This window comes from Phacochoerus africanus, chromosome 15 (genome assembly GCF_016906955.1).
Source record: "Phacochoerus africanus isolate WHEZ1 chromosome 15, ROS_Pafr_v1, whole genome shotgun sequence".
Taxonomy (NCBI): domain Eukaryota; kingdom Metazoa; phylum Chordata; class Mammalia; order Artiodactyla; family Suidae; genus Phacochoerus; species Phacochoerus africanus.
Window position 1 is genome coordinate 69085591 of NC_062558.1, and position 144179 is coordinate 69229769.

The window sequence follows — 144179 nt, forward strand, 5'->3', positions numbered from 1 at the left end:
CCAGCCTTACAACAAATACTAAAGGAACTTCTCTAGGCAGAAAAGAACAAGAGAAGAAGGAAAGGATAAAGAGCAGCGAAAACAAATCAAAGTAATTAATAAAATGGCAATAAGAACATACATATCAATAATTAACTTAAATGTGAATGGACTAAACGCCCCAACCAAAAGACACATACTGGCTGAATGGATACAAAAACAAGACCCACTTGTCTTCAAGAGACCCACTTCACTTCTAGGGACACATACAAATTGAAAGTGAGAGGATGGAAGAAAATATTTCATGCAAATAGGGATCAAAAGAAAGCTGGAATAGCAATACTCATATCAGACAAAAGAGACTTTAAAATGAAGAATATTTTAAGGGACAAAGAAGGACATTACATAATGATCAAAGGATCAATCCAAGAAGAAGGTATAACAATTTTAAATATCTACACACCCAACACAGGTTCACCACAATATATAAGGAAACTGCTAACAACCTTAAAAGGAGAAATTGACAATAACACAATCATAGTGGGGGACTTTAACACCCCACTTACAGCAATGGACAGACCAACCAGACAGAAAATCAATAAGGAAACACAGGCCCTGAATGAAGCATTAGACCAGATGGACTTAATAGATATTTATAGCACATTTCATCCAAAAGCAACAGAATACACATTCTTCTCAAGTGCACATGGAACATTCTCTAAGATTGACTATATCCTGGGCTACAAATCCAACCTCAGTAACTTTAAGAAAATTGAAATCATATCAAGCATCTTTCCCGACCACAGCACTATACGACTGGACATCAACAACAAGAAAAAAACTGCAAAAAACACAAACACATGGAGACTCAACAACATGCTACTAAACAACCAATGGATCACTGAAGAAATCAAAGAGGAAATTAAAAATTACGTAGAGGCAAATGACAATGAAGATACGACCTTCCAAAACCTATGGGATGCAGCAAAAGCCGTTCTAAGAGGAAAGTTTATAGCTATACAAGCCCACCTCAGGAAACAAGAACAAGCTCAAATAAACAAGCCAACTTTACTTCTGAAGCAGCTCGAGAGAGAAGAACAGACAAGCCCTAAAGTTAGTAGAAGGAAGGAAATCATAAAGATCAGAGCAGAAATCAATGAACTAGAAACCAAGAAAACCATAGAAAAGATCAATGAAATGAAAAGCTGGTTCTTTGAGGAGATCAACAAAACAGATAAGCCAGACTTATCACAAAAAAAGAGAGAGGTCTCAAATGAGTAAAATTAGAAATGAAAAAGGAGAAGTAACAACGGACATCATCACAGAAATACAAGGGATCATATAATACTGCTATATGCAACTATATGCCAATAAAACGGAAAACCTTGAATAAATGGACAAATTCTTAGAAAAGTACAATCTTCCAAGACTAAACCAAGATGAAATAGAAAAGATGAATGGACCCATCACAAGAACTGAAATTGAAACCGTGATTACAAAACTTCCAGCAAACAAAAGTCCAGGACCAGATGGCTTCACAGGCAAATTCTATCAAACATTTAGAGAAGAGCTAACACCTCTCCTTCTGAAGCTATTTCAAAAAATTGCAGAGGAGGGGATACTCCCAAACTCATTCTATGAGGCCATCATCACCCTGGTACCAAAGCTAAACAAAGACGCCACAAAAAAAGAAAACTATAGGCCAATTTCACTGATGAACATCAATGCAAAAATCCTCAACAAAATTCTAGCAAACCGCATCGAACAATACATTAAAAGGATTGTACATTATGATGAAGAGGGATTTATCCCAGGGATGCAAGGGGTCTTCAATATCCACAAATCCATCAGTGTGATACACCACATTTACAAACTGAAGAATAAAAACCATATGATCCTCTCAATAGATGTGGAAAAAGCCTCTGACAAAATCCAACACCCATTTCTGGTAACAACCCTTCAGAAAGTGGGCATAGAGGGAACCTACCTCAACATGATAAAGGCCGTATATGACAAACCCACAGCGAACATCATTCTCAATGGTGAAAAGCAGAAAGAATTCCCACTGAGATCAGGAACAAGACAAGGATGTCCTCTCTTGCCACTACTCTTCAACATTGTTTTGCAAGTCCTAGCCATGGCCATCAGAGAAGTAAAAGAAATCAAAGGAATCCAAATTGGAAAGGAAGAAGTAAAACTATCCCTACTTGCAGATGACATGATACTCTACCTAGAGAATCCTAAAGACTCTACCAGAAAACTGTCAGAGCTCATCCATGAATTTTGAAAAGTTGCAGGATACAAAATCAATACACAGAAATTTACAGTGTTTGTATATACTAACAATGAAAGAGCAGAAAGAGAAATTAGGGAAGCAATCCCATTTACCATCGCATCCAAAAGAATGAAATACCTAGGAGTAAACCTACCTAAAGAGACAAAAGACCTATACTCTGAAAACTGTAAGCCACTGATGAAAGAAATCAAAGATGACACAAATAGATGGAAAGACATGCCATGCTCATGGATTGGAAGAGTTAATATTATCAAAATGGCTATACTACCCAAGGCAATCTACAGATTCAGTGCAATTCCTATCAAATTACCAAGGACATTTTTCACTGAACTCAAACAAAATATTTTAAAGTTTGTTTGGAAGTACAAAAGACCCAGAATAGCCAAAGCCATCCTGAAAAAGAAAAATGGAGCTGGAGGAATCAGGCTCCCAGACTTCGGACTATCCTACAAAGCAGCAATCATCAACACCATATGGTACTGGCACAAAGACAGAAATATAGTTCAGTGGAACAGGCTAGAAAGCCCAGAATTCAACCCACGCACCTACAGCCAACTAATCTATGACAAAGGAGGCAAGAACATACAATGGAGAAAGGACGGCTTGTTCAATAAGTGGTACTGGGAAAACTGGACAGCCATAAGGAATAGAAGGAAATTAGAACACTCCCTAATACCATACACAAAAATCAACTCGAAATGGATTAAAGACCTAGATAGAAGACCAGACACTATACAACTCTCAGAGGAAAACATAGGCCAGACACTGTCTGACATAAACGACAGCAACATCTTCTCAGATCCACCTCTTAGAGTAGTGACAATAAAAACAAAAATAAACAAATGGGACCTAATCAAACTTAAAAGTTTCGGCACAGCAAAGGAAACCCTAAACAACACAAAAAGACAACCCACAGAATGGGAGAAAATCTTTGCAAGTGAATCCACTGACAAGGGATCAATCTCCACAATTTATAAACACCTTCTGCAGCTCCATACCAAAACAACAAATAAGCCTATCAAAAAATGGGCAGAAGATCTAAACAGATAATTCTCCAAAGAAGACATACGGATGGCCAAGAAACACCTGAAAAGATGTGCAACGTCATTCATTATTAGAGAGATGCAAATCAAAACCACTCTGAGGTACCACCTTACACCAGCCAGAATGGCCATCATCCAAAAGTCTACAAACAATAATTGCTGGAGAGGGGTGGAGAAAAAGGGACCCTAGTACACTGTTGGTGGGATCGTAAATTGGTGCAACCACTGTGGAAAGCAGTATGGAGATGCCTCAGAAAACTAAAAATAGAACTACCATTTGATCCAGCAATCCCACTCCTGGACATCTATCCAGAGAAAACCACGACTTGCAAAGACACACGTACTCCGATGTTCATTGCAGCACTATTTACAATAGCCAAGACATGGAAACAATCTAAATGTCCATCGACAGAGGAGTGTATCCAGAAGATGTGGTACATATACACAATGGATTATTACTCAGCCATTTAAAAGAACGAAATACCAGCATTTTTTGCAACATGGATGGACCTAGAAACTATCATGCTAAGTGAAGTCAGCCATAGGAGGAGACACCAACATCAAATGCTTTCACTGACATGTGGAATCTGAAAAAAGGACAGACTGAACTTCTTTGCAGAACAGATGCTGACTCACAGACATTGAAAAACATATGGTCTCTGGAGGAGACAGTTTGGGGGGTGGGGGAATGTACTTGGGTTACGGAATGGAAATCCTGTGAAATCGGATTGTGATGATCATTATACAACCACAGATGTGATAAATTCATTTGAGTAATTAACAAAATGGAAAAAAAAAAAGAAGTTCACACATTTGGTAGTGTCGGAGCCAAGACTACAATACCTCCTTTCTAACCTCTGCCTGCCTCTGGCAGTACAGTGTTTATAAGGTTTAGAAACTCAGAGAAAATAGCACATTCCTTTTAGTTTTTTCAGACTGACATTTGGACCCATTGCTTTAAATGTACCTGAAAAGGTGTTTGAAGGTTGAAAACAATGCATTGAGCATATATTTTGAAATTGGAACTAATATACTATTTAAGAATAAATTTGTCTTTGTAGACACACTTGCACAACATTGTAAATGTACTTAATGCCACTGACTTGTACCCCTGTAATGGTCAAAATGGTAATATTTTAGCATAATAAAAAAATAAAATAAATGTACCCTTGATTTCCCAAGTTTTCAGACACCCACTAGGTATACTGACATTGAAAGACACCCAATATAATTATTGAGTGAATAATTATATTATTCCATACTATGGACAGGACAAATCACTTATGTATAAGAATACTAAAATGGGGGAATTTCCTGGTGGCCTAGAAGTTAAGGATCCAGCATTGTTGTCACTTCTGTGGCTCTGGTTCAATCCCTGGCCCCAGGAATTGTGCATGCTGCAGGCATGGCCAAAAACAACAAAAACAAAACAAAAAAAGAATACTGAAATGGAGAGTAGAAAGGAGCCTGCAGGGTTTTTTAAACCACACACTTCTGCATTATTTTACCTGTTTACAGGGAACATGTATGTTGCTTTAAATATCCTTTTTTTAGGAGTTCCCGTTGTGGCTCAGTGGAAATGAACCTGACTAGTATCCATGAGGATGAGGGTTCGATCCCTGGTCTTGCTAAGTGTGTTGAGAATCCAGCATTGCTGTGAGCTGTGGTGCAGGCTGCAGATGAGGTTCAGATCTGATATTGCTGTGGCTGTGGTGCCAACCAGCAACTAGCTCCAATTTGACCCCTACCCTGGGAACTTCCATATGCTGCAGGTGTGGCCCTAAAAAGCAAAGAAAAAAAAAAATCCTTGTTGAAAATTAATTAAGTTCTGGAGTTCCCGTCGTGGGGCAGCAGAAATGAATCTGACTAGGAACATGGGGTTTTGGGTTCAGTCCCTGGCCTAGATTAGTGGGTTAAGGATCTGGCGTTGCCATGGGCTGTGGTGTGGGTCACAGATGCAGCTCAGATCTGGTGTTGCTGTGGCTGTGGTGTAGGCTGGCGGCTACAGCTCCAATTGGACCCCTAGCCTGGGAACCTCCATATGCCTCAGGTTAGACCCTAAAAGGACAAAAGATGAAAAAATAAAATAAAATTAATTTCTTTTTGGCATCATCCTCGACACGCAGAAGTTCCTGAGCCAGGGATTGAACTCACGCCACAGCAGTGAAAATGCCAGATCCTTAAGCCACTGAGCACCAGCGAATTCTTAAAAAATCATTTTTATAAAGGTATTTCTATTGGGGAGCAGGGGGAAAAAGGAACAAATATATCAGAAATAGGCCTGACAGTCAGGAGTGGGAGAGAGTCTGAAGCTGAAGATCTTGGGCTGCTTGACTGGCTATTGTTGACACTCTGAGATGTGTTTCTTTATTATGAGCACAGATGAGTCCCCTGGGTTCAAAGCCACGCTCTAAAAATTACCTGAACCTCTGGGCGTAGAGTGGACCTGACTGATTACCTAGTCTAATTTCCCACTTGGATATACAACTTTCTACATCTCCTTTATCTCAACCCTACTCAGCAGCTTCCTACCCATCCTGTTGCTATAGACTAATGATTGTTAGAAAGTTTTGTCTTGGAGTTCCTATTGTGGCTCAGCAGGTTAAGGATCCATCGCAGATGCAGCTCAGATCTCTGTTTTGGGGGCTGTGGCATAGACCACAGTTCCAATTTCACCCCTAGCCCAGGGAATTTCCATATGTTGCAGGTGTGGCTGTAAAAGAAAAAAAAAGTTCTTATATTTCATATGAAAGCTGCATCTCTATAACCAATAATTATTTGGTCTAGTTCTCTCTTAAGGACATAACAGGAATAAAAAATTAATTCTGTCTTCTCTATTTCAGGCCTCTATTTGACAGCTGCCACATCTATCCTTCCTCTTCTCTTTTTTGAGCCCAGTAAGCATCATCACTGAATCTCCACGTGATTATACTCTGTTTTTGTTATTTCCCTATGGACTCAATTTCTCTCTCTTTACATGGGGCAGTCTTGAGATTAGTACTTTTTAGGTGTGATCTGAACAAAGTATGGTAAACTGTACTTCTGTTGTGCCATCTAAGATTATATTAGCTTTTTTTAGCAGCCGTATCATACTATTGGTTCTAGGTGAGTTTATCACCACCTGAAACTGCAGGATTGCTATCCAAGTAGTTTGTTTCCCTTCTGAGAAATTAGCAGTTTTGAATCTAAATTCAAGCCTAGTTTTTCAGCTCAATGTTTCAGTCTACCAAGCTCGGATTTGTAAGAATGTAACAAACTTTGTAGACTTCTTTGTCATTCCAAAAATTATTAATATGTTTTCACTCTGACTTTTTAAAATATATACAAGAAGAAGAAACTAAAAATTCCTGGTTAATCCATCATTCTGACCTTACTACTCTTGATATTTTGGTATAAAAATAAATGTATATGCAAGCAAAAAAAAAGAACTCATGATCTCTATAAAAATCAATAGTGATAAATATGATCAATATAATCAATCCGAAAATAAAGAAAATAATTCAATTAAAATAGCACCAAAAGAATAAAATACCAATAAGTAAATTTAATACAAGAAATGCAAGATGTGTACACTAAAATCCTCTAAAATATTGCTGAGAAAAATAAAAGAATATCTAGTTTAAAAAGGAGACATTTATTGTTAATGCACAGAAAAACTCTATAATTTAAGACAATAATTATCCACAAATTGATCTGTAGAGTCAATACAATTATTACCTAAATCAAAAAAAGAGGTTTTTTTAAATTAAAAATAAAAAGCTAATCATAAAATTAACACAAATGAAAATGACCAAGATTAAAGAATTTTAGAAAAAGAACAAAGCAGAATGACTTTCACAACCTGACTGCAAATATACTTCAACATTTCATAAGAAGATCCATAATCCAGAGAATGTGGTCTTAGTGTGAAAGACAGACATATATCAATCAATGGAGCAAAAGTAAAATCCCAGAAATTAATCCTTGCTTTTTTCTTCAATTAATATTTGAAAAATAGGTCAAGGAAATTCAATGGTAAAAGGAACTCTTCCATGGAAATGGTCCTGAACGAATTGGATAACCATGTACAGAGAACATAAGCTCAATCCCTTATTTTAATATATATGCAAAGGATTCCAAAAATAGAAACCTAAATATACAAGGTAAAACTTAAACATTTCTAAAAGCAACTACGGATAAAAACTTTGCGTTCAGGTGATCTCTGAATACATTCAAATATCAGTGATTTGAAAATTTTTAGAGTAGATCTAGCTGAATAACAAATGCTAGAAGTTAAACTGTCAAAAATTTTAAATTAAACTAAGCACAGAACACAAAAATAAAGGTGCAGTTTTACTACTCTTGCACATGGGATTAGCAAATGCAATACTCTGATGGAATAATCAGAAAGTAAAACAGGCAGAAAGAGACTTTAGGTGGGGTAGTTGATTATACCATCCTAGTCTGTAACAATGAATTTAGATGGATTATAAAACTATAAAACTACCTGTAAAATGAATATATTGTTTTGTTTTGGTTTTGTTCTTGTTAAAGTATGGACAAAGGTTATATTTTACTCATCTGCATAGTATACATGATGCTATATTTTAATAATCCAGGGTTATTTTGTATAAATTAATTTATTTTTCCCTTAACACACATCCTATTTTTAATCTCCTATACTATTATAAATCAGGATGTAATTAGTACATGTAAGTAAATATTAAAGCAGGATTAAGTCTCATTTCGAAAGACTATGGCTAGACTTTCTGTCTCCATCTCTGTAATAATAGATACACACATAGGAAATGTAGATCATTTCAGCTAAGATTAAGAGGTAATGTAGAGGATGTCCAGAAAGAGATCTTAATTAAAATTGTTTACATTGTAAAATACTTCATCAAAATTCAAGGTTATAATTCTTGAGGCTACAGTTTAGTCCCAGATGGTGACTGTCACTGTTTACTCTCTTGGGTCTGATAAGAACCTACCTGCATAGCAGTCTGTTTTACAGAACAGCTGAAGAATTAGGGCACTCATTCTGGTCTTTGGCTTCAATTTCCAAAGTGTTATTTTTTCCCCCAGGTGCATTCTCTCATCAACCCATGAGGTAGATGTTATAACTGTGATTTTACAGATGAGAAAACTGAGATTTAGACAAAGTAGTTTACGTGAATTAAATTTAACATCCAGATTAGTGGCACAGCTGGGCTTGTACCGAGATCTGTTTTATATCCAAATGTAAACCAATGTGCAACATTACCCCTTATGAACGGTTATGAAATCCAGGTGCACTTTAATGTATAAAATAAAGAAATATTATTGAATTTCACCTTAGAAATTCATTCAGAGAAAAACAGAGACTCTTCATTTCTGCCTTTATTCTTGTAGATACTATGACCTTTCTAGTGTTGTCATGTCCCAGTTCCCAAATCCTGCCCAGATATTGGAGTTACTTGTCAATGATTTTTTTTTCCCCAGTCCAACTGGTTAAGAAAAGACCTTGACCTTTTAAATATTCAGCTGCTAACATGTCTGTGTTTTTTTTCCATTCTTTTATTAGATTGCCCATTTACAATGTTTTCCAGAGTTCCCCTAAAGGTGCTTGTTGGTGTAAAAGCCAAAGATTTATAGAATAGTTTATTTCATGTTAAAATTTAATATTGATAAAAATATTGCTTAAGTGAAATTATCCAGAAAGAAATGTAGCAAATTGACATTTTGGTAAATTAGATCCTAAAATCTACCTCCAAGAACAACAACAAAACTTAATTCAATTCCCACATACCACATCATAAGCAATCAAGGAGAAAAGGCAAAAAAAAATCTCCTTATAGATGTCAAATAACAAGATACATAATTATAAGACAACATTTAGTGCTGTACGTGGTTCTTCTTCTGGCCCATGAAGATGTCTAAAATAGGTTGGATGAAATATTGGCAATGATTTTAATAACAATTTCAGATACCACCAATTGAAGTCTAACATTCAATATATTAATTATAAACATTTTGGAGTTCCAGTTGTGGCACAGTGTGTGACTAGGAACTATGAGGTTGCAGGTTTGATCCCTGGCCCCATTCAGTGGGTTAAGGATCCACCATTGCTGTGAGCTGCGGTGTAGGTTGCAGACATGGCTTGGATCCTGTGTTGCTCTGGCTGTGGTGTAGGCTGGCAGCTATAGCTCCAATTCGACTCCTAGCCTGAGAACTTCCATATGACACAGGTGCGGCCCTAAAAAGCAAAAAAAAGAAAAGTATAAACATTTTGTTCTAACTCAGAAATTTTTACTTGTAAGACATGCATGAATTGCTTCAACAGTCTTCAATACTTGAACTCAAAGTGGGGCAGCTGAGAAAACATTTTAAGCTTAAAATTAATTCAGGCTTAATATTTTAAAAATATAACGATGGCTCGTACCCTACTGTGAAATTAAGTTAGTTATTAAATAATACCTCTGGCAGCCAAAATTTAGGTTTGAAATTAAAACACATGTGTTTGTTATGTGATTAATTATCCTAAATAATGAAAACTTGGCCAACAGTCTTGGAAAGATCAGAGATATTAGTGAGCAAAGGATTTTATATGTCAGCAATTATAAAAGGATACCAATATTTGGTAGTTTTTACTTGTCAGAATAAACAATGAGAAATAACAATTTGCATCAAATAATGGTTAAGAATGGCATTAATCATTTTTTAAAAAGTCATAAAACATCAAAAGATTAGTTTCTTAATCAATATTTAGTGGGGATATTCCATATTTTATTTACTTTATAAAGAGAATCACAAAGTTAAAGTTGAGAGTAAATTAAGGCACTGATGGAATAACTTACTAATTTATTTCAGAACATGCTATGTAGAAGTCTCACAGGGCCTAGATTGACTATAACATAGAAAGGTAGAAAAAAAATAATGTTGGGGACAATTAAACTTTATGACCCCTCCCCTTTCTTTTCTTCCAAAAAGACCTCATAGATCATACATACTCAAAATTTTGTAGATGTAGTCAAATGCCCCACTAAGAAAACTTAACAAATTTGTAGAACCACCGAAACTGTGCAAGTGTTCATTGGCTTCCAAACCCTCACTAATAATTGATATAACCAAACAAATTTGTGCCAAATAGTAAATAAAATATGATGTTGAGTCATGTTAATTCATGTTACCTTAATTATTTTGAGGTATAGGGGCATATTAAATATTTATTGGAAAATTGTATTTCTTTTTCTGGGAACTGCATGTTCACATCATTAGTAAATTTCAGATTGATCATACATATCTAAATTTTAATAAATATTTTAGCATTTTCTTATATTTATCACTGTGTGAAATTGCAAATTATACACTTGAGTTACATATTTCATTGTATATAAAATTTTCTCCAAAAGAAATGAAAAGGGATCTTAAACAGATACAGAATGCTAGTTAATTATTTTATGTGTGTAAAAGTATTTTGATAAAAGTTTACTGTTACTTATTTAAGAGTAGATAAAGATGGATTGATAAAAGAGTAAAGAGATAGATATAAGGCAATATAATAATTATTAATTATAAAATCTAAGTATATATATATATATGCATGTTCAGAATAAAATTCTTTCAATTTTTGTGAATATTTGAAAATGTTCATAATGAAATATTAAAAATATTAAGCCTGAGTGATAGGTATATGAAATACATTTTTCTCATGATTATATTCTGATAATTTCACATTTTTTTATCACTCAGACAAAAGTGCCTCCAAATCTGTAAAACAATTTTTGAATTAATTCTTTTTCTAAAAACTATACCCCAAATAATTACTTGAAGAAATTAAGAATGGAATGCTAGTCATAAAAAGCATGAAATAATACCATTTGCAGAAATATGGATGGACTTAGAAATTATCACAGTAAGTGAAGTGAAGTAAGTGAAGAAAGATTTCAAAACCCAATTTATGTTACCAAATAGGAAATGTTGGGGGTGTGTGTTGTGATAAATTAGGGGGTTGGGATTGATATATACACACTACTATATATAAAATACATGCGTAACAAAGATCTACTTTATAGCACAGGTAAATTTACTCAATACTGTGTATTAGCTTACATGGGCAAATTATCTGAAAAGGAATGGATATATGTGTATGAATAACTGATTTACTTTGCCGTAGGCCTGAAAGTAACACAACTCTGTAAATCGACTATATTCCAATATTTTTTTTAAAGTAGTTATAGATTAATAGCTGGGATTATTCTAAGACATAAAAAGAAGATCGTTTTGATTGGCCAATTTGCAACAAAATTTCTTTATGGTAAACAACTTACCGGAAAAAAGTAAGATGTATTTACAACTCACATTAGCTGGAGATACTATATTCAACAGAAAAAGACATTGAGGACATATAAATAAAAGCAAATAGACAAAAACTGAGAACCCATTGAAGAAAAAAAAAAGATTGATTGAAACAAATTCACTTTATTCAAATAACTAAATTACCACTGCCCGTGGATGTTTTAACAGCCTTGATAATGGAGTGACTTTCACAGAAAATATAGCTATAGTATATCATGTTAAGTGGGCCAGTGTATCTTTATGCAATATAAATGAAAGCACCATAAATCAGATATAGGATATTTAATTTGTAAAGGATCTCAGAATCCCTAGAGTAAAACATTTCTTTGTCATCTTTTCAAAGCTCTATATCCACTGATATAACAAAGTTTGAAAGCTAAAAGCTTTTATCTTTTTTTTTTTTGCTCTTATACTGAAGTCATTGGGTCATGGTGCACAATGTAATGCAAGACATTTCCAACTACAATAGGTTTAGACAGTAAATGTCAGAATCCTATTATATGTATTCTGCACAAAGCATGATTTATTAATGGTACACCACTAATTACAATGATTGAAAACATGTAAATATAGAATGGATTCTTGGGGGGAAGATATATTTTCTAGACGAGAATAAACATAAATATAAATTGAAAGTTCCAACAATATAGACATTTTGATGTATAAATATAGGCAGACCATTATTACAGCTGCTAAGAATTCCTGGAAGCTGCATCATAAATTGACGACAAAATACTAATCACTTTTATTTGCATTTTAGAGATGCTGTAGTATAACTTTTTTAAAGGGATACCAAATGTCTCATTATTTTTTTATAATTATCTATTGGGAAAATTAAAGATAATCAATGAAAAATTATCAGATTAAGAAAAAGAGCTTTTCTGGGTAGCCAGTGAAAAAATAAATGTTTTAAGGTGATAATTTTCTTCTTCCTTGAGAATTACCCCCAGACAACTAAAAGAATAAGAAATACGAATGTAAATATCATCTACAATCCTAAATTATAGGTACTATCTAATGCAATTTATATTGTCTACATGTGGGAAGAATAAAAACTGAGAACTGAACTCAAAGAGCATTAGGCAGATCCGTTTTCAAAAAAAGGTGGTGCAGCCTAAGAGGTAAATCCAAGTATTTCCTTTTTTTCCTAGTAGGGCCACATGTGTAGCATATGGAAGTTCCCAGGCTAGGGGTCGAATTGGAGCTATAGCTGCTGTCCTACACCATAGCCACAGCAGTGAGGCCAGGGATTGAACCCACATCCTCATGGATACTAGTGGGGTTCGTTACCACAGAGCCACAAGCCACAACAGGAACTTTCTTGTTGGCATAATTACCAGCAGTTCTAGCTGGTGATGAGACTTACTTAAACCTCACTTGGCATCATGGAATAATACATTAAAGGAAAAAAAGGTGAAAAAACAAGGAAAAATAAGTCAGATGAAGAATGTTAAACCCCCACTTCTCAACAAAGTTGCAGCTAAGCTCAGAAAATAAAAGGTATAACTACATGTATTATTCTACATTACGTAACTGAGTAAAGAGAAACATATTTCATTACTGAGGAAGAGAGCACAAGGTAAAATAAAAAGGTGAAACAAGAACTGGCAGTGCTCAGGGAAAGAAATTAGAAAGATAAATTATCATTTATCATAGAAGTGTTCTCTACCAGAAGCAGCTTAAAGAAGAGTAATGCAAAAAACAACGACAGGTGGAAACGTGGATTTTATAAAATGAGCAAAATGTTTTGGGAAGGATCATACTGTTATAAGGCTTGTACAGATTAATAGCTATTAAATGTGATGTTTGAACATGAATTTTTTTAGTGTTTCTTATGAAGAGAATGAGAAAATGAAAATAGAAAAATATACAAACATATAATTTTTAAAAACCTTCCAGAAAAAAAGTAAATCAAAATAGTAAAAAGTTGTATAATACCTATGGATAAGATGACACGATTATTATCAACAATGAGTTCCAATCTAGTTAAAATCCTGGAGGAAAAAGGAAGATAAATAATCTTTTTTAATCTAAAAAATCAGGCTGACAATGGGCTTCTGTACAATATTTTTCTCTAAAGGACATTAAAATCATGTCTTCAGGGGAAGAAAAGTGTGATCCAAGATACAATTAAACTGAAAATATGACACTGGAGTATAAAGACAGTAATTTCAAATTAATAAACTTTCTTCTAAAAATGTTTTCCAGACAAGTAAAAAATGAATAAGCAAGAACAAATAATACATAAAAATAATAATGGAAAAATAAGCAAGAGTACATCTGGTGACCAACAAATCTATTAAATAAGGGACTTCATGTCAAGCTGTATAAAACAAAATGCAAATTTTATATACCATAGCAAATAAAAATTTTATAACAAAAAGATGGAAAAAAAGAAAAAAGATTTAGGGTCATTTTTATTTGTACATTTTTAATTTTTAATTTTACATATTTTTAATTTTCCAATTTTTCTTCAGTGAACCTGGGAACAAAAATTATGCTTTCAATCGGAAAATATAACCTTTAGAATAAAGTCAAATACTGTGAAATTCCAAAATTTTATAGTATTTTCAAGCCAGCCTAACAGAAACTCTGTATTTTCATATAAAAGAGGAGACCTCTGGGTCAGAGACAAAGTTTATTACTTGCACCAAAAGAAGTAGACACAGTACTGTCCCTGAGTCCCAGTTCCCATAGCGTGTCATGGTGAGGGTGATTTACAGGAAAAGAAGCCCAAGTTTCCCAGATTCTGACCTGCCATAGGGGCTACTGACAAACTTGTCCAGACCTGCCCATCCTCTTTTCCAGGGAAAGAGAGATTACTGTATTGCCCTTGAATATAAGCCAAGGAAGTTACTGTCTTTATCTTCCTGTATTAAGGCATGTACATAGACTTTCTTTAGAAGAATTCCCTATTTCTATCTCTCCAAAACTTGTAAGTCTCCACAAATGTTCTTGAAAAGATAGTTACAGAGGCATATTGTCTCTTAACCTCTGGACCTGTAGAAATACTACAGATTTATGGTGAATTGACTGACAATAATGGTTCAGTTTTTGAGGCCTATGTGGTTTTTTGATGTTTTTGGTTTGTTTCTTCGCTTATGTTTTTAGAGCTGCACCCGTGGCATATGGAAATTCCCAGGCTAATGGTCGAGAATTTGAGCTACAGCTGCCAGCCTACACCACAGCCACAGCAACACAGGATCCCAGCCATGTCTTCAACCTACCCCATAGTTCTTGGCAATGCCAGATACTTAACCTTTTGAGCAAGGGCAGGGATGGAACTTGTGTCCTCATGGATACTAGTCGGTTAATTACCGCTGAGCCACAACAGGAACTCCCAGAGGCCTGTGTTTTTCTTTCCATTATTCTTGCCTTTCAAGAACCATGCTTTCTTTTAAAATTGGTGGGTAAACATTGCATACAATTTTCTTTCATTTTCTAATTGTCTTAATTGAAGGAAACTAATGCAGAAACAGCACCTGGGAACTCTGTTTCTTGTCCTGGTGGCTATAGTTGGGAAAAGATAATCTCTCTGAGAATACAATTATTTGGAGAAGCCTGGAGGTGATCCCCAGGGTTGGCAGGCTGCCCACTCTATTAATACCCAATTGCTGGTCAGTTCTAGAGTAAGTGCCTGAGGCAAAGACCTCATTCTTGGTATTTAATTCCTCAGGTAATTGATATTACATTTCAGAAATCTGTGCTGGGGCTGCCAGACCTCTGTGACATGAGTCAAGAAGCAGGATCTTGGACCTTCTTAACATTAGAAACAGGCTCATGCTTTGCTTCTGCAATCACTTTTTATCAAACTTATTCAAATTTCCTACTTTTTCACAATTGGGACCAAAGAAAAAGTATTGTATTTTTTGTGCGTGTGATGCTATAAAAAATAATTTACAATTATAAGTAGGCAGAGAAAACATATACAATTTATTAATCCAGAGGTAATTTTTGTAGCAGTAGAAACACATATTACACTTGCTGTTTGTGAGATTCTGCAGGACCTGGGATGTGAGGGGATGTGTAGCGCTTAATTATATCATAGATATCTGTGGCCAACATGGCAGAACATCTCACTTACTACACGTTTCTTAATATTTCTGTCCTATTAATGTGATCATCAACAGAGGATTACTTGCTGAATTGTGTATAAATCACTTAAAGTTGGTTTTCTCCAAAAGCATGAGATTAGCAATTTAAGGATTGGACTTTGATTTGAACCTTAAGAAAACTTAAAGACATCCATAATATTTTGCTCTTTATTTTATAACCCATGAAATACTGTTGAAAAACTATATCCCTCTTAATATTTTCAGGTAGAGAGTTAAAAATTTGTCATAAAATTATATGACTTCAAAATCATATAATTCTAGAAAATTCTATATGGTGACAATTTTATGTAAAATGGTTACATTTCACTTTTAGGAGTAGCTAAAAAATATAAATACCATAGAAATTTGAGGCCTATAATGATTAAAATAAGTTAATAATATCATTTAACAGCTGAAAATTTACATTGTTTCTCCTTGAAATAATCTCAATCCTAAATTTCCTACAGAATTTCATCTTAATGTATCATCTTATGCATAAATGTATCTAAGCATGTTACATGACAAACAAAAATGTATTATTTAAAATTGTATTTTTTACAATACCTTTTAAAATTGCACCCTCCAAAAATTAAATACCTAGGAATAAACCTAAGGAAGTGATTTATAAACTGATAATTATAAAATAGTAATCAAGGAAATTAAAGAGGAATCAAAGAAATGAAAAGATATTCCATTGGAAGATCGGAAGAATTAATATTGTTAAAACGGCCATACTACCCAAAGCAACCTACAGATTAAACGTAAATCCTATCAAATTACCCATGACATCTTTCATGGAACTCTAACAAACAAACAATCCAAAATTTATACGGAACCATAAAAGACCCAGAATTGCCAAAGCAATCCTGAGAGGGAAAAGAAAAACAAACAAACAAACAGAAAACAAGCAGGAGGCATGACGCTCCTAGATTTAAGACAATATTACAAAGGTACAGTAATCAAGAGAGTGTGGTACAGACATACAGACCAATGGAACAGAATAGAGAACACAGAAATAAACCCAGACACCTATGGTCAATTAATCTTTGACAAAGGAGGCAAGAATATAAAATAGGAAAAAGTCTTGTTAAAAAATGGTTCTGGAAAAATTGGATAGCTGCATGTACATCAATGAAACTAGAATACCCCCTCACACCATACATAAAAATAAATTCAAAATGGCTTAAGCTTAAACATAAGACAAGACAACATACAATTACTAGAAGAGAATATAGGCAAAACATTCTCTGACATCAACCTTAAAAAAGTTTTCATAGGTCAGTCTCCCAAGGCATCTATATAAAAACAAAAATAAACCAATGGGACCTAATCAAACTGACAAGATTTTGCATAGGAAAGGAAACCACAAACACACAAAAAAGACAACTTAAAGAATGCGAGAAAACAGTTTCAAACAATGCAACTAACAAGGGCTTAATCTCCAAAATATATAAAGAACTTATACAACTCAACAGCAAAACAAAAACAAAAACAAAAAACAACCAATTGAAAAATGGACAGAAAGACCTGAATAGACATTTCTCCAAAGAAGATATATAGATGGCCAACAGACACATGAAAAAATGCTCAACATCACTGATTATTAGAGAAATGTGAATCAAAACTACAATGACTTACCACCTCACACCAGTCAGAATGGCTATCATTAACAAGTCAACAAATAACAAATGCTAGAGAGGGTGTGGAGAAAAGGGTACCCTCCTACACGGTTGTGGGAATGTAAATTGGTACACCATGGTGGAAAACAGTATGGTAGTATCTCAGAAAACTAAATATAGAACTACCATATTACCCAGTAATCCTACTCCTGGGCCTATATACAGACAAAACTTTCATATAAAATGATACATGCACCTGCATGTTCACCGCAGCACTGTTCACAATAGCTAAGACATGGAAACAATCTAAATGTCCACTGACAGATAAATGGATTAAAAAGATGTGGTATATACACACAATGGAATACTACTCAGTCATAAACAGAACAAAATAATGTCACTTGCGGCAAGGATGGAACTAGAGACTCTCATATAAGTCAGAAAGAGAAAGACAAATACCATATGATATCACTTATATCTGGAATCTAATATATGGCAGAAATGAACCTTTTTACAGAAAAGAAACAAATCCTGGATTTGGAGAAGAGACTTGTGGTTGCCAAAGGGGAGGGGGGAGTGGGATGGACTGGGAGTTTGGGGTTAGTAGATGCAAACTGTTGCATTTGAGTGGATAAGCAATGAGATCCTGCTGTATAGCATAGGGAACTGTATCTAGTGACTTGTGATAACACGTACATATACAGATGAATGACTGGGTTACTTTGCTGTATAGCAGAAATCGACTGGACAACTGGACAATCAACTATAAATCAAGTATAATTGAATAAATAAAAAATCTTACAAAAATAAAATTGTATTTTTTAAATTTATTATAATCAGAAAACTCTAAATTTATCTTCTAGATACTTTATCAAGAGATGGAGTAGGTAGAAAGAAGTATTATGAGACCTGGATAAAAGAAGGTACTTTGTTGCAGTTAATATTTTTGACTCTTTGTTTTCAGCACCTATTTTTTTTAAATATCTGAGCAATGTATCATCATAATTCAGAACTGATGATAGATATGGCATTTTCTTTTAAAGTGGAGAAGAATAACTGACAAAAGGAGAAATGGGAAAAAGAATATCTTAGTTCTCACGTAATGTGTTTTTAAAAAGAGAACATGTAGAATGCTCAGTTTTAACAAAAATATACAGAGCTTAAAAGTTGTAATTCTGGGAAGTTCCCACTATGGCTCAGTGGGTTAAGAACCTGACTAGCATCCATGAGGATGTGGCTTTGATCCCTGGATTCACTCATTGGGTTAAGGATCTGGTGTTGCTGTAAGCTATGCTACAGGTTGCAGACATGGCTTGGATTCTGCATTGCTGTGGCTGTGGTGTAGGCTTGCAACTGCAGCTCCTGTTCACCCTGTAACCTGGGAACTTCCATATGCTGCTTGTATAGTCGTGAAAAAAAAGTCATAATTTTCAACCTTACAAAAATAAAAAGCTGAGAAAACTAAAAATCAATAACTTTTCTGGAGTCGTCATAGAACAGAGGTTGTAGGACAAACTATCATCCCAAAATCTGAAGAGACAGGTGAATACAGAGCTACACTTAAAATCTGCTTATGTGGAGCAGAAACCAATGGTGTTACAAGCTGGGAGGAACCCTTAAATGGTAATGGTGATGAATTGCTAGAGGCTGAGTGTGGACTCGCCTAAGGAGAAACTCCTGTATGGCTGTAGCTTTAGGGGACCCCCCCACATATTTGTGGGTTTTATCTTCAATAACCTGAATACATTCTCACAGTGAAGATCTGAGAATGATAACTTTGTGACTCTGGTGGGAAGGGAAGAGTAAACATTGTGAAATACACCCGGAGCCTTTCCCTTACAGCAAGCCTACTTTCCAGGAGAAAAGATTTTGCAAGAGCCTAGTTGAGGGAAGGTCATCCCTCTCACTCCACTTCATTTAGTCTTCCTGTCTGCATAGTTCCCAGGAGTCAGGATTTCAAGAAAATAGATAGGGAATACTGCAGCTAGGGATGGGTGCAGTTATACCACTAGAGTAACACTTACGAAGGTCATAAGCCCCAAACACAAGCCCACAAAAACATGCAAATTAAATTGGGAAGTTAACGACTTCTCCCTCCATGCCATACACTTCACCACCACACATTACCAGCACATCAACCGGGCTGAGGTATAATAACTAACAGTGGATTACAGCTGAAAGAGAAGCAAGGCACAGACTCTTTTCAAGTAGGATTTCTTAGGAAATCTCAAGGTATCAAATGAAAGAAAAAGAAGGGGAGTTCCTGTGTGGCTCAGCCAGTTGAGAACCCAACATAGTATCTGTGAGGATGTGAGTTCGATCCCTGGCCTCACTCAGTGAGTTAAGGATCTGGTATTGTCATGAGCTGTGGAGCAGGTCACAGATGAGGCATGGATCCAGCATTGATATGGCTGTGGCATAGGCCAGAGCTGCAGTTCTGATTTGACCCCTAGCCTGGGAATTTCCATATGCTGCAGGTATAGCCCTAAAAAGAAAAAAGAAAAAGAAAAAGAAGGGTATACTAATTAGAAGTCTTCAGTACTTCTAGGTACAGAAAATTTTAAACATAGCATACTTCTTAAATATGTTAACATGAGTCCTCACACTAAAATCTATCTACCTCAGTTCTTAACCATCCAGTACAAACATTTCTGGCTTTCAGCAGTAAAATCTCAAGGAATGCCCCCCCCCCCCAAAAAAAACAAACAAACGAATAAACAACAACAAAAGCACATTCTTAAAAGGAGAAAGTAATAATTAGAATCAGATTGAGATATAATACAAGTGCTGGAATTATGGCATTTTTAAAAAACAGATTAATCTGTTAATTTCTTTAATAAATGTGGACAGTATATAAGAACAGATGAACAGTGAATGTAAAGATGGAAACTGAGATAAAATTAAAAGGGAATGCTAGAAATAAAAGAAAAAAATACCAATACATAAATAAAGGATGCCTTGTATGGGCTGGTGTATACATTTAACACAGACAAGGAAAGAACCAGTGAGGTTGAAGACAGAATCTTCCCAAATTGAAATGTAAATAAAAAAATAAAGAAAATAACAACACAGAACATCCAAAAAGAAAGAAAATAACAACACAGAACTGTCAAGCTATATGAAAAAATGAAATATGCAAAGCTGGAAATAAAAAAGGAGAAGAGGGAAAGAATGAAATAGAAGAAATATTTGAAGTAAAAATGGCTAGTGATTTTCTGAAAAAGAAAAAAAAAAAAGGACAAACAAATCTCTGAGCCAGGAGCTAAGAGAACAAACACCCATCAGAATAACTAAAGGAAAAACAAAAAAAAGCACACACCAATGAAGTCACATTAGAAGTTAGAAAACCAAAGAAAAAGAAAATCTGAAGAGAAGGCAGAAGGAAAAAACAGCCTACCTATAGGAAAAAAAAAAAAATTAGAGGATACTTCTTGTAAGGATACTGCAAACAAGAAGATAGTGAAACATTTAAAGTTTTAAAAAGAAAAAAAATTTAGAATTCTCTCTGGCAAAAGAATACTTTAAAAAGGAAGGAGAGGGAGTTCCCGTCGTGGCGCTGTGGTTAACGAACCCGATTAGGAACCATGAGGTTGCGGGTTCGATCCCTGCCCTTGCTCAGTGGGTTAACGATCTGGCTCGGATCCCGAGTTGCTGTGGCTCTGGCGTAGGCCGGTGGCTACAACTCTGATTCAACCCCTAGCCTGGGAACCTCCATATGCCTCGAGAGCAGCCCAAGAAAATGGCAAAAGACAAAAAAAAAAAAAAAAAAGAAGGAGAGGAATTCCCGTCATGGCTCAGTGGTTAATGAATCCAACTAGGAACCATGAGGTTGTGGGTTCGATCCCTTGCCTTGCTCAGTGGGTTAAGGATCTGGCGTTGCTGTGAGCTGTGGTGTAGGTCTCAGACAAGGCTCAGATCTGGTGTTGCTGTAGCTCTGGTGTGGGCCAGCAGCAATAGCTCCAATCGGACCCCTAGCCTGCGAATCTCCATATGCCATGGGAGTGGCCCAATAAACAGCAAAAAGACTAAATAAATAAATAAGGAGAAATACCTATTTTATCAGACCTACAAAAATTAAGAAAGATTTCCAGCAGACATACCATTCAAGAAATCTTAAGAGAAGTTCTTCAGGAGGAAAGAGAATGATCTAAGCCAGAAACGTGAGTTTTCATACAGAAAACAAGAGCACAGGAAAAGAATGCATGAAAGTAAAATACAATTGTATTGTCTCATTCTTACTGTATTTAAAAATAAATGTTTAAAGCAATCACAGTAGCAATGTAGCAATATATTGATAATTATAGTGTATAGAGAAGTAAAATTAATAACAGAAACGCTATGAATCACAATAGGGAAGAATTGGGACTACATTGTCACAAGCTATATGCAATTACACTGGAAGGAGTATGGTGTTTTTTAATTTAGTTTAGCCGAAAATGTATATTGCAGCTTCTAGGGCAACCGCTATTTTTTTTTTTTTTTTGAGGAAGTGTAATGACTATGCTAAGAAAAGGGATTAAATGGAATCATGTAAATGCTCAATAAATTACCAAAGAAACTAGGAAAAGAGGAAAAAGAGAAAAAGGAAATTGTAATACTCGCTAAATAGGAAAGTTATAAACATTGTAGGTATTAATCCAAATATATCAATAAATATTTTAGGAGTTCCCATCGTGGCTCAGTGGTTAACGAATCCAACTAGGAACCATGAAGTTGTGGGTTCGATCCCTGGCCTCACTCAGTGAGTTGGGGATCCAGTGTTGCCTGCCATAACCTGTGGTGTAGGTCGCATATGTGGCTTGGATCCCGAGTTGCTGTGGCTCTGGTGTAGACCAGCAGCTACAGCTCCAATTACACCCCTAGCCTGGGAATAGCCATATGCCGCAGGTGCAGCCCTAAAAGACAAAAGACAAAAAAATAAAAAAATTTAAAAATATACGTTTTAAATGCAAATGACTTAATTGCATCATTTGAAAGTCAGATATCTCAGTGGATTAAAAAACAAGACCCAACTATATGTTATCTATAAGCAACAGGTTTAAATATTGACTCAAATAAGTTTAAAAATAAGTGGATGAAAATAGCTATATGATGTTATAAATAATCAGAAGAAGCCTGGAAATACTGTATTAATTTCAGACAAAACAGACTTCAGAACAAAATTATTATCAGGGATGAAGAAACACGTCATAATGTGTTTAAGAATTATAAGCTTAAATATATACAAAACTAACAAAGCATCAAAAACTGATAGAACTGAAAGCTGATACCAGAAATTCACTATTACACTTGGAGACATCTACACCATCTTTAAGTGATTGACGCTCAAAGGAGAAAGAAAATCAGTAACAATACAGTGGATTAAATGGTTCTATTAATCAACTTTCTCTAGTTCATTTTTATATAATACTTTGCCAAACGACAGCAGGATACATGTTCTTCTCAGGAATGTATGGAACAATCACTAAAGACTCACATGCTGAGCCATAAAACATACGTGAACACATTTAAAACAAAAGAAGTCCTACAAAGCATGCTTTCAGACCACAGTGGAATTAAACTTGAGATCAATAATAGAAAGATAACTTGAAAACCACCTTAGGAAACTAGAGAAAACAGATAAAATAAGCTAAATTAAAAATCATAAAAAGTAGAATAGAAATCAGTGGGCAAAAAGGAAAAAGTCAAGAAAATAAATGAAACCAAAATCTGGTTCTTTGAAAAAAAATCAATAGAAGAAGAAACCTCTAGCTAAAGCTACCCAAAGAGAAAGAAGAGAAGAAGAGTGAAGACACAAATTACCAGAATGAAAAAATAGAAAGACTGTTGATTAAGACTATCCTCATGGATATTAAGAAGAATGAAAGTATACCATGACCAGTTTATGACCACAATTTTGATAACTTAGATGAAATTGACTAATTCTTTGAATGTCAGAAACAACTAAAACTCATATGAGGAGAAAAATAGGTAATGATAGCCCAATATCTATGAAAAAAATTGAATAGATAAGTAGTAATATTCCAAAAAAGAAAGCATCAAGCCCTGATGATCTTTATGATGAATTCTACCAGACACTTATGAAATAATATAAATTCTCCACAATCTTTTTCAGAAAACAGAAGCAGAAGCATTCTATGAAGCCAATCTTATCCTAATAACAAAACCACAAAAGATATTACAAAGAAAACTACAAATATTTTTCATGAAGATGCAACCGTTTTTGACAAAGTATTAGCAAATCAAACTTAGAAAAGCATAATAAGATTATACATCACAATCAAGCTGGATTTATTCTAGGTATGCAGAGCTTATTCATGTGTGTGTTTTCCCCAAATTCATATGCTGAATTACAAATGCCCAATGTGATGTTATTAGGAAATAGGGCCTTTGGATATAGTTGGGTCATGATGCCAAGTCCTCGTGAATGTGGTTAATGCTCTTATAAAAGAGGCTTAAGATAAATGCCATGTTCTCACTTATATGTGGTATCTAAAAACTAAAACGAGTGAACAAATATAAGAAAACACAGACTCGCAAGTGCAGAGAACAAATTAGTGGTTACCATAGGGGAGTGGGGTTGGGATAGGGGCAAAATAGGTGAAGAGGATTAAGAGGTACAAACTACAAGGTATTAAATTAAATAAATTACAAAGATGTAATGTACAGGGAGCTCCATCATGGTGCAGCAGAAATGAATCTGACTAGTATCCATGGGGATGCACATTTGATCCCTGCCCTCACTCAGCTGTTCGGGGATCCTGCATTGCCATGTGCTGTGGTGTAGGTCACGATGCAGCTTAGATCCTGTGTTACTGAGGCTGTGGCGTAGGCCAGCAGCTGTAGCTCCAATTCAGCTCCTAGCCTGGAAACTTCCATATGCTGCGAGTGTGGCCCAAAAGGCAAAAAAAAAAAAGATGTACTTTACAGCGCAGATAATATGGTAAATATTTTATAATAATTTTGTATGGCATTATTCTATAAAGATAACAAATTACTACATTACCATGTACTCCTTTGCTCTGTTCGCTATGAAGGCCTATGGGAAATAGCACCCCACTATCAACACAAACACCTAGCACCAAGATATTAGTTTCCAACAGTGTTCTATAATAGAAGGGATCAGGGTTTCTTGAAGAAATGGTTTAATCTAAGTTTGGGGCAAAAAACGTACAAAATGAGTGTGGAGTATCTTGTAGTGCCAAGAAAGGAAATGTTCCCATCAAAAAACATTGGTGAAAGTATGTCAAAGAGGCACTTGAGCTAACTGAAAGAGCTCTCAATGACCAAAGCTGGAATAGTATGAGCAATAAAGTCAATTAATCAGTATTGGACTGTGACCCAAAATACAAAATAAATATCCATAAAAATCCATACTGAATGGAATTATTGAATGGATAAATAAATGTCAGACAATAGAAAAATCTCACGTGCAAATAAATCATGAAGCTATTCTAGTTAAGGAAGTGAAGAATAACTCCCTTCTCAAATGTTGACTAAGAATGATAACTTCCTTCTAAAGAATACAGTACAGAAAATGGAGGTGAGGGGGAGGAGTAACTTTAAAGTGAAACCTCACAAGCACTACCTCAACCAGGTGATCAAGGTCAACAGCAGGAGTGACAAGTCATGTTGCTAGTACATATCCTTGATAATGATTTAATGAGAATGGAAAGTTACCTCTGTGCTCTTCTTCCCCAAAACCCAGAACCCCAGGCTAATCATGAGAAGAATATCAAATAAATCTCAATAGAAGGACATTCTACAAAGTCCTTTACCAGTCCTCCTGAAAATCTCCAAGGTCATCAAAGTCAGGGAAGTATAAGAAACTGTCACAGTGAAGAGAAGCCTAGGGACACATGGCTATTAAATGTAATGTGTACCCTGGATGAGATCTTAGGACTGGATCAAAAATAAAAGTCTTTACATAAAGGAAAGATAGATATAAAGTTAAGGACTAAATTTAAGAAATTAATGTGGAAATATTTTTCCTTTACTTGGAAAAATTATTCAAACTTGTATTTCCCACTGAGAAGTAACTTAGTATTCACTTATATGTACTGGCAAAGTCGCAGAAATTCAAGCCAGAAAACACAGGCTCTAATTATAGTGCCTTTTCCTTCTTAGATTGTACCTTATCTGAAAATAAGTACCTTTATATGTGTCAAAAAATGCAAATATTATAGATTAGACAAAAGATGTGTTCATATATTTCCCTGCTCTGTTCTTTCAATACCACATGAGAGTTACAGCTACTCAGGAGCATCTGTACAATTCTGGGTGCATGTTTTTAGTCAGATTTACTGTACCTACTTTTTTCCCAGACTTATTGAGGTATAATTGGCATATAACATTGTGTAAGTTAAAGATAATCACATTGCAAAAGATAAGTGTATCAAATCGACATATTGTATCATACAATGATTTTATACACTTATATATTGCAATGTGATTGCCACCATAGCCTTAGCTACCACCTCTATCATCGCATAATTACCATTTCATGTCTTTTTTATGGTGAGGACATTTAAGATCTACTTTCTTAGCAATGTCCAAGTACAAAAGCCCATTGCTATGCAATAGATCCCCAGAACTTAGTCATCTTCTAACTGGAAGTTTGTATCCATTGATTAATACCTCCCGAAATTCACCTAGCCCCAACCCCTGATATGACCTTGATGTATCAAAGAAGAAATCAAGATAGAAATAAAAAATAATCTCAAAAAAAAAACTATGAAGGTCCCACAATTAGTGAAGTTGCATGCTAAGTTTGATTTTGTTTGTTAGAGAGGCAAAAAAAAAAAAAGAGTTGCTGTTCAGTGGGTGTACCACTTTAAGTCCTAGATAGGCATTAATCACTTCTACACCAAATCTAGCAATCATATCATTATCTATCCACCTATTTATCTATCTACCTACCTACCTACCTGTCTATATCTAAGCTTTTAAAAATGTTCTTTGGCCATCATACTTTACTGTTAAATGAGGTAAATAAAATATTTGATGTGTGTTTATTTCTACTCATATGAGAGGCCAACAAATTAAAGTGTGTTTTAGGTGTGTTATTTTTCTATACGCTATTCATAATTATAAGAAGTTGCTTCTTCACAACTGACAAGATGTATATTAAAAGTTCCTTTATTGCAATTTTTAAAAAATGTTGGGAGAGTCTTGCTTATATCACCTGAGTAATAATTTCTCTAACTGTAATGTCTTATTTCAGAAAAAGATAGTTCTAATATTCTAAGCAAAATTCATCACACAGGACACAATACCTCAAACATGCTAAATTAACATTTCATTCACCAAATGTCCATTGGCCAGAATGCTACCTAAACAAATGCAACAGTGTTGAACAATTTAGTGTTGAAATGTTGCTGATTTTCTTTTCCAGTTTTCTGAACAGCTGACAGAAGAGGAATACAGTTTACACTTTAAAACCCCTTGGTAATTGGAAACAAGCACTTTGTTGCTCTTGTCATTGGAGCAAGCAGTTTTGGAATCATTTGGTGTGTCACGTCAATGCATTTGACAACAAATTGCTGGACAGAAATTCCCAGCAGTGTTACTCCTGAACTTCTCTTTTGTTGCCCTAGGCTGTAGTCAAAGTTCCTCAGTACTAGACAGGTAGAAACTTCCCCAGTGTTGACATTTGTGATGGCATCATTTATTTCTATGAAATAGGAGTCAATTTTTCACTTTAAGAGTGCTCAGGTAAAATGACCCAGCCAAATGTTAGATTGTTTCTTTAAATTATGTGGAATGACAGCAGGACATTGGATGTTCTGTACTTATAAAAAGCAAAAAAAAAAAATTGGCATAGGGTCAACTTATGCATCTCTGTTCATCTCCTTTGCATACCACTAAATGGCTTTAAACATAACCTGTGCTGTATGAGCAGTGATTTAAAGAAGAGTTGGTCTAGAAACACTCTCTAGAAAAGGAAAATATCATTAAAAAAAAAAAAAAAAAGACTTGGAGTTACTGGTGGTTCAACAGGTTAAGAATCCAGCATTGTTACTACATGTTGCACCAGAACTTCTGCATGTGGTGGGCAGGTTAAAAAAAAAAAAAAAAAAAGAAAGAAAAAAAAAGAAAAAAAAGACTTATATCTCTTCCTTTTTAAGTCCACCAACTTTCTTTGCAGAAATGTTTAGAAAGTAGACATTAAATCAGATTAGTAAAGCAACATTTAGTTAAATGGTCCTAAGTTAATATATTATAGTATTGACTAGAGGCAAATCTCTAGTATTCTGTCCTATTTTTACCTAGTTCAACATCATTGCAAATGATATTGCTGCAGTGTTCATCAAATCTGCACATTATGCAAAACTGGAAGGAGAAGTAATCAGTTAAACGACCAAAGTAGGAACTAACCTGTCTTTTAGCTGGAATAATGAGATGACTTTAACAAGACAAAATGTGAGAGAGACGAGATATATATACAAATGTTTATATGTATACATATCTGTCTTTTCCATGTATATGTATAGAATATTCTAAGGTAGCATAAGTAAATGTTAATAACAGATAATATTTATTAAGTGTGGGAGTTCCTGTCATGGCTCAGAGGAAATGAATCTGACTAGTATCCATGAGGATACAGGTTCAATCCCTGGCCTCGGTCAGTGGGTTAAGGATCTGACATTGCTGTGAGCTGTGGTATAGGTCACAGAGATGTGGCTTGGATCTGGTGTTGCTGTGGCTGTGGTGTAGGCCAGGGGCCACAGCTCCGATTTGATCCTTAGCCTGGGACACTCCATATGCCATGAATGTGGCCCTAAGAAGACAAAAAAAAAAAAAAAGTATGAATGAACTACAATGTAAATAAATTTATGTGACTTTTTTTTCACTTATTCCCTTAAAAAATCTTGTGGGATATTCATTTATAGAAATAGATCTAATTTGAGCATTACTATCTTGGCTGTGGACAAGGTAATACCTTTAAATAAATTGTAATTACTATTCCACTCAGCGAAAAAGTTTTCCAGAATTAGTCTTGACTATACGCCAACTTTTAATTTTATTTTAATACTATAAGAAACTTCCAGCACACTACTTCAAAGAATTTTTTGATTGGAACTTTTTATATGAAGAAAGAGTTTTTCTACTGAATATAAGCAAACAGAGTGCTGAATGACGGTTGTTAAGATTTTTAACTGCTGTTCAGTGAAACAGGTGAGTAGGTGATCTTTCCCAGAAGAGGTCTTCATTTCTTTATAGCTTATATGAAAATTATTAAGCACTTTATCATGAGTGCCAATTTCTTCCTCAAAGGATATTGTGAACTATATCACTTAGAAAGACGTCCACAGCCATGTTTGGAATAACATTGAATACTATTCTTAATTATTTATAATATTTGTAGAATAATTATTCTCCAATTTATTATTAATTTCTAACTTTTTTCTTTTAAATTTTTATTGAAGTAGTTAATTTACAATGTTGTGATAGTTTCTTCGGTACAAAAGTAATTCAGTTATACATGTACACACATCCATTCTCTTTCAGATTCTTTTCCCATATAGATTATCAGAGAACATTGGGCAGAGCTCCTTGTGCTTTACAGCAGTTGCTCATTGGTCAATCATACAATATACCAGTGTGCATATGCTGATCCCAAACCTCCAGTACACCCCTCCCCCTGCTCTAAATTCTTTCTAAACTCTTAAAAGTTTTTTCATATATGATTCTTTTGTGTTTTAATTTTTATTTAGGAAAAAACTTTCTTCTGCGTTTGAATATTATGCATATGTGACAAATAAACCTCTGTACTCTATTATCTTTTCCCATCCCCAAGTCTCTGGCAATCACTGATTTTTGAAAGTCTCCATAGTTTTGAGTTTTCCTTAAAGTTGTGTAGTCGGAATCATACAGTATGTAGCCTTTTCAGAATGCTTTCTTTCTCATATTAATATACATTTAAGGCTCTTTCATGTGTTTTTATAGCTTAATAGCTCATTTCTTTTAGTGTTGACTTCCATTGTCTGGATATACCACAATTTATCTATTCACCTCCTGAAGAATATCTTGGATGCTTCCAAGTTTTGGCAGTTTCAAATGCTTCTGTAAATGCATTTGTTTGCAGGTTACTGTGTAAACTTAAGTATTCAAATTATTTGGATAAATATTAAGGAGCATAATTGTTGGATCACTCTGATAAGAGAATTTTTAATTTTCTAAGAGTTTTCCCAACACCTCCAAAGTGGCTGTACCATTCTGCATTCCTACAAGAACTGTATGAAGGTTCCTGTTGCTCCACATCCCTGTCTACAGTTGCTATTGTCACCTTGCCATATTTTGGCCATTGCAATAGTGGTATCTCATTGTTTTAATTTGCATTTCCCTGATGACCTATAATGTGGAGTATTTTTTCATAGGCCTACTTGCCTTGTGTATATCTACTTTAGTGAGGGCCTGTTAGTCTTTGGTCCATTCTTTAATCAGGTTGATTTTTTTTCTTATTTTTGCATTTTAAGGGTTCTTTGAAAACTCTAAATACTGTCCTTGACCAGACATGTCATTTGCAAGTATTTTCTCCTAGTCTATGTCTTGTCTTCTCATTCTCTTGCAATTGTTTAGAGCAGAAGTTTCTAATTTTACTGAAGTTCAGCTTATTAATTTTTTTCATGAAACAAGCCCTTTCATATTATAACTAAAATGTCATCACCATGTCCAAGGTCATGTAGATAGATAACTCTTTTATTTTCATTTCTGGACCCTTAGGCAAAATGTTAAAATACCTAAATTTTATTGAGAAAACAGGTAAAAATTTTTTCTGGGAATTTTTTCTAACTGTATTTTCTTTGAGTTATATAAGATATTTCTTTACTTTGAATTATAACATTTAAAAAATATAGCAATGTTTGCAGAAATACTTTTTCACATTTATGGATTAGCATAAAGAGGATTTTATAGGCAGTGACCTCTTTAACTACTATTTGCCTGTAGCTTGTAAAAGTTTGTGTTTGATTGTGTTAAATGTCACTCACTAAATTCTCCTTATCCAGATAAATGGGGACAAAAGGAAAACAAAAGTATGTATATACTTTGGTGTCATAAATGGATATTTCTATTCAGATATTCAAAAACCTGAAAGAATTGATAAAAGGTGGAAATATAGGAAGGCAGAGCACAGCTTTGCTATTTTCAAATGCTACAGATGAAATCCATATTGAAGAAAACAAGTACTACAAAATATGATCTTCATTTATATAAATTATGACTTTCCTCTTGGTGGACTATATAGGAAATATAATGGAAACCTGCCAAAATAGTCTACGTCTATTTGGTCGTCATGCTTTTCTATATATGAATCAACAATTTGAGATTATTGTCAAACTGTCACCATCTATATCATGTTTTAGAGAAATGTACTGATATTTTTGGCATGTAGATGGAATACTTCCCTAGCTGTTACTAATAAATGCGTTCTTGCCTATTTTATATTTAATTAGTTATGTCAGGAATAATTTCAGGGCTAGCAGTAGTTTTAATGCTGGGCTTTTAAAGAAGTCCTCTGTCAATTTATTTTTATAAGAAAATGTATTTCTCCTAGAAATCAGTTGAAGAAATAATAGCCAAGTTCACACACACCAAAATGATAGGCATGATTTTTGGCACTTAGATCTCTTCAATCATTCAATATAGGTCTGTAACTGAACTGAAAAAAGAATATCCAAATTTATAATTCTGTTATATGAATAAGAAATTTAATAAAAAGCACTCAGAAGAATGGAGTTCTAGCTGCACTAACAAAATGACTGTTATAACAGTATGAGTACAATGATTCTCATAGAGGGCTTCTCTTCAAGATAAGAGAATTTGGCTTCATGAAGGATTCCATTTATTGCTTCTACTTCAAGTTCATGAGGGATTTCTTCATATTCAGGATACATTTGAACTTCATGCACTTTTCATGAAATTAATCACTGCATAAAAAAGTCAACTTTTGGTCTTCTTAACAAATGTATTGTCTTGCATGGCATTAAATTCTCCTTTAAAAGACCTTCTAAGCAGCTGGTATTTATAAGTAAAAAAAAAAAAAAAAAAAGAATAGTTTATCCCTTGGTACAGTATCATTCAAAAGCTAATGATAGAAGAACATGAGAGCAGAATCAGTCCTATGTTGTTTAATAGTTAATGAAGAAATATTTTATTTTTTGATAGAAAATAACTATTTCTTAAAATTAATTGTTTTGGCATAAGAGCAAATAAGCTCTATGGGGGCAAAAAATTATTGTCTTCTTTATTTCACTAATAAATACTAGGTGCCTAAATCAGGAACTGACACATGATAGCTGCTACTTGAACATTTGAAGTCAGAGATGCTGAAAATATTTCCCCATTACAACTTACTATTTTTCAGGATTGGATGAATTTTACAAGGAAAATATTACTTGAAATTCATTTTGCTAATTTTTAAGCTGTTTTCTGCCAGAAATCACCTTTCTAAAAGGTGAGAATGTTTTTCCCTTGATAAATTCATTGTTAAATATAAATACCATACAAACTTTGAATTACCTGAAAATATTGCTTTTTATGTAGTTGGAATTTATTTTCTAACTTACCACGAGTTTTCAAGTCTTAGGAATATGTGGTTTCATAAATACTTTAAACTTTATAATGAATGATTGAATTCTGGAAGACACTGCTAATACGAAAAGATCAGAGAAAGTTCTCTTTCTGCCAAAATACTCCCTGAAATAGTAGAGGGATGCATAACATTCAAACAAAAGGTGAAAGACATAGACAAATTCACTAGGAAAGTGAAACATAGTAAGGAAAATAAGAAAATAATTTGCTATATAAATTCCAATTTTTATTAAATTTTTACCATGTCAGTGAAACTCTTGGCATAAGAAGTACCTTCATTCCTAAGAGAAGATATTATTTCTACTCCAAATACATTTTCTGACATAAATGTCAAAAGATTTGATATATAAAGTCATTGTTGCTTTCCTTAAAATTTAACCCCACAGGTAAGTATTTGCTTTCATCTCTATCTACCTTGGTCTTTCCATACAAAAATTTGTCTAAATTAATGTAAGGTTTTTTAAAGAAAATTTTCTTACTCTAGAAAAATAAAACTTAGAAGGGACTGTTTTTCATATTATTATTTAACTATTTTTTTTTTTTTACATCTCACTGAATTTTGTACGCATTCCATACAAAACATATGTCTAAATATTCTTTTACTTGGTGGTCACTTTATCAAGTTCTAGTTTCATTTGCTTCAACACTTTACATATTATTTCCTAACTTAAATCTTTCTTGACCTTTAACTACTACATGTCCAAATAGAAGATAATTCCACCACTGCATCTCCTTTAGATAAAGCCACTCTTACTGAATTAAAAACAGTCCTAGAGAACTTCCTAAATAAAGGCCAATAATTGAAATTGGAAATGAAGATTGGTCCATCAATCCCATGTGGAATGATTGCCCATTTTGGAGAAAAATATGTTGATATGTATTCAGAAAACAAGATTCAGAAGCTGAGCAGAGCAATGTAGGAGATTTTCTAAAAGTGTTGATTTTCTGTCAGTGAAAATTATTAAACTTGGAGCAACAATAAAATGCTTCCTGAACAGAAAAAAAAAAAAAGCTCATTTCGAAAATTTTCTATAACCTTCAAATATGATGGGGTTTTTCAAATTGGTCTTTGGATTTAGGTGTTTATGCTACTGGTATATAGATTTTTCTCTGTTAAAAAATAAACCTGGATAATCATATTTTCAATATTCTTGGTGAGTTTGGACTAAAATTTCACACTAAAATATGGATAGATACCACATTCAAAACAGCTGCTATGGCTATAGCAGTTCATTATTTCAGAATCAGTCAGCCTACATTTTTGTATTGGCATTCTCACCCATTATTATAGTGATAAAATATTATTTTATTTTGAAAAAAGATAAAATGAATTGCATAGAATTTTTCACAACTCCTCAATGCAGGGTTCATATCAATGCCAAATTAATGTCTATTGTTACACATATTTAAACAAAATGAATGAATTAGGTTAAATTACCAAAATAGAATCTATTTCTAATTTTTTTTTTTGGTCTTTTTATCTCTTCTAGGGGTGCACTGTAGCATATGGAAGTTCCCAGGCTAGGCGTCCAATCGGAACTGGAGCCACCAGCCTGTGCCAGAGCCACAGCAACTTGGGATCCAAGCTGCGTCTGCTACTTATACCACAGCTCATGGCAATGCCAGGTCCTAACCTGGCCAGGGATTGCACCCGCAGTTTCATGGTTCATAGTCGGATTTATTAACCACTGAGCCACAACAGGAGCCCCTGTTTCTAATTTTAATGTAATAAATAATGGCAGATCATTCTCCTGCTGCATAATTTAAGAAACTCTACAGGTACTGCAAATCATATTTTCAAAGATATTGAATAGAGCTGTATAGGAGAACAGGTTACATGAACCAAAACTTCTGAGTGAATAGCCTTTCTTATGAGAAAAATCTGTCAGCAGCTATTGTCCTTTCTGGGGTCATTTGCTAGTTGTAGATGTGGGCTGTATATTGAGCTTGGCCCCCAGAGAGAGACAAGTGAGTTGGCACAGCAACCTGGAAACTTATAAAGCTCTACATGTATGGCCTCTTTCCCCATGGAGCATTTATTCTTTTGAAATCCGCTATAGCAAATGTACCATGGCCACTCTCTCAAGACACTTACCAAATCTGGAAGTGTGGTGACATGGGAGACCAATGAGTTAAGACCCAAATCTCCAAAGGGCTGACTAGGCTAAGGAGAGAGGGCACTGCCACACTCTCAATGGGAAGTTCAGATGACCCACTCTAGGGTTCCCAAGGAAGAGAGACAAGCAGAATTTCATCAACTCTGTCGCACCCTCCTCTCTTGGCCCCATTGCTCACTGAATTTAGGCAATTAGCCTCTTACTCTGTTTATCCAAGAAAAAAAGAGCCCTATTTGCTAAAAGATGAAATTATTCAGAGTTGTAGTATTTCCTAATACCCAAAGTCTGACATACCATTAAAATGTATTAGTAGGCATGTGAAAAGAAGCTACTAAAATAGTGGTTATTAATATGTTAAAGAGGATAGAGGAAAAGATTAAAGATAGATAAAAAGATAGAGAATTTCAGGTGTTTGAAATCTATACATTTTTTGATCTTTAGAACTCATTGGATGAGTTTAGCAGCACAATGGACATGCACAAAGATAACTTCAGCTCGATCAAAGATAAGACAGTAAAGAATACTCAAATTAAAGCATAAATTGCAAAAAAAAAGAATGGAAGAAATAGAGAAGTACATAAAAGAAAGCCAATCACACAATATTAACAGAATAAAATAGAAAATTGCTTCAGTTGTCTCCACATCGGTACATCAAATTTCAGCAATTTAAGCAGTTAATCATTTTTAAATTTATGAGAAAATTAAGAAATTAAATAAAATTTCTCAAAGTTCTAGATTTAAAACCATCAAGTACCCTCTAATTAACATTAAACAAAATGGTGAAGTTTTACATACTGTTCCTCTAAGATCAGAAATAAAACAGGAGTTCCACTATCACTCAGTTCAAATTAACATTATACTACTCTCTTTGGATCTCTGGCTGGGCCTAAGAATTGAACTGACCTGAAACCGATTACAAGAGAAAAGCACACAAATGTTATTGAATTATTTACATGTACCTGGGAGCCTTCACAAGAAAATGAAAACTCAAAGAAGTGACCACAGCAGGAAGATTTATACCTTTTAGACAAAGAATTGACAAAGATGATGGGATTTATTCCTTAAATAGTAAATGATAAATAAGTGACTGGGAAGAAAGGGTTGGATGAACAAATGTGTTCATACAATTGCCCCTCAGTATCCATGGGAGATTGGTTCCAGGACCTCTGTAGATACCAAAATCTCTGGATACCCAAGTTCTTTTTAAAAAACGGTGCAGTGTTTGGACATACCTTACCTATATCCTCCAGTATACTTTAAATTTTCTCCAGATCATCTGTAATACCTTATACAATGTAAATGATACGTAAAGAGTTATGAATACAATATACATGCCCTAAAAATAGTTACTGGTGCTTGCTTGGTATGTTCAAATTTTACTTTTTGGAACTTTCTGGAATTTGGGGGGTGGGGGATACTTTCTATCTGCAGGAGGTTGAATCCATGAATGCAAACACCACAGATTTGGAGGGTTGATTGTATAGCAATCTCAGCCCTCACTTCTCTGTCTGTTGTGAAAAGAAAGTCTTCTATCCTCCTGGTACATGGAGAGTACCTTTCACTTGGAAGATTTATCTCTTGTTTTCAGGAGGACAAAGGAAGGGTCAGAAGGTACTTCTTGCCCTGGCTGTTTCGTAAATACCTTTAATTCATAGTAAACATTATGCCAAAGTGGCATATTTTGAGGTGACATATTCCAAACTTCTTCACACTGGAAGTTCTAGCCAGTGCAAGAAGGGAGATAAAATAAAGTAATTAAGAGTTAAAAGGAAAAGAACAATGTGTGTCTATGTAGAACTGAATCACTTTGTTGTACAGCAGAAATGATCACAACATTGTAATCAACTCTACTTCAATAAAACTTTTAAAAATGAGAAAAAACAGTTAAAAGGAAGAATTCAAACTAACAATATTCATTGATGACATGATAGTACATAGACAGTAGAAAATCTATCTATGAAGTACTAAAATTAACATACAAATTTAGCAAGGTTTTTTACAAGAACAATATATAAAAATAAATATATTTCTGCATATTATAAAAAAATAATTGGGACAAGAAATTTTAAAATATCATATACTATATATATAGCACTAAACTGCAACTATTATCCAGGACTGAAACTCATAAAAGTTATGTAAGACATTTACAATTCAAACAACAAAACATCATTGAGAGAAATTAAAGACTTAAAAAAAGAAAGAATACACCATGTTTATGCTATATAATATCCTATATTACGACATAAAGTCTCCCAAAGTGTTCTATGGATATAATTCTAATCAAAACCCCAGCAGGAAACTTTTGTTGAAATTAACATTTCCAACAACTTATATTAAAAGGGAAAGGCAATACTGAAGGAAAATAATGCTGGAGAATTTATATTATCTAATATCCAAACATTAGAAAAGGTACTGTGTATAAAGCATTAAGTATTACTATAGAATAGACTTTATAAATCAATAAAACATATTCCCAGTGAACCCAGGAATAACTCCCACATAACCAGTCATAATATTTACCAAACAAACAAACAAAAACACCACTGTGAAGTAGGAGGGAAAGGAAAACACTGTTCAATAAATGACACCTTAAGTTCCCGTGGCTCAGCGGAAACGAATCTGACTAATATCCAGGAGGACTCAGGTTTGATCCCTGTGGGTTAAGGATCCAGGGTTGCTGTGAGCTTTGGTATAGGTTCGAGATGCAGCTTAGATCTGGTGTGGCTGTGGTGTAGGCCGGCAGCTGCAGCTCTGATTCCACCTCTAACCCGGGAACCTCCATATGCCACACAAAAAAAGAAAGATGCCAGAGCAAGTAGACATGCATAATGGAACAGTATGTCAGATCCTTTTTCTTTTTTTCTTTTTTCTCTTTTTTTTCTTTTTTTGTCTATTGTCTTTTAAAAGCATATGGAGGTTCCCAGGCTAGGGGCAGAATAGGAGCTATAGTTGTGGGCCCACGCCACAGCCACTTGGGATCTGAGCTGCATCTGCAACCTACACCACAGTCCAAGGCATTGCCATTTCCTTAACCCACTGAGAGAAGCCAGGGATTGAACCTGCATCCTCATGGTTCCTAGTCAGATTCGTTTCCGCGGCACCATGATGGGAACTCCTCAGTTGTAGATTAAAAAAAAAAACAAAAAAAAACTTTAAGAAGAAAAAGAAGAGAGAAGAGTATCTCTGCATCCTTGAAGTAAGAAGAGATTGCTTAAATTTTTTTTTTTTTTTTTTTTTGGCCACTCCTGCTCCATGTGGAATTTTCAGGGCCAGGGATTGAACTCATGCTACTGCAGTAACAACATTGGATCCTTAACCTGCTATAGACACCAGGGAACTCTAAGAAAAGATTTCGTAAACAAGACAGAAAACGCAGTATTTTTTAAAGATAATAAATTTTCAAGAAAATTTAAAACTTATATTCGTCAAAAGACAATATTAAGGACAAAGACAAGGCAAGTCACAGTCTGAGAGATATTGGTCATACATATATAAGAGAAAATACTCATATATAAAATAGATAACCAACAAGGATTTATTGTATAGCACGAGGAACTCTACTCAATATTTTGTAATAACCTGTAAGGAAAAAATCTGAAAAAGAATATATATAACTGAATCACTGTATTGTATACCTGAAACTAACACAACATTGTACTTCAGCTGCACTTTAAAAAAAAGGAAAAAAGTACTCATATATAAAATTAAAAATAGGAGTTCCCGTCTTGGCGCAGTGGTTAACGAACCGACTAGGAACCATGAGGCTCGGATCCTTCGTTGCTGTGGCTCTGGTGTAGGCCAGGGGCTGCAGCTCCAATTCGACCCCTAACCTGGGAACCTCCATATGCCGCGGGAGCGGCCCAAAGAAATAGCAAAAAGCCAAAAAAAAATTAAATTAAATTAAAAATATAAAAAATAAGAGAATAGATAACACAATATTGGACAAAAACCTGTATAGGCACCTTGCAATAGAATGTATAAAATAAAAATGATACTATGAGTCATGAGAGAAGTTCACAACCATAAAAATATTTTAAATTAATCTTACGACAAAGTTCTAAACAATGTGAACAACTGGGATTCTCCTGCATTGCTGGGAATGTACATTGGTATAAGTATTCAGGAATTCTGTTTGGCAATGTCTGTTGGCCTATACTTAAACATATTATACACCCAGAAATTTAATTCCTGAGCACATACTCTCAAAAAAAAAAAAAAGGTGGCATCATGTGTTTCTGAAAGACTAGTACAAAAGTATCTGCAGCAATATTATTTAAGCCTCAAGTAGGATATTGTCTAAATAATCTTAAGAATATATAGGGCTTAAAAACTGATACATCCACCCAGTGAAATATCAAACGGTCATAAGATAGAACAAACTACTGATAAATTCAACAACATAAATGCACTTCATGGAAATGATGTAAAATGGAATTGGGAATGGATATCCTAGGACTGACCCCAATTGTATTTTGGAAGCACACAATTTACCTGGTTTATAGGTTCATAACTGCAGAGTAGTTTTGTCTCAGGATGAATCATATCTTGAGTTTCACCCACACCTGATTTATGTGATACTTAGATGAGACTTTGGACTTTAGAATGGATGCTGAAAGTTAAAACTTTTGAGGCTGCTGGGTGGAATGCTTGTACTTTGCATGCAACAAGGATAAGAAATTTGAGCAGGGGTGAGGGGGTGTACAGATGGAATATAATGAACTGAATGTGTGCATCCCTTCAAAATTCATGTGTTGAAGTCTCGACCCCCCTACTGTGATAGTATTTAGAGATGGGGCCTTTGAGAAACAACTAGGTTTGGATGATGTTATGAGGATAGGGCCCCATGATTAGTGTTCTTATAAGAAGTAGGAGGAGAATCCTCTCTCTCGCATGAGAGGACACAGTAAAAAGTTGGTCCTCTGCAAGCCAGGAAGAGAGTCCTTTTCAGAACTCAATCACTTTGATTTGGGATTTCTAGCCTCCAGAATGGTAAGAAAAAATTTCTGTTGTTTAAGCCACCCAGTCTATGGTATTTTGTTATGGTAGTCCAAGCTGGCTAAGATAGTCCTCATTCATTTATTCAAATGATATTTATTGTGAACCTATTACATATCAAAGCCTACTACAGGCTCTCAGGATACAGAAGTGAACAAATCAAAAAATATCTTTCAATGTGTTGTCTTCAATTAGCAAAACCCTGAGAGACAAAAGAGAGTTAATTATGTAAATTCTCATACTTCGTTGGTATCTAAGATCTCATCTTTCACCCTGTTGCTGTTGATTCCACATATCATATTCATATTCAATCTTAAATTTATGTGTGTGGGAAAGTCAATTGATATATCCTAAAAAATAACTGCTATTTTTTACCTAATATATATATTGATTGCATCCACACATGAGGTAAACTATGTCTAAGAGAAGTAATAAATACTTCTAAATGAGTCCAGAAATGAAGCTATTTATTTCAGTGTTTACATTCCATAACTCTTTCATAACTCTTTCCTTTGCTTTTTCGACATAAAAGCAGATCTTAAATCATTCTTATTGGTTATATTTTGTGATTCTATAGCATAAGCATATAATCTAATTAAATTTTGTTCCATTAGCAAAATATGTCTTAAAATGTTACCAATACTCAGGTCAATCTTTTCAATGTTCCTATCTCCTGTATGATTATCTGACTTAGTAGTATGTGTAAAGAATAGTCAAATACTGTTTGGTTTCTTAACATAGTTCTCTTCATGGTTGATGTATTTAGTTTCCAATCTGCACCAAAGCAAATATGTGCATTTGGTGACTATCTTAAGACAAAATGTTATAGCTACTAAAATTGAGTCTAATTGCTAGTTTTCCCTTTAACATCTCTGCTATTATAAAACAGCATGTTTATCTTCATATTTTCTTTAGTCATAGCTTAATATGTTAATTGATGTTCTTGTGAGAAAATAATGTTTATTTTGAAAGCTTACTATGCTGTAGTAATAATTAGTATTAAATGCCATGGGAAGCAGCGATGGTTACATGAAAAGAGCAATGTTCTTAGAAGCAAAAATTACTTAACTTGAATCTCAGTCTCATCACATGTTACTTTGTTCAATCTACTAAACCTTTTATTTTCATTTTTCATTGTGGTAATAAATACATAATATGATACACTGGTAACAATTAGCACAATGTTGTATCAGATCTCTAGAAATGTTTCATCCTGCATGGCAAACTCTATATCTATTGAACTGCAAATCTCCATGTCCCCTCACTCCCACTGACCACCATTAACCTTTTTGTTTCTATGACTTTTAGATATCTCATATAAGTGCAATCATACGTATTTATGTGAAATGTCTAAGCAAAATGTTAAAGATCAGCTTGGCTTTTCTTGTCTGCTTATATTAAGATGTGAGAACAGGGAAGACAGAAGACTTCGAATTAATAAACAAAAAGGGAGAAACCTTAAAGCTTTAGAAAACTTAACCTATCCATATTGCAAAAAATTGAACACATGAAAGATGTCTCCAAGTGACCTCCTCTAATTGATATGGGAAATTAGTATGGATCAGCCATCTAAACAGAAGCCAGGAGCAATAATGTCCAAGACAATGGAAGAATGACCCTAAAGATGATTCGATGATCACCAAGGCCCCCACTCTCAACATAATCCCAGAGAGTATGAACCTGGGAGACATGGCTGCTTATGCCTGGGTTTCAAAGGACAAAGATGCCTAGCATAGTCATGACATAGACAGCCATGGATCTTGGCTGAGAGCTGCAGCAGAGGCAGGGCCCCAGTAGAGAGCTGTAACAGGCTGTTCCACAGAGCCATGGGACTGATTTTCCACCCCAATATACAGAGACCGTCAAGGCAAACAAAATTATTCTCAAGACTTAAGATCTAATGGCGTTTTCTCCATTAGTCTTTGGACTTCTTTGGAACCTGTCACTTTCTTCCTTCCTAATTCTCCTTTTTTGGAATGGAAATGTTTATCCTATGCCTTTTCTCACTGTTATATTTTGGAAGCACATAACATGTTTGGTTTCACAGGTTCACAGCTAGAGAAGAGTTTGCCTCAGGATGACTCAAGCTTTGTGTCTCACACATGTCTGATTTAGATGATATTTACAAGACTTTAGACTTAGACTTTAAAGTTAATGCTGGAATGAGTTAAGACTTTGGGGGCCTTTGGGATGAAATAAATGGATCCTGCATGTAAAAATGACTGAATTTTGGAGGCCTGGGGTAGAAAACAATAGACTGAATGTTTCTCCCTCAAATTCATATATCGAAACCCAATTTCCCAACAAAATGATATTTGAAGATGGAGCTCTTTGGAGGGTGTTTAGGTCTTGAGGGTAGAGCCCTCATGACCGGGACTAATATTTCTAAAAGAGACCCCACAGAGCTCTCTTCCACCATGTTAAAACACAGTGAGAAGTTGGATTGCTTACCATCTGGTGGTCATACCCATGTTACAGGGACCTGAAATCAATTTCCACATCAGTCAAGCTTTCAAATGACTAAAACTCCAGCCAAAAATCTGTCTTCAACTTCATGAGAGATTCTGGGCCAGAATCACTGAGCTAAAATGTTTTGGAGTTTCTGACTCTCTGAACCTGTTAGATAGTAAATGTTTCTTGCTTTAAGCTTTTAATATGGGATTTAAATTGTCATGCAGCAAGAAATAACTAATAAAATGAATATTTGGAAGCAAATGAAGCAAAATTTATTTAGGCATGTCACAGTATAATAAATAATCAGTGCAAAAGTATAATTCTTAAGTATGGGGATATTTTAATGCTCTTGTATGGATAGGGTCTATGTTAGGTTTGTAGACATTCTCTAGTTTTAGTTCAGATAAGTTATACAATGCATGTATTACAAGGTCATTTGTTCAAAGTTAATCCCCTACCAGCTTGACTTTTAGATGAGAAGTTGGTCCTTTGCAATCCCCAGGGAAAATGGCTAGAATCTAGTGCTTAAGGCAATTGATTCTCAGTCAGTCACAATCCTTAAATTCTAGGCCCTGATCATATGAGGAGAGAGCTGTTGCTTCACCAGAAAAAAATGCTTATGTGCTCAATCCTAATGGCAACTCGTCACATTTTAAACTGGATTTCCACATCTTTGGCCTCTCTTTGACCATAGAAGGCAGTCCTTCCTTATCACTCATCTGGCCCGGTGGGAGAAGAGGTCAGGCTCTGCCATGTTATTCATTATGGATTCTCATAAAGGCAAAGATGAAAGGGAGGCCTGGTACTTTCCAAATTATACTTTTTAAAAGTTGCCTAAAGGTTGGGATCCTTTGTTGCAGAGTCTGATAGATCTTAGTGTAATTGTCTACAACGTAATGAGCACATTTCTACTGAATAACAGAGACCACTGTGGGGGAAAAATACATATATCCTTATCTATCTATCTATCTATCTATCTATCTCTCTGAAATACTGTTTACATATTTTGGACAATGGCTAGGGTTGGACTGTGAATATAAGATTAGAAAAAAAAGGTGTGCCCTACCATTACAACAGCTTTTATATGAGGTACCTCCCATGCTATATCACAAAAATGAGAAAGCCAAACAAAGTAATTTGGAAGGGTAAAAACAACTAGGATATGCGAGGCAAACTAACAGAGACTAGAGCTATAAGAGGAAAAAAATACAAAAACTAGCATGGGAGATACTATAGATATTTGCGTGAATACTTATGTACGCATGGATATGGTGAAAGTTCACAACTCCTAGCAAAGGTAGCTGCAATATAATACATTCCCAAGCACACAAATGACAGGGAATCGTCTAAATTCACACTTGACAGAAGGTGAGATAGTGATAAACTCAGTGTTCTTTTCATAGCAATCCCAGAAGTATCATACCTTAACCAGCCCTGGGATAAAAATTCAGCAAAGTAGCTGGATACAAGATTAACATTCAGAAATCAGTCACATTTCTGTACACTAAAAATGAAATATTAGAAAAGGAATACAGAAATACAATACCTTTTAAAATTGCACCCCCAAAAATCAAATACCTGGGAATAAAACTGACCAAGGAGGTGAAAGACTTATGTGCCAAGACCTATACAACACTAACCAAGGAAATAGAGGATTCAAATAAATGGAAAGATATTCCATGTTCCTGTGTTGGAAAAATTAATATTGTAAAAATGGCCATACTACCCAAAGCAATCTACAGATTCAATTCTATCCCTATCAAATTACCCATGACATTTTTCACAGAACTAGAACAAACAATCCAAAATTAATGTGGAACCATAAAAAGACCCAGAATTGCCAAAGCACTCCTGAGGAGCAAAAACTAAGCAGGAGGCATAACTCTCCCAAACTTCAGGCAATATTACAAAGCCACAGTCATCAAGACAGTGTGGTACTGGTACCAAAACAGACAGACAGACCAATGGAACAGCATAGAGAAGCCAGAGATAAACCCAGACACCTATGGTCAATTAATCTTTGATAAAAGGAGGCAAGAATACAAAATGGGAAAAAGACAGCCTTTTCAGCAAATATTGCTGGGAGAACTGGACAGCCACATGTAAATCAATGAAACTGGAATATACTCTCATGGTATGCACAAAAATAAGTTAAAAATGGCTTAAAGAGTTCAACATAAGACAAGTCACCATAAAAACCCTAGAAGAGAATGTAGGCAAAACATTCTCTGATATCAACCTTACAAATGTTTTCTTAGGTCAGTCTCCCAAGGCAAGAGAAATAAAAGCAAAAATAAACCAAGGGGACTTAATCAAACTGACAAACTTTTGCCTGCAAAGGAAAGCATTTTTTTAAAAAATTTATGAATGGGAGAAAATACTTTCAAACAATGCAACTGACAAGGTGTTAATCTTTAAATATACAAACTACTCACACAACATCAAAAAGAAAAAAAAAATGGAAAAATGGGCAAAAGACCTGAATAGACACTTCTCAAAAGAAGACATACAGATATAGATGGCCAACAAGCACATGAAAAAATGCTCAACATCACTGATTATTGGAGAAATGCAAATCAAAACTACTATGAGGTACCACCTCACACCAGTCAGAATGGCCATCATTAATAAAGCTACAAATAACAAATGCTGGAGAGGGTGTGGAGAAAAGAGAACCCTCCTACACTGTTGGTGGGAATCTAAATTTGTACAACCACTATGGAAAACAGTATGGACGTACCTCAGAAAACTAAATATAGAGCTACCATATGACCTAGCAATCCCACTCTTGGGCATATATCTGGGCAAAACTTTCCTTGAAAAAGACACATGCACCTGCATGTTCTTTGAAGCGTTATTCACAATAGCCAAGACATGGAAACAACCTAAACTGTCCATCAACAGATGAATGGATTAAGAAGATGTGGTGTATATATACACAATGGAATACTATTCAGCCATAAAAAAGAACAAAATAATGCCATTTGTAGCAACATGGATGGAACTAGAGACTCTCATCCTGAGTGAAGTAAGTCAGAAAGAGAAAAACAAATACCATATGATCCACTTATATCTGGAATCTAATAGATGGCACAAATGAAACTTTCCACAGAAAATAAAATTATGGACTTGGAGACCTTTGGTTGTCAAGGGGCAGGGGCTGGAGTGGGATAGACTGGGAACTTGAGGTTAATAGATGCAAATGATTTCCTTTGGAATAGATAAGCAATGAGATCCTAATATATAGCCCTGGGAAGTATATCTAGTCAATTATGATGGAGCAGGATAATGTGAGAAAAAAGAATGTATGTATGTATGTGTGACTGGGTCACCTTGCTGTATAGTAGAAAATCAATAGAACACTCCAAACCAGCTATAATGGAGAAAAAAATTTGGAACAAGTAAAACAAAAAAAAAGAAGACTGAGAAAAACATACAAAATTATTTCTTGTTTCTCTTATTCTCTCTTTAGCAAAATTTCATGACTTCAAGAAAAATTGTATGTTTTTACTGTTAAATGTAAGTGAATTTATTACTTACAATTAGACTTAATGTCAAAAATTAACCCTGTGCTTTAAAAATCATGTGTATTTTATTAAACTCAAAAGTAATGCTTTTTCAAATTGAAAATCAGAAACAAAAGCTAAAAAATTTATAAATTTTCAAATAAAGATTCTTTACCACAAGAAATATATTCTAATCAGTTCCTTTAAGTTTAAATAAACAATGATTATGAAAAACATTAAATTGAATCATTTTTTAAAATCTATATTTCAATTTTAGGCAATATTGATTGTTATTTTTGCAAGATGAGGAAATTTATGCTTTTTATACTTTTTCTTACCTCTACTCCAGTTTATGTATTCATATATGAAATAGAAAACATTTATTGATTCGTACATTTGCTTTTTTAAGCACTGACATTTCATGCCTCTTAAACTGAAGAAATTTTCATTGTGATAGGTTAACCTTTAATGAAAGGGAAAAATGTGATTTCTACATCCGAGTACGACAAATCCTAATGTTCATAGTATACAATTGGTTTTATAGATGAGCGTCAAGTTATTTGATGTTGTCATTGTCTCAGGAGATTCTTTTATTTCAATTGATTTTTCTTGTTACACACAAACTGCGATGTTTCCCACTTATGTAGATTAAAATTGTTTTGGAATGAGTAAATAACTGATTCATCATAAGAAAATAGTTAAGAATTTCAGTTTGTTCAAAAATAAACAAATGAGACCCAACCAAACTTACAATCTCTTGCACAGCAAAGGAAATCATAAACAAAATGAAAAGATAATCTCCAGAATGGGAGAATATATTTGCAAAGGATACAACCAACAAGGGTTTAATTTCCAAAATATACAAACAGCTCATAAAACTCAAAAAAAAAACAAACAAATAAGCCATTGAACAATGAGTAGAAGACATAAATAGACGTATTTCCAAAGAAAACATGCAAATGGCTAATAAGAGGTGAAAAAGATGTTCAATATTGGTAATTATTAGAGAAAAGCAAATCAAAAATATAATGAGTACCACCTCACCCCAGTCAGAATGGCCATCATGATTAAGTCTACAAATAGGAAATACTGGATAGGCTGTGGAGAAAAGGGAACCCTCTCCACACTATTTGTGGGAAAGTAAATTGGTTTAGCCACTAAGGAAAACAGCATGGAGATTGCATCAAAAAACTAAAAAATTTAATTACCTTATGACCCAGCAATCCCACTTCTGAGCATATATTCAGAGAAAATTATAATTCAAAAACTACATGCACGCTGATAGTCACACCAGAACTATTCACAATAGCCAAGACATGGAAACAACCTAAATGTCCATTGACAGAGGAATGTATAAAGAAGATATGGTACATATATACAATGGAATACTACTCAGGCATAAAAAATGTCACTTGTAGCAACATAGATGGAGTAAATATTATCATACTAAGTGGAGTAAATCAGAAAGAGAAAGACAAATACCATGTGATATCACTCATATGAGGAATCTAAAATATGGCACAAATGAACCTATCTATGAAACAGAAATGGACTCACAGACTTGGAGTAACCAACTTGTGGTTGTCAAGTGTGGTGGAGGATGCTAGAGTTATGGGAAGGGAGATTGGGGTTAGCAGATGCAAACCAGTATATACAGGATGGAAAAACAACAAGATCCTACTGTATGGCACAGAGAACTATATTCAATATCCTGAGATAAACCATAATGAAAAGAATATATATATACAGAACTGAATCACTTTGATGTACAGCATAAATTAACATGACATTGTAATTCAATCATACTTTAAAATATTTTAAAAAATGCAAAAGAAAAGATTTTCAATTTGTTTATTCAAGTTTTATGCATTTATTTGGATTACAAAATGATTATTTGCCTTTAACAGATTTACCAGATTTCTTTCAAAAGCAAATTGCTCCAAGATACTTAAACCTTTGTTTTTATGTATACAACATGGCAAGTATACATCTACAATTATCACAAATTTGATTTAAATAACACACTAAATGCCACATACAACATATGCTGGAGAGGGTGTAGAGAAAACAGAACTCTCCTACACTGTCGGTGGGAATCTAAATTAGTACAACCACTATGGAAAACAGTATGGAGGTACCTCAGAAAACTAAAAGTAGAACTATCATATGACCCAGCAATCCCACTCTTGGGCATATATCTGGGTAAAACTTTCCTTGATAGATACACATGCATCCACATGTTTATTGCAGCACTATTCACAATAAAAAAGACATGGTAACAAGCTAAATGTCCTTTGACAGGCGAATGGAATAAGAATATGGGATACACACACACACACGATAGTATACTACTCAGCCATAAAACCATTTGTAGTAACGTGGATGGAACTAGAGACTCTCATATGAGGTGAAGTAAGTCAGAAAGAGAAAGACAAATACCATATGATTATCACATATCTGGAATCTAATATATGGCACAAATGAACATCTCCACATAAAAGACACTCATGGACTTGGAGAACAGATTTGTGATTGCCAAAGGGGAGGGGGAGGGAGTAAGATGGAATCAGAGTTTGGGGCTAATAGATGCAAACGATTGCCTTTGGAATGGATAAGCAATGAGATCCGGCTGTATAGCACTGGAAACTATATCTAGTCAATTATGATGGACTGTGATAATATAAGAAAAATAATGTATTTATATATGTGCTTTTGGGTTATCTTGCTGTACATTAGAAGGTTGACAACACCGTAAACCATCTATAATGGAAAAAATAAAAATCATTAAAAAAAAAAGCACACTAACGGGTACAAGCTCTTTTTTTCATATCTCATATCTCTCCAACAATGACAGCATGAGGTCAATATTATTACAATCCTTCTTTTATATATTAGGAAACTGACACTAAAAAAGATTAAACAAATTAGCCAAAGTTAGGCAATTAATTCATCATTAAGTCTGAATCTAAATCTTGTGTCATTACCAAACCTTTATGCTAATTAAAGTTCTCATTCTTAAATGACCTAAGTTGTTCTCCATTGCCCTATGAATTGATAGCTTACAGGGCTCTTCAGACTATTCTTTTTAACCTGAAAATTAGTTTAAACTGATGGCTTAAAAAGACAGTTTCTTATTAAACACATAGTAAAAATTATGGTAAATTTATTCAGGGAAAAATGAGTTCTAGTAGATCTTTCATTGATATTAAAATGGTTATACCTGTACTACAGCTTGAGCAGAGGAGGGTAAGATTGGGAGTATGAGGGGTATGTATACCTAAAACTTGCATGTATAAATAAATAAAATAAGCAAATAAATAAGCTATTATTTCAGCAACAATATCCATAGGGCCTTAACATGTTATATACACTGGGTTTCATATATTACTGTACTTGTTTTGGACATAAGTCCTGTGAAGTAATTAAAGCATATATGCAATCTTATAGAAAAGAAAGTTGATAGCATGGAAAGAAAAATGACTCACCCATGACCAAAATAACTGCAAAGTCACTTGTTGGGAATAAAAGGTACAAGACTCCTTTAACAAACTGACCCTAAAACTTACTTTGGACTAAAAAGTCCAAGTCATCAATAATTTCTGAACAACAATTTTGGAAAATGGCTATTCCACTCATGAAGTGATACAGAAAGAGATAAATAGACAGATGGAAGAGAACAGAGAATTGCCGCAGGTGTAGGAATTTTATTTAAGTTTATAATAGCTACGTAATATTTATTTTACTTAAGTATTACAAAATAATTTGAAAAGGATGAGCCATTCAATAACTGGTACTGAAATGGCTAGTTCTGTATGTAGAAAGGAAAGCTTATCTCAAACTAGAAAATGTCAACATCACATGAATTTTAAATATAAATTTGAAAGACAAAAGCATGCACAAAAAACCCTGTATGATTTAGGAAAAGTGCATTGTCAAGATAATGCATAAATACTGTCTGCAATAAAAATAGGTGATTATTAGAAGTATCAACATACATAGGACCAAAAAAGACCTAATGTTGAACAATAGAACTAATCACTGGAAGCTGTGTACATAAGACATTATTTATCTAAATCTTTGAAAATAAAAAATATATGGCTCAGAGATATCTATGGTTTAAGGATATATATGGCAAAATATATAAGAAAATTTAGGTAATGAATAATACAAAGTCAGGGTAGAATTTTCTTTGGAGTACAGAGATAAGACTGTGCTTGAGGTTAGGAGCTTATTGAGTTTCTAAGATGCTAATAAAATTCTGTTTCTTAAGGTGTATAATGAATACTTGGGTGTTCAATTACTGCATATTAAATATGCATATGTAGGTTACATTTTACAACAAAACTACTCTAAAGGTCTCTGTTTAAATTTTCAACTTAGAGGAGAGATTGATTTTGAATTTTAAATGGAAGCAATGTGGTAGAGAAGAAAGATGCGCGGATTTTGGAACTGGACATACCTAGGCATGAATTTCCACTTGATAATTTACAGCATTTCTAACAGCAAAGCCTCAGGAAAAAATATTCTCTTGGCTCTAGTTCTCCAAAGTGTTGTATGGATTGAGAACTTCTTGGCACATAAAGACTCCATCTAAACCTCTGCAATAAGAAATGACAAATGCTGGCATGACTGCCAGCTGCTTAAGGCCTTGTCCCTAGGTTGACCCCAGCCTTTCCTTAAAATGCCAGCATGAGACAACTCAAGGCTGCCAGGAGCATTGACTGTTTCTCCCAGCCAAAACCTGGTGATTGCAGATAGGCTCCTGAACCCCGTCTTAGAGTAGTTTCTTTATTTTTTTTTAATTTTTATAATGATTTTTATTTTTTTCCATTATAGCTGGTTTACAGTGTTCTGTCACTTTTCTACTATACAGCATGGTGACCCAGTTACACAAATATGTATACATTCTTTTTTCTCCCATTATCATGCTTCATCATAAGTGACTAGATATAGTTCTCAGTGTTAGACAGCAGGATCTCATTGCTAATCCATCCCAAAGGCAATAGTCTGCATCTATTAACCCCAAGCTCCCTCCTCCTCCCCCTCAGCAACCACAAGTCTATTCTCCAAGTGCATGATTTTCTTTTCTGTGGAAATGTTCATTTGTGCCATCTATTAGATTCCAGATGTAAGTGATATCATATGGTATAATAGTTCCTTAAAAAAGCCTGAAACTATAAACCCTACTCTGCCTTTTGAGTGATATAAAACTATCACCTCAAACAGGTTTCTCAGGATTGTGAGAGCTATCTCTTTGAAATGCAAATGCTTGCATTTCAAAGAGATAGCTCTTAGGTCCCTGAGGACACAGTTTGGGAGAAAAACCTAATTTGAAAAGATACATGCACCCCCAATGTTCATTGCAGCACTATTTACAATAGCCAAGACATAGAAACAACCTAAATGTCCATTAACAGAGGAATGGACAAAGAAAATGTGGTACATGGTCCAAACATACAATGGAATATTACTCAACAACCAAGATGACCAAATAATGCCATTTCAGCAATGTGGATGGACCTAGAGATGATCATAGTGAGTAAAGTTAAGTCACACAGAGAAAGATGAATATCATATGAGGTCACTTATATGTGGACTCTAATAAAAATGATTCAAAAGAACTTATTTATAAAACAGAAACAAACTCACAGGTTTTAAAATCAATCTTATGGTTACCATAGGAATAACCTGGGAGGGAGGTTAGGAGGATTGGAATAACATGTACACACTACTGAATAAAATAGATAATTAACAAGAATCTACTGCATAGCACTAGGAAATCTACTTAATAGTTTGTAATAACCTCTATAGGAAAAAAGAATGGATATATGTATATGTATAGCTGATTCACCTTGCTGTACAACTGGAAAAAAATAATACTACATTGTAAGTCAACTATACTCCAATAAAATTAAAAATTTATTCATTCATTAATTTTAAAAAATGTTTCAGGAGTTCCCGCCGTGGCGCAGTGGTTAACGAATCCGACTAGGAACCATGAGGTTGCGGGTTCGGTCCCTGCCCTTGCTCAGTGGGTTAAGGATCCGGCGTTGCCGTGAGCTGTGGTGTAGGTTGCAGACGCGGCTCAGATCCCGAGTTGCTGTGGCTCTGGCGTAGGCCGGTGGCTACAGCTCCGATTAGACCCCTAGCCTGGGAACCTCCAGATGCCGCGGGAGCGGCCCAAGAAATAGCAACAGCAACAACAACAACTACAACAACAAAAGACAAAAAGACAAAAACAAAAAAAAATTTAAAAAATTAAAAAAAATAATAAAAAATGTTTCAGAAGAAAACTCTCCCTTTCCCAGGCTTTTGGGAGGATAAGGGCCTAACTTCCAGGGATAGTTCTTTTCCATTTGCACAACTGCCTCTTGCTATAAAGAAAGCAAATATTTCTCCTCTGGAGAAACTCCAATTAACAAACACAGGTGGCCTAGTCACATGAACCAACCACAACTAAGGCCCCTTTGTGGTGCCTTTACCTTAAAGAATTCCACTATTTAAATAGTCTCCAGCCTTTTGTTTCAGCAGAACTGAATTCAGCTCTTGCTAGTGTCTTTTCCCTTTTATAATAGTATTATTGAATAAAACCCATCCATACTGCCTTAGTGTCAGCCTTCTTCATTGAACAGAATGAAATAATACAGCATATGTAAAGCACTTATATCAATGCCTGATCCATAGCAGATACTTTTCAATAACAAATTATGTCATTTCTTTTCTCCTACAATCTCACTCCCAAGTTTCCTTGGTAGTGAATTTTTCTCAAATCAGTGGAGAACACATGGAGTTCTATAAAGTAAAGCACATTTTAAATAATATATTCAAGGCTTCATAAAGCTATTGATACCTGCTGAGTTCTACTAAGTTAAAAGGTGAAACTTTATAGTCAAGAAAATTGTTAAATGTATAACCTTTATTAGCTTGAACCTGTGATTTTTAGACTTTAAACCATGGCCTCCTCTGATTATAAATAATCAAACTAGGTTTGACTCCTCTGTTCAAATGCATGTAAAATTGTTCACATAACTTCATCAAGCTCAAGAAACCCTTTGGTTCCTGATCTGGATATAAGAAACTCTAGTTTACATTGCTGTTTATTGAAAGCCATTTCAAAACCTTAATATTTTAAAAGGAAAAATAAACAAGAAGAGCTTCTCTTGCAAGGTAAGCTGACATTGCATTAAACTTTTTTTCAATGAATTATGACTAATCAAGAGAGGGCAAATGTAGTTTACTAGTATGTTTTTATTCTATGTATTTTTCACTTCTCTTCTATATCGGTAATAACCAAACAAAATAAAAAAATTTATGGGAGTAATTTACCATATATGTAGGTATATTAGATGATCTTGTGTGAAAGATTGTTGAAACATAATCAGTATTAACAAAATCAAAAGCATTTTAATAAGGTTACATTTTGATGATGTCTTTTATTATTGATAGTTATTCAAATACATTTAATAAGGGCTTGGTATGTTTGGTAATGTCATTATTAATCAATATGCAAATGTATGATATTAACTGTAGTCTATAACTGAGGATTTTATTAGACATGAGAAAACTTACAAAGTGTCAGAAGTAGAGAAAAAGAAATGGTGCTAAATTATATTGCCAATATTCTTCGAACAGTTTCCATTGACGAGAGTTAGTTTAAATGTCAGAAAAAAACAATGGGCTAATTGCTTATATTTTGAAATACAGTTATTGTCTTTTGAAACAATACACTTTAGTTAATGTTTAGTAGACTACGCTTGGAAACTTACTTTTTTCCTTTTTGAGGAAGAATAAATTTTTTTGAGTGTGTGTGTAAATGTAAAACAATTTAATTATTTAATGATTTTGTGCCTAGCATGTACCAGATCCTGCCTTAAGTACTGGGGATACAAAAATTAATAAGAATAAAATACAGTCCCTTTAGTCAACAAGTTCACAATCTCCTTTGGAAGACAGAAGTGGAAATAGATACTCATGATGTATATTACAATAAAAGTATTTGTCTACTTTAATAGTGACACAAATGCAGAAGAAATTCACAGTGCCCAGACCTGACTTAGCATTAATCTTTTAGGAAATCTGAATTGTAGAGATATGCCTGGAACTCTAGGTGAAGGGATGGGTGACAGATGAGACTGGAGATATTAATGGAAGTAAAAGTCATATATCTGGCAAAGTCATTTATCTTCTCTTTCAGAAACAATGACGAATAAATGACAGGTTTAATGTAGAAGAGTGATAGGAATGCTTTTAGGTTTCAGAGAAGGATAATTTCATTGTATTAGGGAAAATTGGAGAAATATAAAGTGGTAATAGTCAAACCATTTTGAAGACTACTCCAAAAAATTTAAATTAGAGATTAGAAGAAAATTCTTTAAGCCAGTAGTTGTACATAGGGCATGAAATTCTAGAAATGATAGAACTGAGAAATACATTATTCAATAGATTCAACTTAGTTGGAATAGATAGAGGTGAGAAGCTGAGGAAAACCCACAGAGTTTAATTGGAAAACCAGGATGTTGATAACATCATGAATAAAATTCAATAAATATCCATGGAAGCTCAAGTTCAGGAGAGAAGTGAGAATAAGAGGGGCTTGAAATTGTTCCATGTTGGATTTGCAGTAATAGAATAGAAATTTTGAAGAAATATCAGAGAATGCAGATTCTTGATTTTGGGGTATAGAAATGGAATTTTATTCATGCTATTCATTTTAAGAATCATTATCAAACATTTCACCTAAAATGTTGAACTGTGTTTTCTTTTTTTTCCCAATAGGACTAAAATTTGAATGTCTGCCATCTACCATTGTTTTGTCTTCTGGATGCATAAGCATCATCAAGAAGTATGTCTTCCTATAGCTGATTAATAAAGTAGGAAAGAAGGAAAAGTCACAAATAGGTACAACTAAATGTGAGAGGTGATAGTTAAATTTTGGGAAAAAATATGGAATTTTAAGTAGAAAGGAAGAAATGTCTCTCTTTGCTTAAGTGGAAATAGAAGATAGTCAAAGAAGGCACACAAATGAAATAGCAAATCGATTGAGTTGAAAATGATTTGATTAGAATTCATGAGAGAAATGGATTTGGAGAGGATTGTTCAAGATAGAGAAAAGGAAAACAGACACAAAGCAGAGAAAGGTATGAGGGTTCTAAGAATCTAGTTTATGTTGATCATACTTTATTTAATTTGTAATGGAATTATCGGTGTAATTAAGATATTAATTTAAAGAAGTACCATAATATGAAATCAAAGTATGTGTTTATATACATGGATCAATAATCCATTGGTCCATATGCTTGGACTAATAATTATAAGTCTAATTTCAAATGTTTCTTAGAACTTATTTCATATCAGCTTCTGTTACTTGATTGCTTTTTTACAAATTATTAATTTTACACATGATCTATGCACCTTCTTCCATCAGCAAGAAAGATGGAATTCCCATATATCACTGATCTTGAGTTTGAAGATTCAAGGACCAAGGTATCATAGGGGCTCACATTAGAATGACTGGAGAAAGTGTATGTTAGTGATGAAATAACTGATGCCTTTTTCCTTACGTAGCAACATATTTTAAATAATTTATATACAGAGTTTGAGACCATTTAATTATTTCATATTAAGAAACCATCAAGAAGAGCATGTCAAAACAAATGTATACAATGACCAGTATTTTGGTTGTATAATTTTCTCATAAAAATATATTTATTCTCTAAATAATGTAACGCTTCATAATTTTCAATGAATCTTTTCCAAATGTAAGGGATTTTTTTTCCCTCTAACTTTTTATTCTTTCTTTTTATATTCACAGTACTTAATGCATAATTTAACAATAGAAGGCTCAATTAATACTTTTGAAAAGAATAAATAAGTAGTAAATAAATTAATCAGTGCTAGGAGCTAATTTTAATTCTTTTTTTTTTTTTTAAGGGCTGCTTCTGCAGCATATCAAAGTTCCGGGCTAGGGGTTGAATCAAAGCTGCAGCTGAAGCCTATGCCACAGCCACAGCAAGACCAGATCCAAGCTGCATCTAAGACCTATGCTGCAGGTTTCAGCAATACTAGATCCTTAACCCACTGAATAAGGCTAGGTATCAAACCTACATCATCCTAGAGACTACCTTGGGTCCTTAACCCACTGAGCCACCATGGGAACTCTTTAACTCATTATTTTTGAAATAGTATTTAGTTTTGTTTTCTTCTAGGCTCAAAAGAACATAATTTTGTACATAATCAGAGATGATTATTTTTATTACATAATATGACCTCATAATGTCATTCATCAACATATTTTTGACTAGCACTTAATCGAGAATTATATAGGGAGTTCCCATTGTGGCTTAGAGAAATGAACCCAACTAGTATACATAAGGATGCTGGTTCCATCCCTAGCCCTGTTCAGTGGATTAAAGGATACAGCATTGCTGTGAGCTGTGGTGTAGATCACAGATGCAGCTTGTATCTGGCATTGCTGTGGCTGTGGCGTAGTCCGGCAGCTGTAGCTCTGATCAGACCCCTAGCCTGGGAACCTCCATATGCTGCGGATGCAGCCTTAAAAAGCAAAAGACAAAGAAAAATACTTATAAAGAAAACCAGCCCCATGGAAATTTCAGTATATTTCCATATTAATTGTGTGTGAAGTTTATTTAAATATGTATAAATCTTATTTAACTAGAATTTATATAAATTTTAGAATCATACTGCTAAATAAGGTACATTAATAGGGATATATACCTGAAGTCAGTTTTAATTTAGGAGTCACTTCTAAACAAGTAGTATCAGAGTTCCTGCTGTGGCACAGTGGGTTAAGAATTCAACTGCCATTGTGGGTTTAATCCCTGGCCCAGCATAATGGTTTAAAGGATCTGGCAATGGTGTAGGTCACAGCTTCAGCTCAGATTCAATCCCTGGCCCAGGACATTTCTTATGCTGCAAGTGCAGCCTAAATTAATAAATAAATAGTATCTTTTCTACAGGTTAGAAGTTAAAACAGGCTCTCTGAAATATAGGTTAGGCCAAATCCCACAATTTTTAAAGTTGTTGATCACATCCTATTACAATGACTTGGAGCTGCTCTTCAAGACAAACCTATATTCTAAAGAATGCCAATTACAATAGAAAAAGTTTTATTAGAATTATTTTTTAGGAGTTTCTGTCATGGTGCAGTGGAAACGAATCCAACTAGGAACCACTAGGTTGCAGGTTCGATCCCTGGCCTTGCTCAGTGGGTTAAGGATCCAGCATTGCTGTGAGCTGTGGTATAGGTCGCAGATGTGGCTCATATCTGACATTGCTGTGGCTGTGGTGTAGGCTGGCAGCTGTAGCTCTGACTAGACACCTAGCCTGGGAACCTCCATATGCCGTGGAGGTGGCCCCCTCAAAAAAACAAAAAAAAAATTTTTTTTTTTTAAGAGATGATTTCTCACGCACAGCTGTTGGGAAAATTCTTTTTTAATTTTTTGATTTTATGGCCACACTTGCATCATATGGAGGTTCCCAGGCTAGGGGTCACATAGGAGCTGCAGCTGCTGGCCTATGCCACAGCCACAGCAACGCCAGATCCGAGCTGTATCTGCAACCTAGGCTGCAGCTTCCTGTAATACTAAATCCTTAACCCACTCAGGGAGGCCAGTGATGGAATCACATCTTCATGGATACTAGTTGGGTGCTTAATCAGCTGAGCCAAACAGGAAATCCAATTCTTCTTTAATTTTGTTTGTGATCTTCACAAATTCTCAGGAGGGACACAGTCATAGAATTTCATAAATGAAAGAACTTTGAAGATAATAGGCTTTACTCCAGCTCTACTATATGTTAGATAGGCCATCCAAGTAAAATGCCCAATTGCACTGAGTAAACTTAGGGTTTGATCTAGGACTAATGATAGTTTCCTGCCACCTACTCAACAGTATTGTATGAATTACTGTGTCAATCAGGATAGTGTAGAATGTGCTGCACAAACAACTCAAAATTCTCATTGACATATAGCAAAGAAGGTGGCTTTTAAATTTCTACTCAAAATGACACATGTCATTGCCATGCATATTTAGTGGCCAAAGCAGGTGACGTGGATACTCCTGAGACCAACAGAGTAAGTATTCATATTCATCTTAAAATGAGGGGCAGTAAATATTTAGGAAAATAATAAAATATATCTCAAAGACTTATTGGATGACTTCTTAAGGAAAAAAAAACAGATCCAATTATGAAATTATTCTTATTCAGGTACCTCCTGTGTCATTAATTCTGCCATTATTTTAAAAATGGAAGTGATACATGTACCAAGGGAGGGCATTTTATTAACTGGTGTTTCTTGGAAACTTCTTAGGCTCCACACTGAGTATGTAAATCATGTAATAGATATCTTACAAGAAAATGTCCAATACTATAATCTTTACTATAATTTATCTTTTAGGTCTAGGATTTTTAATGAATCCTATAGTGGTAATTATTTCAGAGAAAGAGAGAGAAAGAGAGATAATGAATCTAGTGATTTTACTTGAAACTTTCCATTTAAAATAGCTTCCCTTCAACAATGACAAATAGTTTTCGATATCATTCCAAGAGGCAAGATTATTCCCTTAGAGAAAAACAATTTTACTAGATCCTCACTCAATTGGTTCTCTTACTATTGAGCTTATATCTTATGATTCTGTAAAGACCTGGAGTGAAATAGATCTAATGCATTCTATAAAATTTATCATAACCAGTCTCATATTAAAAGCCATTTATAACCTAATTCAATTAATTTAAAATGATTTTCTGAGCAACCTTTAATTGCCCATCACCTTAGTCTACGGGGTGCTCAAAAAGTATATTATCTCTATTATTTATTTGTTATGACAGACTTAGGATATCAGCAATTCAGACTGCTACCTCTGCTTCCTGAACCAGAAACCATTAAAGATGTATGGGTGCCTATATAAGGATCTAGACTGAAAAGTAAGCATATGTTAGGTAGTTCAGAAATAGAGAAATTTAATAATCCCAATAATTGAGAAATTAGCAAGAGGGGGGAAGTGTGTCTCGTACACTTGGAGACACAATGGGAGTAGTAGTGTTCTAACTTGAGGCTAGGAGATGGAATTAAGACAAAGTTGATGAACGGGGTCTGAGAACAAGGTGAGAAGGCCTACACAACAGGGGCTGGCAACACAGAAACTTTCCACAAGCATAGGGAGAGGAAAATGATGGCTTTTCCCATTCTCCTGCCCTATATATTTGTGCCATATCCTGTATCAGACAAATCCAGTCTAAGGCAGTGGACAGAGATGCTCTCAAAATGTGGTTTGAATGAGGACTGTGCCCTGAGATATGGGCAGAGCACAGGAAGGGTACAAACGGATCTGAGCAGAAAGAAGGAAACATTCTACAAATTAATACACGCACCACTTTTTATTAAATTAGGATTCCTTTCTTTTTTTCTTTTTTTTTGGCCATGCCCAGGGCATGTGGAAGTGTGTGGGCAAGAATTTGAACCCTCACCACAGCTGGGGTCTGTAGCTGCAGACCTATACTATAGCCAAGGCAGTGCCAGATCTGAGCCGCGTCTGAGACATAGAGGGTGGTCAGTTACCTATGCTTGAGGACTTCTGACATTGATCCAAACTGACCTTAGAGTCACCTAAGTCTACAGACTCCGTTCAGCTTCCATAATACTCAATGAGAAATACCATCACTGTGTTCTTATTTCAAGTACTCAGTGTGAAATCATTGAAGATGCTCCATGTGACTTGTAGCCCTAATCTCAGAAGTAGAAACAATAACTGTCTGCACAGGGATTCCGTCTCAAATTGTCAGAGGCATAAATGCACACTGTCCCAATATCAGCAAATTTTAAGGAAGATTAATACCAGTGAGTGAGTGATTATCTACTCTATGTCAGACACACTGTATAGGTGAGTCCACAGGTCATGGATTTAGATTGCCTGGGTTTAAATCCAAGCTATGAATTTGGGCAAAGTTACTTTGAATTCTTTTATCTTTAATGTCCTCATCTATAAAAGGGGCATAAAGGTAATAATAATAATAGTTATCATTGATTGTGAAGACAAAATGAGCTCATGCAAGTGCAATACTTCAATGTGTGGGAGAGTAAATATATACTTGTATTTTGTGTACACGTTTATAACTACATACATGGACGCACATTGGTAACTAACTTAAATCCTCAGGAAAACAGTGAGATCAATGAAACATTTTTTTTTTTAAACTCATGTTTTACAAACTGGAATTCTTGGAATTCAAGCTTACATATGATCCCATAGCCACGCTCAGCATTATATAGCTAAACATACAGCAACTGTGTGTCCATTTAATGCAGTGATACCCTAACTGTTATTATCTTCTGATTAAAAAAAAAATGTGGCAAAAAATGAGTTAGAGTGACCATTATGGAATTTGTAGTTAGTGACAGCTAATTTTGTTAAAAAGGACTGAGGGTATTAACCTGAAGGGTCTCATTCAACTTGAGAGTTATTGCTTTATTTTTGTTGTTATTTTGAACTTCAAGAACAAAGGTTACAATTATTATTACAAAGGATCCAATTAAGGCCCTTAAATAGATACGATGCTGGCTTAGAAATTAACAAAAGCTTCAGGGTATGAATTTAAACACTGAAACTGTGTGCATATGACATGCTTATTATAATAAATAGGCAGCAGATACGAAACCCAGCTGGGCAGTAGCTGTGCACACAGCCTCCAGCACCTAACATCATTATATTTATATTATAAAAACATACCCCTTGCTGACATTATAATCCCTCATTGTAGTCCCAAGCATTTGACTTAGCCACTCATTTTTCAATATGTTACCATATTGAATACCTATGATTTAATGGCATTTAATTTCCAGACACTGATACAAGTTGTATCCTTAAGGAAATTAAAAGAGGCCTGGCTTCTTATATTGAAAGGAATGAGTGGTAACCTGGTCCAAGTCTGCATTCCACAAAATGAGAAAATTATGGATTTGAAAGGGAAGTGAATTGCCTGAAATCACAGATATAGTTATGCCTCCATTAGAGACTATGATGTGGGTCTCTTTGCTCAAACAACTTTGCCTGGCTGCATTCCCGGGAATCCAAGAAAAGCAAATATGCAAAGATATATTTATACTAAAAACATCTGGGCACTTATTTTCATTCTGCATAGTGAAAAAGTGAAAAGTGCTTTTTTAAGAGAATGATTAGCAAATCCACATACACAATTAACAAAAAACCTGGACTTGAGGCTTAATTAGTCACTTACCTTGTAGGATTCTTGAGGAGAGAGACTATCTCTTCTTCAGCATATTTCTTCCACGTAGTTCAAGTTGCCTAGCATATGTTAAATATGCAAAAAATGCCTGCTGAATGAAATTGCCTAAATTTGAATTGTCAGGGTACCAATCAGCTGTCAGATTTAGAATTTTGTTATATTTTCTGACAGATGTGCATATTTTCTGACCATTATGCAGATGCTTGTCTTATCTATTGAGCTTATTTCTGAGCCAATGAAAAATACAATGGGGGTCAAAAGCACTAGAAGAAAAAAATTCTACCAACTCAAATAAATTGGTATATACAGTAGACTAATAGTTCTGATCTTGGGTTTACCAAACAAAAGGTTCCCACCAAATCAAATTAAAATTCTTAGCATATCAATATGTATTACAGCTATGATAGTGGACCAACCACTATCAAATACTATGTGAAATTATTCAGGAATTACTCCTGCAATATTTGTTCCATCTGACTTTTTGAAGAGGAATGTGTAGCATTTTCTAAAGACGGGTTCCAAACTTTTATCAGTCTCAGTAAGAATGTATAACAGCCAAGGTACATACTTGAGTAAATTTCAGTGAGTTGATTGATGAAATATTCCATGGCCCTTGAAAAAACAGTTTTATTAAATTATAGGAACACTTATAATTAAGGTTTTTAAAAAGAGTTTTTCCCATTGTCAAATATACTATGAAGCATATTTATGTAACACAAGTTGGTTTACATGTAATTGATAAACAGAAGGATAATGTTAGTTCAATTTAGAAGTCAGATTAGTTCACCTTTGGTGTTGCCAAGAATCCACATCAATGCCAAGGAGGCAAACACAGCAAAATGTTGAATGGGCAAATACTATCTTGTTCACAATGGAAATTCACCTACATTTTTCATCTTTGCAGTGTTGGCTGTGTGCTCAGTCTTGAAAACATTTATTGGCTTGTTCTGTTCTCCAGGAACTTGGTGATTTTCCTCCTGTCTTCTTAACAGTGGCCTCAAATCCACCTTACACTCCCTCTATCAGGATAAATTTAGCTTTTATTTTTAAAGTTTATTTTTTTACTATGGTCTATTCAATATACTCTAATATTCCTTTTCAAATGCTTGATAACTAAAACTTTATCACCAGACTCTTACAAATCCATACAATTTTGTCTTCTCTTAGTGATTTGATTCCAAACTTACAGTGCTGTTGAGTGGCTTACCCAATTGTCATTCTCCCATTAACTCTGATATGTTTGGTCCATGACTTGCAGAATGCAGTTTTGTAGGAATTCATTTATTCTGATATTACCCAATATTGGGCCACAATCTAGGGAAACTAAGATAATTAAGATGAAGCCAGAGTCTTAAAGGAGTTCAGTTTCCTAAAACACTTTGACATTGCAACTGCAGATCTATAAACAAGGCATTATGAGAACACAAAAACAAATCCAATCTAGAGGTGGGATTTGCCAAAAAGTCAGGACAGGACAGGTAGGTGAGAAATGGAGTGAGAATATTCCAAGCATTCTTACAGCCTCCAAATAAATAAGTAAATAAATAAACAAGCATTGCTTAGCATTAACAGGATTTTTCTAATTCTCTGGATATCTAATCTAGTGCTAGAAACATCTTTATGGATTCACCATATATTTTTAGTCTGAGTTACTCTGTAGGTTATGCAAAGGTTATACTGTCAAGATTGAATGGGATGGAAGAGTTGGCAGTAGCAAGAAAAGCAAGGAAGTAATAGGCAATGGGAAAAAAATAACATGAGGGAAAACATAACCTTCTGCTAAAAAAAAGTCTCACAAAAACTGGATTTATAATAAAGCATGCAGGTTATTTATTTTGACAATACCTACTTTAACAGAAAAGAAGAAGGAAAATGCTAGAAACCAAAACTAATCCGAGAGTTCACAGCCTAAGAAGTGTAATTCACAAAAGAAATATTAGCATAAAACTTGGAGCCAGCAGAGTGCAGAGGACTCTCTCGACATAGTTTTTCAAATATTACACAGAGAACGAACAGACTGGCATTTGCATTTTCCCTGGAAATAAAAAATAGTGGATTAATCTGCAGTGAACATATTCAGAATTTCATTACCAAGAAAGGCCAAAGCATAAAGTCAGCTTCTAAAATCAGAGGTACAAATGTGCAGTGAAAAACCATGTGACAACAAGGCATGTATTTGAAGCAGGAGTCAGTAACAACAGCTATGGTTGTGCTTCCACAGGTGATAGAAGAAAATGTGATTTGATTCTTATTATTATAAAAGAAGGATGTATTTTGCTTAGGCTTTTAAAGTACTTATGATTCTATAATTAGGGATTAGTTTAGAAATGTCAGGTAATAGGTAACCACCATGTGGTTTCTGAAAATGCAATATAAATTCAGAGAAGTATGAAAAAAATACAGCTTTGTAAATACCTGGTGATTTGGGGGGGTTGTGGCTATTTAATTAAAATAAACAATTTGTTTTCAATTCGCTTCTGTCTGAGATTCAAGAGCCAAGAAGGTATTTGTAAATTGTTAATAAATATCAAATTGTATAGGTGGGCAAAAAACTGCATGGTTTTATAAATGACCTATGACTTTGTGTAAATCTTTTGAGGGGTGGCGGGAAATCAACTTTCAAAACTGCTTCAGACTTTCTTAAAAGATTAAATGGAGAAAATACAATTAAGGAAGGAAAAAATAAAATATTACTTGGATTACATGACTCCATTATTTTAATATGATTTTAATCCATTTAATCTGACTTAAAAAATAAGCTACATTTTAACATGCTGACTAGTTTTTAATTTCATTACTGGAATATTTTAATATTTCCTCAAAGATGATTTGCAGTTTTAAACTGTTCTTTTGTTGTTGCTGTTTTGGGTTTTTTGTTTGTTTGTTTGTTTATTTGTTTTTTATGGCCATACGTGTGGCACATCAAAGTTCTCCAGCCAGGGACTGAATCCTAGCCTCAGCTGTGATCTATGCTGCAGCTGTGGCAATGCCAGATCCTTTAACCCACTGCACCAGGCCAGGGATCTAACCCATACCTCTGTGGTGACCCAAGCTGCTGCCATCAGTTTCTTAACCAAATGTACCACTGCAGGAACTCCAAAACTGATCTTTTTGATTTGAACAATTTTGCAACAATTAATAAGTGCTTATTGTATGCAAAGCCATGCAAGAAACCACAATCCTGCCTTCAAAAAGCTAAAATATTAATTATCACAGATAAATATACAAGAAGACAGAGTTTGAAAATAATAAATAAATGAGCAATGCACTGTGGGAACACAGAAGAAAAGTCATTGATACTCAAAGAAATAAAGATTTGTACATGAAAGGCATGAGCTAGGCCTCAAAGTTTTAGAGAGGTATTTCACAGGAACAAAAAAGATGGAGAAGAAGAATGTTAGGAGTGGGACAGGTTTGAGAAATGACTGAAAGGTAGAAAGTTATTATTATCTTTCAAGGCCCTCTGAGCCTCTTCAAGGCCTGGGGTAGGCTTGGGAAAAAAGAGATTTAAGAATAGACTTGCTGGAGTTCCCTAGTTGTTTAGTGGGTTAATGAGCTGGCTCTGGTTTTGGTTACTGCTGTGACACAGTTCAATCCCTGACCAGGATCTTCCACAATATAAAATCATCAAAAGTTGCTGATTAGTGGGTAAGTGGGACAGAGTTTTTCTTTAGGAAAATTTCATTAGCATTATATGTGGAATCTGGATTTCTCACAGAATAAATCTCCCTTCATTGAACAGAGTTTTAAGAAAAGGCCACCAGATATATCTAATTACCAACATTTCATCATTGGCTAAATAGTATCTATCAGATTTTCTTCTGTGAAAAAATAATCAACAAAAAATTTTTAATTAATGTTATACTAATAGGATGATTGAGAAACCTATGATATTGTTGCTTTTTAACTATTTTTGACTTACAAAAATGACAATTTCATAAAGTTCAACTGAATCTAGCCCATAATGACTTAGTGTCATAAAATTAATTCATTTCTCAAGGTGTCTGTTTTCTGTTTCCAACAGAATACATCTATATTTTATCTTACTTTATTATTTTTTGGCTCCACCTACAGCATATGGAGTTCTCAGGCCAGGGATTGAATCTGAGCAGCAGCTATGACCTACACCACAGCTATGGCAATGCTGGATCCTTGACCCACTGTGCTGGGCTGGGGATGAAACACACGCCTAGCAGTGACCAGAGCTACTACAGAGATGTTGGGATCCTCAGCCTGCTGCATCACAAGGGAACTCCTAGCTTTTATTTTAGAAGAAAAATATCCTTGAGTATAATGGAGAAAGTAAGAAAAAGCAAATAAAAAAGAGAGCTCTCTTCTTTCAGCAAAAGTGTGACTGAGTTAATAGACCTCCCTTTACTACACCACCCTCCATTTCTAAAACTAAAATGCTAAGTAAAATCAAATTATTTAAAGATGTTAAATTTGTAGAGAAGCTATAAAGAAAGGCAAGAAACTCTGAAGGTGCCACAAATAAAGGGGAACAAGGAACAAGTGTGGCTTGGGCTACAGGTTACAGGCTGATGTTTGAACCCTGGAGACATAGCCTTGGGCCCCTGCAGGGGAGGAGTGGGAAAGGAGGAAGCTGTGGTAAGTGCACCTGGCTCTCCCTCAGTAAACAGGTCCCACCCACCTGCCAGGAAGGCCAAAAGAAAGCTTATGTCTGTCCATATTTTAGATGAAATTTCAAAAATAAAATAATAGAAGTCAACCTTACACTTCAAGAAGGGGCAGCAACATGAAATTTACAAACCAAGAGATTAATCAAAAAAGATCTTCTGGTGGCTCAGCAGAAGCAAAAATGTCATAGCACAAAGCATGAGGAAAATGGCAAATGTAATGATGGCAATACTTATATAGTGTCTACCGCTGCTGATGTAAATAGATTACTCTTACAATCTAACAACTCTATAAAGTAAGTCTTACTATTATACTTTTTTACAAAGGAGGAAATTGAGGCATTACAAAGTTAGATATATGGTGAAAGTTATACCACTGGTAAAGCAGAGTGTTCAAATCTGACACTTGGGTCCAGAGCCATGCTCTTATCAATCTCATTAAGGGTTTCTTCCATGTAAATAAGACTGTATTAAAATTTAAAATTAAAACAAACACATTTCTGTAAGTGACAACCAATCTTAAGCTAGGTGAAAATACAAGACATAAATGGAGAGAAGACCCTATAAATATAAACAGTTGACAACAACAAGTAGGAGTATCTCAATACAGGGTATGTGTATCTCAATAGAAAGGGAAGGTTATAAATAGAAAAATGGGCCAGGTTATAAGCATTAAATTCAAGGAAGATACAACTTAAATTTCAGAGAGTAGTGTATTAGTTGATGCTCAGTACCACTGCTACATAGAGACATGCAGATTAACTCATAATGCTTTACTGTTTCCTACATCAGAACAGAAAAGCAGGGAAGGAGTTTGAAAGTATTAAATTTTGGGGAGGATATAGAGAAATGTCTGCTAGTGGGAGCAGGATTTGGTAAGATATTCTCTACAACCCAGCATTTCCACTATCTCATAAGTACTTGAGAACATAGCTTCCCACCCAGTGTGCCTTTAAATAGATTACAGACAGTTAGGATAATGATCTTCTTGGCCTGAGGGGTGGCCAAGAGGCTCCTGGGGTGATAGAAAGAAGGAATAATAAAACCATAGCCTGCTGATCCAATACACACAGCAGTTAATATGGAAGAATTTAACTGTGGTTAACACTATGGATAAATATAAAAAAATCTAATTTTAAGGGTAAAAAGAGTTTTTTGACAGCCAAAACTATTTATGCTCATTGAAATGCACATACAAAATTCAACTACTTGGTTTGACATTTTAACAAAAGTATAAAATCTCTCTGTGCAGAATGCACACTAACTTCGGATGATCACATATTAGTTTTTCCCTGAAGAAGAAGGGGTAATGCGTAGTCCTCTTTATCTGCTTTCACTTCTAAAGAAAAAAAAGAAACAAACAAATAAAGCAAAATATTATTTGTTAAATGAATACCTGAGTGTGTATTGTATGGTCCTATGTATTTTTGCATGCTTTCCAAATATTTTGTGAATAAAAAGGTGTTTTTTAATACTAATGTTAATAAGTGAATGAAAACCAACAATATTATTAATAGTAGTGAAACTGACAGCACTAGTGGCCTAAACCTGGCCTGAACCTAGCCAGAACACAATTTGGGACTTGAACCCAAGATTTTAAATTAAAATCACTCACCCGGTGTCGGGACTCACTGAAATTTGGGTTCTTCATGCCTCTGTGCAGAAGGAATTCAGTGAAAGACAAAATGATAGGCAAGAAATAGATTTACTAGGATAGGATGCTTGTGAGATATGCAAGCAAGCAGGGAAGGATCCTGCGGGCTACAGTTTTATTATCCAAGCAGATTTGGGGTCAGAAAAGCCTGCCTCTTCCTCTTTCTTCAAGTAGTAGCTCCTCTTTAGCTCAAGTAGTAGCTCCTCCTTAGTACCTGGTCAAGTGTGTATTCAAATCAGCAGAAGGGTGGTCCTCAAACGCTTGCCCTTGGTCTGAATCTGAATGCAGGCCTCATCCCATCCCCCACCTGAGGCAATTCTCATGCCTTCACTAGTCAAGCAAGCCTGCTTTGTGCTGATGGCTTTCTTGAGCAATTATTAACTTACAGTGATCTCCCAATGTCCTCTAGGTTTCCCTCTCTATCTATGATTCTTTACTGGGACTTCTACAACTGCATGTGCCTACTCCATCCCTATCAGTAATAAGCTCTAACTTCACCCCCACCACAGTTTTCTAGTCTGGAACATATGTAATGCACTTGAAATCAACCACAAGCTCAGGTGACATCTAGGAAATATACAAATCCTGTTTAAAGGGAAAAAGAAATGTAATCCATGATTTCTGTCTACTGCAGGTAACATTTCTAAATAAAGGCCACGTTAGAATACACGAATTTCATAAAATATTAAAGGAAAAAACTGAATCAAAACTTTCAATTAGTGCTATCATATACCACAGCCCTCCTGCTAGATAATGCTACCTCACAGATCTCATCGAGTTCCACCTCAAAATAACAGGTATAAATTGTCAATACAAATCAGAGGGGTGCCATTATAACTTTATTTCTCTAATAGAATGATTTCATTTATGAACTTCTATTTCTATGTAGTAAAAAAACATGACATTGCTGCAAGGTATTTTAATCTTTTAATCTATAAAAATCAGTAAAATTCAAGGCAGATTAATTAAATGATGTTTAAAACTCTCTGGGAGTTCCTGTCGTGGCTCAGTGGGTTAAAGGATCCAGGCATTGCCACAGCTGTGAGCTAAAGTGTAGGTCACAGATGCAGCTCTGATCTCACGTTGCTGTGGCTGTGGCATAGGACAGCAGCTGCAGCTCCAATTCCATCCCTAGCCTGGGAACTTCCATATGCTGTGAGTTTGGCTCTAAAAAGAAAAACAAACAAACAAACAAATAAAAACCTCTGAACTGTTTCCCCTTCTCCAGGGTTTTCCTATCTCTTTAGTCCTAGTTCTGTTCCTAATTTCACTGACCTTACTTAACTGGGCACCTTGCCTGACAGTAGCATCAATGCTGGTGTTAGTTTCGATTATTTCCCAAATCTTGTTTTTTAAGTGCAGAATTCTCTAAGTACTTCAAGCTTGTGGCTTGAATTTAGTACTTCCCAGTCATTCCCCTAACACCCTGGACAAATAGGTTCCTATAGAAATGCCCACACCCTTGCTCCCAGTGAGACTGACTAGTGGCCCTCTGTGGGGCTGGTTAGGCACCCCAAGCTCCCACTAACTTCGGCAGCTTCCTCTTGGTTCCTAAGAAACTGATTTTCTTATTCCAAATTTATCTCCACAGGAAACTATGACCAGTCTTATGATTTTCTCCTGTTAGATAAGGAATACAACATCCTTTTAAGGTTCTTCCCTGAAATTGCCCAAAAGTTCAAATGATGAGCTTTTTTGAAGGTTTGGCTGCTTAGAAAAATTCAGAAAGGAAAATTGGGCAAAATGTAGAAGGCATCTTTCTCTATATTTGTAACAATTTCATGTGAATCTTCAATTATCCAAATAAAAGTTTCAAAAAATCATTAGGTTAAAAATAAAAATCTATTAGCAACTACAACAAATGTTTTAAAAACTTACATACATTTATATAAAAGACTAAATGTGCCTGTTCAAGTCCCCTTTTTCAGAAGGCATTCAAGATCTCCAGTTAATATGTTTTTTAAATTTTTTTCAATATTCAATGTACAAATGATTAGCTAAGTTAAACACACACACACACACACACACACTTCTGCTAGAACTCTTTGACCTGCTCTCTGAAACTCAGGTTCTAATGTCAGTAAAATCCTCTATATCTTCAAACTCTCCTGTGAATATTCCCCTAACCTTTTAAGCCAAACTGAAATTGAGTGCTCCCCCAAGAATTTTTTCCCTGAAGCTTCCTCAAGTGGTAGCTACCATATATAGCAATAGCATTGGACCTGGGTGTTGGTTAGTACTTCTTTTACCTTTATTACAGTCCAGGACCATTTTTCTTTATCTTCTGTTATTACTATATATAATGAAACAACAACAAAAAAAACCAGAACAGTTTCCAAGCTCAAGCATGAGATGAAGTTGTCTAAAATTCACAGAACAAGTCCCTTGATTCCTAGAGTTTAACATGCGACTTATTCCCATTCTTTCCAACCCAGTTCCGTTTATCCTATTTCTTGGTCTTTTCACTATACCCAGACATGATTCAATTCTCTCAGTTCTTTGATCCACTCAGGTCCAGGGTGCACTGTCATCACTATGACAATGACTTCCTTTCATGACGCTCAGTTCTTACTCTTTTCTGTCTTCTTCATACTCAACAAACAAAATCTCAGTGAAATCCAATACATTGTTTCACACTTGTGTTGTTCAGTTGAATATAGTGAAATAAAAATTCACAACTTACTCAACTGGCCTCAATTAAATTACTCATGTCTCATTTTAAGTGGACCCTTAAGCACTGTCAATTTTATTAGTCATAGTTCAATAACTTTCTCATTGAATAAACCCTATGTTAAAATGTCTAATCTCACCTCAAACTTTCACCATATAACTTCCACCCTCCACATTCACAGCTGAGATTTGAGTTTCTGTTTCTCATAGAAAACAGACACAATCTAGAAAATGTCTGAATGATCCCATCAACATCATTACTGACCTAATGGTATCTCTACATGTACATTGTGACCTCCTTCCCATTACTATAAATGAAAAGTTCTCACTCTTGTCTAGAGCCAGCTTCTCTCCTTCTGGAGCAGAAGTTATGCCTTCTTGTCTACTTTTGGATAGTATTCTAGCATTCCTCCTCCTCACCCAGATTATCACTTTTCCCTTCTTCATTGATTGTGTTCATAAGAACACAAATATGAGAAAAGGGAATATGTGGCGAGTCACAGAGGTAAGTTATGGTATAATTTGTTTTTCAACTTTATGTAAGTCTAACAACTTAAATAGAATTTGCTTGACAAAGACCATAAAGAAAAGAGAAGTCACATTATGAAGGGATTGGGTAAGTTTCTGTTGGTCAGGTGATTAACTTTTATCTCATTATTTTATTTCTTTTTTTTTTCCTCAGGTATTTCCTCCCCAAAATGATGTAGAGTGCAGAAATTATTTGGCTGCTATTTATAGCTATGCTTATAGTTTAGCTTCTGTTTAAATACCCAATAGATAACTTGCATTTACAGATATCTATTTATTTTGTCAGAAACTAGTTATTTCATCATTAATATCTCTCAGTTGATAAATATTTCACCAAAAAATAAAAATTATTTTATCTGAGGTTTAATCAATGTATTTTTTAAAATTTAAATTTTTTTTTTGTCATTTTTCCTTTTTTAGGGCTGTACCTGTGGCATATGGAGGTTGCCAGGCTAGGGCTCTAATCAGAGCTGTAACTGTTGGCCTATGCCAGAGCCACAGCAACACCAGATCCAAGCCTCATCTGCAACCTACACCACAGCTCAGGTAACACCAGATCCTTAACCCCCTGAGTGTGGCCAGGGATTGAACCTGCAACCTCATGGTTCCTAGTCGGACTCATTTCTGCTGCACCATGACAGGAACTCCAATCAATGTATTTAAAGTATAATTTAACATCTCATTCTGCTTAATGTCAATAGACAATTGGTTACTGCAACAGAAAATATCTAGAAAATTAATTTTGAACTGTAAATAAATTAAATGGCTAAACATACTGTTTTTTCAACAAAATAATACTCTTTTATGCTTGAGTATCACATTAAGTGAGCAATTGTGGAAATCTGAATTAACACTGAATATGTGATAATAGTACTAATGAATGCTAAATTTCTGGAAGTGCCATAATTTATTATGTCATGTGGAAGTTTATTCAAATAGTTTGTGTGTGTGCATTCAAGAGAAAAACTTTAATAGTAATCTCCTGTCTTTTGTGTAACAAGATTTTATTTATTCTTACGTCGTCACACATTTTCTCTATACAAATTTAACAAGAATTAGGTTTTAGGTAGGTTATTACTTCAATCATCACCATCCTCATCTGTGAATATAGACAGTTTTTTCATCAAACCACTTTTCAGAAATGTTTGGCTGACATATTTTCCAAGCCTTTATTGTTTACTGCCCAAATCTGTGTGAGTGTGTATGTGTATGAGAGGGAGAGAGAGAGGAACTTCATTTCAGGTTATGTTTCTATGCTGTGCTTATATTTTTTTTATTACTGATTTTATTTGTATTAAATCTAATAAAATGAGAAAAAGTTGTGATCGCTTTTAAAAATATGATAGTTCTAAATCCCATTCTTGAGTATATTTAGACTTGACTTAAGCATATTTATACTTAAATAATTTTATTATTCTAGGAAATTATTATCCTGCCTTAGAATTTTTTTACTTCAGAGAGCACTTAAGATTTGTATGTGTATAAAACATCATTATTATATTACATAAGTGGAATTATTTAAGTTACCTCATTGTCCATTCTTTGAGAGCTTTATTGAGATAAATTCACATACTACACAAATTAACCATTTAAAGTTTAGAATTCATTGGGTTTCTTTTGTATACTTCAGAACTGTGCAACCATCACCACAATCTAATTTAAAATATTGTCATCATCCAAAAAAGAAGTTCTGTACCCATAGCAGTAAGACCCCATTCCAATTCCCCCCTCCAAAATCCTTCCATAGCCCTAGGTGATGACTAATCTACTTTCACTTAGTGTATTTTCAAGACTTGTGTATGTTGTAGCATGTCAGTACTTCATTTCTTTTTAATGCTGAATAATATTACATTGTACTTATCCATGTATCATTTGATGGGCATTTGAGTTTCCACTTTAGGGTTATTGCCACTAATTTGTCTATGAACATTTGTGTACAAGATTGTATAAGAACATATATTTTTATTTATTTTGGGTATGGAATTTCAAATCGTATGGTATCTCTTTGACATTTTAAGGAAAAGTCAAACTCTTCTCATTGGTACAACATTTTTTCACAAAAGTGATTATATAAACTGTAATTATTTAATTAATTATTTTTAAAGTGTGTCTTGGTCACAGAGACGTGACCTTATTCATATTTATCCTTAGCAATGCTTGTTTATTAATCATAATTACAACTACACCCTCAAAATATTTCTTGGCTCAAACCAACTTTCCCTTCTCAATTTTTATCATTTTGTGCTTTTGGTGGTTAATATTTACTTCCAACTATTTACTTCTAGGAAGCATCTCAGAATCATACACTGCTTATAACCAAGAAGCAGATTGGTTAGAAAAAAAAAATCTTTAAATTAGAATTTTAAGAACATCAAGCAGTCTGACATTTTTTTCACATAGTAGATAACTTTTGACTAGATTATAGACACAGATTAAATTCAGGTGATTCATATAATTAAGGACATTAGAAAGAGCTTTGCTCTCTCAAATTAGCCTACTTTGTGCATGGAAAACACACTGGTCTCCTTTAGTCTTGAAGGGTACATGCGCATCTTAACAACCATAAGGAGATTAATTTTCTATATTACACTCTTAAGCATTACCCTTTTAAATTCTGTTTTATGTGGTGTATTCAAACAAAATATGAAAAATAGAAGCCTTGAAATTAAGAATTTTAAATACCCCCATTTCCTTCCCAAGTAACAAACTGGCTATAAAAGCAAGTCTCTGTATTAATTTGCAAATGAACAAGGACTTTAGAGTTCTATCCACATTGGTCCCAGGCTGCTGTTGTATTAATTATTAGATAGATTAACTACACATTGAGCTGGCACTTTTCATTAAACAGCTGCTAAAACATGAGGGATGAACAATGCCGTGTGCTTTAGCTTCAGATGCATGTACCCTGAGGCCATTTAATATGCCTTAATAAGCTACAGTTTTCCATGCAGACAAATTTCTCTTCATTGGTGAGTGTTCTGAGACACCATAGGTTGGGATGTGTCAGAGAATGTTCTCAGCTTTCAAAGAAAAAATGTCAAATAATTGTACCTGCTTAAATTTCTAAATTCATATTAAAGAATTTTAATTAGATTTAAGCAATGAAAGTAGAGACAATAAACACACTATAACATCAAAACCAATAAAGGTAAGTAGTAAAGGCCAAATGAGGTCATAAAGGTGCCTGATCCAATGGGATTTACATCCTCATAAGAAGTAATACCAGAATGCTCTCTTTCTCCACATGCACACACCCCAAAAAGACCACACGAGGCCATTTTGAGAAAGAGGCCATCTGCAACCACAGAGAGAGCTCTCACCAGGCACTAAAGCAGCTGAAAACTTGACCTTGGATTTCTAGCCTCCAGAGCTGTGAAAACACAAATTTATGTTGTTTAAGACATACAGTCAGGAGTTCCCGTCATGGCTTGGTGGTTAATGAATCCAACTAGGAACAAAGAGGTTGTGGGTTCGATCACTGGTCTTGCTCAGTGGGTTAAGGATCCGGCATTGCCATGAGCTGAGCTGTGGTGTAGGTCGCAGACACAGCTCAGATCACACATTGCTGTGGCTATTGTGTAGGCCGGCGGCTACAGCTCTTATTAGACCCCTAGCCTGGGAACCTCCATATGCCACGGGTGCGGCCCTAGAAAAGACAAAAATAAATAAATAAATAAATAAATAAATAAATAAATAAATAAAAAACACAGTTTTCAGTTTTCCTCTAAAGTAAATTCCTTGTTACCTCTAGCCCCGACTTCTTTGAGCTTCAATGTTGTATATTAAAAATTCTGTTGAAGAGACACAGCTAAATTTCCACAGAAACCCCAATCTTATCATCTCCAACCCTGAACTTACTTTTATTTTCCCCAAATCAGCTCCTTTCTCATTTATTTTCTATTGAAATGTATGATATCATCATTGTACCACTCATTTTGACTCTTCCTCTTCCCTTTCTTCTTCAGTCATTCAGTTAGTCAGTTTTCCCATCTGTGTATGTCTTAAATTTATCTCCCCTCATAAGAAGCACTTTATTGAACCACTTGCTAAACTATCCGGGTAGGTCATGTTTAAAAAATAAATAATTTGCATTAAGAAAGAAAATGTGTAATATACTGCTTGAGCTTACATTTTATTTACTTTTGCAACCCAATTTGGATTAATTCATAAACAAAGAAATGTCTGGGGTGTGAAAAGGAAACAAGATGAACAACAAAGACATGGATTCTAGGCAGATATCTGGCTGCTAATGAGTGGTGCTTCCTACAATTTATACCCTACTACTGTAAATTCATGAATGGGATGGATTCACCTTCATAGATACATGTAGTGATACTTTCCATCATTGTCATCATATAAGCATTTTAATAGTTCAGTTTGTTGGCTTGTACCCCAGCCACATTCTTGCAGTTCTATTCCCTCTCTTTTTTATTACAGCAGTTTTAAAAAGGAAGGAAATTTATGCCTGTGGATTTACTTTATCTTAGTTTTCTTTCATGCAAAGCTAGTTGATAATTGTGACATTTCAACTGAAAACTTATTATTATCATCTCATTAGTACTAAATCTCTAAATAATTAAACAAACAAGTATTACATTCTCTAGAAGGTCACCAGCCCTATTTATATTCCAAACTTTATAAAATTCACAGATCATTGTAGCTGGTTCTAAATTAATACATTTCACAAGCAAAACAGATACATTAGAGTATCTTAATGTCATATTTTATTTATCTATCTGTGAAATCATTACCTGAAAGACACAGACGACCAAACCTCACACAAAGATAAATAGATTATATGACTAGGCTTACATCTATCAAAACATTGAGTCAATAATTAATAACTTACAAATTAGAAATAATCGGATCCAGAAGTAATACAAATTTTCCAAAAATTTTCTAGAAATTAGAAGCAGAAGAATACAACCAATTTTATGAAGTCAGTATTATCTTATAATAAAACAAGATAAAGTTATTGCATAAAAGAAAACTATAGGTTAATATATCTCATAAAAATAAAGGCAAGTCCATCCCTCTCCCCAACCTTTTTTTTAGATTCAACATATAAGTGATATCACATGATATTTGTCTTTCAGAGGAGGGATGGCATGGGGGTTTGGGATTGACAGATGCACACTGATGCATATATGGAATGATTGGCCAATGGGGTCATGCTGTATAGCACAGGGAACTCTACCCAATATTTTGTGATAGTCCATGTGGAAAAAGAATCTTTAAGAGAATGGATGTGTACATGTATAAATGAATCACTTTTGTTCTAAAGCAGAAATTACCAAAACCTCGGGAATCAACCATACCTCAAAAGAACTTTTTTTAAAAAGCAAAAAAAAAACCCCAACACATAAATTTAAAAAATGAATGCAGGTATCTTAAAAAATTAGCAAAGCACACAGTGCATAAAAATAAATATACACTACAGCCATTTGAGATTTATTCCAAGTACGTAAGACTGGTACATCTGAAAATCAAAGAATGTGATCCTCCACATCACTAAGGAAGAAAAATCATAGTATAAAATCCAGTAAATATAATAGATGGAGGATGTCTATTTTCTCACTGTTAGTGTGGGAGTTTCCAGATAAGCAAAGTGGGGAATCTAGCGTGATCCATGAGTTACTGGACTATAGTTGGTAACATCAATATGAACTCATGTTTACCCTAATATAGACACAGATGTTTACATACAGAAGTATCTATAGATATGTAGGTATACACATTAATATACACAAAAAATTCTTGTTGATACTCTGCCCTCAAAGAGAAGTAACATAATTCCCTACACTTAAATGTGAGCTATACATAATTACTTCCTTCCAGAGTAAGTACAGAAAGGGGGAAGAAAAGAGTAACTTTAATGTGTAGAAGTAGTATAAACATTGCACCATTCAGGGAATCAAAGTCAATGCCATCAGTACTAAATCATGTTGATAATACACATGATATGAAGTGATGGATGGAGTCTTAACTCTGTAATCTTCCTCTTGAAAACTTACAATCCTAGTCTAAGCATGAGGAAAACAACAGATCCATTTCCATAGACATACTACAAAATAAGTGGACAGGATACATATAAATAACAAGGTGATCAAAATCAAGGAAAGTTTGAGAAAATACTGCACTCAAGAGGAACATAAAGAGATAGATTACTAAATGTAATGTGCTCTCCTGGAAGAAATCTTGGAACAAAAGTAGACATTAGGTTAAACATTAAGAAAATCTGAATAGGGAGTTCCCGTTGTGGCTCAGTGGAATCCAGCTAGGAACCATGAGGTTGCAGGTTCGATCCCTGGCCTTGCTCAGTGGGTTAAGGATCCAGCGTTGCCCTGAGCTGTGGTGTAGCTCACAGATGCGGCTCAGATCTCTCATTGCTGTGGCTCTGGTGTAGGCTGGCGACTACAGCTCTGATTCGACCCCTAGCCTGGGAACCTCCATATGCCGAGGGAGTGGCCCAAGACATAGCAAAAAGACAAAAAAAAAAAAAGTTTCCCCAATTCGGTAAAATAAAGGGTTTCTCTTTAAATAAAAAAAAAAAAGAAAATCTGAATAAAGAAAGCACTTTATATGTTTTGAAAAGTCAATGACACTACATTACTAATTGCTTGAGTAAAATAAAATCTTGGAAATCAATACTGAGCCAAAAAAATGTATATTTCTATAATCCTAATAAAAATATTTGTTATTTATCTCACAAAGTTAGATAATGATGAAAAGATATATAAGTATCCTGTATATATGCATAAACCTGTGTGTATGAAACATACATTACAACATATATCCAAACTCATACCAGCCTTAGTGCAGTAGGCATTATTATTGCTGTGTACTAGAGAGATTATGGAATTGCTCAAGATTATTAAAAATGTTTCTTAAAACCTAGGCATGACATAAAGGAACCTCCTGCACTGTTGGTGGGAATGCTAGCTGGTATAACCACTATAGAGAACAGTGTGGAGGTATCTTAGAGAACTATACATAGAACTACAAATGACCCAGCAACCCCACTCTTGAGCATATATCCAGACAAAACTCCCCTTAAAAAAAAGACATATGCACCCTCATGTTCATTGCAGCACTATTCACATTAGCCAAGACACAGAAACAACCCAAATGTCCATCAACCGATGATTTAATTAAGTGATATACATACACAATGGACTACTACTCAGCCGTAAAAAAATAACAAAATAATGCCATTTGCAGCAACATGTATGCAACTAGAGACTCTCATCCTGAGTGAAGTCAGAAAGAGAAACACAAATACCATATGATTATCACTTATATCTGGAATCTAATATACAGCACAAATGAATTTTTCACAGAAAGGAAAATCATGGACTTGGAGAACAGGTTTGTGGTTTCCAAGGAGGAGGGAGAGGGAGTGGGATGGAATGGGAGTTTGAGGTTAATAAATGCAAACTATTGCCTTTGGAATGGATTAGCAATGAGATTCTGCTGTGTAGCACGAACTGTATCTAGTCACTTTTGGTGGAGCACGATAATGTAAGAAAAAGAATGTATATATGTATGTTTGACTTGGTGACCTTGCTGTACAGTAGAAAATTGACAGAACACTGTACACCAGCTATAATGGGAAAAATAAAGATCATTTTTAAAATAAAATATTTAACCACATTCTCAAAGTAACCGAACTAGTAAGAGTTTAAATTGAGAATTACACCCAAGTCATTGGTATAAGGTTAGAAATACACTGCTACTCCTTTTCTTTCCTAACCAAGAAAGAAGAGTTTGGGCACTATGTAAACTCCAGTTTGAAACTCCATAATACATACAGATTTCTTTGGAAATTTAATTTTTTTAAAACCATTTCCTCACACACACACTCCAAATCAATAGCTGTTTGTTTGTGTTATTTGTAATTTTTTGTCTATTTTCCTGCTGCTGTTTTTCTTCTTGAAATAAATTTTATTCCTGTTATTTCTAACAGTGTTGAGTTTATCATTTCTCTTATCTAAATGTCAGTGGTTTCCTAGGTTACAGCTAAATTCTGTTTAAGTACCACAACACTTTAATTAAAACTTCAATTATCTGTATTTGCAGGCTCATCGGTTTAGCTAGATAATGTTTTCCATACTAAATGACAAATGTCTATGTTCATATGGCCTATATAGCCATAACTGATCATATGACCTTGAATATATTTTCAGATATGAATGGGATGGCTTGCATATTCAGTAATATTCTAAGTTGATTTTTATTCTGAAACCTTCAGTTAATCAGAATACTATACCAAATCATTCTTTACGTGAACGCTGATTTTTATTTCCTCAAAATTTATCAAAGGAAGGAAAACTTTAAAATTATGGCTCCAAATCTCCAGAAACCACCTAAAAATTCCATTCTATTCTATGAGTATAAACATTTCTTATGCCTTCTTGGCGAAACATATAAAGCTAGTTAGTGCATTATTTTTTGGTTTTTGTTGCAGAATTCATTATTTTGGAGTTATTAATCATTTGCTTCCAGAAAAATGGCTAATTAGGGCAAGCACAAGTTTGGGAAATAAGATTTTACAATTAAAAACTGGGACATTAGCATATCTACGTTAGAAAACGTCAACCAATTTTTTTCTAGTTTTTAGAATAAATACAATGCTTCTGATAACACTCATCCATAATCAAACTTATTTTGGATCAATAAGTTTATTTAGCTCTCTTATGACATCATTTAATTTAGGAATTATGTATAAAACTTTGCAAATGCTTACATGTGCTAAAAGCATTTCCATCTTTTGGTCTTGAGGATAAAAATGATTTATTTTGGCTTATTTTACTCCTTGCCACATTTTTCCTCTTTTGTTTCCTCAATACTAAAATAAAATTAATTAAAAAGAGCTGACTTTTTGATTAGACAGTTACTGCTATAGCGTAATTTTAAGGGAATGAGAATAAATCAGTAGGAAACTAAATCACATTCTTTCCACAATGACTGAAAAGTCCCTATTTTATGTTTAATTTAATAATTCAACAAAACATCCATTAGGGACCACTAAGCCATAGGCACAGTGTTATGTTCTAAGATTACAACAGTATTCAAGATGGGTAAGATCCATGTATCATGATAAGATGGATAAAATCTGTGTAGCATGATAGTGAAGGAAGACAAGTCAAAGCAAATAGACAAAAATATTACAGGGTATACAGAATTTTCTTTAGGAAGATTAAGAAATAAACACAAGCAGGACACTGGCACTGAGACTAGCAGCAAGAACATTAGATTAGATGGTTAAGATTGGCCTTGCCACACTGATATTTAGATTAAGATCTGATAGGTAATAAGGGACCCTCACTCAAACCTGAGGAAAAGAGAAGACCTTAATCTTTATTTTGGAAGTAATAGAAAATTTATAGAGGAAATTCATACAAGGATTAGGGATGAAAATTTTATGAAATTATGCATTTGGAGGGTGGGCAAGAACCAATGACCAAGGCATGGTTGGAAACAATACTGCATAATCTTGTCAGTGTGATGTGAAGCCATATCAATGCTTTACATTATTTTTGCACACACACACACACACACACATGCAGAACTCATGTAATCTTAAAATAAGATCTTTTCCCAATTTACTATGATCATTTATGAATTAGTTAATTGGTTTTTCTATTGAGATCATGGAAATAGTGAGAGAAGGAAAGGAGGTGGAAGGCAAATGTTACTGAGAAGCCTGTTGGCTGGAAAAAAAATTTCCCTACTTTGCAATTCTATTCCTGTCTAAGAGAACTAATAATATTTTGATAACATTAAAAAAATCCTAAGCACATCTCCCATGGCTACATGCAGAAAGGAAACTTTACATTTAAAAATAATTTCTGTTCCCATGAGATGATGAAATGGCTTAGACTCTTGTGCCAATGCTCTGTCTCTGTCCAATTTTCCATAGGATAAATTTCCGTTGAGAACTCTTCTAAGTCAATGATGCAACATGGTGTAGCTGGTTCCTAACCACAGTTTTCTCCTCTAAGAAGGTGGAATAGTGCAGCGGAAAAGAATGGCATTAGGAAATACAGAGTAAAATCCCTAGAGCTTGATGATTACTCCAGTTTTAATGTCTTTTAATTTCATAACTTTTAAAACTTTTTGAGACAAAGTACATATTTTGATAAGTTGTTTTGAAAACTTATTTTAGACCGTTAGTGTTCCATAACTGTTATTGCCTTATTACTCTTTCATTTTCATAAGAGACTACCCCAAGATTGTTTTGTATGTGTCTGTGTAGAAAAAAAAGAAAATAAATTTGTACATATACATACACACATGTAAAAATCAGATGTTATACATATATTAATAGAATTAGACAGCATCAGATTTTATATATGTACATACACAAACACATACATACATGACATGCTCGTATAAAATAGGTTTTTCTTTCCTTTTTCTCGTCACACTTGTATTTTACTATTTAGTTTTACATACAATGAATGCCTTATCTTAAATCTAATGTATCACTACAGAACATAAGTTTGTCTTCCAATGATCTAAAAAATAAGAACTCTAGAAATTTGTGAAAGTAAATGACAGCTAAAAAGAAAAAAGAACATAAAGAAAATATTCTATATGGATATATATCTTCTAAAGATTAATAGTTTAAACAGACAGGTTAGCATATATAAAAAGAAACAAAAAAGGACATTACATTTCTAAAGGTCAGTGAGGAGAAGCTCTGCTTTTTAAAAATAAGTTAATGAGCCTGTTACATGGGTGGCCAGATTAAAGATAAATGAGAAAAAGAGAAAATTCATGTGTTTTTCCCATTTCAGCAGTAAGCAGCTATAGAATAAAAATTTAAAAAATTTACTCCACTCAGGAGTTCCCATTGTGGCTCAGTGGGTTAAGAACCCAACTAGTATCCACCAGGATGTATGTTCTACTTCTGGCCTCGCTAAGCTCAGAGGTTAAGGATCCAGTGTTACCATAAGCTTCTGTATAAGTCACAGATGGGGCTCGGATCTGGCATTTCTGTGTCTGTGGAGTAGGCCTGCAGCTGCAACCCTGATTTTACCCCTAGCCTGGGAACTTTCATATGCTGCAGGTGCAGGCCTAAAAAGATTAAAAAAAAAAAATTACCCCCTTCAAACTAAAAATATATACAATTAAGTAAAAAAATCTATTAGGGCCTATACGAAAATATACAAATTTAGCAGTTACCAAAATTTCCACTAGAAAAGGAATTATATGTTGTGTTGCTGGATAAGGTAATTTAATATTGTGAAGACTTCAATTGCCTTACAATTAATCTATCATTTTTTATAATACCAATCAATATAATGTCAGTATTTTAAAATAACATTTGAACAGTATGTGGTAAGCTTAATATGAAATGAGAACTTGAAAAGAATCAGATAACATCCTGAAAAAAGGTAATAAAACATATTTTGCATCATCAGGTGGTAACACCAATTACAGATCCACTAAATTTGTAAGACCACAGTATTGCACATAAACCAGTGTGTAAATCTTGTCTTTCTGTTATGTTGTCTAGGGTGTTTGCTATGATAAATCTTTTGGTTTATTAATGTGCTCTTGAATGGAGTCTACTTACAACCTAATATATACTTTTTTGGGGAGGGTAAGGGGGATCATGTCTATGGCATGTGGAAGCTTCCAGGCCAGGTTCCAAACCTGAGCCATATCAGTGACCTGAGCCACTGCAGTGACAATGTTGGATCCTTAATCTGCTCTCTCACAAAAGAACTCCTTAATAAATTATTTTTAAAAAAATTTCAAAAAACATGCTTCTCATTTCCAGAAGTCTCATGTGTTTCTTAAATATTTCTCTTCATTTATAAGAATATCATTGCTTGCTCATCGGAGATAACAAAAAATTATTTAAACATTTTTCACATGGTTGTTTTGTAATCTGTGTCTCACAGTTCACACATTGGTAGTAATATGGGTTCTAGAACATGCCTACTAATGCTTAATACAAGATAGCTTATTGTCAATTCTGCCTGGTGATCTTTGATGTGGACTAGTTATCTTATTGTAATCTGTGGGGTTCTCAATGGAGGAAACTCTCAGAAATAGAACATTTCCTAATGTTTCTGCTGATATACAGAAAGTCACCAAACTGGAACCAGATTAAAGTTCTGTGCTTATCTTTGAGTCTCAGGTTTAGCTTCCTATCCTTATTGTTGGACCAGGGCAAGATGTTCCAGTTGTAATATTGTAACTGTTATCTACTTTGCGGGCACACTGTCTCAGTCTGTATCTACCTTATATGTGGGGGGTGCAAAAATAGAAATATCTCAGCAAGAGTGCTCTATCATATCTATTTATTCCAATCCAATTCCTCCATCTTTTATAATTTGTCCTAGTATTAGAAGCAGATATCTTATTTAATCCCCCACTTTCATCAAAAAAAGATATAGTTATATGCTCATTCTTTGTGGATTTACTTGGTCCCTATTTAGGGTGTAAATTTTACTTTTTTTTTTTTGGAAATTTTACTTTTTAAATTTTTATTGATTTTTACAGCTACTCGATTTTTTGTTGTAATAGAATGATTCACATGCAATTTCCTTTTAAAATACAATTTTTTGTGTGTGATCTTATGTAATATTTTTATAAATAGTATCCATTAGTTTAAAATACATATTTATGATAGGCTAATAAAACTAATATTGTTTAAGAACATACACTAATTTTATGACATATTATTTAATATTCATTCATATTTTTACTTATTTATCATTAGAAATATAACTAATAAGGGAGTTCCCGTTGTGACTCAGGGGTTAACGAACCTGACTAACAACGATGAGGTTGCAGGTTTGATCCCTGGCCCTGCTCAGTGGGTTAAGGATCCGGCGTTACCTTGAGCTGTGGTGTGTTACCTTGAGCTGTGGTGTAGGTCACAGGAGTGGCTCGGGTTCCACATTGCTGTTGATGTGGTGTACGCTGGAGGCTACAGCTCTGAATAGACCCCTAGCCTGGGAACCTCCATATGCTGTGGGTATGGCCCTAGAAAATACAAAAAGACAAAAAAAAAAGAAATATATAACTAATAAAAATAAAGCATTTTCCCAATTTTTTATATTTAAAATTTTACTATACTCATCTTGATGCAAAGATAATTATTGTAATACATTTTTAAAAATTATATCTTAATTGTATTATATCCTTTGTTATTACAAAATGTCAGTTTAAGTACATGATTCTTGGTTTCAGTTTTTGATGTTTATTGACCACATCTTTATTTTAGATATGTGTCTTATAAATTCTAGTTAGAAATATATTTCTGTTCGATCTGTAATTTTTTTAATATTAGAAATTGCAAAGCAATCTTTTAAGATCTGTTTATTTTGTGCATGAATTATTGAATTTCAGTTTAATGTCTTTTTTACAATAACTAGTAAAAATTTAACCCATAACAATCAAAATTCTAAGTAGCTTATATTAATACATAAATTTGAGAAATCCAATAAAGAAAATGCACAAATATAAAACCACATTGAGAATGTTTAAAAAGAGTAAGTGTAAAATAGCATGCTGGAATTAAGATCATACATGTTAGGAAAATAATGATTTAAACAATCATATTAAATTATTTTACTTATGTAGAAATTTTTAGACTTACTGAAAATTGAGAATAAAATCTCATAGGCTTATTAAAGGATAAAATTTTATCTAATATCTTTAAATATGCAGAGTATTATGCATATAAATAATTATTACTTTTTATTTCCTCTACAATTTGCTTTATGGACTTAATACACATTTTTAGAATAGTTTACTAACACATACAAGCTTTTTTTTTAGTGTGATTTTAAATGAAAACATATTGTAATAAACAATGTTTCATAAGTATTTTTATAAGAACATTGACCCTTTTGTGCCTCTTTATGTTTAACTTAAGTATTAAATTGTTATATATTTTATTTGAATTGCCAAAAGTCACTAAGTTTCACCTTTGTTTTAAATTTTTTACAAATATTTTGGGGAGTTCCTGTAGTGGCTCAGTGGTTAACAAACCCGACTAGTAACCAAGAGGTTGTGGGTTTGATCCCTGGCCTCATTCAGTGTGTTAAGGATCCGGTGTTGCCATGGACTGTGGTGTAGGTCGCAGACGCAGCTCGGATCGCACATTGCTGTGACTGTGGCATAGGCTGGCAGCTGTAGCCTCCGATTGGACCCCTAGCCTGTGAGCCTCCATATGCCGCGGCTATAGCCATAAAAAAAGAAAAAAAAGACAAATGTTTTGGAATCCACATTAAATTATGCAAGTGCATAATGTAGATTTTCTCATTGTTATGGTAAAGATATTATCAACTAATACCATCAGTAATAACTACTAAAAAGTTTCCCAATTCCTATTCAAAATGTCAACTTACAGTAGATTTTATAATCCTCTTCCCCAAATATATGTCAGAATAAAAAAAAAAAAGATGAAAGAGTTTTTGAAAATAACATTGGTAAATATTTACTACTTTCCTTGATCCTAAAGAATCTCTGGAAGAGCTAAGGAACTTGCAAAAGCAAGCCACTAACAGGATTTTATTTGCCTCCACTAACATCTACTCTGAAAGCTGTTTATTTGGCATTGCATTTTGCCATCACAGGAGAGCCATTAGAGGACCTGGGGTAATCATAAATGTTATTGACAAGCAATAACTTATTTTGAAAATATCCATCCAAAATTACTATAAGAAACTATTTGCATAACAATAGAGCTGCTTAAGCCCTCAGACTATTCAAAGGAGAGGAAATTTGTTTTGGATCCATTGTTGCTCCATAAATGATATTCTATCTGATAATAATTTCTTATCACGGTGAAATATCTAGGAGATTTGCACAGAAAACGTGATTAACACACAGAAACAGAAATTCTGTTTTTAAAATCCATTATCTACACATCTGACAAAGCTTGAGTACAAGCAACAGGAAAAATGCTTTCCGTATTTTTCTCTTTATCTGAAATACCTCTCATTTTCCCCACCTTCCTTACTGTTCTGTTTTTTTCTCTCACTTCTTTAGCATATGAAAAATCATACAAAACAAATAAATAAAAAATAAATGATAGAGACTGGAAATATAAATTCTACCTGTAGGGTCACTGGGAGAAATGACCAATGGGGCAAATTCTTCTTGAAGATATAGTTTTCCAGACAAGTACATTTCAGCTACTGGGTGCACAGCCCACATATCAGGCATTAGTTACATCCATATGCCTTTTTTTTTTTTTTGTAGTATAGTGCACCAATCTCTCAGAATGTATTCAGTGAGCTGGCATCCTGAGAGATCAATGTCTTACTCTGCTTTTATACTATAATGGTTGCTTCATATTTGCTAGAGTACATCATTAAAAACTAAAATAAACCAAATAAACAAAAACTTTGGATCCTGTGGTCATGAGCTCATTAATATAACTCCATTGCCAAAAGTCGTGTCTCTCCCTGGCTGAATGCAAGGTTACATGACAGTATTTCAATAGATGGGGTATTCAGTAAGCTGTCCTGTGTTGGTTGAGGTAATGAAGGCAAAGACAATGTTGTACATGAATATATATGGATTCTCTTAAAAATGCACCACTATCCCCATAGGATCAAGGAGGTCCAAGTAGTTAATTGGTCAACTAGAAAAATGTTGCTTCTTTAGGGATTAGCATCAGTCTTTGCTCCTGGCAGATTGGGTCCATGATGGCCATATTTATATAAGCCTCAATAAGAGATAGCTGTGTTTAGAATTCATCATTCATGCCACCTGTTTAGGAGTCCTTTGCTACCACACTGAACATAGTTTTGAAAGAGAAGTGGGTTGTGAAGTCAATGTGTTTATGTGGTTGTTGAATGCCTCTTCTTAGGTCAGTGTTTTTTGATGGACATTAAAATGAGTCATAAATATTTATGTATTAATCATTTCCATAAATAAATCTGCATAGCTCTTCCTAGGAATTCCTTGCCCCTGAAATTCCACTCTTGTTTTCTGAAGGCCCCTAAAATAAGTCAGAATCAATCCATCCTTTAAAATATTTCTCCCTCCAAACACGGTAGAAGAATAACTATACTGCTCATAAAAATGGGAAGTCTTTTACCACTGTCCTTCAGGGCTCTTCATGGGTGGCTCTTGAATGCTACAGCAGTCCAGTCCTGGCTGGCACCCATATTGTGCTGGCTCACCCATGGACACAGAGTTCTTTATTCCTCTGTTCTCAGAGGGAATTTTGCCAAGCCTCCAGGGGTATTTTGAAGGAGAAGCACCAGAAGTATAAAAGTGGGTGACTTGTTCATAAATTTTTTTTTGCCAAGCCTCCAGGGGTATGTTGTTTTTTGCCTTTTAGACATGCCACGTTAAAGGCAAATCCTGAATGTATCACTTTTGATCTAAACTGAATTTCTCCTGTGTCTCTGTAGCTTTTTGATTCAGTGCATTTTATTAACACTCTGCTCATGAGGAGATCAGATGACATACACAATTAGTGCTTATGTTTAGGTTCTCATTTCCCCCCCTATTTATTCTGATACAATAGAAGAAGCTATGTTTTTAAAAGAAAAGTGGTTCTATACCATAGACATTCCAAAAGTCTGATAATCTCCTAATGAGATAAATAAGAGATGACCACAGAGCATTTTTATCTATCTCAAGAACCATAGTGTCATATGGGCTAAGTTGCAGGAAAGATTGTCTTGGAAGTCAGAATTGTAAATCCCACTTTTGTCCTAGGCCTCACTTAAGGTTGTCAGCCTTCCCAGATGCTTGATCAATGAGTCAGAATTTATTGCTAAAATCACTGTGTATGCCTCTTAAGTCCAAAGAGGACTACTAAATTTTGTGCATCTTCTTAAGCTGTAATAACTTTGCTTTAGAAAAGATAACAAAAATGCCTGGAACCACTGAAATCTAAACATTTTGGGTTGATAGGACTCTAAATTTCCATAAGGCTTTTTTTAACCTTCTGACATATAATTATCTTATTAGCACATCTCGGTTACATGAAAGTTTTTGCCTAGCAAGCTCAATTTGCATTATATTACTAATCTAGAAGATCAGCATGATATTTTCCCAGTTGTCAAGGTGATCAAGATCCCTGTCTATACCTTTGCTAAAGAATGTTGCTGTTATCGGGGAACCTGTTAGAAATTTATAATCTCAGATCCCACTCCAAAAGTACTGACTCAGAATGTGCATTTTGACAACATCTCCAGTGGTTTTACATGTGGATTAAAATGTAGATGCACAGAACCATATTATGATAGAACTTGAGATAATTAACATAATCTAGAGTCAAGGCAGTGAAAGTACATTGCTAAAATCTGACAGGTAAAAGTGAATTCCTTAAGATTTGGTCTACTGATGGGTGTTGAGAGATGGCTTTATAAAATCAATGGCCACTTACCAAGTGTGTTACTCTACTCTAGTAAAGATAAAAGACCTGACAAAACAATCTATGACTGTTAAAAATTATGTTAGTTAATTAGGATCTCACTATTTTCCTTCCAGTTTTTGTAAAGGCCAGAAAAGTGAATTGAGTGTGATATGACAGAGGTCAAAACTTCTCTATGTCAAGGTTTCCTAATGACCATGTTGTCTGCCCACTACAATAATTATGTCCATCTTTCTTCTGATGAATACATTACCACCTGGCCTCTGTCACTCCAGCATCACATAATCAACAATTATGGTAGCATCCAAACCATAGATCTTGGCTTGCATGAGACATTCACCACTGAGCTAGGCTCTCTTCTTGTGCCTTATTTATTATCTCTGTTAAAGGAGTTCCCTTCCCTTACCATTGGGTAGGGAACAATCAGATGCTGGATACAGCCACTTACTTACCCAGTAAATTAATTCTAATACAGATCTCTCTCTGAGCCTCCTGCTATCCTTCCTATACATCAATTCAATGAAGTTCCAATGCATCATTTAATATTCTGTATATAAAGTTCATGTCCAAGTTTTAAGGAGACAGCCAACAAGCTAATAGGGTCAACTCCAAAGGATCTTGACATATATTAAGTCCTTTGCTACAGGAAGGTATTTCCATATTAATGAGTTCTCCATGTTTGCTTATTTGTTTTTAGAAAATGGGACAGAAAGCATAAAATATTGAATATCAGCAAAAGCTATATCACAATAGAAGATTTATGATTTTAGAGTATTGTGCTTTCAAAAAATGCATTTAGGGTAAAGAAGATTTTAAATATGACATAGATAGTATGTGATTACTAATTTAACTGAAGAAGTAATTGAAATAAGTGTTACTAAAGATTAGGCACAAATTGTGAGGTTACTATAGGTAATCTAGGAAGATTGGTGGAATTTGAAATTGGGCAGAGTAAAATGAAGATGTTAAAAAAGACCACTAAAGGGTCACCTTCATAGCTCTGACGATTACGGTGGTGTCAAATTCATAGGCTCTGATGAGTGATTTCAGTGGGGAAGTACGGAAGACTCAAGATTGCTGCCCAGAACTTGGCTTTGAAATACAATTTATTATTTCCTAATATGTTTGTCTCTCACTTTTCATTTTGCATTCTTGTATTCATTGGGAAAAAAGAAACTTATAGGAGTTTAAAAAAATAATACAGCCCCAAAATAATAAACTCTAAATGAGGTGTTATATATTTATATCTATTATTTTTATGTCTATATTTTTTCATCTTAAGTGAGAATTGCAACGATATTTATTTATTTATTTATTCATTTATTGTGCTTTTTAGGGCCACACTCATGGCACATGGAGGTTCCCAGGCTAGGGGTCTAATCAGAGCTACAGTTGCCGACCTATACTACAGCCGTATCAACTCAGGATCCTAGCCTCCTCTGAGACCTATACCACAGCTCATGGCAATGACAGATCCTTAGCCCACTGAATGATGCCAGGAATTGAACCCACAACCTCAAGGTTCCTAGTTGGATTCATTTCTGCTGCACCATGATGGGAACTCCTATATCTATTATTTTTGATCTAATATTTTCTCTTTTTTTTTGACAACTTACAATAGCCACATACAATTTGATAATTAAAATGTCACTCTGTTTTTATAATTTTGTTTCCTCAGATATAAAATCTATTTAACAATATAAGAATGGAAAATTAAATCTAAGACTATTACAAGTTTAAAAAATTATGGCATGTTCAAAAAATGTAATGTAAAACAGCAGTAAAATTAAATGGACAACAGCTGCATTCAACATGAATGAATCTTAGAAACATATTATAAAAAGAATTATTAATAAGAAGTTCATGAAACCATATGCAATAATTTTAAAAGCAAGCAAATAATAACAAAAACTGTCAATATACTGTGTTTAGATACATGTGTACTAAAAGCACACACACACACACAAAATACACACAAAAATAAACAAAATTGCATAATGATAGTTGCATATTTGGGTGGAAGAAGGGAAGATTTTTATAGAGAGACACATGCAGGATTTAATACTGGCTAGTTGTTAATTTGGGTAGTTGTATACTGGAGTTTATTATAGTGTTTTTTATATCCTGTGTATATTTTATATATATTATCTTGTATGAATCAAATGTTTAATAATAAAACAGAAAAAAATCTAAAGTTCCAGATGCTAGCTGAAAAAAAAAGCTCTTTGAGTGTATGGTGAGTGTATTTGTATAATATACTCATTTCTATATGTGTATGTATGTGATCTTTATATATATATACAATTATGATCTACAAATAATTTTGTGTCAATATAATGATTCCTAAGCGCACATTGAGATTCTTGTGGGGCTGGCAAACATGCCCCTCTCTGTTTTATTTTAGCATTTTTCTTTTTACCAAATGCAATGACACGTAATGAAGAAAAATAGTATTTCGGATTCAAAAATGAAAGGGCAGAAAAGCACCTATAAAATAAAGCACTCTCCTTTCACTTCCCATGAAGAACCCACTCTTTTCACTCTAGAAAATGAAATATTATGTATGTAAAAACGGTCTCTGCAAAACATCCATTACACAGCCGTGAATAAACTTTGTATTTAATGCCCATAAATCAGATTTATTTATTAAGCTGAGCTTGGCATACTTCAGACCCAGAGGGCTGTCCATAGAATGTGCTTTCATTTAGCTTGGCTGTGTTCAGAACTGGAGGCAATATCTTCCAAGAAATATTTTATAGGAGTAGATTGGCCATCACTAATTTAAAGCCTTCCAGCTGAGTAGCCTCCTCCATGGTGCCAGAGTCTGCAGCAGGATTTTATCAGTTCCTAACGTATTAAAACTCTTTTAAGGATCTGATTTCTGTTCTGGGTATCTACAGCAATTTTTTTTCACAAAGCGGCACTTAAAAGCTTCTGACTGAGGGAGTAACAGTTGAGAAATACTACTCCTTCACTAATAAAAGAGCTACTCATGAATAGTTGGCAGACATTATTAATCTATTCTGCCACATTTAGATTTTGTCATCATGATATCTAGATTTCTAATTCTGCATGATATATTCAAACCAGTTCTAAAAGGTAATATCAAAACCACTGTTAATTTGGGAGATACATTTTGGCCAAGAAAACATATTTATAAAGTTTTAACAAACTTGCACTCTTCTCATTTTTATTAAAAGAACAAGCTATTTTATTTGTTAAATACATTATATATAAACATTATACATATGTCACACTACGCATGTACTACATATACACATATATACATATGTGTATATATACGTATATGTATATATTATATGTATTACATGTATACATATGTAATCATTTTGATGTTTTATAAAACCCATTTTATGGAAATAGTATTTTCAATTCCCAAAATAGACATTATTTTTTACACCTTTTCCATAATTAAATGTAAACTTGAAGCTGGTACTAAAAGCTTCTGAGGAAATTGTAAAGGAGTTAATAGGATGCTAGAGAAAGATGAAGCAATGTTTTGTACACATCATTAAGAAATCCCCTAGAAGAGAAAATATTCATATGCAAACAGCAACCGTTCTGAGTGAAACCCAGTGTCCACCAAATATTTGCCAAACTCTTGTCTTGGGCATGTAAGGTGCTTATATATAAAATATATATTATATATGATATAAAATCTGAATATTAACCCTGAATATGAGAATATGAAGAGATGATTTAAGAATAGTGGAAGGCAGAAAAGGTAACAGTGGAAGGATAACTCCAGTGCAATGGGGAACATTTGTAAAAATCAATCTCAGCTTGGTATAAATGGTATTATACCTGCTCTGGCTGCTTACTCTGTTAGAATGTTTGAAAACAGAATGAGTTCATGGATAATCCAAAAGCATGGGCAGTATTTATTCATTGTTTGTTTGTTACATTAATGTGACTCACCTGCTTTCTCAGACTATTAGAGTGGGCCATGGTTGAACACACTTCAAATTGTCCAATGACCTCACCATTTCATTTGCTTGCTTTCATGGGATGCCATAAAAAGGATAAAGAAATAAAGGAGTCAACAAAGATTTATCTGCACAATTGAGGAAATAAGAAAATATGTAGTACATCTAATGTTTGCTCGGTTAAAGATCAGCTTATTATCATGTTAGCCCAGTACATTTTGTCACTCTTTCAGCAGATTGTCAGAGATGTAACATATCATACTTTCTATCACCTGCAATCCAATTTATATTATGTGTATCATTCAACGTAAGAAATATGTTTAAAAAATTTTTATCACATAATGTTTTGACATCTGAATGTTGAGCATGTGATATTCAATAATTGTTAGGAATAATTATGTTAGGAAGCAAAAACAAAAAATAAATATTTTATGCATAAAATTTGTACGCATCTTTGGAATTATTTTTAGGAAATCCAAGAAGTGACAGTGCTAGTTTTGTATGTTTCTGAGAAAGTAACAGAAAAATATAACTAAAATTGGTTTAGATGAATAAGAGATTCATCGTCTCCTTTAAATGAAAAGACTACGGATAAGCAGCTTCACATATAGCTTGATAAAGATGTAAATGACATCTTAGAACATATTTTTTTCTCTCTTAGGTTTGCTGTCTGCTGTGGCATCTCCATTCTCAGATGTCCCACCATACGTAATTTTCAGAGGGTTGCAAAAATTCCAGAGGCAAACTCTTCTAGGATCAAGTAAAGCAGAAAGGAAACATCATGCTTCTCTGAGGGTTCAAACATCTGATCACTGGTTCTATTGGCTGTGAACATTATGAAGTCAGTCATGTATGCACACCATGCTTTAACCAGTCATAGGATGGGAGTTCTTTTCCTGGAGCATTTAAAGTAAACATGGATAGTTTCTGGAAAGCAATAGCAGTGTATTATAAATAACAATTTTGGGTGTGCCTGGTAGGTGAAAAACAACAAATAAGAAATGTCTGTTACAACTCCCATGCCCCACATCTCTTCTCATGTTCAAGGGAAAATATGTTAGAACACAGAGAATATTAGGCTTCAGTGTTAGGAGATATAGAGCAGTCTCCAGAATGATTTTGGTGTTGGGCTGAGAATGATTATATTCCCATGGCTGCTTTTCATAAAAACAATTTTTTTCCCTCTGAATATGTGTGGTGGTGGGAGGGGTGGAAGTTTATATGTTCTATGGGCTTGGTTGTGGCTACAACTGCTACTGGGGAGAAATTTGTGCTGCAGCAAGAAAAATACAGAGTTAATGAGTTGGCAGAAAGCTATGCTGTTCAGGATATAAACTTGACCACCATCTCAAAATCTTCAGTAAAGTTGTCAATTCCCAAATTGTGAACAGGCATCATTATTTTATTTTGAAAGTTACTGTCAGGCTTTGGACTTGGATAAATAGGAGTTGATACCAAGTGTGACTAATCTACCGAAGTTTGGATTCTGAGTAGAGCTTGAACACTTCAGCCAGTTGAATTCGGAAATTACAGGGGCAGGTTTTGATTAAAAGAACTTATGGGTTTGGGGATTTTATCCATGTTCATTTTATGGCTAAAGATAATATTGTTTAAAGGTACTGTGGTCAGTTAGGTGATGTGCATACTGGGGACCACTAAAGGCTCAATGTTGTGTGCCCAAACCTTGTCATAATGGTGATATTTTGGCTTAAAGAAGAAACTTGAAGATGAATCCCAGACTTTCTAATCACAACCTGTGTGAACTTTCACATGTTATTTAACCTACTTAATCTTATTTTCCCAAAAAGAAAAATTTATCTGCTTAACTGTGACACAGCAGTTTTGGTCCCAATCATAACTGTTCTTCTCCAACTACTTGTTAATTATTCTCCTAAAGAAAGTTTTCTACTTGGAAAACATATGTAGGGACTTAAATAAATGGATATAACCCACCTGTTTCATTGCCTAGAATTTAAAAAGCCCTTCGTGATTAAAAAACATTTTTTTCTTTATAGATAAAAATTTCAGAAAAATATTCATCTACACATATTATTTATAATTCAATCACAAATAAAACACAGAATAAACATAAACAAGACCTGCTGACCTCATGTGAATGTATTAAAGTAATATCTAGGCAACCAGAAATGACAAAAAGAAAAAAATAAACATTTAGTATCCATAATTTCACAAATAATACCACTTTTGTAGAATTTCTGACATTTGTCAGTTGCATTTCAATGTAAGACACTTTTTGCTGTTGAACAGAAACTTTAAATGAATTTATGTATAGTCAAGCATATCACTATTTTAACATACATCATCTTTTGAAATTATATTCTATCTCAGTTATATTAAACTGCTTATTCAGATATTCTCAGGATAATTTACTGCTTTGGATTTCATTTTTTAAAAAATGTTTAATAGTATGATTTGCTAGTTCTTTTAATTGTGAATTTTATAATGATTTCAAATTTTTTCTTAATTTATAATACTTTTTCATAGGAAAATATAATTTGGTTCATCAAGATCAATTTACATGCACCTGAGTGCAACTTATCAGAGTTTGTGTTACATGTTGTAATACTATTATTTTAGTTGGTTTCATTTCCCAGCAAAAGAGTAAGTTTCATAATTACAAATTTATGTGTCAAGTGGCAAACACAAAGAATCATTAAATGCATAGTCCACACAATGGGTTAGAGGAAACTTGGTTTCAATACTATGAAACATGGAACAATGGCAAAGGTGTTTTTATAACATTAAGTATATGAGCAACTTTACAGTGGATAATTATGGGAAGGATCGATTTTTTTCACTACTGAATAGCCCCCAAATCCTTAAGCTTCTTGAAAATTAAAAAGTGTGTTTCTAAGGAAATCTTTTTTAAAAGAAATACAGTTTCAAAAATGTATCTCTTTTCAGGCAGGCCTGTATTGCTATGAACTTCCCTGAGCACTGCTTTTGTGGCATCCCATAGATTTTGAGTGGTTGTGACTTCATTATCATTTGTCTTGAGGTATTTTTAAATTTCCTTCTTGATTTCCTCACTGACCTACTGTTTTCTTAGTACTATGTTGTTTAGTCTCCATGTAGTAGGTTTTTTCTCACTTCTTTTCCTGTGGTTGATTTCTAGTTTCATGCCATTGTGGTGAGAGAAGATACTTGAAATAATTTCTATACTCTTACATTTGTTGAGGTTAGCTTTGTGCCCCAATATGTGATCAATTGTTGAAAATGTTACATGTGCACTTGAGAAGAATGTATATTCTGATTTTTTTTGGATGTAATGTCCTGAAAATGTCAATTAAGTCTAACTTTTCTATTGTTTCCTTTAGAATCTCTGTTGCTTTATTGATTTTCTGTCTAGAGGATCTGTCCATTGGTGTCAGTGGGGTGTTAAAGTCACCTACTATGATTGTATTACCATCAATTTCTCCTTTTATATCTGTTAGTATTTGTTGTAGGTATCTGGGTGCTCCTATATTATCTCAAGTCGACAACTTAACCCACCATCTTAATGAATTAGAAAAATAAGAACAAGAAAAACCTAAAGTCAGCAGAAGGAAGGAAATCATAAAGATCAAAGAGGAAATTAATAGAGATTCAAAAAACAATAGACAAAATCAATCACACCAATAGCTGGTTCTTTGAAAAGGTAAACAAAATAGACAAACCTCTGGCTAGACTACCAAGAAGAGGAGAGAAAAAACCCAAATAAACAAAATAAAATATGAAAAAGGAGAAATCACAACAGATACGGCAGAAATACAAAAAAACATAAAATAATACAATGAACAATTGTATGCCAACAAATTCAACAACCTAGAAGAAATGGACATCTTTCTAGAGACTTACAGCCTGCCAAAACTGAATCAAGAAGACATAGATCAACTGAACAGACCAATCACTAGAAGTGAAATTGAATATGCCATAAAAACACTCCCTACAAATAAAAGTCCAGGACCAGATGACTTTGCAAGTGAATTCTACCAAACATACAAAGAGGATATGGTGCCCATTCTCCTTAAACTTTTTCAAAAGGTTGAGAAAGAAGGAACAATCCCAAAGACATTCTATGATGCCACCATCACCCTAATTCCAAAACCAGATGAACATACCACTAAAAAAGAAAACTATTGGCCAATATCTTTGATGAATATAGACACAAAAATTCTCAACAAAATTTTAGCCAACCAAATCCAACAACATATCAAAAAGATTGTACACCACGACCAGGTAGGATTCATCCCAGGTTCACAAGGATGGTTCAACATATATAAATCAATCAACATCATACACCACATTAGCAAAAGAAAAGTCAAAAACCACATGATCATCTCAGTAGATGCAGAAAAAGCATTTGACAAAGTACAACATCCCTTCATGATAAAAACTCTTACCAAAGTGGGTATGGAGAGAACATACCTTAACATAATCAAAGCCATATATGAAAAACCCACAGCAAATATAATACTCAATGGAGAAAAGCTAAAAGCCTTCCCACTAAAATCTGGAAAAAGACAAGGATGCCCACTCTCACCACTGTTATTCAACATAGTACTGGATGTCCTAGCCACAGCAATCAGACAAACAAAGAAATAAAAGGCATCTAAAGAGGAAGAGAAGCGATAAAACTGTCACTGTATGCAGATCACATGATACCACACTTAGAAAACCCTAAGGACTCAACCCCAAAACTACTTGAACTGATCAACAAATTCAGCAAGGTAGCAGGATGCAAGATTAACATTCAGAAATCAGTTGCATTTCTGTATGCTAACAATGAAATATTAGAAAAAGAATACAAAAATACACTACCATTTACAATTGCACCCCAGAAAATCAAATACCTGGGAATAAACCTGACCAAGGAGGTAAAGGACTTATATGCCAAGAACTATAAAACATTAATCAAGGAAATTAAAGAAGATGTAAAGAAATGGAAAGATATTCCATGTTCCTGGATTGGGAAAATCAATATTTTAAAAATGGCCATACTACCCAAAGAAATCCATAGATTTAATGCAACCCCTATCCAGTTACCCATGACATTTTTCACAGAACTAGAACAAACAATCCAAAAATTTATATGGAACCACAAAAGACCCAGAATTGCCAAAGCAGTCCTGAGGAACACAAACCAAGCAGGAGGCATAAGTCTCCCAAACTTCAGGCAATATTACAAAGCCAAAGTCATCAAGACAGTGTGGTACTGGTACCAAAACAGACAGACAGACCAATGGAACAGAATAGAGAACCCGGAAATAAACCCAGAAACCTATGGTCAATTCATCTTTGACAAGGGAGGCAAGAACATCAAATGGGAAAAAGAAAGTCTATTCAGCAAGCATTGCTGGGAAACCTGGACAGCTGCATGCAAAGCAATGAAACTAAAACACACCTTCACACCATGCACAAAAATAAATTGCAAATGGCTGAAAGACTTTAAAATAAGACAAGACACCATCAAACTCCTGGAAGAGAACATAGGCAAAACATTCTCTGATATCAACCTTATGAATGTTTTCTCTGGTCATTCTCCCAAAGCAACAGAAGTAAAAGCTAAAATAAACTAATTGGACCTAATCAAACTGACAAGCATTGCACAACAAAGGAAACCAGAAATAAACCAAAAAGACAACTTACAGAATGGGAAAAAATAGTTTCAAACAATGAAATTAGCGAGGGATAATCTCTAAAATACACAAACAACTTATATAACTCAAAGCAAAAAAGCCAACAACCCAGTTGAAAAATGGGCAAAAGACCTGAATAGACATTTCTCCAAGGAAGATATACAGATGGCCAACAAGCACTTGAAACAATGTTCAACATCCCTGATTATTAGAGAAATGCAAATCAAAACTACTATGAGGTACCACCTCATACCAGTCAGAATGGCCATCATTAATGAAGCCACAAATAAGAAATGCTGGAGGGGGTGTGGAGAAAAGGGAACCCTCCTGCACTGTTGGTGGGAATGTAAATTGGTACAACCACTATGGAGAACAGTATGGAGGTACCTTAGAAAACTATACATAGAACTACCCACTCTTGGGAATATACCTAGACAAAACTCCCCTTTAAAAAGACATATGCCCCCACATGTTCATTTCAGCACTTTTCTCAATAGCCAAGACATGGAATCAACCCAAATTTCCACTGACAGAGGATTGGATTAGGAAGATGTGGTATGTATACACAAAGGAATACTACTCAGCCATAAAAAGGAACAAAATAATGCCATTCATACCAACATGGATGCAACTAGAGACTCTCATCCTGAGTGAAGTAAGTTAGAAAGAGAGAGACAAATGCTATATGATATCATTTATATCTGGAATGTACTATACAGCACAAATGAACCTTTCCACAGAAAAGAAAATCATGGATTTGGAGAATAGACTTGTGGTTTTCAAGAGGGGAGGGGAGGGCCTGGGAGGGACTGGGAGCTTGGGGTAAATAGATGCAGAATGTTGCCTTCAGGATGTATTAGAAAAGGAACACTGCTGTGTTACACTGGAAACTCTCTTTAGTCACTTATGATGGGACATGTAATATGAGAAAAAAGAATGTATACATGTAAGTGTAACTGAGTCACCATACTGTACAGTAGAAAAATATGTACACATAAATAAAAGATAAAAAAAATTGATCTCTAACTGTCCATTTGAAACAAAGGCATATTAGCCTAAGCTATTGACCAGTGTAACTGCTTATGAGATAAAGATCTCAAATACCAAAATAATGATATTTAGCAATTTAGTTTAGAAACACTTTCATAAATGGTGTTCATTCATATTCATTCAACTAAAATTATTTCAGAGCATAATATGAGGGAGGTGAAGTTCTAGGTGCTAAATAAGAAGTCGGTAAGTCATTATTCATGCTACAAGGAAAGATGACTTTTGCGGAGGTGATACAGAAAGGGAAACAGGCAGCACAAAAATTTCAATGCAATGTATTAAGTGCACTGGGCAATAAGAGCAATTATTAAGCTCAATGTTCAGACTTAAAATTAAGACATTAATTTTACTGTACATGTTATACTTCAGTTCATTTCTACTATGTTTGGGAGAATATTTAAATAATCTTTCCAGGACTTCACAAACCCACAAAATAAAATCCTGCCATGGTTCCAGGATCTTATATTTTCCACGACATCAACATGAGGCATGGTGAGCCACACATTCTCCCATTCAGTGGGGCCCTTGGCTCGTATAGCACTATAATTTTTCTGTATTATCCATACTTGGATCGCAGCCACTCTTGAGGGGCCACAGCTTGTCCTGAGAGATTCTTACCATATCACACTCCCCTTTTCTCTTTAGGTTTTGCCAACTTCCTGACTGTTTCACTGGGAAGTTTCCCAGCCACCACCAAGCATAAGGTGTTTTCTTCTTCTTTTGTGAGCTGAGGAAAACTTTTCTTCATTATTTCCAGGCAAAAATTTTCTTTTCCATAATTCTATTTTTCTTTTTAAAATTATTTATTTATTTTGTAAAGAGACTCTCATAATTCTCTTTATCTTACTTCTAAGATTATTTTTTTTCTGTGCCCTATATCTCCTTTCTTCTCTGAGTCATGAATTTGGGGGCAAAAAACAAATCACTGTTCACAAACTCTTTTGATTTACTATGTCATCCATATGTTATTTCATCCTTATTGGCAGTTAGTGCTTTTGCTTAAAGGACAAGATGATAGGCATATAACAGAGAATTATTTCCTGAAAAACCTAAATAGAAAATTGTAAGTTATAAATTTTTTAAAAGAAAACATCAGAAAAAATACTTCTGACCTTGAGTTAGGCAAGGACTTCTGAGATATGACACTAAAACCTAATCCTTAAAGAAAAAAAAATGACACATTGTACTATATAAATATTCAAATATTTTACTCTATAAAAGATACTGTTAAGAGAATGCAACCAAAAGTCTTAGATAGGGATAAAAGATTATAAAAATCTCATTTCTGAAAAAGAACTTGTATCCAGAACATATAAAGAGCCCTCAAAATAACAAATTGGGCAAAAGATCTAGACAAATACATTGCCAAATAGGATATATGGGTGACAAGGGAACATAAGACAAGATGCTCAACATAATCATTAGAAAATTGAAAATGAAAAATCAAGCAGATACTACAACATATCTTAAAATGCCTAAAAAAAAATGTTGCCATTGGTTTTTGTTAAATGAAAGAGGCCAAACACAAAAGACAATGTATTGTATATGCTGTTCATAAGACATTCTGGAAAAGGTAAATCTATAGGGATAAAAAAGAAACCAGTGGTTTCCAGAGACTGAGCATAGGAGGAAGTATTGATCACAAAAATAAAGGCACAAAGGAATTGAAATAATGAAACTATTCTGTATCCTGACCATTTGGTGGATTTATGACTCTGTGCATCTGTCAATGTTCATAGATCTATAAATTATATAGAATTTTACTGTACATAATTTTTTTAAAATCTAGAGATTGAAGGAGACAAAATGGTTTATAAACTATATAACTTTTAATTATGTAATTATAACAATGCTGAAGGAGGTGAGGGTGTAAAAATCTAATACAAGTTGAGTCTGAAAATAATATTTTGAATAGTTAATATAATACAAAAGACAAAGACTATACAAAGGTGTATCTTATTAGAGGGTCTAGTATGAAATCATCCTACATATTGGTTCTAAATTATTTTATCAAATAAAATAAACCAGGGCTCCTTGTCAAAGTAGTGAATTCTAGATTTCAGAGATGAAAAACTCACAATGATCCTAGAGCATTATGAATGCCAAGACAAGGAATCACACAATCAAAGACTGAGGGCAAGCCAAAGTTCTGAAGAATCTCCAATGACCAAAGTTGGAATAATTTATCAAAAACAACAAAATAATGAGAGCATTGGTTTATGACCTATACAGTAATGAGCCTATTCTGATAGAATAATAAGAAAAAAACGGGAGAGAAGGCACTGCTCTTCCAGACAGAATTTAATTTATTACATGTGGAATGAAAGGAGAGAGAGAAAAATTTCTCCTAAGAATGCCAGAGTAATGACTGTTGCATGTAAGATCCATTCATAAATGCAAACTTCAGTGGTGAGATTTTGAGAAAAAAAATGAGAGTATTTGCTGGCCACAAACTATCTCACCCAAGATATATATTAACTACAATGGAGAAAAAAGTATCTTTATACTGAGGAAACCTGGCAAAGGTCATCTTAATCAGTAACTGAAGTTAACCTTACCTGTAATAAGACAGCTTGACATCACACAACCTCAGTATAAGACACTGAAAGGGTACATCACTTGTTTGGTCTGCTTGCCCAAAACACAAAACCACTATCTACATGAGAAAATATCAGGCAAACCTAAATTGAGGGATATTCTATATAATAACTGACCAGTTCACTTGAAAAGTGTCAAAGTCACGAGAGATAGATGCTGAGGGTCTGTCACAGGTTGGAGGAGACAAAGGAAACATGACCACCACATTCAGTGTGAAACCCTGGATCAAATTTCCGAAAATAAAGAGGACATTCATGGAAAAACCTATAAAATCCATGTAAAGTCTATAGCTTAATTAGTAGAATTGTACCAATTACAATTGACTTTGATAATTGTTATGACTGTACAAGATATTAACAAAGGGGGAAGACAAGTAAAGGGCATTTTCGAAATCTTTGTATTATTTTGCAACTTTTTGTGAATTTAAAATTATTTCAAAATAAAGAGTTAGAAAGCATACTTTAGCATTACTAAGAATATCAATATTTGCATTTAGGAGGCAATTACATGAATATGTGGTTTATATACATGTATTATCACCATCAATATACATATTATATATAATATTTGTTTATATAAATAATAAATTTATGTAATAAAATAATAGTGTTTGTATCAGGAAAGGTAGCAGAGAACAATCAATTTATGGGTTTTAGAATGCAAAAATTATGAAGCTTTTTTTTTGGGGGGGGACCCACAACCATGACATGTGGAAGTTCCTGGGCCAGGGATCAAACCCACACTACAGCTGTAACCAGAGCCCAGTAGTGATAATGTTGGATCCTTAACCTGCTGAGCCATGAGGGAACTCCTGAGACTTTTTGATCTAATTGACATAGGGTGAAAAAACTTGAATGATATAACATCTCGTTTCCAAATTTTAGTCTTCAGCAAATAGATGGAGGTTGATAATATGAGTAATTGAAACTATACTAACTACATATTAAGAAAATAAAATGAAGTCAATACTAGAGATATTTTATTCAAGGTACCTGTGGGACATCTAAATAGACTGGAAAAAGCTGGAAGTCCAGGTCTGAACAATACAATGCCATAGGGAAAGTAGCATATGAATAAGGTTGAGAGAGATTTTATTATCCTTACATAACTGGAAAGTATTGGAACTGAATTCTCCTTTCTGCTAGTTTTGTAGTAGTTATTAAATAATTTCCTACAGAATAAGGTACTACACAACAATGTAAATGAATAAGTTTTTCGAGGGTGAGATGTTCACTTAGCATAAATGGACTCACCACAGGTATCTGTCCAAAATATAGCAAAATATGTGAATGAATAATACATGATTGAAAATGAAAGTCAATGAAATGTTAAAAAAATGAGAACATAAAGATTTTATAAACTGTAGTTTTTCTAATAAACAATATTCATTAAGAAGTAGGAGTAAAAAACATCACATAGCCTGTTTTTGTAAATCTGGGGCAGTTCTCTTTGTCTTCAGGGGACTTGAATGTTTTCTTTTATGAGTGGCTTACTCTAAGCATATTGGGCTGTTTTCTGCCTGCAGGACCAGCCAGTCCTATGTGGGGTCAGGCAGTAGAGGTCCCCTGAAGTGGTAGATCTGGGTCCTGTCATCCAGGATACATGCACAAGATGCAAGGCTCTAGGACCTAATCTCTTCTGACACTGATCACCCCGGGCAGTAATGGCTTAACAGCCTCATATTCTAAAAACTCATTCCACTGATGACAAAATTACTTGTAAAAGCCATTTATATTAATTAGTTAACCTTGTATAGATTTCTTCTTTCTCCAGTTTTTTTCAAATATAACTGACCAATAAAATTGTATATATTTAACGTGTATAACATGGTGATTACAAATCCATGTAATGTGTGAAATGGTTGCCACATCAGGTTAATACATCCCATCACTCATTTAGTTAACTCTTTTCTTGATGATAAGAACATTTGAGATCTACTTTCCTAGCAAATTTCAAGTATACGATATGGTATTATTAATACAGTCACCACACTGAACATGGGATCATCAGAACTTATTCATTGCATTCGCGAAGGCTTGTTATTTTTTGTCTGACATCCCCTTAGTTTCCCCAACCCCCAGACTCTGGTAACCACCATTCTACACTCTGTTTCTTTAACTTTTTTTTTTTTTTTTAAGATTCCACACATAAGTGAAATTATACTTGTCTTTGTCTGGCTAGCATAAATTCTCCAGTTTGACCCATGTTGTTGCAAATGGCAGGATTTGCAGCTTTCTTCTGGTGAAATAATATTCCTTAGAAGGTGTTGCCACAAGCTACCAAAATAGCAGAAAAGATACATAGTAATACAGTAATTTAAGTCATTGTTAAAAATTTGGGAATGTTTGGGCTAAAGATGTAATCTTGGTGAATCCTTCAAAATGTGTTCATTTCATTGAAACTCTTTCAACATGGACCGTTATATTGCAAACAAACCTCATGAAAGCTCAGGCCTCTGAAATATATTTCTCTTTTGTTTAAAAGTACAGTATAATAGTATGACACTATGATGTGTTGCTAAACCTTAGACATATCACATTTTTAATCCTGTCTATGAATTCCAAACATGCCATTAAAAAAAAATCAACGTAGATTAAAATAAAGTGTTCATGGAGTTCCTGTTGTGGCTTATTGGGTTAAGGACCCAACATTGTCTCTGAGAGGATGAGGGTTTGATCTCTGCCCTTAATCAGTGGGTTAAGGATTCCACATTGCCACAAGCTGCAGTGTAGTTCACAGATGTGGCTCAAATCCAACATTACCGTGGCTGTGGTGTAGGCCTCAAGTGCAGCTCCAGTTTCACCCCTAGCCCGAAAACTTACATAAATGACAGGTGGCCAGAAAAAAAATAAATAGTGTTCACTGTGAAGTCTCATTAGCTCTTCATCAAAGAATTAGATTATTGATGTTAGATTTAGACAAATGTGTCCCATTTTCACAATGTATTTTCATTTCCTTATAAATACATATCCATTTGGGAAACTTTTTTTTCTACTTTGACTAAAATATGGATATAATAGCTTACTTCCTCCCGAACTTTCTACTTAAAAAGTGACATTCAAAATCAATTAATGCAACATACTACATCAATAAAGGACAAAAAGTTACATGAACATTGCAATAGATACAGAAAATTTTTTTTTAAAAAGGTAATAACGCTTCACAATAAAAACATTCAATAAGCTAGGAGTAGAAGGAAATTTCCCTAATCTGATAAAGAGCATCATAAGAAAAAACCCCACAACTAACATTGTGTTTAATGGTGAAAGACTGACTACTTTTCCACTAAAATCAGTAATAAGACAAGGATGTCCTCGCTTACCCTCTATTCAGTATTCTTCTGGAGGTTACACTCAGGGTGATTAGGTAAGAAAATGAAATAAGTGGCATCCTGATTGGAAAAGAAGAAAAAAGGTATGTTTGTAGATAACATGATTATATATAGAGACAATCCTGAGGAATCCACAAAAAATTATTAGAGCAAATAAATTAGATTATCAAAGTTGCAGAATACATGTTCAATATGCAAAAATTGTGTTTATGTATGATAACGATAAATAAAGATAAAATTGAGAAAATTCCACTTATAGAAGAATCAAAAAGTTAAGATAGTTATAAATTTAACAAAATGCATGCAAAACAGACTCTGCAAAACTGTACAATGCTGTGGAAAGAAAGTAAAGGATACTTATATAAATGGAAAGGTATCTCATATTCATTGATTAGAGACAATATTGTGAAGATGATAATACTCCAGAAATTAAAATACAGGTCCATTGCAATCCTGATCAAAATCTCAGCTGACTTCTTTACAGAAATTGGCAAGCTAATACTAAAAGTCATATGGAAAACCAAGGGATCTAGAACAGCTGCAACAATCTTGGAAAAGAATAGCAAACACTTTAAAGCTTAAAAGCTTACCGTAATCAAGACAGTGCGGAATTGGCATAAGTATAAACATACAGAACAGTGGAATACGATTGGGAGTCCAGAAATAAACGCTCAAATTTTTGGTCACTTGATTTTCCACAAAGCTTCTATGGTAGCTAAGTGGGAAAAAGACTCCAACAGCGTTTCTGGGACAATTGAATAACAACGTGAAAATCAGGAAGTTGGACCCCTATCATATCATGTGCAAAAATTAACTCAAAATGTATCAAAGACTCAAATGTAGGATATTGACAGTCAGAGATTAAGAAGAAAAGACTGAGATGATCATCGATTCCATAATGGTTTCTTATATATGACACCAAAAGTACAGGAAAAATAAGGGGGAAAAAAAGAGAAAATGAACATGATCAAAATTTAAAAACTTTTGTTCTTCCAATAAAATCATAAAGAGTCAAAAATATTATTGCAATTATTATTGCAAAATATTTTTTCAAATCGTATATTATAAAAGATTTATATCTAGAATATAAAAAGAAACAACATTACAACTCTATAATGTAGACGAATGAAGAAGAGTTAGAAACTTGCTCATGAACTATAGACATGGTGTTACTTAGAAAATGATGGGAATACTCTTGGAAATCTGACTAGTGATAGATTGGGTCAAATCACAAAGTAAGTATTAAATATTAGTAAGAATTTTGGGATATTTGTGTCTTAAAAAAATTCACCATGGTATTAGGGTAGAGGCTGATTTGGAAAGTAAGAAAAAAAAAGATTATTTCAAAAATGATTACCATAGTACCAGTAAGAGATGGTAAATGCTGCAAGAGCAGCAGAAACATAGTTATGTCTTTAAATGTGTTTTTAACTGTTTAATGATGTGATTGTGTGTGTTTCCCTGATCATGTGCTGCTAACATACATATAAAATCATTAAAAAGTAATTATATTAAAATGTTTATTTAGACTGCATTTATGACACATATAATCTGTAAATTAAAATTGAGGAGTCATAATAAAAACCTTCACGGGTTGATGGTAAACAAGCAGAGAAAAAAATTCTTTATTTTAGATGCTGAAGTAAACACAATTACCCACATTGATGAGAATATAAACAATGCTATACTAACTTAAATTTGATATCTCTACTGAGAAGTCGATTTCCCCTCTCACCACTAGAAAGAATTCGATTGCAAAGTGATGTTTTGTGACCTTTGGAAAGCCTTGTGAAGATAAACCAAAATGAGCACATAGAAATAGAATTTAAAGTATACTCACTGATTGCTTGATTTATAACCTGTTACATGTATACATATTTCTCCTTTTATAACACACTACTGTGAATAGAACACCTCCTATGTAAGTTTTTGGTAGGTGATATGTTTCTAAAACATCTGCTATGTTTTAGTTAAATTACCTCTTTGTAAATACTTTTAAGATTTTATTATAGGCTGACTTAGAACACAGATGCAGGGGTTTTTTTGTTTGTTTTCTGTGCAAAAGGAGAACAGTGCCACCTAAAGTTAACTATTACTGGTAAAACACGTGGAGATTTAAATAATCATTCAGAAAAAAACTGATTGTCCAAAAGATTTTTCTTAAGACAATTCTATGATTAATTAAATTACAATTTGAGATTTATGTGAAAAGAAAATAAAACCTAGTCACATCTGGAATTATACTTAGTACAAATTGAATTAACTTTTCTGACATTTTCCTCAAGGCTTCCATTTAATTTTTAATTATTTATATTTCCATTAGGCACTTTTTCAACCTTTGTTGCATGAACACACAGGTGTTTAATAAACTCTGGTTTAAACTGTCCTACATAAATGTAGCAATGATAAAAACATTTAGATTCTAAATATAGATGAAAGAATCCAAGGAAGGAAATGAGGGAATGCATATTTAGCTGTTCATTTTAAGTTGTAAAGATAATGCATAATTACTGTAGACAATTGGAAAAATTCCAGAGTAGAAGGGAAAATAGTTTCATTGGTCAGAAATAATATTAAAAAAAATTTACTAGACTATTTCCTTAGAATGTTTTTGTAGATTAGTTTAAACTGCTTGTTTAATGAATATAATTTTTTAAAAATTTAAAATTGATTTTCTATTTTTCCTAACATTCCCAAATATTTACATTTTATTTTAAAATTTCTAAACATTAGTTAAGTGATTTGATTATATTTCCTCAAATGGAATAATATCATTTACTTATCCAATTCTCTATTTTTGGATATTTAGGATGTATTGCATTTTATATTTTTAAAATGATTTTTACTTTTTTCCAATATCATGGTCTGTCAATTTTCTGTTGTACAGCAAGGTGACCCAGTCACACATACATGTATACATTCTTTTTTTTTAACATTATCATGCTCCATCATAAGTGACTAGATACAGTTCCTAGGGCTATACAGCAGGATCTCTTTGCTTATTCATTCCAATGTCAATAGTTTGTATCTATTAACCCCAAATTCCCACTCCATTCCACCCCTTCCCCCTCCTCCTTGGCAACTACAAGGCTTTTCTCCATGCCCATGATTTTCTTTTCTGTGTAAAGTTTCATTTGTGCCATATATTAGATTCCAGATATAAGTGGTATCACATGGTATTTGTCTTTCTCTTTCTGACTTAGTTCACTCAGGATGAGTCTCTAGTTCCATCTATGTTGCTACAAAAGGCATTATTTTGTTCTTTTTTATGTCTGAGTAGTATTCCATTGTGTATATATACCACTTCTTCTTAATCCATTTATCTTTCAGGTTGTTTCCATGTCTTGCTATTGAGAAAATTGCCACAATGAACATACAGGTGCACATATCTTTTTCAAGGAAAGTTTTGTCCGGATATATGCTCAAGAGTGGGATTTCTGGGTCATATGGTAGTTGTATATTTAGTTTTCTAAGGTACCTCCATACTATTTTCCATAGAGGTTGTACCAATTTACATTCCCACCAACAGTGCAGGAGGGTTCCCTTTTCTCCACACCCCCTCCAGCATTTCTTATTTGTGGATTTATTAATGATGGCCATTCTGACTGGTGTGAGGTGGTACCTCATAGTAGTTTTGATTTGCATTTCTCTAATAATCAGGGATGTTGAGCATTTTTTAATGTGCTTGTTGGCCATCTGTATATCTTCCTTGGAGAAATGTCTATTCAGGTCTTTTGCCCATTTTTCAATTGTGTTGTTGACTTTTTTGCTGTTGAGTTGTATAAGTTCTTGTATATTTTAGAGATTAAGCCCTTGTCAGTTGCATCATTTGAAACTATTTTTTCCCATTCTGTAAATTGTCTTTTTTTTTTTTAATCATTTCCTTTCCTGTACAAAAGCTTGTCAGTTTGATTAGGTCCCATTGGTTCATTTTTGCTTTTATTGCTGTTGCCTTGGGAGACTGACCTGAGAAAACATTTCTAAGGTTGATGTCAAAGAATGTTTTGCCTATGTTCTCTTTAGGAGTTTGATGGTGTTTTGTCTTATGTTGAAGTCTTTCAGCCATTTTGAGTTTCTTTTTGTGCATGGTATGAGGGTGTATTGCATTTTAATATATTATAAAATAATAAATAATGCTATGATGTTTATATTCACCATATATTATTTTAACAATACAGTTTTCAGATTAAATGTTTATGCTAGAAGGAGATAATTCTTTTAACTCCAGAAAGTTGTTGTTGTTCTATATTTTCCCACTTGTAACTTTTTATTTCACTTGATTTTTTAGAAGTGACAATTTTAATAATATATATCTTTACTTCATATTGAGAAATTCAGGACTTCAAAATTAGTATTAGTTATAAAAGTCTAAATTAGAATCCATAATTGTATGTTAATTCAACATAATCCTGTCCTGTGTTAAAGTATATTATAAAAAATTGTGTCTCTGCTTTATATGTGCCCGTACAACTGAATATTGCTTTTAATGTTTTTATAGGAATAAGTTTTATGGTCTCCTTTTAAATGTAATTCAATCCCCTGTCCTTTCTCTAAAACATAGTTAAATAGCTTTCAATTAGCATATGAGAAACATGAATGCCTACTAGTACTAGATTAAGGGGACATGGATAATCAGTTTTCCTAGAAGCACATTTTGCCATGGAATTTATTAAATAATATGCTTTGAAGTATAACTTACATACATCAGTATTTACTTACATACTGATCATAAATATGTAGCTTGATGAATTTTCACATATTGAGCATGTGAATTTAACTAAAAGATGTTCAAATGGAACATATTAGGTCCACAGTGTACCCTCCCATCTCCCACACATAGACCTTCCTTCAGTTGCTACACACCCTTGTCTTCTACCCACTAAATCCCAAGAAAGTTTACTACTCTTCCGAATTTAACACTACACATGGTCAGGTTACAAGTGGAACTCTACAGTTTGTACATTTATGTATCTGTCTTCTCTGACTCAAAAACATGTGAGATTCAGCCATGTTGGTGAATGTAGCTGAACCTATTATTTATGATCATTTATCTCTAAGATTCCATTGTTTAAATATGCCACACATCACTTATTTATTCCACAGGTAGGGAAAGTGACCCATGGCCCAGTGTGGCCTTCCACTACTTTTGGTCACTAAATATTTATTGAAACACAACCATGCTCACTTATTTAGGTATTTGCTGTGGTGGCTTTCACATTATAGTGGCAGAGTTAAGAAGTTCTGACAGAGACCATATGTCCAATATATATTCTAAACTATTTACTATCTTTCCTCCTTTAAGAAAGGTTTGCTAGCAGAGCCCTAATCTATGCTGCATGTGATGGACATTTGTTTCTAGCTTGGAGCTTTTTAGAGTAGTACCTCTATGAACATTACTGAAAATGTATTTTGGTACATATATTAACACATTGTTATAGGATTTATATTAAGGAGTAGAATCCTAGTTCAGAGGTTCTGGGTATGTTTACTTCCAGATGATATTGGTAAAGTTTTCCAAAATTAGTTTTCCAACTTAAAGAAGTATTTCAATTAATCCATACTTATATCCAGGCTAAAAGCTCTTCAGTTTTATCCACTCTGCTGGGTGTATATCACATTGTGTATCTGACATCCATCTCCTTAATACCTAATGAAATTGAACCTCTCTCACACGTTTATTAGCCATTTGGTTATCTTCCTTCACAAAGTGCTGATTCAAGTCTTTTAGCTGTTTCCTTCTTGGGTTGTCTTCCTTTTCTCTGTTGTAGTATATATATATGACATGAATCATTTGCAGATATATTTATTGAAAAATTATTTTTCTTACACTGGCTTCCTTTTTCACTTTCTGAATTATGTCCTTTAAAAGAACAGAAATGTTTAAGGTGGATTAATTTATTAATCTTTTTCTCTTAAATATTTAAAAATGTCATTTTTGAGAAATTTTGACTTCACTCTGTTGTGTGAAATACTCTAGTTTTTTCCTTTTCAGTATGAATATTCAGTTTATCTTAAAACATTCATTGAAAAGACTATTTTTGCCCCATTGCACTGTAATGTTATCTTTACCACACTGGATTGTAATGTCTTTTCTTTCACATATTAATGTTCCTTAGATCTTTGCTTCTATTTTCAGGTTATCTGCATTGATGTTGCTATGCAACTTCCTAAATCTCACTATCTAAAAAGGCAAGTAACTCTGTGCAATTCCTCAAAATTGTCCTCCATTTTTTCCTTACAAAGATAGTAATGCTCATGTTATATTCCATGTGTTATCTTTTATTTATCAAATTATTTGAAGTTAGGTGGTGTTATTAGTCCTTTTAAACTGTTCATAAGCATAAATGTCACTTCTGGACTAGTGTATTAAAGTGTCTCATGTACTTTCTTCACATTCTGACACTGAGTGAGAAGGCCCATTGCTGAGCTGGAATAAGAACAAGATGAAAAAAACCCACTTTGCTAAGTCATGAAAGACAATCCAGAATCACCAAACCTACCAGAGACTTTGCATTTATAAGAAAATATGGGAACGGACAAGCCACTGAGAGTTTGAGGAGATTTGCTATTGTAGTATGATCCTACACTGTTCTGACTAATTCAACTGTTCTTAGTAAAGTTTTTATTTCTAAGATAGAAAAAGAATCTCTATCTGTTGAAGTCTAATTACATTTAAGTTAAAGATACCAATGCTTTATTTATTACAATAACCAGATAGATGGGTTATGCTGCCTGCCATCTTGTCTGAAATCCAATATGGATCAATAAAGGAATGTACGCATCAGGAACAAAATTCTCTGCCTATTTTATCTCTTAAAAGGTGCAACATTTATTTCAGAAATACAGAGCCATTTACTTTTTCTGGAACCTGACTTTAGTACTATGAAAATCTACATCTACTTTATGATTGTTTCGATAAGTTGACCAAACTAAAATCACACAAAATCTTAGAAGATGCTATTTTTTTGTTAGATGCCCCTTGCCCTGCCATAACATAGATGAGAAGCAAATACCCAGCTGGATCTCAGAAAAGAATGAGAATTTTTCACAAAGATTTTATCATATCCATTTTTTTTTGGCCTTCTCTTATCAGCCTTACTTCTTCCATCTCCCCTAGATGGACACTACAAATTTGTATATTTTTCCTGCCTTCTCTCTGTTGCCATCTTCCCCATATATTTTTGTCTTTTTTCATACATGAAATAGAAGGTAGGTAAGTATGGACCTTGGGATATGAGGCATGCATGAAATTTTAGCAGTTGTTACAAATATACCACTTGGGAGGGGGATGTTGACAATGGGCAGGCACTTTTGCATGTGCAGGGAACATGAGAATATGAGGAATCTGTGTACCTCTCTTTCAATTTTGATGTCAATTCAGTTCTAAAACAACCTGAATGGGTGCATTTTATAGTTATATAATTGACTTAGAAACATTAAAAAAGAATGTTTTGGCGGTCCAAATTGGATGTAATAAGAATCTAAATTATGTTTACTAAATGGACAAAAACAAAACAAAACAAAACACATTTTCTATCTATATTGGGGACAGTAGCAGCAATTTCCCCTAAGTAAAAATATTATCTTTAATATAAGTGTGGCATAATTTAGTTAATGTGGTATTAACATAATTTTGGAAAAGAACCCACATATGACTAGAATTTCAAAGTCATCCTGTATTAAGAAAATGCCATTTAGTAGGAGAAAAAACAGAGTTACCTACCTTCTGAGATCTTTTAATTAATGCCAGTTCTCTGTGTGATTATTAATAACATACCCCAATTATTTATGCCAAGACAAGACACAGGGGCATGGTTTGGTGTTCAGCAAATGGATTTTGCCTTGTTATTCCCAAATGACTCTCCAGTTTAAGACAGAGCTTGCCAATCAATATGGCAAAGTTTCTATTAAGAATGAGATAACTTAAGTGCATGCAGTTCCACGTACAGTAGCTTACTTTACATTTCTCAAGAAAAAACACAATCTCAAGAATCAACGTGAGCCAAGTCATAACTTAACAAGAACAATTCCACTGTTACTATAGAAACTGACACAGAAAGGCATCTTTTTTTTTTTTTTTTTTTAATGCTCTTCTCCTTCCTGTTCAAAATCCCCATAGCTTTGGGCATAGAATCACAAACTAATGCTCATCCACCAAGATTATAAAGTCTGGTGGCAAGTGATGAGGACGCTGAGATGGCTTAACCACTGATCCATACCCCACACTGGGACAATATGGTAAGTGTAGGCACTGAAATTCATAGATAATGAGAGAACATGCTTTCTCAGGATGAGCTAGAAAAAGAAGTCTCAAAAGTAAGAAACTGACATATGTTATACCAAAACTACTGGCAAAGCAAACACTGTTGATTACTTCCTTTCAAACCAAGTGTGTATTACATTTAAAGGACAAAACCACTATGATATTTATAAATTGAGAGTTCTATAAAATAAGCTTTTGTGGAAAAATAATTATATGACTTATAAGAACTAATAATCAATAATGTTTTACTTCCTATAGTTACTTAAGGAAAAAAACCACAAAAATAACTTGGTATATCCAAAAAGACAAAACAAGAAACTTTAAAAAATTAAGTTGTCTCACACATGAGGGAAACAAAAGATTAAAGAAAAATATTTTAATACATTTTGTTTGATAGACTATTTAATACACACACGAACACATATACTCTTCTGCTTGTACTAGGAATAAAACACATGAAAAAGTTAACTCATTAGTCATTTGGTGGATATATTTTTGGGGATTCAGATGTGTTTTTAGGACCTCTTTAGCTGAGCTCATTTTGAACTAAAAATCACCTATTTTGTCCCAATTTTATGTATATATAAAGCATAACATATATGTTTATCATTAATTAATTCTTTTCACCTTTCCAACTCCTCTTACATGGATTATAAAATCCAGCAAAAGTGACATTTTCTTCTTGAAAAGGTTTTAAGATTAACTCATCTTTTCTGATCTAACATCCTACAATTTCCATTGTCTTTCTACTGACATGGACACACACATTCAAAATACATCCCTATCAGTAATGGTATATTGCTACCAGCTGTAACATAAGGCAATCTGTAAACCAGGCACAGTTTCAGAGTATTTTTTTCTCCACCCTTTTCTTATATTCCTATCCTATATGCATCAATAGTAATGTTTAAAACTTCTGTTATACAGAACCAATCACTAGTATCCATGAACGGCCTGCGGCAACTTTTCATACTATTTTACTGTTCTTATTTAAATATATAATAGAATGTATTATATTCTATTTACTTTATTATGATGTATTAATATTTATGCTAAATATTATATGTTTCTAAAGTAGAATATAACCTAGTTTTGCATCATAATAATTGTAACTTGTTGCTCTTCTAATAAGACATTCAATTTTGGAAAAAAAGCCAATGTCTTTCTGACAACATAAAACTCCTAGAAGAAAGCATAGACAAAACATTCTCCTACATAAATTTACCAATGTTTTCTTTCTTTCTTTCTTTCTTTCTTTCTTTCTTTCTTTCTTTCTTTCTTTCTTTCTTTTTTTTTTTTTGTCTTTTTGCCTTTTCTAGGGCTGCTCCCATGGCATATGGAGGTTCCCAGGCTAGGGATCAAATTGGAGCCTACGCCAGAGCCACAGCAACACAGGATCTGAGCCGCATCTGCGACCTACACCCCAGCTCACTGCAACGCCGGATCCCTAATCCACTGAGCGAGGCCAGGGATCAAACCTGCAACCTTATGGTTCCTAGTCAGATTTGTTAACCACTGAGCCACGATGGGAACTCCACCAGTGTTTTCTTAGGTCAGTCTCCAAAGTGAAAGAAATACAAACAAAAATAAACGAATGGGACCAAATCAAATTTACAAACTTTTGTACAGCAAAGGAAACCATAAACAAAATGAAAAGACCACCTACAAAATGGCAGAAAATATTTGCAAATGATACAACCAACAAGGTCTTAATTTCCCAAATATACAAATAGCTCTTACAACTCGGCAGCAAGACAAACAAACAAAAAAGCCAATCAAAAAATGGGCAGAAGACCTAAAAAGACATTTCTCTAAGGAAGTACAAATGGTTAATAAGCACATGTACTTCTTGCCATCAAGAAGTTTACAATCTAATTACTCTTAACATCTAAACAATGGAAAATATAAATAGCTTTGCAACTACTCAATCTCCCTTCCATAATGGATGTTCATGAAGGCTTTGGTGCAGGTAAATGAAGGCAATACTGTTAGAGACTGTATTTCCTCATTATGTTTATGAACATCAAGTAAATAAGCAGTGTGATAGCTTAAGCCATTCTCAGAATTTGAGCAAACTTTATAACTGTCACTTAAATTTTTTTTCTCCTTTTTTAGCAGTTTGGAGTCTTCTCTAAGTTTCACATTAATTCCATTAATAGAGTCACCATCCCGTGAAAAAGGAAAAAAGAGAAAGCATGTTAAGTTTGTTGGACTCATTATTAACACTTTATTTCTAATTTGAAGAGGTTAAACTTGCCAATCTCTCCAGTGTTCTATTTAAGACTGAAGCATTTTTCAACTTATATCTGCCCATGAGCATCTATGATCTTAACGATTATATGGACATTATTTGGGTTCATAGCCAGCATTGATAGAGCAGAGAAATGCAAGATTATATATCCTACATATTAACTAAAAGAAATGTGATTGCAAAATATTCTCAACAAAAAGGAATTCAGGCATTATTTTACATATTTTTGTTGACATACTGTAGTTTTACTTTTTCAATTTTATAAACAAATAAATGCATTGTAACAGGGGTTTTAATATCTTCTAATCTCAAATAATATAAGAAAGATATATCTATCTGAGATGATTTCACTCCAAAACCCTATACTGAACCAGGAACTTGATGGAAAAAAAAAAAAAGAGTAAGACAAACCTCTTGAAAATGTCTTTAATTTATTTTCCCTTTATTGAGGCTTTTCAAAAAATAGCAATTATACAGTACAAGATATATCACAAAGCACAAATGTCATAAGGCTTGATTAGTTGCCAAATGATCTTACCAACAATTAGCGTTAACAGAATTTGGAATTCGGCATATTGTGTTTATGAAGGATATGCGCATATGCATATCTGTTAATTCTCTTTTGTGCATTTTATCTGACATCAAAAACATAGTATCAATTAGATAGCATTGTCTGAAATGGAGCAAATTGCATACATTACCATTTCAGAATATTACTGCCGCCCCTTTTCAATCTGCTCAGGCAAAGTCTCCAATTCACTTTGAGGATGAAGGTTAGTTTAGATAAATCAAATATTTATAGCATTTGTATACTGAGACCACGGCAAATCAAAAATGTTATTTATAAAGAGTTTTAAATATCCTGTAAAGAAGTTTAGGATACAGTATTTACTGACAATACCTATTTTAAATCTACTTGCTTTCACTTATTTCATAATATCATCTAAGATATATATGCACATCTACATATATACATGTATAATCACCATAAAATGATTTAAAGTAAGCATACCAAAATAGAATCAGTAGTTGAATCTCCAAATTTCTAATAATCATCATGATAATAACTATCAATGATTACCAGAAGTTCTAAATGTATTTACTTTTCATAGCAGCACTGCAAAGCCTTGGATGCTCTGCTTATCTAAATAAACTTCATTAGCCTCACCAACCCCATGGCAGCTGGAATTAAGCAGACATTTATAAAAAGTGACCTCTAGTTTCTCTCTTGGTGAACTGGACTTGGCCCAACCTTGGGTCCATCAGAGTAGCTTCCAGGGTTATTTATTATCTGATATAAGAACTGGAGAAAGAAGAATGAGGCTGTACATGACAAGAGAAATGGAGGTGGAAGATGGTTAATGATTGTTCTTTTAGTTTTTGGATTCCTTCCATTGCCAGTTTTTTACCTTTTTTGAGGTCCCACTATATTTCTGTATCAGAATTTATGACATACCCTATTTGTACACTGAAATTAATTTCTGAATATGCTTCTGTGAACTTGAAATGATTTATTTGTAACCAACACAGTCTTAATTACTCTAACCATTTAATACCCGAGAAAATCAGCCTCAGGGAAGTCAAGTATGTTTCCTTCACGTTACACAGCTGTTGGAGATCAGAGATGTCTATGGACCCAGGTCTGACTCCAAAGGCCATGCTCATCCTCTTACACCAAGATCAGTGAGGGATTCCTGATGCTTTTCATAAGCTGTTAAGATTTTTCTCTATTTTCCAGGTATTTGTGGGTTGGTGGGAGCTTGACTGAGGTCTGGCTGGCCTTCCTTGGGCTGGCTCAGCTCCACTCCATGTGTTATCTTGTCCCCTAGCAGGATAGCTTGGGCTTGTCCTAATCATGGTGACAGAGTTCCAAGAATGGAAGCTTGAAATCTCTTTTGAACCCTCTGCTCAGAACTGGCAAACTACCACTGCTGCCCAATTACTTTGGCCAAAGCAAGTTCCAAAGCCAGCACAGATATAAGCAGCAGGAAAGAGACTACCTTCTGTTGAGAAGAAACAAAGAGTCACATTGCACAGGGTACAGATACTGCAATTAATCTACACTTGATATGAACTTATCACTACATTGCCTTTAAGTTTCTATTTGAGTATATCTTATTTGGCTTTTATAGTTATCCTCAGGGCGAATTAACCTTGTTTACTTAGTCTGATATTACTGAAAGACTGTTGTTTCTGTTTCTAGGGACATTTAAGGTGCAAATTGGTGCAACTAGCAATAGAGGAATTATTTTCCTTTTGTTAATGAAAGACAATAATTATGTAGGTGGCAGTATATATTTATTTTCCACTAGCAGCACTATTCATTCACTGTCACGTAAAATACTCTGGCTAGAAGGTCAGGCAGTTGCTTAGTGATAATCTCCTTGTCCCCAAAGAGTTCATGTACCAGCATGCTTAGTAATGTTTACTTCAAGTGGATATGTCATGTAAATTTAGTTTTTGACATGCAATTCAGGAAATTGAGTCTCTTTTACACAGTTCACTGATTGTAAAGTCCATGAACAGTTTATTGGATAGTTTCCGCTCAATCAGTCTGTCTGGCATAATTTTTCCCAAGGGATTGAAACTGCATGTTGTTTTTTCACTCCCAAGTAGGTCTACTCACATTGTAATGGTTGGGAAATTATGATTACCCTTTACAGTGACTTTCACAGACTTGTTATTAAATTGTGTTTCTCTTCCTCTGCTATTCTAGCAGCAACCCCCCCCCCCCAAAAAAAAGCAGTTGTAAATAAAATAAGACTATACAATTTATGCTCCATTAAAGAAAGAACCACTGGCAATATTTTCCAATCTTTTTTCTACATCAGGAAGAATTAAAGTTACAAACCTGTACAAACTATGTACAGTTTTCTTTTTTGCAATGTCACTGTTTTAAAATCCTGCACTCCCCCAATGCCATTACTTTTTACAGTCATTGTTAAATTGGTGATGTTAGGCGTGAATGAAGAGGCAGCATAACTTATTTCAATAGTCCACTTACTAAAGAATAATGCTTTCTTCTTTTTAATATTTATTATTTATTTACTTTCATAAATTTGATTTAAAGATAAAAGAATCAGAAACTATTTATTAGTCTACTACTTTATGACCAGCATTGGACCCTGTACTCTCAGAAATAGATACGATGAATAAGAAATATCCTTTTTTTTTAGAAGAACTGAGGTAGAAAAATACTAACATGTTAAAAAAAAAAACTAGCATCAATATTTATAGCCAAGTCTAATTAAATGCATGTGTATATGCATTTTGAATATTTATTCAGAAAACTCATGGACCGCCACTGATTTTTAAGGATCACATTAAAAGACTGTTATTCCTGCCAGTTCCTCCCTATTCCTTTAAGCCTGCAAAAATGTATACTCCTAAAAACTTTCAGAGCTGTAAATTTATAATACTTTTATATATCTATCATGATCCACCTTCCTTTGCAGTTATTTATGACCACATGATGTTTTTACTTTGGAAAATAGATAGTTTGATTAGCAGGGTCTATGTCCTATTTCTCTACATAGGCTCCATAATACCCAACATAGATATCTGCATATAATAGGTGATCAATAAACAACAGTGAATAATTAAATTTTTATTGGATAAAATTCAGTGTATACTGACTAATTTAAAATTCCTTTGAGGATATTCAGGTTTGAAAAGAAATGGTATCTAAATAAGAAAACGTGTGAGAAGAGCATTGTAGAGAGGATAAAAAAACATGCAGCGAATCTGGAGACAGAAAATATTTTTTCCTAGCTGAAATACAAGAGGCTATTTTGGATTATGGTGGCTAGAAAGATAATTTGAAGTCAATCTATGGAAAGACCTGAATATCAGATGTCAGATTTTAGGCTTGACAGATAATTAGGATTAAGTCTTAGGTCTAGATTAATGGAATAACACCTCCTCCTCACAAACCACCAGCTGAACATATTTTCCTTAACACATGGTGTAAGTCCTATGAACTAATTAGTTCTGACATAATTAGTGGGATTTATTCAAAGCATTCCTCTGCTAGAAGACTTATGCCTTAGTTTTTCTTTTGCTCATGCCTACAAAAATCTCAATTTAGGCTTAAATTTAAGAAAACTCCTTTCCCTTAATATCAATCTTGCAAGAACTACCTTCGTGAGACCCTCTCTAAAGTGGGTTCAGTACTACTAATACAAATTCTTATTTCTGCCAGAAAAAAAAAAATCTATGAAATTCTTCAGTGCATGTACAGACCATAGCACTTGTTTTAACATGGACACCTAGTGTAGAGATTGGGACATACCAAGTGCCCTAAATATGATTTTTTGGTTTGGTTTTTTTTTTTTGGTCTTTTTAGGGCCGTACCCATGGCACATGGAGATTCCCATTCCCAGGCAAGGGGTCCAATCAGAGCTGTAGCTGCTGGCCTATACCACCACAGAAACACCAGATCCAAGCTGTGTCTGCAACGTACACCACAGCTCATGGCAACGCTGGATCCTTAACCCACTGAGTGAGGACAGGGATTGAACCTGCGTCCTCATGGATACCAGTCAGATTCTTTTCTATTGATCCACAATGGAAACTTCATGGTTTTTGAACAAGTGACCACTATGGCTATGGCCCTTGCTAACACCATGGGTACTGTATAGCAAAATCATGGCTCTACCCTTCAAATGCCTACAGTCAACAAGACAAAAGTTATTAAAGAAGCAAAATAACAATTGAGAACACAGACAATAGAAAATATATAAAGTTTTCTGTCCAATGCATAGTATAGACGATGAGTTCTTGTGGGTTTTTTTTTTTTTTTTTGGTCTTTTTTGTTGTTGTTGTTGCTATTTCTTGGGCCACTCCCGCGGCATATGGAGGTTCCCAGGCTAGGGGTTGAATCGGAGCTGTAGCCACCGGCCTACGCCAGAGCCACAGCAACGCGGGATCCGAGCCACATCTGCAACCTACACCACAGCTCACGGCAACGCCGGATCGTTAACCCACTGAGAAAGGCCAGGGATGGAACCCGCAACCTCATGGTTCCTAGTCGGATTCGTTAACCACTGCGCCACGACGGGAACTCTGAGTTCTTGTGTTTTAGAGAAAGAGAAGTTGTGTCATCTGCAGTTTTAGGAAGGAATCACAAATGAGACAGGATTTGAGCTGAGAAAAATGGATCATTAGGAGAAGCAGGGAAGATGAGAAAAAGGAAAAAAACCCAAGTGAGATATAGTGCAAACAAACAAAAGAAGAAAACAAGGAATTACAAGGTTTATTCCATGAGTGCATTGCAGACATTTTGGCAATGCATAAGTTCATATAGGAAATATATTTATTGTGAGACTTGATAACTGAATTAGGGATAGACTGGGTGAAATTGGTTAAAAAGTGCAAACTTCCAGTTATAAGTTATGGGAATGTAAGATACAGCACAGTGACTCTAGTTAATAATACTGTTTTGCACATTTGAAAGTTGCTAAGGGAGTAGCTCTTAAAAATTCTCATCGTACAAGAAAATAAAATTTTATAACTATATATGGTAATGGAGGTTAACTCGACTTACTGCAGTGATCTTTCATAAAGTACACAAATATTGAATCATTATGTTGTACACCTGAAACTAATATAATGCTTTATATCAATTATATCTCAAAAATAAAGATAGATTATGAACATTCTTTAAATTGTGGCTGTAGGAGGCAGGGTTCAGAAAGAAACTCCTTTAGGACAGAAAATGGGAAGCCCAGAAGATCAGAGCTTCAGTCCTTCAAAAGCATCACCTACATGAATTGCCACTCATGTTGTTATTAATGCAGGTGACCATCTTCTCTTCCTGTTTCACTTAAGTATTTATTTCTGCTGCATCAGTGGCATGTAGAAATTCCTGGGCTAGGGAGCAAATCCATGCCATAGCACTGGCTCAAGCCACAGCAGTGACAATGCACTGAGCCACCAGGGAACTCTCCACCTTTATTAACCTTTGACTCTCTGCCTATGCAGAGAATTCAGTCATTCATTTTTTTTTTAATTTAAATTTTTAAATTTCTTATTGCAATTGTTGGTATCTAACCTTGTTTCTCCCATTTCTTCCATTTCTGGAAGTAGGAAATCCTGGTCCTACTCATAATATTTCTACCTCCATGTTTACATTTACAATTTCAGGGTTTTTTGTCTTTCTTGTTTTGTTTATTTTTTTGTCTCATCATTGTCTGTCCAACTTATTCTACTTTGGTACATGTCATAAAAGTTCATCAAACAAAACTATTCAGATTTTAACCCATATACAATTATTGATAGTAGAGAATTTTAAGCATAGTCAAGGTTGTAATATAAATTATCCATGAAGATTAATTTGTAAGTGTACATGAAAAAGACTAGAGAGGAAGTTAGGGGTTACTTGAGTAGTTCAGATAGGAAATATTGTCTATTTGTCATAATAATAGACATAGTATAGAAAGAAACAGACAACATAATCAGGGAAGAAAGAGGTTAACAGGCTTGGTCAAGGGCAAAAAAATCAGTGTTCTAAAGATAGTAATGATAGAAGAGAGTGAGAGAGCAAAAAATCAAAGATGACTATAAACACTTACAACGTAGCAGGAAATTCATGTTGTTGACAGGTGAAAAAGAAGATGGAAATTTACCTTAGAGGAGGATGACTGATTGAAATCTTAAGTTTGAGACAACTGTGAAATACTTTAATGGACATTTATAGCATCTGGTAGAAAATACGGGAGAAAAATATATGACATATATGCAGAAAAAGATTTTTCTACAAATATGGAAAGGGAATTCATAGTAGAAATAATTATGTCAACAAATGATACTGAAACAACCCAATATCCAAAAAACCGGGAACTTTGATCTTTACCTTGCACTTATAGGAAAAATTAACTCAAAGTGGATGGTACACCTAAATGTTAAATCTTTTTTTTTTTGGTCTCTTTGTCTTTTTAGGGCCACACAAGCGGCATATTGAGGTTCCCAGCCTAGGGGTCCAATCAGAGCTGTCGCTGCTGGCCCGCACCACAGCCACAGCAACACCAGATCCTTAACCTACTGAGAGAGTCCAGATTGAACCCGCAATCTCATTGTTCCTAGTTGGATTTGTTTCTGCTATGCCATGATAGGAACTCCTAAATGTTAAATCTTAACGCTATAAACCCTGTAGGTGAAAACAGGAAAAAATCTTTGCAATGCTGGATCAGAAAATGATTCCTCAGGTATGACACAAAAACCACAATCAATAAAAAAGCAAATTGATATATGACTTCATCAAAATTTCAAAATGTATTCCCTTTACTGGGTAATGTTATACAATGAAAAGAAAGTCACAGACTGGTTTAAAATAGTTGTAAAGCATATATTTCACAGAGGTCTTATATCTAAAATATGTAAAGAACTCTCTAACGTCAGTAACAAGAAAACAATATAAACAACACAATAAAAATAGACCACCCATTTAAGCAGACACTTATTTGAAAAATACATGTGGATTCAAATAAGCACATGAAAGGATGCTCAACATTTTTAGCAACTGGGAAAATACAAATTAAAAATATAATGAGACACCATTAATCATGAGAATGGTTAAAATTAAAAAACTGACAATAACAAGTGGTGATAAATGTTGGTAATAGTGTGGAGCAAATGGAACTCTCATGCTGCTGTGACAGGAACTGTAGAATGGTATGACCACTATGGAAAACATTTTGTAGTTTTTTACAAGATAAGCATACATCTACCATTTGATGTAGTTATATTCCATTTCCCAAAATATCCAAGAGAAAAACATATGTTTTACTTGTATAGTAATATGTATAAACTTGTTTTACGAATCATATTTCAAGCAACAAGCTGGATAAATCCCCAAATAATTATGCTGATTGAAACAAGCCAGACAATAAGAGTGCTATGTAATTCCATTTTTATGAAACTCCAGAAAAGGCAAACTAATATACAGTGACAAATGCAGCTCAGTGTTTGTCTGGAGGAAGGATCAGATGGAGGAGAAATGTGAAGGGATTTATAAAGAGCACAAGGCTGCTTTTGACTATAGTGATGGTTTTATGCCAGTACATATTTACAAAAATTTATCAAATTGTACATTTTAAACATGTGCAGTTTATTTCATGTCAATTATTACTCAATAAAGGTATTCAAATTAAAAATAATAAAATGAAAATGATGAAATGTGATTAGGGCTAGAAAGTGTGGGAGGAGGTAAAGTTATTTTTAGAAAAAGTGACATTTGAACCTTGGTAATTGACTCAGATCTCAAAGAAAAAGTGAATTATTATAATCTTTTTTCTCTGGGTATGTGCTTCCTTGCCTTCCTGCTTTTTGTTTTCTTTCCTTCTCTTCTTTTTCTTTATTTATTTTGGAAAGTATGGTTAAGTCTGCACTATTGGTTAGCTGACTAGTCAGATATTACTACTTTTAGTTTTTCACGCTTAATTATGTCTACTCTATGTAAGCTTGATCAAATGTTACCTATATCCATTTCAGCTCTTCAGTTTCATTAATATTGTATTCAGAAAGGAAATAAAAAGCAGAAAAATCATATCACAAACTGATATAAAAGTGTAATGCAGTATTAACAAATAAACTTCATTTAGTTAATTTTAAAATAATTTGTAGAATCCTAATTTAATTCATATTGCAGGACGGAACTCTGTTCTTATAAAATTATGTTTTTTCTTCTATGATGTTCCATTCTTGAATTTTATTGCTATGTAAAACAATGGAAATTAAAGAAATATAATAAGACTTGAATACATGACATATATTACCTAGATGTCATTGAAATATTACAGACATATTTTAATCCATTTGTTTTATCCTTTTAACCTTCTAATAAACATTTCTATGTACTTATTTTCACTTAGCTAACATTAGACAGGTGTGGATTCTCAGATGAATCTTATTTAAAATGATGATGACTAATCTAGAATTTATTGTCTGTTTTTATAAACTGGGGTCAAAAGATCTCTGAAAATATCTTCCTAAATTCCTAAAACCTAATTTTTTAAATGCAGAAAGTCATCTATGTGGTTAAAGATGAAAGCATGATTTGGCTGAAGTCAGTGTAATGAAATCTGAAGTCTGCGTGACACTTGAAGAGGGCATTCTAAATAAAAATCAAATCTGCTCATCTTTGGATGGTAATAAATTCTTTTTAGTTTTCTATGTCAGTTTCATATTCAGCCCAAACACAAGTTAAATAATCTAATACACTTTTATTCAGAGAGAACCTACTTAAATTTGTATTAAGCCTATTTTGTTCTACGGAAAAGATAAATGATCAATGCAGAGTTTTTTCTTCCACCTGGAGCTAACAGTTTAGGGGATGAATGCCTCAACATTTTGGTGTGAGGGAGAAGAGTTTTTGTAATTTACTTAGAGCATTTTTCTGATTATATGATTCAAGCTTTTTCAAATACAGAGAAAATAATTTTTAAATACATTATAATGTTTCTCCTCCAATAATAACTTTTTACTGTCAATTTTTTGCATCTATGGTAGCTATAGACTAATAAATCAATTTATTAGTCAATGTGCAGAGTCATTATGTGAACAAATGACAAAATTGGGATCAATTTATTCATAAAACTTATTATATTTTCTCTCATAGGTTACTGCCATTTTTCTGTTATTTTCCAGTTTTAAATATATCTGCTTAATTTTATACAAATTTCTTTTTTCTCTGTTGTATTGTTTGTCATTGATTTTTTGGTTACATATCTTCTGAAAAAATTCACAATATGTGAGATAACTTCAAAGGGCAGTTTTTAATCATTTTTATTCTGTTTCATCACATTTATCAAGAGTATTTTAAAATGTCTTTATGTTTAACCAATATTAGGTACAATACATCTTTCTTACTGATAGAATCTCAATTTTGGTTTATTGGAAGTAGAAAAATTAGTCTTAGAGATTTTTCAAAAATGAAGAGTGGATAGTTACCAATAGGAGAGATGGTCTCACTTTGGACAACTTTAGATGAAAATAACATCTATATTAACAATAGAGGTTTATTCACTAAGGCATTGTGTTGACTCCACTGAGTATAAATTCATTGAGTAATTCTGTCTTCATAGTTTATTTAACAATGCCCTCAATAATATTGGATCTTTCCATCTTCCCACTCTGCTTTCCACAGTGTGAGAGAAATTTTAAGTTTGATTGTTTTTGTGTTTGTAGGATGGCTGTCAACAACTCTGGTCAAGGCACTTCCTTACTCAGAGTAGGAGGCAAGGGAAGGAGGGAGAGACAGAGGCAGGGATTGTATGCCCTAAAGAAGCAAGCAAAATGTTCTAATTTTCAGTCTGATTGAACTAATACCTACCAATGACAGTGACTGTGGCCAGGAAAATATAAGGTACCAATGTCTTGGATCTGACTTCAAACACAGATGAAATAATTATGGGAAAGGTTCATTCCAGTGAAATTATGCTTTTTTGGGAGGAGGGGAGGAGACGGTTAAAAATGAAATGCTTTTCCCTTTCTCAATGTTAATAGGATTTATATCTAAAACTTGCATATGTGTCAGTGTGTGTGCACATATACAATGTATATGTTCAGTTAATTTTTCCAAACTTGGCTTATTTTTCTTCAAAAGCTATATATTTCAATTATCCAAACTTCTTTCTCAGAAATCTCTAAAAGTGCAGATTTATTACCTGTTTTTGTAGTCTGTAGTTTTCACCTCTCATCATTTTCTTGACTTTCTCTTCTACTCTGATTATCATTTTTCCCACACACATTACTAATCCAATATGTACAGCATGAATTCTGCATTTTTATTCATGAATTTGAAATTTATTTCTGCTGTTGTTAATTCTTCCTTATTTGACTAATATCTCTTTCTTTATGTCCTGTTGTCTTTAATCTGTACCAATCCCTCCTAAAAGTTCCCTGTTTCTATTTAATAATAAAATTTTATTTCTGTGTTGTATTGATGATCAAAATAATTTTTTTTCTTTTCATTCAGTGACATTTTTTTTCTTCTTAGGTTTAGGATCATTTTCAATGCCCCTTGGTTTAGTTTTGTTTTTATGTAGGTTCCATTTTCCACCTATTTTTATTCATTCTAAAATGAAGGGATATATATATATATATCCAGATATATATCCTGACCTGGTGTTTTTCAACAGAAGAAATATGTGGCATGCACTTAGATATACTAATATTAAGATACTTTTATGAATAGCTGTGTTTATCAGTCAAATTCTAATGCAGTAAATCTGTGTAACAAATCCAAAAGTCTTACTAGCTTTAGAACAATGAAGTTTTGTTATTTCACTCATATTACTACATGTGGGTGCTGTGATTCTGAAGGTTTATTGCTATTTTGCAGTTTTCGAGGCTGCAGGTTGACTCTAGGTCTGTTCCCTGAAAGTACACAATGTCTTCCTATTTTAATACGCAACTATGTTCCCTCATGATTAAGGGGAAAAGCAAAAGCACCCAAAACAAATTATGCAATCACTAAAGATTCTGACAAGCTAGAGCAAAATTTACTGTGTTGCAGACCACTGAGCAAAGTACATCACATTACCACATCCTAAATCAATGAGGCAAGAATATATACAGCTCCCATCGGATGCATAGGCAAGTCCCTTAGCACTGGGTAAAGAGCTTTCGTTCTATTGTAGGGCAAGAGTTGGGAATAATTATCTTGTCTACACCAGCAATTTGTAAAATATTTTTTTTAAAAAGCCCAACAAAGATTTCTTCTGCTTCTGAGAACAAGGGGAAGCATTATAGTATCTCAGAAATTTTATGAAATATTTTAGATGCTACCATGTTCACTTTGGGAATTAGAACAATTTATTTCATAAGAACAATTTAAAATAGACATCATTTATAGAGAAAAGGGAATCCTCCTACACTGATGGTGGGCATGTACATTGGTATAGCCACTATGGAAAAGTATATGGAGGTACCTCAAAAAACTAAATATAGAACTACCATATGATCCAGCAGTCCCACTCCTGGGCATATATCCAGACAAAACTATAATTCAAAAAGATACATGCACCATATGATCATAGCAGCACTATTCACAATAGCCAAGACAGAGAAACAACTCACATGTATATCAACAGATGAATGGATTAAGAACTTGTGGTACATATACACAGTTGAATACTACTCAGCCATTAAAAAAAATAATTAAATAATTCAATTTTAAGCCACATGGATGCAACTAGAGATTCTCATACTAGGTGAAGTAAGTCCAAAAGAGAAAGACAAACACCATATGATATAACCTATATGTAGAACCTAAAAAATGGCACAAAAGAACATATCTACAGAACAGGAGCAGACTCATAGACATGGAGAACAGACTTGTGATTGCCAAGGGGGAGGGGAGTGAGTGGGAAAGACTGGGAGTTGGGGGTTAGTAGATGCAAACTATTACATTTAGAATGGATAGGCAATGAGGTCCTACTGTAAGGCATAGGGAATTATATCCAATCTTTTGGGATAGACCATGATGGGAAATGATATGAGAAAAAAATATATATGTATATGTATGACTGTGTTTCTTTGCTGTTTAGCAGAAATTGGCACAACATTGTAAATCAACTATACTTTAATGAAAACAATTAAAAAATAGACACCCTGAATAAAGTTCATATGTAAAAGAGCAAAGTCCTTTCTCTTACTGAAAAATATTAAAATTCCCTGCAATCTCAGCTCTATCATAGCAATGTAAAAATTCCATTGCACATTTTATGATAAAAGATAACAAGAGCTTGGAGTTCCTGCTGGGGCACATTGGGTTAAAAATTGGACTGCAGCAGCTCGGGTTGCTGCAGAGGTTTGGGTTTGATCCAGTGGTTTAAAGGATCCAGAGTTGCTGCAGCTATGGTATAGGTTGCAGCTGCACCTAGGATTCAACCCCTGGTCCAGGACCTTCCATATGCTACAGGTGGGACCAAGAAGAAAAAAAAAAATAAGGAGAGGTTTTAAGGAAAAATTGGAAAACTTCCTCTGCCACTGTGATATAAACCCATAATTTTGAAATGTCAGTTCTGCATGTTACCTTTTATACAAATTTGACATTACTTATGATATTCATGTAAATATAATTGGATCACTCCTTTACATACAAATCTTCAAATTCTATACAACTATATACAAATACCTATAAGGATAAATACTATTATTTTAACACATTGGAAACATCTGTAATTTAAAAGATTATTTCTAGGCCCTACCCAAAAGGAATTAAATCAGAATCTCTGAAGTAGAACTCCAGGCAATAATTAAAATATGCTTTCAAGGCTGAGGAACACTCTTATGAGAAAGATGCAATTACAAGATACTACTAAATGACTGTTTAAAGTTTATAAAATGTAGATATTATAGAGGCAAGGTGGGAACATTGCATAATCCTTATGCAATGCTGACCTCTAGGACCTCAGAATAACTCCATTCCAAACTAAAGCTACCGTAATTATTTTCTATGCACCTTAGATAGTAGTTGAATACTCTTCTCATGATGCACAGATGATTTATGAATATATTTCATAGATGCTCATATAACATGTATATGATTTTGAGGCAAGTTCAGAAGACATGCAAAATACAATATGTACTCCTTTAATCATTTATTTGAGAAATTGCATGTGCTTGCCTTTTGAAGTATAACATAGCCACATTTTAACTCATTAAAACACTACCCCTGGAAGAAAATATTCAGCTGACAAATTCAGAATCATGCTGCATGTACATATAATGTATATGTAGAAATTTTATGTACCTACATATGCATTATATGTACATACAGAGTAATCATGCAAAAACATATGCATTTCATAAGAATATTAATACTTGTTTTTAGATTACATTTGACATATAGTACTTTCATTTTCATACAGCAGGATGATACTCTAGTTGAAAATTCATGACCAGCTCCAGTTATAAGTTATTTGTCATGTTATTTTATATATCATAACTCCAAGATAATATCTGGGAAGAATTTGCTTAGCAGTGGAATGGGCTGCTCTGTGGTACTATTTGAGCAGCAACAAGATAATCCTCCTAAAATGGGAAATTCCAGTTGCCTTATTCGAACTTATCTTTAAAAATTGTTTAGAGGAATGCTCAATCATCTTCAGCCTCTCTACAGCACATCAGCTCTTTCCTTTCTGCTATATTCAGTCTATTTGAAACCATTTTATGATGTGTACAGCCAGAATGACATTTGTTTACTACATTAAAAGCTATTTCTAGATGCAATTACAAAGTAATTTGTCTTCTGTCAATATCCTTCCATTTTTCCTAAACTTACTCATATACAAAGTCACAAAGACGGTTTCCATTTGCTTTTATATCACACCTCCTGTCCTTTCCTGGAAAATGTGTCTATGCTTTGGTGGGAAATTCCACAACCTCATTTAAAAAGAAATTCCTCTTAAATAATTTAATTTGATCAGTCCCTCATATAATTGCAGACATAACTACAACAGCAGTAACAAAAAAGTCTGTAAATAAAAGGTGAAGTATAATTTCCATACTAAAATCATGTTTTTTAAAAATTTTATGATTGGGTTTCACAAAAAAAATTCACTAATAAAGTATATTTTACTGAAAATAGATTTAAAAAAAAATGAAAGTTAAAATCATGTACCAACAATGTATCACACTTTATATGTGACCCAATTATTCACTGTAAGGCTTAGTTTTTTGTTTTGTTTTTTATTAAAATGTTATTTAGTATATTGCCAGGTTGCTATTTGATTATTAATTCAGGGAATTCATCTGAATCCCTGGCTCATGAGATTTTTCTTCCAGAACTTTTAAAAACTATTTATTTACAAAAAAACTGTGTACATATATACATATATGTATATATATAGTGTAAAAACATATACACATATACATAACATATATACATATGTATAAACAAATAAATTTTAAGTATACTGCCACAAAATACTTGACAATAGCCATAACTAACCTGTACATGCATTTATCACACACCAAATATGTTAAGGTACTGTGTATACATATCTTGCATATACACTTGGCCTTCAAACACACCCATCAACCCCTGGTTTATTACACCAGCTTAGTGCCAATCTCACATCATGAGCCTTCAGGACCTTTCTGTCATTATTATAGGTCAGATGCGTTTCTTGGATGTGGTAAATTACCTCATTTCTTTTTTTAAGAATTACAAACACTGTTAGAAACTATACACTAACTATTGTGATTATCTTTCAAATATGTGACTCTTCTCATAGACTGCAAATTCCATCAGACCAAATAATAGCCATTCTTCTTGCTTCTTTGCAGTGTAGCCTTCAGCACATAGTTGATGCCCAATAAATGTAATCATTTATTGTATTTGCCTGTAAAACTTAGATAGCATAAAATGAAGTCATTTTTAGATGTAAATCTTTGATTTACTTTTACATTTCTTTTTAACTTTTCATATCATATGTGTTGATATTGTACATTTAAAAAAATCAACAACTTTATGTTGGTTTTCTAAGTTTCTTAATATATGATTGTACTAATCTCCAACTTAACTTTTTTAAGTCTATTCTTTGTAATTATATTCTCTCTATATATAAATATATATAAATATATATAAAATGTGTAATGTATATACATGGAATGAATATAATATTAATTATAATGTATTATATTTTCATAAAAATAGAAATTTATATTATTTGTATATAAATATTGTACCAAATAAAATTTCTATTCCAAAATATTATGTGTTACATAGACTTATTAAAAATAATCAATTACTTATAATAATTTCTCATTATAAACTTTTTTCTGCTTTATCATTTGCTTTCTCACTTTTTTAAAAGCTTAATAAACTTCATACTTACTTATGTTACGAGATAATTTATTTTTTCCTACCTATTTTATAATAACTATATTTAAATTGATACAGTTTCTTCATAGTACCTCTTTGGCCACATGAGGAAGGTTTTAATTCTTCGTGCTATAGTATGATGGTACTGTTTGAGCAGTACCTCCTAAAATGGGAAATTACAGTTGCCTTATTCAAACTTATCTTTAAAAATTGTTTAGAGGAATGCTCAATCCTTAGAAAAGTACTCTCAAAGTCATTAGTTATTTTACATATTTTTTATTCTTCATTTTAATAAATAGAATAGTGTACATGCTTTCTTCATTTTGAAAGTTAAGATTTTTTTTAAAACTTTGGTAGTCCAGATATTATCAATCTTCGTGAATATTTCATGAATGTTTGAAAAAAATTGACATTATTTTGCTGTAGGCTTTGGATATTTTAACATACACAGTTCTATGTACACTTGTAGACAGGGTATTATTATTTTACTAAGATTCTTTATCTGTGTCCTTGTTTTCGGTCTATGTGCTCTTTGAAGGTGAGTACAGGATTTTTTGTATTTGTTTATAATAACAATGAAATATCAGAAAGTTAAAGTAAAAAAAATCTCTTAAAATCACATCAAAAATAATATAATACTTAAGAATAAAGCTTACGAGGAGATGAAAGACGTATGCTAAAAACTATAAAACTCTGATAAAGGAAACTGGAGATGATTCAAAGAAATAGAAAGATATCTAATACTTTTGGATTGGAAGAATTAATATTGTTAAAGTGGCCATACCATCCAAGGCAATCTACAGATTTAATGCAATCTCTATCAAATTACCCATGACAGTTTTTCATAGAACTAGAACAAATAATCCTAAAATTTATGTGGAACCAGAAAAGATCTAGAATTACCATAGGAATCTTGAGGAAAAAGAACAAAGCTGGAGGAATAACCCTCCCAGACTCCAGTCAATACTACAAAGTTACAGTAATCAAAACAATGTGTAATGGAACAAAGACAGACATCTGGATCAATGGAACAAAATAGAGAGTCCAGAAATAAACCCACACACCTACAGTCATTTTTTCTTCAACCAAGGAAGTAAGAATATACAATGGAGAAAAGATCTCTTCAGCAAGCGGTGTTGTGAAAGTTGGATAGCCGCATGTAAATCAACGAAATTAAAACACCACCTCATGCCATACACAAAAATATATTTAAAATGGCTTAAAGAATTAAAATAAGACATAAAAATCCTAGAAGAGAATACAGGCAAAATATCCTCCGACATAAATCATAGCAATATTTTCTTAGGTAAGTCTCCTGAGGCAGTAGAAATAAAAGCAAAAGTAAACAAATGGAAAGCAACCAAACTTTGAGCTTTTACATAGCCAAGGAAACTATAAACAAGATGAAAAGACAACCTATGAACTGGAAGAAAATATTCCTAAGTGATGTGACTAGCAAGAGCTTAATTTCTAAAATACTCAAAAGCCAAACAGCTCACATGGCTTAATATCAAAAAATGAAAAACCTAATAAAAAATGGGCAGAAAACCTAAATAAACTTTTCTTTCTTTCTTTCTTTCTTTTTGTCTTTTTGCTTTTTCTAGGGCAGCTCTTGCGGCATATGGAGGTTCCCAGGCTAGGGGTAGAATAGGAGCTATAGCCGCTGGCCTATGCCAGAGCCACAGCAACGCGGGATCCGAGCCACATCTGCAACCTACACCACAACTCACAGCAACGCTGGATCCTTAACTCACTGAGCAAGGGCACGGATCGAACCCGCAACCTCATGGTTCCTAGTCGGATTCGTTAACCACTGTGCCACGATGGGAACTCCAATAAACTTTTCTCAAGAAAAAAAAAAAAAAACAACAGATGGGAAAAACTCATATGAAAAGATGCTTAACATTGCTAATTATTAAAGAAATTCAAGTCAAAAACACAATGAGTTATAACCTCACACCAACCCAATATTCATAGAAGCACTATTTACAATAGACAGGACATGGAAGCAAAATAACTGTTCATCAACACATGAATAAAGAAGGTGTGGTACATACATACAGTGGAATATTACTCATCCATAAGAAAGAATGAAATAATGTCTTTTGCAGCAATATGGATGAACCTAGAGATTATCATACTAAGTGAAGTCAGACAAAGGTAAATATATGAAATTACTTATATGTGGAACCTAAAATACGATACAAATGAACATATTTAATGAATGGAAACAGACTCACAGACATAGAAAACAATCTTATGGATACCAAAGGGAAAAAACAGTGGGGGAGGGATATATTAGCAGATAGAAAATATTCTATATAAAATAAACAACAATATTCTACTCTAGCACAGGGAAATACATTCAATATCCTGTAATAAACCATAATGGAAAAGACTATTTTGAAAACAATTTGGCATTTTCTGTTGAAGCTAAATATTCATATACCCACACAACATAATCACCATCAGGAAAACACTCAAATGTATTTCTTGTTTATTTGCACTAGGAAACATGAACAAAAAATATTCAGACTATTTTTCCAATAGTAAATCTGGAAATACTAAAAACATTTATTAATAATATTTGAGCAAAATTTTCTGATATAGTTACAAAATGCAATAATATATAGCAAGAAATAACAAAGAATCACAGGTATATACAATGAGAGTTGAAATTCATAAACATAATACTGAGCAAAAGAAACAAAAATGAAGGATTTGGATAGGTATCATAAAATTCCATTGCTATAATGAGCAAAACTACAATTTTAAGGATCCAATTATACAAACAAAAATATAAATAAAAACAAAATGACTATTATTTAAGTTAATCCTTAACCCTTAGAGAGGCTAAAGCATTTGCATAGGCAAAATCTAAGGAAGCGTCTGGAGTGCTGACAATATAATTTTTCTCGATTTTGTTGTTGCTACAAATCTATTAACTTTGTACTTTAAAAAAAGCACACTGAAACCTCTTTTATGTAGATGAATTATTTTATCATAAACAATACTAAGCTCCTCTTAGTATTTCTCAGGGTGAATAAGCAACTGAGAGTCATGCACTTGGTGATGGTTAATAATGATCCCAGCCCACTTGCTGAGGGTCATATAAATATAAAAACATACAGGGGCACTTTACAAAATTCATGGAACTAAGATTTAAAATTGAAAATGTTTATCTCCTACTGATAAAAGCACTTGTAGAGTGTAGATGGCCCAACAGGGTAGAGGTACAGAAGTTGACTTCAAAATATGGTAAAAAAAAAAAAATGAAACAGACATATAATTATTTTTATAAAGGTAACTCAGAGAAAACGTTTTGAAATAAAGTTAGCATTAAAGTATAAGTCAGTCATAGGGATATAAGATAAAAAATCAGAACCTTATAGCTAAGTATGAATACAATTTGGGACAGAGAATATATGAGATCAGGTTTTCTTTTAGTCTAATTTTTATAATCATTTTCTTTACTCAGGTATTGTATCATAGGTTTCACCAAAAATTGTATTTATCTTGCATGTTATAACACAGTAGAGATGTGTTTTTCCCCTTTTGTTCTAATAAAAATAACACTCACCCTGATGTAATAATATTTAAAGTAATTAATATATTTATGAATTATTTAAACTCATTTTTCATACTGTTCTAATCAGTAACATAATTAAAGGTACCTATAATATAATAGTAAATATACATTTCAGTGAAGAATATTATACATATTCTCAAGATGTCATATTCTTGCAAATAGTATTATAAATTAACATGCAAGACAATTTAAAATGTTAGTGTTTTATGTTAATGAATATTTGGAGCAACAGGTATCCTCCCTTATATTCAGATATAAACACATATACTTAAAATGTAAAGATTCTTTCCCTAGAAAATGATTAATAATCATACTTCAACTGAGCCATAATTTAATATCTATACTTCTAAGATTCTTTCACTTAACTCTAAGAAGACAAATTTGATTTCAGCTCAATTCATAACTTAGTATCAGTAGAGCTAGTTGAAGATGAGATTCTGTATTCTAACTTGTTGAAGAATTTCATAACATTGCTTCATTATATAAAAGTTTAACTGTGTGTAAGGATTCTTTTCAATTATATAAATCTAAAGATTCACAAGCTTGGTTTATTTTTGAGCTGTCAATTCAGAATGTCTCTGGCTCTTGGCAAAGTCTTTCTCAACACCCTGGACCTGCTTTCTCATCTGTAAAATTAGTAGCTTAGAAGACATTGCCTTTAGACTTGAGTCCAAGTTGTGCCTAAAACATTTTTTCCCCCTCTAAAAATATGTAATTGCAATTTCTTACAGAAATAAATATCTTTTGACTTTACACACCAAGATTAAAACAAGGGGTAATTACTTTGAATTAGGTTCATTTTAAAAGGTTGATTTTTAGATCTAACTTGACCAATTTAATTACTTCTGCACCATCCCACTCCATTCTCTGAATAGCAATATGAATTGAAGTCATAACTGATTTAGTTTATCCTCAGTTTTCATCTAGTCCCAAATTCCACAAATACCAGTTTTCTCTAAATCTCTAAAAGAACACACTTGCACACCACATATGCAAATGAAAAAAATACTATGCACATTCTGGAAATTCTCATAGCTATTTCACACAATTGCTAATTTGAATGGAGAGTATTTTTATTTTCATAATTCAGTTTTCTAGTGGTAAATAAAGCTGGCCAGTTGTCAAATGGGACATCCCAGGCTATCTGTAACTATCTTGAACAAGGAAAGCCATAAATGCCTAGAGAATGCCCCTCTATAACCAACACAAAAGATTTAATATATCAACATTTAACAGGCTAAATTGATTGGAACATCAATGAGGAGATTATGTGTATCAAGGTCAGGCTTTATGCAGATCACTCAATTATTATGTTTGTTAAGAAATTTTCAATTAAAATAATTAAACTTTAATTGTGAAAGAAAAGCTCAGACCAATGTTTGACACATTGTTGATGAATCTTAGGCATTATAGACATACTAATAAATACAGTTTTCAAAGATTGCATATGCAAAATCAGCAATACCATAAATGGAAATTTTGAAGGTTCAGCAAGAGTGAAAATATATAGATAAAATTTATAATCAAATAAAATTAATTGTTTGACTGGATTAAACCCACACGTTCTTTAAAAACATTCCTAATTTAACTAAAGCACCATATACATAATTGCATTTTAACTACCTTCTTTGTTAAACAGATGAAATCTCACTGAAGATATTTTTTTTGTATCAAGCAAAAAACTAAAAAATAAACCATTCTCCTTGGAGCTCTGATTCCTGACTTCAGGAAGCAAGCAATTACTCAAAGATCTTAAGGAAATAGAATCTTATTTAAGTTTGGATAATATGAATGAAAGTAATTTACATTGAAATGAACTAGAGAAATTAAGACTTTGGGAGTCTGGTAAATGAACTACTAAAACTTGAAATTATTAAAAGGAACTTGGATTCTTTGATAGGGCATTAGAAATTTAAGAAATCTCCACATGACCAATATCTTGGCTATTATCATTAAAATGCGATTGTGACTTTTACAAGACTTTACCAAGTACATTTTCATAAGTAGGCTTTGGTATAATCTTTTCACAATACTTACACTTAGCTGTAATTTTAACAAACAGCGAAATGATTGAAAAGTGGTGTAATGCCATTGTATTCATCATAGAACTCATGAATAGACAATTGTACTTAAGAATATGATGTGAAATTTTTACTGTAAAATGTTTACCGTTTGTTAGTTTTCTTGTTTTTAATCATTAAGATAAATTCATTTGAAAACACACATTTTGTCATAGTATTATTGGTGATATCATTAAGGATACAATAAATGCATGCTTTTGAAGAAATCAAAAAAAACAAATTTTGTGGAATGTTTGAAAAATCTACCTAGATTTTTTTTACACACGAACTAAAACATACATGTTAAAATATCTCTCAAAAGAAAATTTGGTTTCTTTTTCATGATTTTAAGTTTATTTTCAAATTAATACATGTTAGATGATTTTAAAATGTGTGTTTTGAGCATAAGTAATCTTTGGTAAATGCTAACAATAAATATATTTATCAGAGGTTCATTTAGCATTATTCTGCATTCTCTTCCAATTGCATTTTATATACATTTACTACATATGTATGGGTTATTGAAAGGGTTAAACTCAATGAAATCACAATCTGAAGTGGCTTTATTTTATCAACAACTGCTTTTTAACCAGAATAATGTTGAGTACTATAGAATGTTTTTCTCTAGTAGATAGTCTAATAGAGAAGAATTTGAGAGGGGGTAAGATGAGAAACTGAGTACATCAATAAAAGAAAAAAAATTCTGGCTGCCACTACATAGTAAGATTAAGTAAATTTAAATTTTTCTTCTCATAAATATTATTAAAACAATTGTCAGGCTGATAAACTGTTTCTTGATATTGATATAATTTCTACAAGCCTATGATTATTATAATTATAGACTTTGGAATCCCAACTAAACTATTCCCTAGGTATGTGAAATTATTTTGTATGGGCTAACTAACTTTGTTACACCTCGGTTTTCTCATCTTAAATGATTATAATGAAAATACCTGTCAAAATATGTTGTGAGGATTAAACATGGATTTTGGTGTCAATTAATGGAAAATTCATATTTTCCATTATCACACCATCATTAATTCTTAATTTCCCAAATTTAACTAAAAAAAAAAAAAAGATTTATCCTGTAAATCCTGCTATACTTACACTCCTCTCAATAGAAGGTTGTTTTGTTTGTTTTGCAACCACTGTTTGGAACTACAAGCTCAGTCACTTTTTGTTTTATTCTTCTATATACATTTAGTATAAAGGATATCTTTATCTTTTTTTTTTTTTTTTTTTTAGGGATGTACCTGTGGCATATGGAGATTCCCAGGTTAGGGTCCAATCAGAGCTACAGCTGCTGGCCTACACCACAGCCACAGCAACGCAGGATCCAATCCACATCTACGACCTACACCACTGCTCATGACAACACCAGATCTTTAACCCACTGAGCTAGGCCAGGGATCCAACTTGCAGCCGCATGATTCCTAGTCAGATTCATTCCGGCTGCACCACGACAGGAACTCCTAAACTTGTTTTTTAAAATAAGTAAAATAAAACAATCTTTTTGATGTTCTTCTTCTTCTTTTGCTTTTTTGGGGCCACACTTGTGGCATATGGAAGTTCCCAGGCGAGGGGGCAAGCTTGTTCAGATCACTTACTTTTTCTGAACTTAATTTCTGTAACTTTAAAATAGAGTTTTCCTTCATTCCTGTTTATGTCATTCTTCAGGGTGTTCTATGAGGGTAAATTAAATTATGTATATGGAATTATTTTGAAAATAATAAAATGTTATTTAAAATATACTATTATTATTGTATATGCAGACTATATATTTTATAGACCAGTAGTCCTGAAAATACTTTTAAAAAGTACCTTGGGAATCTTGTGATGAATGTCTGTCCTGCTGTCACAAGAAAATAAACAGCTTGTCTCCAAAAATAGGATTATAACAGCCAGAACAAGAGAAATAATAATTTGTATGAAACTCAGTTTTCAATATAACTTATTATTTCAATCTCCCAAATCTATAAAACAGAGACATGCAGTTCTTGCTGTCCTAATTCTTTCTCTAGCGTATAGCATAGACACATAACAGATTCTCAATAAAAATTCATGAATGAATTAGTGAATAAAAGGCCTTTCAAGGTTTCTCAATGAAAAGTAGAATACATATGAAAGAAGATTTTAATGACGAAAATATAAATGCTATTAGGAATAAATTAAATAAATTGTCTGTGTATCAGGAAAAAAATGGTGATGTGAAACCTATCTTGAAATATATGCAGAGGACACATATCAAGATGAAGGAAAGCAAAATTAGTCATCCCAAAGTTTGTCTTTTTTTTTTTTTTTTGGTCTCTGTCTTTTCTAGGGCCGTGCCCACTGCACATGGAGGTTCCCAGGCTAGGGGTCTATTTGGAGCTGTTAGACACCAGCCTATGCCAGAGCCACAGCAACTCGGAATCTGAGCCGCATCTGCGACCTACACCACAGCTCACGGTAATGTCGGATCCTTAATCCACTGAGCGAGGCCAGGGATCAAACTCGCAATCTCATGGTTCCTATTGGGTTTGTTAACCATCTGAGCCATGACGGGAACTCCCCAAAGTTTGTCTCTTTGACATGAGAAAGAAACAGAAGACTCAGGATGTTTTCCTTTCTCCTCTCCCTTAACTGCCTGTAAGAGTTTAGAGAGAAGGCTTATTCCAGCAAAGATAATGTGGTAGACAGAGAGGTATCAGACAAGGTCTGTTTACAATTCCTCTGTGTCCTATTGTCTTTTCATGACTCAATAAATATTTATTTACCAAACATTTGCTCTAATTTTTTTCATCTTCCTATGAATTTCCTTCCTTCCTTTTGAAGTCCTAGACCCTTTCCCATTTTTTTAGTCCAGAATGACATATATACCTCATTTTGCTGATTACCTTTGGAATCTCCAATGTTTATGTGGATTTCCCATATATATTATTTTTTCTTCTGTCAATGTCTTCCTTTAATTTTAATTTGACTTTAATTAATTGAATTTTAGTCATTCAATCAGCCAAACTGAAAAGGGAAAAAGGAAATTTTCCCCTCACCAATGGAGAAAAAGATAGATTTATTTTATCTGTAGAATAAGCAATAGAAGTACTGAGTTATGATTTGCATTTCTCTCATAATTAGTGATGTTGAGGATTTTTTCGTGTGCCTGATGGCCATCTGTGTGTCTTCTTTGGAGAAATGTCTATTTAGGTCTTCTGACCATTTTTCCATTGGGTTGTTTTTTGTTTTTGTTGAGTCATATGAGTTGATTGTATATTTTGGAGTTTAGACTTTTATCTGAAAACATTTGCCAAAACTACGACGAGGTACCACTTCACACCATTCAGAATGGCCATTATTAAGACGTTAACAAAAAACAAATGTAGGAGAGGGTGAGGAGAAAAGGGAACTCCCATATACTGTTGGTAGGAATGTAAATTGGTACAATCACTATGGAAAATAGCATAGAAATATCTCAGAAAACTAAATACAGAACTACCATATGACCCAGCAATTCCACTCCTGGGCATATATCCAGACAAATCTTTCATTGAAAAAGATACATGCACCTGTATGTTCATTGCAGCACTATTCACAATAGCCAAGACATGGAAAAAACTTAAATGTCTATCAACAGATAAATGAGTTAAGAGGATGTGGTATATTTATACAATGGAATACTATTCAGCCATGAAAAGGATAAAATAAACCATTTGTGGCAACATGGATGGATCTAGAGACTCTCATACTAAGTGAAGTCAGTCAGAAAGAGAAGGACAAACACCACATGATATCACTTATATGTGGAGTCTAAAATATGGCACAAATGACCTATTGACAAAAGAGAAACAGATCATGGACATGGAGGGGAGACGTGTTTGATGAGGGGAAGGGAGAGAGAGGGGCGCTTATGAGGAGTTTGGAGTTGGTAGATTCAGATGTTTCATTTTGAATGGATGGGTGATGGGGTCCTGCTGTACAGCACAGAGAACTGTATCTAGTCTCTTGGGTAAGAACCTGATGGAAAATGCAAAAAAAAAAAAAAGGGGGTGTGTATGGGTGACTATGTCACTTTGACGTATAGTGAAAATTCAAGGAACATTGTTGGGTTTTTTTAAACATTTTTGTTTATTTATTTATTTTTAATTACTTAATCAAGGAACATTGTAAATCAACTATACTTTAATAAAAATTTTTAAAAAAACTGAATTAGAAGTCAGGGAAAGGTTGATTTCTTTCCCATAAAATAATAATAATTGTAGCTGGGCAAAAATGAGAGGTATTTTCTTATGTACTCCTCTAAGTTTGGAAATTTAAACAAAAGGCAGGTGATAATTTGTGGATTCTCTACCAAAGAAATTGGTAAAGTAGCATAGGGAAGTGGTGAAGAGGGAAAGGTCTAGACTCAATGTCTCAGAATAAGCCCTAAACACAGAATATACTAACTCTGCAAAATGCTAAACACCTCTCAAAATTCAATATTTTATTGAATTTATATAAGTTTAGAAAAGTGAATTATATTGCTAATTCTTGTTAGAATGCAAATTCAAGTTTGGGATGAGGCCTGGGACTCTGTATTTCTAAGGAGCTTATGTTGTGGGCCTTTGGCTTACCTTTGAATAGTAAGAATCTATGTAACTGTATTTTCTCTCTATATCCATGTTCTAAATTCAGTTAGTAGTAAATGCAAAAATTCCCACAAAAAACAAACATATCATAATGGCAAACACAGGTTTTTCTATTGGTATTATTAATTATAATTATAATACTGCTTTAGGACTGTACAAATTTATGATAATATGTTTATCTCTTTAAATGTTTTGGAGAATTGGAGTTCCCATTGTGACCGTGGGTTAAGAACCTGATATAGTCTGTAAGGATGCAGCTTCCATCTTTGGCCTTGCTCAGTGGGTTAAGTATCAACCTGCGGCATTATGTCACAGATGCAGCTAAGATCCAGTGTTGCTGTGACTATAGCATAGGCTGGCAGCTGCAGCTCCCATTCGACCTTTAGCCTGGGAACTTCCATAGGCTACAGATGTAGCTCTAAAAAGAAATTTTTCTTTAAATTTTCAATTAAATTGAAAATGTTTTCAATTTAATTGAAATGTTTTCAATTAAATTGAAAATGTTTTCAATTTAATTGAAATGTTTTCAATTTAATTGAAATGTCTTCAATTCTAAAGAACTGAAATACAAAATTTATGATATTTGCCAAAACTAATACTTGAAGGAGGTAAGGGATGATTTAATAGCTATATATTTAATTATTTTAATTACTTAAAAAAATGTCGTCATGGAGTTCCCATAGCAGCTCAGTGGTTAAGAATGCAGCTAGTATCCATGAGAAAGAAGATTCAACCCCTGGCCTTGCTTAGTGGGTTAGTGATCTGGTGTTGCTGCAAGCTGCAGTCTAGGTTACAGATACAGTTAGGATCGAGCATTACTATGGCTATGGTGTAGGCCTGCAGCTGCAGCTTTGATTAGATCCCTCTCCTGGGAATTTCCACATGCCTCAGGTAGGGCCCTAAAAAGAAGAAAAAAATTATCATTTCATTCAGGATCACTTTGTACTTTGGCTTAATGCATATTAATCTATGCAAAAACAAAATTTAGTTTTCTTGAAGTGACAGCTGCTACCACATCAATATTGTTAAGTGTTCATAAGGAAGAAATATCAGAGGAATGGAAATATTTTTTAAAAAGAAAAAAATGGTCACACATCTGTCAATCAATGAAAGAGATCTTCAATAAATGATATCATATACCATGTTCTACTGGATATATGACTTTATATTGGAAAAAATGTCAATTCTTCCCAAGTTCTTTCATACCTTCAGTATGACTGAAATCAAAATCGTAAAAGGAAGTTTAATGATACTCAAATAATTCGACATTTTCTATGTAATAATAGATAAGAATTTTGACTAAAAGAACAAAAGCAGATAGTTTTGAAAATCATCAAGATATATAATAAAGCTGTAATTGAAATAATGATTTATTGGTGTACAGAAACACAAACAAATTAAACAGAAAATGGAGCCTATTTCATGTCAGGAAATGATCTACTGGAGGATTTTAATTTTCTTTTGCTGTTTATCCTCTAGTAGCCCTTCTTATATTTGAAGAGATACACGAGCAGTTTTTTTTTTTTTTAGTTTAATTTTATTGGAGTGTAGTTGATTTACAATGTTATGTTAGTTTCAGGTGTACAGCAAAATGAATCAGTCATACATAGAAATATATCCATTATTTTTTCTCATATAGGTTATTACAAACTATTGAGTAGATTTACTTGTGCTATATAGTATTCTCATTAACTATTTCTTTTATACAGTGGTGTATATATGTTATTCTCACCCTCCAAATTCTTCCCTACCCCCCAAAGCTTTCACCGACAATAACCATAAGACCGGTTCTAAACATATGAGTTTTGATATCTAGGGAACTACAGATTCATCTCTAATTTTACGATTTATTTTTAAAAGACATATGGGATCATATGGGTCTTATTGAACTAAAAAAATTGTTTACACACTGATAAAACTGAAAACATGTATTCCAAATATTAAGGATGACAGCTTCAAATGCTGGTAATATTTAAGACTTGTCAACTTAATTTGTATTTTCCGCAGTTTTCCAATATCTCATGTAAAAGTGTGTTAAAAAGTTAAAACAGTTGAAAGAGATACCACTTAAGCTTCAGAACACTTACATTACCAAAAAGGAAAACTTTGGAAATTTAAAAAACTCTAAATGACAAAAAAGCAGCAAGAAGAGTGTGTGGGTTCATCAAGTAATAGGGCATATGGAGAAAGCACATAGATCGTTTTAATTGCAAAACAGTAGACAAAAACTTATTTTTTCCAATGGAAAAAACTATCAATGAGAAACTTAACCATTTGCTAAATTGAATATTTTCCTTAAACAGCTAATGAGTACAGTGGCACATCAACTTGTGGTTTTTACATGAATAGATTAATTTTTGTATAATGTGTTTAAGAAGACTAAATTAGAAAAAGGTTTAGCTGCATCAAGATACAACAGTGGATAAACCAAATGCTAGATAATAAAAGAAGCTTTTTTCAATCTATTCATGATTATGCATTTAAAAAAAAATTCTCTGCCTCTTATCTATGGTGCTAAAAGAAAAAAAATTCTAGGAGACGTAGCACTTGTTAAACTTTATCAAATGTACTCACGGTCTGGACAACTTAACTTTTCTTTCCTTTTTTTTTTTTTTTTTTTTTTTTTTGCTTTTTAGGGCAGCAACTGCATGGAGGTTCCCAGGCTAGAGGTCAAATCAGAGCTGCAGCTGCTGGCCTAAGCCACAACCACAGCGATGCAGGGTCCAAGCCTCATCTGCGACCTACACCCACCACAGTTCAGGCCAATACCAGATTCTTAACCCACTGAGCAAGGCCGGGGATAAAACTCCATTCTCATGGATACTAGTCGGGTTTGTAACCCACTGAATCATAACAGGAATGCCATGACAACTTTTTTACATATCTTAACTTGTGTCTACTTTTGTTTCAACTATTTTTCTCTGTGAAGTAAGTAATTGCAGATGTATTTAAAGGTCTCTTTATACCCCTTTCCAAACATGATTCTACTCTAAAGGAAACAAAGTACTGAAGACAATGTGATGTTCTTGTTCAGTAAAATATTACATCTACCTGGAAGTAAATGCTGTCCCATTTGCTTGAATATCCAAGATATCAATGAATAACAAAATTTGCTTCAGATATCTGAGTAGAGGCTTGAAATGGTAAAAGAAAGCAAAGCACTGTCTTTGAAGTTATGAGGGAAAATTATTTTAAATTTAGAATTTAAATTGCAGTCAAATTTTTATCCAATAAGATGGGGAAATATAAACAAAATAACGCCTTTACAGCAACATGATTGGAACTAGAAATTCTCATACTAAATGAAGTAAGTCAGAAAGAGACAGATGCCACATGATACCAGTTATGTGTGGAATTTAAAATATGACACAAATGAACCTATCTACAGAATGTGGACAGCAGACTTGTGGTTGCCACAGGGGAGGTGGAAGGAGTGGGATGGACTGGGAGTTTGGGTTTAATGATGCAAACTTTTACATTAAGAATGGATAGGCAATGAGGTCCTGCTGTATAGCCCAGGGAACAATATCCAATTACTTGTGATGGAACATGATAGCTAACATGAGAAAGAGAGTATGTATAGATGTAAGACTGGGTCACTTTGCTGTACAGCAGAAATTGACAGAACAATGTAAATCAACTACAATATAAAAATTTTTAAAATAAAAAAATAAAATACTACCCAGAGTTGAGCATATATACATTAAAAAACTGAAAATACATATTTATGTTTTGATGAACAGAAATAAAACAGAAGCTCAAAATTGAACTTTTATATGCTATTGGAGAAGGTAGAGTAGGGCTATTTTTTTAATTGAAGTATATTGATTTACAATTGTTGTGCTAGTTTCTAATGTACAGCAAAGTGATTCAGTTTTATATATAT